General features: G+C 41.1%; 2 protein-coding genes across 5 annotated transcripts; one reads left to right on the top strand and one right to left on the bottom strand.

The window, feature by feature from the left end:
• The first annotated feature begins 25,410 nt into the window (after positions 1-25,410).
• On the top strand, positions 25,411-47,854 carry SRPX (sushi repeat containing protein X-linked). Of its 2 annotated transcripts, XM_066545476.1 has the most exons (10): positions 25,411-25,516; positions 28,770-28,829; positions 34,359-34,550; positions 35,182-35,358; positions 39,990-40,116; positions 41,870-41,991; positions 42,632-42,811; positions 43,238-43,371; positions 44,673-44,794; positions 46,818-47,854. In XM_066545476.1, exons 1-10 carry the CDS (start codon positions 25,447-25,449, stop codon positions 46,996-46,998), a joined length of 1,365 nt encoding a protein of 454 aa, XP_066401573.1. In that variant the 5' UTR covers positions 25,411-25,446; the 3' UTR covers positions 46,999-47,854. The 2 variants fall into 2 exon arrangements, with proteins under 2 accessions (XP_066401573.1, XP_066401575.1); XM_066545478.1 differs by lacking the exon at positions 28,770-28,829 and having other exon boundaries at positions 25,428-25,516.
• Positions 47,855-52,882: 5,028 nt separating this feature from the next.
• SYTL5 (synaptotagmin like 5) lies at positions 52,883-134,975 on the bottom strand. 3 transcript variants are annotated; one of them, XM_066545474.1, is made up of 18 exons: positions 134,872-134,975; positions 107,702-108,199; positions 98,360-98,575; positions 87,774-87,886; positions 86,367-86,496; positions 84,409-84,534; positions 81,419-81,548; positions 79,570-79,699; positions 77,666-77,772; positions 73,644-73,736; positions 69,745-69,810; positions 68,533-68,711; positions 67,100-67,202; positions 64,697-64,858; positions 61,489-61,597; positions 60,140-60,275; positions 59,057-59,265; positions 52,883-58,448 (listed from the first exon to the last, which is right to left on the bottom strand). In XM_066545474.1, the coding sequence occupies exons 2-18, from the start codon at positions 107,818-107,820 to the stop codon at positions 58,306-58,308; spliced, it is 2,271 nt and encodes a 756-aa protein (XP_066401571.1). In that variant the 5' UTR covers positions 107,821-108,199; positions 134,872-134,975; the 3' UTR covers positions 52,883-58,305. The 3 variants fall into 3 exon arrangements, with proteins under 3 accessions (XP_066401571.1, XP_066401570.1, XP_066401572.1); XM_066545473.1 differs by lacking the exon at positions 134,872-134,975 and adding an exon at positions 134,260-134,408; XM_066545475.1 differs by lacking the exons at positions 69,745-69,810; positions 73,644-73,736; positions 134,872-134,975 and adding an exon at positions 134,260-134,408.
• Between the last annotated feature and the right edge of the window lie 9,204 nt (positions 134,976-144,179).

Here is a 144,179-nt window from a genome sequence, read left to right as displayed (position 1 = left end):
TGAAATGTTTTCATAAACAGATGAGAGCAAAAAATTCTATAAAAATTTCTAGTACATCTTTCTCTGGTTTTTTCTTACCTTCCCAAAGATTGTGTCAACTTAAGTCTTTATTTCTCATTTTTATAGTCCTGCCAAATAACTGAGATTGAGCTTTAGAATTGTTGGGTTTCTAAAATTTCACCACTAAACCTATCACTAGGTGGAGTTTGTGTTCTTCAAAGGTGTAACCAGCCTCTGGAGCCAGAAATTCTCCTTCTCATGGCCCCTGAAAGAAGTTAAAGATACTCATTTTGTATCAAATTTTCTGTTTCCAAATTCTCAGAAAACTTTATGTTTTCTGGCATATTGCTTTTGGCATTAAAGTACTCTGCTACCTCGGTGTATTTATACAGTGCACTTTGGAAGTTTTAAACTGTGTGTCTTAGTAAAAATATAAAGATAAAAAAATACAATTACTCATTTATTTCTAAGTATACATAGATAGACAGTGGTCAACTTCTGATAAATCTAAGTCTAGGTATACATGTTTTATTTAAATTGAAGTGGAATTAGAGCACCTTGCATACACAGATATACATGTATGTGCACTGAGACATATGTGTATATTTATAGACAGAGACAGGTACACAGATATATGTGTGCATGTGTGTGTGTGCACATGGATGATCAAACGTGTGCCTGACCTCCTGAAACTTCCATTCAATCCATATATTTGCATATGCAAGTTTACTGATTTCCAGAAGCATAAGATTCATTTATGCAGCTGCTGTTCCTATGCAAGTTTGTGGTAATTGAAATTAAAAAAGGAGAGAATATGAAAGAAAGCTTATTTAGACACTATTTTATATGCCCAAAGTTAATAATCATAATTAATTTTGTGCAACTTCTTCCTTTTTATTCCACATCTTACTTGTACAATATGCAAAATACATCCAGTCTTTGTCCTTGAGGAATATTTTATGTCATGTTTTGACATTAGGGTAGTTGAAGTAAACTGAATTCTTACCATGATGATAAACCACTGTATGTCCTGATAATCAAGAATACAGAAGTTAATCTTGATGATTATGGAGAGACTAGGTATGGGTTCACTTAAAACATACTCAAGTACTCAAGCTACTTTAGCTCTTTAAAATAGAAATATAAACATAACCATAAATATAAATATACTATCTCTAAATTCCCTCACAGTGCTTTTAGGAGCTATATTATTTATACCACTCACTACTTAGGGGAGTTTACAATATTTGCACACTCTGTTATGTCTAAATTCCTTTAAGGACCTAAATAATGTTTTGATTAAGTGTAACGAGACCACCATCAGTGGCAAAAATTGGAGATATTAATGCTTTGGTAGTAAGTCTGCTTTGCTCAGTATCTCATAGTGATGAGCTCTAAAGTTCACACCTATCTGCCCTTCAAGACTGTTCTGGAATTACATTTTATTCATGCTATGTAATTACCACTTTCTTTTTCCAGGCCAGATTGTAATGACTTAGCAAAAGCCTTGCAAAATCTAAATCTGGCTAAACTGTAGTTCTTTGATTTGTACACAAAGAAGTTTTTATTCTTGAAACCATTCTCATTTAATGTTGAAACAGTTTAGACACAGCTGTTTCCAATCACACTCATCAAAAACTGAAGAGATATTAAGTTAGAATTTTAAGACATGTTAACAGCATCCAGAAAAAAAAAATATAGAGATTTTGTTCTTCAGTATATCTAGTATACATGAGACCATGATTTAGCATTTACCATGCTGATTTACCACATACTGATGCATCAGTCAGTGTCTAACTGGGAATAAAATATTGTATTGCCCCCAAAATTTTCTGATTTTCTGGCTGCCTGAGACACACCAACCCTGCCAGATGGAATGGAAAAAAGGGAACTGGTGTTCTCCAAGACTTGCTACATGTGTACTCCATCTATGTGCTTTCTGTGTGCCTGACCCAGACCTTCATATTAAAATTTTCCACAACAAGGGTTTTGGCAGTGGAAAAAATGAGGGACAGATACTCTTACCATCTCCTTTGTGCCATTTTTAGGAGGCCACCTTTAACTGGGAAGAGCCAAGGAGACTTCTTCAGATCACTGGTATAGGGAGCAGGAAAGTGCTCAGGGATGAGACACACTGCCAGAGACTGCTGCCCTGAAGCACATTTCACTTCCCTAAAATATGCTATTTTTACAGTCAGGGAATCTTCTTTTATATTTTTGACAAAAAGCATGCCATTGAGGTCTAGCTGTGACCTAGGAAAGAAAGTTATTAGGATATATATTAAGTTTATGATTTCACACAATAACTATGTGATCATCATCTCTGTTATTTAAGCTCCCAGAACAAGAATTTCCATTGGTGTACATTTTCCTGACATTTAGCAATGCTGTCTTCTCCTAGGCTGGCCTCTAGTGTTTCTTTCCTGTTTGTCACTTCAGGAAAAGCAGCTTCCTATTAACAAACATGAATATGTCACTTAAAATGCAAAGTGAGCCAAGTGCCTTTGGCGGGGATGCCCATGGGCAGGGGAGATGCCTTTTGAAAACTGCACTGAGTGAAGGACAAACTCTGCATGAAGGGAGGATCCTGGGCTAGCTGTGGTCTTTCTTGGCTAGCACTGGGGTTCCTGTCATGAGCTGACAGCAGCAGCACAGTGTGTGAGCAATTTTGTCAATCATTCCTCAGAGAGCACCCTACGTGACACTCACCCACCTGCCTCTTTCTGCCCATGTCTTCCTCTGAATATTTTTGCCTTTTTCCTCTTCATGCCTTCACCACAGCAGCACCTATGGAAGGTCTGTTCTTCCTGCCTGCTGTCTCCACAGGTCAACCCCAATCTTTGCTTCCATTTCAGCCTCCCTCTCCCAGATTCTGTCAGAGTTTCTGTATCACTATCACTGCTAGTAATGAAGGGGTGGGACAATTTTCAGGCTAAGAACCATTTATTGCTCAGATAAACATCAATCTCAGTGAGATTTTAAAGGAGCAAGTATCCAGCCATAGCTCAAGAGTAGTTACAAGTTCTTTGTTACAAGACAATATAGAACTTTCTAACCCAATGGACAGTCACTACAAGGTTGATTTTGCTTTTCTAACCTATCACCTTTACTCACTTCTACTGCACTGTGGATATTTTTACCCAATAGGTTATTATCACATGTATATACATATGCTTCTATTATAACTTTTAAATTGTTATTTTATACAGTGACATTACTATACTATAGATCTATAGAACTATAGATATATATATATAGACATATATACTATAGATACTATACCATCTTACCCAATACAATTTCTTACTTACTTAAGGTATATTCTTACAACTATAGAAACATAAGTTTAAGATTTTTCTACTTAATGTTTGTGTATTCAGTTTTTACATCAATCCAAGCTTCTTCTAAGGCTACACATCAAACTCTTCACTGTCTGTGGAAGTTTCTGTTTTTCCAATTCCCACATTTCCAACATTGGAGTGCACCCCACAGAATGTCTCTGAGTGGGATCCCAAAGGGATGAGTGTCTGAGCACAGCCCATGTGCAGCAGGCTGACATCCAGAGGGCAAAATTTGGCCAGAGGAGCTGGCACTGACCAGCAGCTGGAAGGAGGCTCTAGTAACAGCAAATGCTGAGTTACAAATGAGTATTTTTAAGTGTCACTGCCACTAAACATGATGACAAAGTAATCATAAGCTCCAAGAATTCCAGGAATTGTATAGAAGAAATGCATTACTATTATTACTATTCTTATTTTATTTTAAGACTGTCTATTTCTGAAGATATTTACAAGAGTAATTCTAAGTATCAGAGCATTTGCATTCGGTCAGGCAATTCACTGGACTAAAACTGTGTGGTTTGGATTGGGGCCCGATTTGTCATCCTCTTATGATTAATTAAACCTTACTCAACAAAAGCTTCATTACCCACATGTGGGTTGTTTGGGTATTTTTTTTATTTCCTTATAATTCTTTTACTATTTGGAGAAAAAACATTAGCTTGTTAAACATTATTAAAATTTGATTTTAATTAATTTCTCCTCTCCATCAAAAGTTGTATTTTTATTATCACTGTAACTGCAGTTGTTACAGCTATTCTGGCACAGAGTAATAAAATTATGCTTCTGAACTGCTGTTAAAAAAAGCAGAAAAGAAAAATTATGTTGTTATATCAACTCTTTGACATAACAAGAATAATTTTTTAAGTCTCCAAGAGCATTTAACTTTGCTTTGGGATTTATTTTTCTATTCAACCAAGACATTTTTACACATTTCAGTCCTCTAGTGTTGCTTGATTTCAGTCTTGAAAATTTTCTTTCACCTCTGAACAGTCAAAACCTGAATTTTCCATGAAAAGCAGACTGGTTAATTCTTGTGTAATACCAGGAGTGCCAGGAACTCCAACTCACCACAAGCTTAAATAGTTAGAAGTTTTTTCTATAAAAATTAAAAGCTGAACTGGGAGAAAAAAAACGGACTGTGCCTTCAAATTCAATATATGCGACATTTGTTTAATTCATTCATAATTCCACACTCTTCCTCCTATTTAAAGGTCCCTTAAGAGAACTACAAAAATCTCATTTATTAGGAATTCAACATTTTTTTAAAGTTGCCTTGAATTTGCCTTTCAAGCCCCAGTCTCTTGGGTGATTTCACACTGGTGTCATTCTATCAAACATGAAGAATGTGTGTTACATTGCTCAGAGAAACTCCAGAATCCAGATGAAGGCACACCTTGGCACTGGCATTTTTCCAAGGCTCATTTCGAACAGGCCATGAAGGATGCATTCCCACTGCTACTTATGCTCACACTTGTGTCTAAATTTGAGCTGTAAGTTGCAGACTGCAGCTCTGAAATCTCTTGCCTTTCTCAGGGCAGCTGGGACACTCCAGGAGCTGGATGTCAGAGGAAAAGCAGCATTGCAGGCACGCCCGCTCACAGCGCCCACTGCAAGAACCCTGTTCACAGGACAGGCAAGACAAAGAAAAAATTCTGCAAACACCAGTGGTCATGTTGTTTGAGCTGATGGAATTGCACATGCACAATCAGGAGCAACAGGAGAGCAGTCTGAGGTCCCACTGATTCCAGGGAATTAAACAGGATTCTTGCCTGTCCTAATTCAGACACCACAGCTGCAGTCACTGATGGCATCTACTACTGAGACCTTTGTCTCTCACACTGAGGAGATAACCCAGCAAGGAGGGTTTGTCACCACAATCACCACATTTCTGCACCCTGAAAAGGCTCAAAAAGGCTGCCCAGGAGAGAGGCTGTGACCTCTGGGCAGGGTGGAGTTGGGACAGCTGATGGAGAAGCTGCAGCTGCATTCACACTTCTGCTGGCAGTGGCTTCTTGAACAATGCTCTCATACCAGTACAGACCTTGTGCTCACAGAAACACCTAAATGAAGGCCAGTGTTTTGGAAATGGGCAGCTACAAGGACAATATACAAAGGGAAAGCAAGAGATACCTGACCCATTAAGATTTGCTTCAGGTACCTTTGTTATTCCATTATATCAGAACGCTGAACTCTTAGCAAAGCCTTGCAGCACAGATAAACTGATTAAAGCACTCCTTTTCCTGATGTTCTTTTTCAAACAGAGCAGCGTCAGTATTTTAATCTCTTCACATGTGGAAATCTAAGAATTCCTTAGGCTGCTAAATTGCAGTTGCTCTGATGAAACTGGCATTGCTTTTGATACATCTTTCTTTTTCTTTTTTTGGCAAACAAGTTCAAAACAGATTATTGAGCCCAAGCATACTCAGACTCCACCTGTACTGGGTAGAGAACAGTTTGTGCTGAGGCCCCAGTGCCCACCCAACCCCACCAGGAATTTCACCCCAGAGGAGCTCTAGCTTGGCCCTGGGGTGCAGGAGGTGCACTCACTCCTGTGCACACCTCAGTCTCACACAGCAAAGTAGGGGACCCAAGTGGGGAGGTGTCCAGGGGCACTCCTGATCCAAAGGAAAAGTCAGATGAAAAGAAAATGCTTTGGCGAAAGCTCCCAAACACAGCACCCACAAAGATTTTTATTTTAATTACCAGCAAGATGACATTTTTCTTAGGCCACTTTGGTATAGCCAGCCTCACAGTGTGGCAGAATTGTCACCTTCTTCTGTTTCCAGACTAACATTTCCCCTTGAGATGACTCTCCTTCCTCTGCAGTTCTGTCCCTTATTTTTAAAGAGGTATTCCCTTCCTGACTAGATGGTATTTCCCTATTTGTTCAGGAAACAACACAAAATGTGGAAGGGACCCTCAGAACTCCCTGGGCTCACTCACCTGTACCACCCCAGCCCATAAACTCTGGCTGAAGCTGCTTTCCCACACCTTGTGGACTTTTCCCACACCTTTTCCAGTTTAGATTATACATTAAATGCTCATGGTAGGAAGTGCAGAAAGAAAGAATCTGCTGTAGTCAAGCCGCAGGGTTGATGTCAAATCAAAAGTGTTGGAACATATGATGCTCTGCCTGAAGCCTCTACCTTTGTGGGCTTGGAGTGTCTGGGAAATTTGCTTTCATGTGAAAGGCAGTAAGAAAAGCCTCTAGTCTTTGTGGTTATGGAACAAAGCCTGAAAATGTAACTCCACATCACCCTGGCAGCTCAAAAACCTAATGAGAAATGCGATGACTCCAAACTTTCTTTTCTTACTCTCATGACTTAGGGATTATTTTTTTTTAAACATTTAAAGCTGGCCATCTGCAAACTGCTGAGCAACCAGAGCAGTTCATCTTGAAGTTTGTTTCCTTGCACTGCTGCCTGCAAAACCCCAGGCCTGCGTGGGAAGGGCACTGCCACGTGGGATGGGATGGGATGGGATGGGATGGGATGGGATGGGATGGGATGGGATGGGATGGGGGCCGGCAGCATGACACCTCCCCAGAGAGGTCCTACCATGTCAGAAATGTTACCGGAGGGAGCAGGAGGGGCTCATCCTCCTCATCCTGCCCTTGTTCACTGGGAGCCTCCCTGCCTCGCTCCCTGACTTGGAAGGACAGATGGGAGGACATCGCTGACAGGCACACTGTCCCGGCCAGCTGTGGGTGTCCTGGTTGAGCTCGGGGCTCATGGCACCGAGCAGGGACCCCACTCCAGGGCTGTCCGAACAGCAACGTGGGCAGCAGGTGCAGGGAGGGGATTCTGCCCCTCTGCTCCGCTCAGCCCCCAGCCTGGATGGTGCACCCAGCCGAGAACCCCGCACGGGCAGGCCGTGAACCTGCCGCAGTGAGCCCCGAGGAGGCGGCGGGGCTGGAACGAGGTGGTCTTTACGGTCCCTTCCAGCACAAACCATTCTGATCCTGTGATTCTGTGACCCCTCTCCGCGCCAGGGCACCACCGGGAGAGTCCCGGGGGCCACGTCGGAGGGCATCGGGCAGCAGGAGCCCCTCGGGGGCACAGGGACACCGGAGCCCCGGCGGACCCAAACCCTCCCGGGAGGCGAGACGGGGCCGGGCAGGGGGAGGAGGAGACTCCGGCGGCGCCCGGGAGCCGCTCGGAGAATGTCCCCGTCACACGCCCCCTTCTCCTCCTCCTCCTCCTCCTCCTCCTCGTCCTGCCGCAGCCGCGGGCCGGGCAGAGGCGCCGTGAGGAGCATGGGGAGCTGCTGGCTGCGCCTCGCCGCGCTGCTCGCCCTGGGCGCCCGGGCCAGCCTGGAGTACGAGGGTGAGGAAGGGGAGGAAGGGGCGGCGGGGCCGGGAGCGGGGCCGGGCCGGGGGGGCGGGAGCGCCGCGGTGTCCGCGGCAGCCTGAGGGGCCGGGGCCCCGTCCTGCTCGCTCGCTGCCGGCCCGCAGCGCTTTGTATCTCACTCTGTGTCCGGTCCAGTCCCGTCAGCGCGGATGGAGCCTCGTCCTGGGTGTGGAGAGCCGGGTTTTAACTGGAATGGGTGCCAGGAAAGCTTCCAGCCGTGCCGGGTTTGAGCACTGCCGGGGCGGGCTGGCGGCAGCCCCCGGCTCCTTCTCACATCTGGCGCTCGGAGAGAGGAGGTGACACCCGCTCAAAGCTGCTGAACAAGAGAGGCTCTGTGCTGTCCCTAAGTGTAAAGTCAAAGTGCCATGGGCCAGCCCTGCCTCAGCAGTTTTTGGTGCCCGAGTGAGACTGCATGCAGCAAGGTAGTATCAGTTTTTAATATGAAAAATGAATGGGTGAGTCTGCCTGGTTTCTTAGGCAGCTAGTAAATTAAAAAATGCATGCTGATGCTATTTCACTTCTAATTGTTTGCATTTCCTGTAGAAAAATTTGAAATGAGCTCAAATCTAGGTTCCATTTCCATGCAAAAGGAAAGGGGTATGTGGTTTCTGCCTGTTCTAAAGCAGGTGTGTCTTGTCTGGTTAAACACTTCTGATTTGGCAGAAACAGCAAGCAAAGGCAGTGTACACTGGCATGCCCTGGTTGTGGTTTAACAGGTGTAGTCCGTGAGAATTTGTGGTCAGAACAGAGCCTTTCATGTAAGTGGGTATGGATTCAAACTGAGGTGTGTTACTGGCGTGGAAGGGAGGATGGCAGTGAACACGCGAGAAAGGTGTTGGTGATACCCATTTATTCTTTCCTGGAGCTATCCCTGCCTAATATGTAGTTCTGTCCATGGAGGGGTGTAAAGTGGCATAGTGGTGGTATTTGTGAGTTGAGGTTTAGCGTTCCTTATTTTTGTTGGCAGGTTGCAAGTGGCTTCTTTCCAAGATGAAAGATGTTGGAACACACGTTTATGCTCTTTCTTTACCAAACACTAAAGTATTGGACACATCAGTTGCTAAATCAACAAAGACCACAGAAGTTCCTGTCCTGGCATTTCTCTGAGGATTATTGTACTGCCAAATTCTCTTTATTTTCTTAGGAAGATGAGTGAATGCTTTAGTTTGCGGTTCATGTGAATGTCAGTCTTCAAGTAGTTTACAGAGGATGCTAATATCCTATCCTCTGTTTTCCTAAAGGACAAATGTAACCTCTCTATTCTCAAATGTCTTAAGTTTTGCATGTAATCTTCAAGTTGGCTGCACAAAAGCCTGCTTGTTTCGTCTTTCACTCATTTGAAAGTCCAATTTCCTCCTTATGCTTAGTGTCAAAGGCTCCAAAGAGCTTAAATCCTCAGCAACTGTAATTGTAAACCCTAATATTAAGTGAATGTTTCATGTTACTTTTCTTCTGTTTATTTTTAGTAGAGAAATGTGGTATTCTTTCAGATCTTTATTCCCAGTATGAAATCTAGTGAAACTGTTAATAGGTTTTTCTCTAATGGTACTGTGTTGGTATATAACCATGCACACTAGGTACAGAATGCCATTATGTAAACTAAAATGGACTTAAAAAAATCTCCTCAGCACGTGTGTGTGTGGGGCCCTCTTGATTTTACAGACACAAGCTTATTGAACCCTTACCAAGATGTTGACACTTTGTAGGCAAAGCCAAGCAGCCTGTTTGGATTCATGCAAAATGCTTGTAATTCAATAGCAGATTGTTCTTTAAATATCAGAAATAGTGTAATCAGCTCTTGAACTCATAATTTGGTAACACTGAAGTTTCTGGTGTAGGAAAGTTGTGTTCCACAATTCCAAAGACTATGTTAAACACCACACTAAATAGGTGTGATTTTCATGCCCTAAGAATTCTGCTATCAATTTTTTGATGGCAGGCAAGTAGAAATCAAGCCAGTATTCCACCTGGAAAATTGTAATTGAACTAATTATCTGCTCAGCATAAGAAAGAAAACTGAAAAATATCCAAATAATTAAAATTCTTAAAATACTTAAAAGCCTTTGAAGCAGCAGCTGTTTTAACTGTATTTTCAAGTTTTGAAAGGATGCTGTGGATTCTTATGTTGGTACATTCAAAGCTAATAAGGCACTGACAAAATCTCTCTAGTGGCACTACTCAGAGGAAAGTCTGTTTTCTCTTCAAAAACAGTTTAGAGATGCAGCTTTTGGAAGTTAAAACAAGTGTAAAACCTTTTCCCTAAGGCCTGAAGAGGGAAATGTGCCCTTGGAGCTCTTCAGTGACTTTCTGTGGTGTTGGGGAGGGTACAGCTGTCCATATGTACATATATATGGGGATCACTTGTTCAGTATTTGGGGGGTGTGAAGGTGAAATCAAGTGGCACTGTGTGATGTAAGGCTGTGGTAGTTGTGTCTTACACTACTGGTAGATGAAAAGAAAAGCTTATCTATGATAGAATGAATGGGATCTGTGCATTGGAACAGGGTACTGGTGTGAAGGGGCCATGAGCTTTGAGAGAGGTGTCACTAAAATCACTTGACAACCATGTAATATTATGGAACTATTTTCAAAAGCTGTATGAGATTGAATTAAAAAAACCCAATATATACATAAGCACCATATGCTTATAACCGATGTATATTCTGGATTAAATATGAGTAGATGGAAGTCAGGTTGTGGAAATGGTAGTTCTCAAAGCTGTGTGCTAGGTCAAGAGTTCATCTGTGAGTGAGACTGCTGAGTGCCTCAGCCCTTCAGAGAGAGGCAGTTCTCACCCAGTGGTGTTTATACAATAAATAGACAAAGGATAGGAGGACAAAACTGAAGGAAGAGAGTATTTAAGATTGCTTAAAGTCAAATGGCAGGCTTAAAAAAAACCTGGAATCACAATGATTTGATTCCTACTCCATCAGACCAAGCTGCAGAATGGTCCAGAAGCAATCTCCAGGGCCCTGAGCAGCTGGTGCTCTGCCAAGGGTGGGGCTTGTTGTGTCAGTTGCGAGTTCTTTTGTTGTGGTTTTCTTCTAAACACAGTTTGCTGGCTGCCTTGCCAGTTCTGGGTGACAATTTGTATGTACCAGACCCAGTGTGGAGCTGCGGGTGCTGCTCATGACCTGTGTTGTGTGCTGGCCAAACACAGCACAAAACCCAGCATGGGAATGAAGAGTCTAAGGAAAGGTGTCCTGGTCCACAGCAGGCAGCTTGATCAGCTTTAAGATCCCTTCCAATCCAAGCCATTCTATGATCCTGTGATGTCTGGATAGATGCATATGAATAAGAAATGTCGTGTTAATATCAATCAATAATGTTAACTCATCTCCTGACGCTGCTTTCATATATTCCTGTGTGAAGTGGAGCGTTTTCATGAACTGTAGTAATTCCCTACTGAAAACTCCTTGCACTTTAATAAGCATTACCAAAGCAGTACATTTCTTCCTGAGTGGTTTTTAAATAATCAGGTCATTGCCTCCTCTCTGCTCAGCCTGCTCACTCTTCAGGAGCACCTGGGGGCTTCAGTGCAACTGAAATCTCCAGGGTGAGATCACATAAACAGAGAGTGAAATGAAGGATGTTTCAATGAGTTGGTGAACTGGCCTTTCTCTCAAAGTGAAATACACCTTGCCAGAAAGCACAGACAAATTAACTGCATTTAATCTCCTGGGTAGCCAAGTCTGGGCAAGCACTGGAGGTGGTACAGGAGGTGCCATAGAAGCATCAATGACAATTTTTTTCATGTCTGTAAATTGCTGTACCCCTTATTTTGGTCCACTGCAGCAGTAAGTCTGTCATGACAAAGGTTTGCCAAACATCTACAGTGTAAAAGCTTGCACTTGAGATAGCCATCAGTATGTGTCCTGCCTTCCCCTGGCTGAGCATCCCTGGCTGTGAGGTAACAGGGTGGTTTCCAAGGGATCACAGGCCTCTGGGGGAAGGGGAGCCTGCTAGTGAGCAAAATCAGGACATGATTCACATGAATTTTTCTTGGATGTTTTCCTGTGCCCTCTTGTGCTCTCTGAATGTGAAATAAGCACTGAGGGTGGGTCCCATCTTGCTGCTCTGGATGGTGCTGTCTCTTCCAGCCTTCTGCATATCCTCACTGCCTCCTTTTGGCTGTTGAGCATTGGCTCAGTATTTGGGAAGAGCTGCCATCCCCTCCTGGCAGCGTGCAGGGCAAATTACAGGCTGGGAGAGGGAAACACCTCCAGCCATGGCAGAGTGCTGAACTTCTGGCAGCCTGTGCAGCTCAAGCTGGGGGTGGCTGGACATTTTTGGCAAAGGTTTTTGCCATTTGAGCAAATAGTTTGTATAACTTCATGCTTTTTTGCTTGCTCAGTGAAAATATGTCTTCAGCTAAGGACAGATGATATCTGTGGGGTTCTGGTGGGCTGCTCTAAAAGACCCAAGTTTTGCTGCCTGATGCATAGACCTGAAAAACAAAGAATGCTTGAGATTTTGTGTATCTGGGGTTGTTCTTGTGGGACACTAGCAGGTCATTATGAGCTGTTTTTGAGGAAAGAAAAGAGGACCCACAACTGAAACATGCAGGATGTGTGTCATAAAGATTCTTGATTGCATTCATTTGTTTGAAACTGGTGAGTAAATATCTCTATATGGGTGTATACATCTTTGATTTGTATAGTCTTTGATTTGTGATGTGCTGCTGTGTCCTTCAGGGAGACACAGAAGAAACTTCAGCAGCTTTGCAGTAAGATATAAAACATTAAATTTTATGTTAGTGCTATCACTTGCTTCAGATCTTGCAGTAGATAAAAAAATGCATGTGTGAGAGTACTGCACATGTGAAGATTGGATGATTTAGAAGTTTTATAAGTTAATCTTGTTTTGAAGTTTCTGAAATCACCGTGGTGTTGATACGGAAGGAAACTCTTTCCTGTTGTCCAAAATTTAAAATTTGTCACAACTCTGAATAGATACATGTCCTTATAATTTGAGCAGCGTGATTGAAGACATCTGATTTTTTTCTTCCCTACTTCTCGCCCTCTTCCTGTTCTTTTGAGGAAACGCCATTGTTATTTAGGGTGCTGGATTTAGATGTGTTGCACACACATGCACTAAGAATAGCACTGCAGTTTGGAAGCAGTGCTGCATTCAGGCTTTGGCAGTCATGCCATCTTGTGCTGCCTGCTTTACCCAAAGCCTGCACTTAACCAGCTTGGGCTGGCAACATGATTCAGTCAGCAAAGTCTGTCTCCTTTTAGGCTGTGTCAAGAGAGTTTTAACCTGCCAGGGTCTGTGGTCCATCCTGGTGTTCTTCAGAGGTTTTTTGTCAGACTTCCTGATGCTGACTGGCCAGATGGGGGAAGATGCTGCTTCCAGCTCCTGCCTCAGTTAAATTGTGAGCCTGTGCCTGTTGAAGTTTTCTTTAGAGTTGTCAACTCAAATATAATTACTCAGTACGAGTCTGCCTGTCTTGAGTCCATCCATTGTGGCTTTCTAGTTACACTGTGTGATTTGTTAGTGAAAGAGCCCAAAATTAACATGCCTCTGTACAGCTATTCCTGAAGATTAAAATCATTGGCTTGCATTCCCTGTTCTAAACTGCCCAGGGACAGATACCAGAAACATTGCACCTGAGTTGTATGTTGTACTGAAATGTGTTAATAAGAAAACCATCCCAACAAAAAATATAAAGGTCTTTCCCATACTTGTCTGGGAAAGGAGTGGATGTGAGTGCCCTGTGCTGAAAGCAGGTACCTTTCCTATTACTGTAGTAAGAAAAAAACCAGATGACTTGCTGAAGTCACCTGAACAGGTGACTTGTTTCCTGTGAAGGCATCTGACTGGTAGTTTGCTTCAGCTTTGCAGCACTCATTTCTTTTTAGTCACATTAAAACAGTTGGTTGGCCTGTGTCTGCATCCTCTTTGTAATACGGTTTGAGCAGAAAGCTTTGACTGAAAACATTCATTCAGCTGCAGTTATTGCCATTGCACCATGTCAAGTAACACTATGTGTGTGTATTTAGTTATGGAAATGCTACAGGTGGCTTTTTTGTCTCTTTGGAGCTGAAATGGGGTGACCTGGACCTGGCTGTGGCTCTGGGCATTCCTGTGTGCTCTTCTGGCTGTCTTTCCATTGCTCTCCTTACTGCTTCAGTTAAAGCTTCTGGGTGTGCATCCATTTTGGTGGGTGTCTGGAACAATATTTTGAGTTTCTTGTTGGTACTTGACATTTATTATAATGAGGTAGGAAATACATGTCTGGGAGGAACAGGAGATAACCATAACTGGAAACTTACTTTGACTTAGAGTTTAGGGAAATTTCCAGTCAAATACATCAAATCCTGAGTGTTTCTTTAATAAGGGAAGGCAGCATTTGTAGGAATGCCAGCAGTGTTATTGATGCCTCTGCTTCACCAGCACTCTGGAAGCTTGCAGTGTTTGACTGTCTGACAGCCTGTCATCTTTTTGGAAATTGGAACACCTGAATTGTGTTTTGGCTCTGTTTTTAGTATAAGTGTTTCTGATTGGGGATTCTGTACCTCTCTCCAACTGCATGTCAAAACCAAGAATATTAAACTGTACCTTTAGATGTCTCCAAGGCATTTCAGACCTCTTAGATACCAGGAACAGCATGAGACATGCACTGCAGCCCTTTAAGTACTTTTGGTTTATTCTTATCCAAACCCATTCTTTTGCAATATTTTTGTCTGCCATATTGTAGTCAAATCATTAATATGTGCCATACTTATAAAATCACTCAGACATTGTAGCAATAATATGCATTAAAAGCCATAAATATTTTGTGTGTAATAAAAAGCAGCTTTTAACTCTGCAGAAAGATAATATTGATTTATAGCTCATTTCCCTATTGGAAGAGTAAATTGGTTTGCCAAAACGGGTCAGGCCAAAGGAATTGAAAGTAAGTCCTCCATCTGAGTTAGAAAACATTTCCCTATTTGTAAGCCCATCACAAGGAGTATGGGCTTACATTTATTTGCAATGGGTGAATGCTGTCTCTAAAGTACAATCCTGGTCTCTGTTTACTCTTCTGCCATTAACAAAGCTTCTCTTACTGCACAAAGACCAGGAGAAGGCAGGACAGGGCATGGAAAAAGATCAAACTTGTAGTATGTGACATATGAGAATAAAATGAAGTATTATTAATGGATTTTGTGGTGTAGATGGTGTTCAGGGTTCCAGGTCCCAGGAAGCCATGCTCTCCAAAATGTTCTCAGCCTTTCTTGTATGAAGGCACCATGGTAAGTGGGGCTGACAAATGGCAACAGAACTGCACAAAGGGAAGACAAAAGTATGACCTGATGGCTGCAAAGATGAGTGATTTAAATAAAGTTCAACCTGCAAGCCCTGGGCACCTGTTCCATTCAACAAACTCCTCACCCTCCTCCCAAGCCCTTTTCAGAGCTGATGCAGAACTCATCTTTTGGGTTATAAACATTACTTTTAAAACCATGCTATTCAATTCCTAGTCACCTCTCATTTCCAGTGTGCAGAGAGCTGTGAGGAATCCCTGCCATTGCAGTGAGGCACTTTTTGTGTGTTAGAGCAGGGGAGGGGAGGGCTTGGCAGGCACCACAGTGCACAGCAACTCACAAGTTCAGACGGCGCTGCAACTTCTGGGCTTTTACTTGTCAGCCACCTGCAATGAGAGCATTCCAGCCCTGTAACAGGCTCCTGAAAAACTCTGACATCTGGAGCAAGCTCCCATCAGCAGCTGGCTGATGGACTGCTCCTGCTGACAGCTCCTTGCCAAGGCACAGGGCTGTTGAGGCATGGTTGAAACAAGCTGTACTATATCTGCTTTTTCCCAGAAAATGTTTCCTGTTCCCACAGTGAGCTGGGTTACTGTCAGGTGTTGCTAGAGGTTGCCCTTTGTCTGTTTTCTTAGTGTCAAATGTTGAATTTGTCTCAGGTTGCTGTTAAATCCTTACAAATGAGAGCCTGTGACTGCACAGGGGCAGAGTGGCCAGAGGCAAGTGCTTGGGGAGCTGCTGTGTGCAGCTTGTCTGACCCTTTGCCTTCTGCCAGGACCCCCTGCCAAACACAACATCCCATTTTCCTCAATGTAATGAGGCCAGTACAGGTCTGTGATAATAGCAGCCAGGGAGTGATGCTGATTGTCTTTTGTACCCAAGACACCACACTGTGAAACTGACTGTGCAGGACTGACTGTGCACATTTTTTTGTGTGTTACAGTAAAATTTTGTAAGAGGTGAAACTTTAAATCATGGAAAGGAATCAATTCAGAAGCACATTTTTACATAGGTAACTCTGTGTATCCTTTGGTTATTCGGTCTGTCAGCAGTGGAAATCCATGTCAAATCTTTGAGCATTTTTAATGACATAGGTTCAGTTTTGCAAAGGGAAGGTGAAAGCATCCTATCCAGGAACGTGAGCACTTGATTTCATGTTTGTGTCTGGGTGGTCCAAATCATTATGGCTTTTTACAAAACCTATGTTCCTCAGCTGAAGAGGTTATTTTTCTATGAAATGTTGTACCTTGTTGAGATACATAGGAAACTGCAAAACTGATATTTTTCAATTACTTTTTTTAAAAAAGGGGAGGATTCAAATTTCTCTTTTCTACATGGAAGACTTCAGGGTAAGGTCTGTCCTGGTTCTGGAAGGGCTGGTAGTGGGACAGGGATCTCCCCCAGCAGCTCAGAGGCATGAGCAGAGCTGGGACAGGGATCAGCTCTGGGTACAGGGACAGGGGCATCCCAAGGCCAAGCCCCTGTCAGGGCTGGAGCTGCTGTGAGCATTATGGGCAGTGATACATCTCACATGTTTGGGTAAAATTCCACATTATTTACAGTGTATTAACTCTCAGTAACAATTTAGGCAGTGGTTTCATTTTTCCATGAGAACTATTTCTCGCTTTGTACCTTTTTTGTGGATTATTTTTCCCCCAGTGTGTTTCACATGCTCCCTTTTTACATCCATCTCTGGTCCACATGGCAGATTTGCAGATTGTCAGTCTGCTTTTGATGGCAAGCCCTGAAACATCACAAGTCAGTTTCTCTGACTTTGATGCTTCTGTGAGAGGGAACAGTGAGAAATACAGCATCTCAATCCTGCCATTCTGAGGCAAACACCTGATCTTTGGTGTATGTTTTCAGTGTCTTTGACTAATGTAATATTTTGACACTCAGAAGAAACTGGTGTAACAAGAATACCAGCAAGTCTGTACATCTGTTGTTTAAAAATATCTGTTCTGCTCCAAGTTTCTCTTGTTTTGTTCTTGGGGTTTTTTTTCTGACAATCTTTAGTTGTCATCTTAAAGATGTTTATGAAACTTGAGAATTTTTTTCACTACTAAACTGATTTTGTGGAAACTAAAATTCATAGAACTGACTATTAAAGGATAATACACTAATTATGTTAAGTGAACCCTGACCTTGGTAATTTGAAGCTGTCTGCCAGCTTTGCTTGCTGCAGCTGGTCATTCCTGCCAGATGTTGTTCATCAATCCCTACATATCAGCCTGCCCTTAATGAAAGGGACCCAGAGCGTGGCCATCCTTGGGTATCAGAGCTGCACCAAACACAGCACAACTTCACATTTCCCTGCTGAGCCCTGCAGCTTCCAAGCACTCTTTGTCCTGATGTCAGGAGGCCGGGGCTGCACCTGCCACTGCAGTTTGAGGAGCTGAAGGAAACAGGGCATCATCATCCTTCTTGCTGAGGACCACGGTGCTGGCCATATCTTTTGTATTTTTTGTATTTAAAACCTTTTGTACATAAAACCAAGTTGGCCATGTCCACGTTCCTTTTCTTTCCAAACAAGTTTCTTTTAGGGTTCCTTTTTAGGTGCTTCAGTCCCCTCTCCTGTTTCTGGTAGTGGCAGTGGATTTTCCATGGCCCTTTTCCCTCTCCTGAAGAAGCAGGGTGTAATTCTGGAAACATAGCCTCAGTGTTTTGAGTCATTAAGTTTGTTTAAGTTATTATATTGGTGTAGCCTGGTCTCCTTTTGCCTTAAATGGCAGAAGAAATTGAATATTATTTTGACTTCCTTTTATTTATTTACTTTCTAGTTTGGGGCATTTGCAGTTCCTGAGCATTGTCTTTGGCACTATGGGTACATCTGTGTGTGTATACACAGATATATATAGATATATATATAGATAGATAAAGAATCATAGAATATCCTGAATTGGAAAGGACCACTAGGATCATCAGAGTTCAACTTCTGGCTCTGCATAGGGCAGCCCAAAGAATCACACCTGACAGCATTGTCCAAACACTTCTTGAGCTCTGCCAGGCTGGTGCTGTGACCACTGCCATGGGGAGCCTGTTCCATGCCCAGCCACCCTCTGGGGAAGAACCTTTTCCTAACATCCAACCTAAACCTCCCCTGACACAACTTCACTGTCCCCACAGAGCAGAGATCAGTGCCTGTCCCTCCTGCTCCCCTCACAAGGAAGCTGTGACTGCAGTGAGGTCTCCCCTCAGTCTCCTCCAGGCTGACCAGACCAAGGGACCTCAGCTGCTCCTCACACAGCTTCCCCTCAAGGCCCTTCTCCATCTTTGTAGCCTCCTTTGGATGCTCTTGTTGTTCTTCTATTATTTCTAGAGTCCCATATTGTTGTTATTAGATTTCTAAAGTCCATACCTCTTTGGCATATTCTCATGGCTGCAGCTCTTCACTGACTCCTTCTGCTGCATGCCATTCTCTCTCAGTTCAGGGCTCCTCCAAGGCTCTCCCTGACTGGCTAACCCGCCCCCTTTTATCCCAGTCATGTTCATTGGTTACAGCTGCAGCCCATCAAGGGCAACCGGGACCTCTGGGGCAAAGCCTCTATACAGATATTCAAATACATTTCCTCTACTGTATTTCCCCCTTTTCTTTTACATAAGTTAACAGTTGTACAGATGTTCAATTACAATACAATACATTTTCTCATGACTCACAGGCCATGTACAACACACATATTTTCTCATGACTCACAGACCATGTACAACCCACATAGCTCCTTGCTCAAAGGCCATACTCTTTCACAGCTCCCTGACCCAAAGGCTATGTTCTGTCGCAGCTCTTGGCCGCCACAGCTCTCAGCTGTCTTATCTTCTGTTAACTATCACGTTGGCACCACCACTTGTTGTTCTTCTATTATTTCTAGAGTCCCATATTGTTGTTATTAGATTTCTAAAGTCCACACCTTTTTGGCATATTCTCATGGCTGCAGCTCTTCACTGACTCCTTCTTCTGCATGCCATTCTCCCTCAGGTCAGGGCTCCTCCAAGGCTCTCCCTGACTGGCTAACCCACCCCCTTTTATCCCAGTTATCTTCATTGGTTACAGCTGCAGCCCAATTAAGGACATCACAGCTGCAGCCCATCAAGGGCAACTGGGACCTCCGGGGCAAAGCCTCTATACAGATATTCAAATACAATACGTTTCCTCTACTATATGCTCTCTAATAGCTTTATATCTTTTTCATATTGTGGTGCCCCAAACAGTGTGGATCATCTGTGAAGCTGGATCTTCTAAGCCAATATCCTCTCAAATAACCTTGGCAACCACTCTTTCAGAAGGAAATTTGTTTGCCCTCTTGATTTTGATGGAAGTAAGAACATCCTCCTAATGGGGATTTGCCACTGACATGAATATTAATGAAGAAAGAGCAAGGGGTTGGGGGGACTGTCTCAAATGTTCCTTTAAAATCTAATCAGCATTATTTTTTGCTGGCTCTGTGAAAAGAACTTTTGACTCTACCTTAGGATGTGATTAACATTGATTATTTTAAACAAAAGGAGCAAGCTGCTTCTCATAAATTGGGTTATACAACTTCTGTGCTTTTGGCTATATTAAATACTGTTTGTTGTGAGGCTGTTTTTAATGCTATTCTTTCTAAAAAAATTAAATTCCTATCTCCTGAGTCCTGACAGCAGCTGCTTACTTTTTCCTTCAATTATTGGTTTGCTATTAAATTTGAAGCTTCTTTACATCTTCTTTTGGATTTTGAGTTCCACGTGTTTTTCTGTTGTCTTTGCTCAGTTTTTGTCCTGTTGACTGCCCTACTTCCCCTGGAGTTGTTCCTTCAGCTGTTCCTCACTGGTGCAATGCCTGCTTTTTTCTCTACACTTGCAAAGCACTAGTAAAGCATGAGCAGAAGTAGTCCTGGAGTCCTTAAAGTCCCTATTTTCTTCAAAGAAGGCTGCTTGCTGCCAGCTTAGGGTTTATAGTATTTCTGTGTTGCTTCTGACACTCTGTGTCTCCACTTACTAAAGAGCAGGAGGAGATCACTGTCAGCAACATCATATTTTTCCACTCCCCTTCTGTTTTCTAGGAACTTGTTGGAGAGTTTCCTATGGATTACTGGCAGCTCCTGATGCTAGTTTTCAAGTGTTGGTGTGGTGTCTGACACTTGAGGCTGAGATTTTTTTCATAGGGAGCCTTTCTTTTAGTCTGCTCATAAAATCTGAAAAACCTTTTTAAAATGGCAGAGCTTCAGAAATAAGGAAGGATAAAAAACCCCAGTGTATCTGGTACTGTAGTATTCAAAGTTAGAAGCTGAGATGTGCCAGTTTCCAGTGTCAGCATTAAAAAGAAAAAAATATTTCTTCCATCTGCCACCAATTCAGAATAGATCAGGATTAGTTTTCAGCCTCCTCCTTTGGAAAGTTATCCAAAGTCCACTGGAACTCATCATTAGAGAGACTTTCAGCTTAAATGGTCTTTATTTAATTAAACTAGTAGTTCTACCTCTTTTCAGTCTCTTTTTGGCCTTCTATAGATGACTTCCTGTTTTTGTGTTTTCAATGTGCTCCTAAAATGTTAGCCTATGTTAAAGACTCGTAATATCTTAATGTAAGGGAAAAAAACCCATATTGAAGTATGTTCACAGGAATTATTTCTCTGTTTTCCATTCAAAGTCACTCCCCTCTTCCCAGAAGTGAGAGTCCCTTACTCCTGACTGCAGTGATGATGTGTACATGGATTAACCACCATCTCATGGTGTGGAATAACCACTGAGACGCTGCTCCAGGCTCTGACCCCTCACAAAAAACAGCCTTTGCAGAGCCTCTTGTAGTTTGTCAGACACAGAGTGCAAATTCTTCTGTGTGGAACATTCTTCTATATCCATTGACAACCCCATAGCTGCTGTGCCTATTGAAGGCTAAGCCAGAGTTTAGGTATAGCAGAAAAGCACAGACACATTTGTGTTCAGGATAACAAATATATTTTGCAGTATGCAGCTAAATGTCTGTGTTTTGTGTAGATGTAATGCAATACCTTCCTTAAACCTATTGATTAAAGGGTGTACATTTTGTTCAGCTGAATTGGTTTGCGTTTTAGTGTTCATGACACTTTTCATCCTCTCTCTGGTAACAGCCTGTGACAGTTTCTGATCATAAAGAGAGATGCTGCCACTAATTTTTTACCATTATTTATTGAGGAGTACCTTAAGAAGAAATCAAACTTTGAATTCCTCACAGCCTGAACAAGGGAAACATTTTTCTCTCGTCTCCTCCCTGTTAGTCTCCTGCTGGCATAACTAGGTGCCTTTCCAAATGATCAGTGACTTCTTTTGTTTGCCTGCCTTTTCAGAGTTTTTATTTTGTTTTGCTGTATTTCACTTTATTGAAAGTCCCTTATTCAGGTGGAGGGAGACCTTTAAAAGGGAGGAAAGAGGCTTTTGGACCTTCTTTTGACAGCTTAAAAATTCATGGAAGCTAACTTCTTTTTCCTCTGCTCCTCATTATTTAAGACTTGGGGCAATGAGCCAAAACAAACAAAATCTAACTCACTGGTCAGGCTGACAATCACTATCACTTAAGGGCGCTATTCATGTATGTAATACTCAGATTTTTCCCTTTGAGCCAAGCTCTCAGCTTGATCTCATCCTCTTGATGAATCCTTGTGGCACCTTGTGGCTCATACTGCTCAGCCACCAAGGGAACATGGCTTATGTGGGAAACATGGATCAACAAAAGAGATGACTGATACTTTTCTTGAAGTTGTACTGATATGTTAACTCCCAAATGTATCTTTATTAGCCTTTTGAGCTTCCTTTTCCCCCCCCCCACAGTAATCAACACCTTATTCCATTAGCAGAGGCCTTTTATCCATATATTTCACTGTTTTTTGATCTACATTTTCCTTAATTTTCTATTGAAAACCCAATATGTAGATGTATACATGTTTGATAACTTGAAATTAAATTAAGTTGTCGCTTTTCATTGAATCACCCAAAATGTCACATCACAAGAGCAATTCAGGGCACACCAGAATTTCCAGAATTAGGATTCTGGAGTTTTCTTTAGAATTTCCAGAACTGGTATTCTGGAAATACCTTGTTTGTTTTCATTGAATATAAGGACACCATTTTCATGAAGGACATTTTTTTTTAACAGCTTCAACTGAATAGTATTTAAAAAACAACCTTTGGCTATTTAATTGTGTAAACTGCAAGCAGCATTTGAACACAACTGCTCATTCTAACACTAAAGCAAATTCATTTGCAATGAATTACAGTGAAAGCAAATTCATTTGCAATGGAGCAAGGTATCCAGGAGCAGCCTGGGACTGCACTAAGGTTCCTGGATCTTATGGATGTGTTGGCAGAGGGGTTTGTAGCTTCTTGTTATGTCTGCCAGCTTTCCCTTGACTGCAGCTGTGTTACAGCACTTCTGCCTGCATTGAGTCAGAGCCACTTGAGCCACTTCCACTTCTTATTGCCAGTCTGGAGTGGGAAAAATAAACCAAAATCTGTGGTGGAAAATGTTTTGCTTTGGTTTTGCTGTATCTAAGATATCTACATGTGTCCATAAAAGGAAGCAGAATACAGAATTGTATTTTACAGAGCTTTTCTGGACTAGTACTAACTTCTACATTCATACAGTTTCCATCTCACCACTGATTTTTCTGAGAGTAAACTGCATGGGCATGGCCACCTGCTTCTGGAGATGGCACTGAGGTGAAGGAAACTCCTTGAGCCAGGAGTAGTGCTTTTTTTGTTGCACAATATTTGCCAACACATGCAACAAGTTTTATTTTGTTATCTGCCTTCTATGCAGAGTGATAGCTCTCTCAACATGTAATTAATCTATTTGAAAACACCTTCAGGGCTTGGTGTCAGCTATAGTGTTTCTTCATAGTCACATTGGGTCACAGATGGCAAGGGAGGAGGAAAGAGATCATCTTTTGGGAGAAGAACCCATGCCTGCATTTTCCTAATCCAGTTAATGATTTCTGTGTAATTGGGTGGTTTTACTTCACAAAGCATAAACTACTGCTGGCATGCAAACTTCAGGCATCTCTGACCTCTTTTGAGCTTGATAATTCTGAAGTTTTCTGTTCTGCGTTTCATTTGTGCTTTGATGGTGACTTTGAAATTGCTGTTCTTTGATGAGATCTTGTATGAGGCATCTCTCTTGAAGCAAGTTAAAACCTGTGCACTAAAACATGTTGTTTGCATCTTAATCAATACTGAGACACAGTGAAATAATCTGTGTACAGCCCTGAGGGGATCTTCTTGGTGCAGGATTGCCTTCTGTGCCTGAAAGACTGTACACCTGCAAGGAACAGAAGGACACAGTGGACTGGAGCTTGTGGCTGTGCATGGAAACTCAAATCTGTGCTATACACCTGTGTGTTTCCATATATATGAGCAGAGAAATGCTTAAACATCTCTGGAAGTTACTCATTTGGGCTAACAAACTGCACATGAGATTATTAACTTGGCTGGCATTCAGGAACATGCCATGATTTTCTTGATATCCTCTGCTTCTCAGTTAAGCACAATTATTGCTGAATACAAAATGGTTGTGTTTCAATGCTTTAAGGTCCATTCCAACTCAAACCCTTTTATGACTGTAGGATTTCTATAATAAAACAACACCAAGAACAACAAAATATATATGTAAGGCTTCACAGACCAGATGCAACAAAACACCTAACTGTGCAGGCAGTTTTTAAACAAATACTGAGGTCCCACCAAAGCAAATGGTTTTTCATCATGAACTTTGCAGACCTCTGGGGTGTAATGTTCAGCCAGTAAAGCATGAGATGAAAAACCCAGCTTTCCATTTTTAGTACCATCATAAAGATGAGTGCAATTACTTTTACACTCAAAATGTGAACATCATGACCATTTTCTGCCTTTTCTGCCCCGTCATGTGCTTCTTCCAGACTTCTGTGGTCATATAGTGACCTTAGCCCTGCCATACTCCAAGAAGCTCTTCAGTTTGCTTCAGTGGAGCTAAGGTTTTAAATTCACGTATTTGATACGCCTTCAGGTACTGTGGAATGTAAAACTCTGAGGCAGAACGCTGGATGAACTAAATCCAGATGTTGCAGACTTACTGGTGGAAACTGGTCATTCTTTTCTTACACATGGATGAACTTCTTGAAAATGGGAGGAATTCCCAAGCACTTTTTCTCTGATTTGAAGGATAGGTTCAATGTGAAAGGAGCTTTCTCTTTCCTCCCAGTATCAAGAGTAGCCAGTGCCTGCACACTACAGAAAATGCCGCCTAGGTTCATTTAATTCATGTTGTTTCTGTGTGCACAAGACACAGTGTCATTATAGTTTTGAGGCGGCTTTTGGTTTTTTTGTTGTTTTTCTTTTTGCTCTCTTGTTTTTGTTATTCTGTGAAATCTACCATGCAATAATTGGCTATTATTGCTGTATTTTTTAAGTTTTTTGCTGTTCTCCATTTCCCAGCAGCATTACAAACGTTGGAAATGTGGTGATCTTTGCACTATAGGCTGGGGGCAGAGTGGCTGGAAAGGTTCCTGGAGGAAAAGGACCTGGAGGTGCTGGTCAGCAGTGGCTGAACATGAGCCAGGTGTGCCCAGGGGAGGCCAGTGTCACCTGGCCTGCGTCACCAATAGTGTGGCCAGCAGGACCAGGGCAGGGATTGTCCCTCCTGTACTGGTGAGGCACCCACGAGTGCTGTGTCCAGTTCTGGACCCTTTAATTCAGCAAGGGCATTGAGGGGCTGGAGCATGTCCAGAGAAGGGGAACTGAGCTGGAAGGCTCTGGAGCACAAGTGCTGTGAGGAGAGGCTGAGGGAGCCGGGCTTAGCCTGGAGTAAAGGAGCTCAGTGGGCACCGTGTTGCTCTCAAGGGCTGCCTGAAAGGAGGGTGTAGCAAAACGAGGTCTCTTCCATCAGGCAACAAGCGATGGGATGAGAGGACGTGGTATTAAGCTGAACCAGGGCGCGGCATTAGGAAGAATTTTTTTTTTTTCACGGAAAGGGTAATGACACATTGGAATGGGCAGTCCAGGGAGGTGGGGGAGTGAGTCACTCTCCCTGTAGGTATTTAAGGAACGATTGGAGGTGGCACTGAGTGCCACGTTATAGCTGACATGGTGGTCACAGGTTAGACTCGATGATGTCTTTTCCAGCCCTACAGATTATGTGATGCTATCGGAAGACACCTGGCCAGGCACCTGGCAGTCCCGGCCTCTCGGTGCCCTGGCTGAGGCAGGGCCGGCTCCGGGCCAGGCGGGGATCCCGCACATCTCTGCGGGCCAGGGCACCACAGGGAGAGTCCCGGGGGACAGCGGGCAGCAGGATCCCCCCTCGGTGGGGACAGCACCCGGCACAGGGACACCGGAGTCCCGGCGGGCCCAACCCTTCCCGGGACGCGAGGCGGGGCAGCGGAAGGAGGAGACTCGGCGGCGCCCGGGAGCCGCTCGGAGAATGTCCCCGTCCCATTCCCCTTCCTCCTCCTCCTCCTCCTCCTCCTGCTCCTCCTCCTCGTCCTGCCGCAGCCGCGGGCCGGGCGGAGGCGCCGTGAGGAGCATGGGGAGCTGCTGGCTGCGCCTCGCCGCGCTGCTCGCCCTGGGCGCCCGGGCCAGCCTGGAGTACGAGGGTGAGGAAAGGGAGGAAGGGGCGGCGGGGCCGGGCCGGGAGCGGGAGCGGGGCCGCTGCACTGAATTCTAATAGAGAAATAAATGACAGCGCCGAGCTGCGCTTTTCCGTCGCTTTCACCGCAGTTTTCCGTGCCAGAACTTTGCAGTGGCATAAAGCCATAAAGCCGTGCTTTCTCAGAATCTCCCTTCAAGGCTCTTACAAGGAATATTAGAAGCCGAATTATCCGTTCGTTTAGCAGCATAAAAAGTACACTTAAGGTAGACAAAGTGATGAGTTACTGGCGCTGTTTCCTGACACACTTTCTGGGATAAGGTCGGTTTACAGAAGCTGAAGGTATGCGCTTGTACCCCAAAAAATTACTGCTGTAAAATGATTTTCCAGAATGTCTCTTTCTAATAGTCCACTAAACCATGTCTCTAAGTGCCACCCCACTTGGTATCTTGGTAGATACCTGCAGGGATACTGACTCAATCACTTCCCTGGGCAGCCTGTTCCAATGATTTGACAACCCTTTCAGCAAAGATATTTTCCCTAATAGCTATTTTAAACTTCTCCTGTCCCAGCCTGAGGCTATTTCCTCTCTCTCATCCTGTTGGTTATTACCTGGGAGAAGAGACACACCCCACATGGCTGCAGCATCTTTTCAGGCAGTTAGAGAGAGTGATGAGCCTCCTTTTCTCCAGGTTTATCAACCTTAGCTCCCTCAACAATTCCTTGGAGGACTTATGTTCCAGAACTTGTGCTGTTTCAGGGCAGTAAACTGAAGTTTCAGGTTGGTTTAATGTGCTACACTGTAGTTGTCTCTGGCTTACTTTAATTTAAACTCAAAATTCTTAGGTCAGTCCTGGGAAAGCAAATGTGCATAGCTCTTCTGCCTCTTCTGGGTCGCATTCCTTCTTTTTTCTCTGTTACAAAGGAATTATATATAGCATGTGAAGTGTTGTTCATGTGTATGCAGTGCCTGGCTTGGCACTGTGTTCTTGTGCCCTGATCTTGCCATCAGACCTGTACAAGTGAGCCTCTGCAATGGGAACAGAATTTTATTTTGTGCATGAAGAAATCCTTTCTTTCCTGACATAAACAGAATTGTGTAAATCCATAGCTTAATCTTTAAATTAAAGTTTTATTTCATGTGTTTTGCTTGGCATCTGCCAGAACAAATCTGCCACACCTATTTTTGGCAGGAACCAGCTATACCCTGAACTGTGATAATTTTAGCATGTCCAACATAGAACAATGTCCTTACATGGCTTGGTAGCCAGTTTTGAGTATATGTGAGGCAGAAATGCTTTAATTTGTGGCTGAGAAAATGGAGATGAACTGGCAACACCTCTTAGTCTGTTATGTTTTTTAAGGAAATATTGATAGGAAAGAGATATGACTCCTCATTTCAAGGTAGAAAATGAGCTGGAAATGGGAGATGTCAAGTTCCATCAAGAGAGCCTTGCTTTAGGGCAAAAGCAGTGAATAACTCTTTAAGGCCAGTTTTTCTTAGAAAACTGTCAGAAGCACTTAATTGTTTCTTGTCTAAGGAAAGGCAAATGCATAAGAGCTCACATAATTCTAAGATGTACTAATTTTAAATGCTAAAGTCTAAAATGCACACTAAAATTTGGACAATTATTGGTGATAACACTGAGGTAACAGTTTATAGCCCTCAAAGTAAGTAATTAGCTAAGAGTATTCCAATTCCTGGCAGAAAAATTGATGCTTAAAAAAGTTTTAATTTACATATCAAGGTCTTCCTGAAGCCCTCAGGGATCACAGCCTGCTCTTTTTGCTATGCAGTCGGTTTTATGCTCAGAAGTCTCTCAGATGTCAGTGTTTATGTATCAAAATTGAACCTCAACAATATTAAAAATCCAGAGAAATTATTCTAAGTGATAGAAAGACTTCATTGTGTACAAGTCCCTCAATTTCAGAGGAAATTCACTTTTTCATGTCCCAGCTCAAACTGGTGGAGGGATTCCCAGTGACCCAGTGCTGGGGGAGTGCTCCCATGGACCAGCTGCAGATACATGGGCTGGGTTTTCTTGAGTCTGGTAGAATAAGAAACCAAGTTTCACCATTTTCTGGGCAGATATTTTGATTTGGTTTTTGGGTTTTTGTTTTTTTTGTTTTTTTTCTTTTTTTAATAAGAACTGGAATCTGTTGACAAATGTTGACAGAAATCAAACTCTTGGGTTTGATTTCTGCTGAACAGTTGCATGCTTTGCACATGGAATCAGTAGCTTATTGAGGTGCCTGAATTAAATAATTTTGTCTGATTTTAAGCAGCAGTTTGTACAGGCCATAGTCTCAGACGTCAGCAAATGGTGATGAAATAACCCCAATTCTGTAGCTGGAGATTCCATGTGAGAAGTTCCTGTGGCCCCTGAGTACCTGCCCATTGCATACAAGGTTTTTAAAAGGATATCTCAAAGGGGGAATTTGTATGAGCCCTTCTTTGTAGAAAAGATTGATCTAGAATTTAGATTAGCTTCATGCTCTGAAGTTGCTGATTTTAAATAAGTGTTGTTTAGGAATTTTGAAGGATTTCTTGCCAACTGCTTTGTTTTATTGATGGTTTATTTGAGTAGTAGTGCTCCAGCTGGTTTCTGGTTTTTAGAAAGCAGCTTCTACCTTTATTTTAAGTTTTCAGCCATTGCACAGGGTTTTAAAAGTATGGAGCTTTATTGTCTCTTTATTTGAACAATGCCAGAAGAATACTTGAAACCAATCTGTGTTTTTGATTTGAGTGTAACTTGTGTTTACAGGTCATGTACCTCAATGTCTTGTTCTTGGTGTCAGGATCTTACAGGTCATTAAGGATGGTTGGACTTGAGTAATTTACATTTTACTTTTGCTGTTTGGCCTGGGGGCTGTTAACTGCCATTGACACTATGGAACCACTTTATAGTGAAGCCTCTAATGAGCCCCTTCACCTGTACCTGCTCTGCTCTCTCTGCTCAGTAGATCACCTACATGGTAGCTGTAACAGAGCAGCTGTGACTTGGCACGTGCCACTTAACATTCCAATAGGAGCACCAAGAGAAATTTACTATTTCACTTCATTATCAAATCCATTTGCCCCTTCCAAATTCACTATAAAGTGGGTCTGCTATGACTCTGAGCTTCAGAGAAGCCCATGCTGATGACATTGCATAGATTATTGCATCCTAATCTTGCATGTCTTTTCTCAAAGCTTTCTTTTATTTTTAAATTATAATTCCTTTCTTGCTGCAGTTTTTTTCTCTTCTCTTTTATTGTAGGATCAGGATATTCACTCCTTGAAGATGATGAGGATGTTTATGCACGCAGTAGATACAAAGGTGAATGCTTTGCTTATGTGCTAAAGAGGATCAACTGCTTGCTGACAGAAAGCTTCATTCTTTTTTCTTTCCATGGATTATGCAATCTTGGTGATCCAGCTCCATGTTTTTTCTCATGGATATTTAGATCAAGATTTAATTTCTGCTGTTTTTAACAATGGAAATTAGACCAAATATTGATCTCAACTCTTTCGTGTACCCGAGTAAGTAACTTTTACATTGCCTTTGCTCCTGGGAGATCAGGTTGTTGAATGATGAAAATCAGGAAGAGCTTCTCTTTCTTATCCATACATGCTAACAAAACCATCAGTGCTAAGCTGGCTCAAAACCTGGGCTTACTGATGGTAATGTATAGAAGTACATGCAAGAGAACTTGATTTTCATGACTTTTTTCTTTCCATAGAATTGCTTGTATTTCAGGCTAACCTGCTTCCTGAAGTGCCAAGTGAAATGTGTTTTACAAATGCATGTGTGCATTCCAAACCCAAATTATGTGGCTGGATGAGTGAAGGGATGGGCATATTTATAAAGCAAATCCAGGTTTTCTTCCCTATTCTGGAAGACTTTGCCATTCAGCAAGAGTGAGAAGTTTTTTGCCACTACCAGTAAATCTTCCATTTGCTGTGGCAATTTTCTAAAAAGTCTGCTTTTGTTTTAATATCACTCTCCTCTGCCAAAATTCCTCAGAAGCCTAGACATTAAAGAAATGTAGCATTTCATTTGTCACTTAAATGGTAACTGTGTTCCTTTTTACTAAATTAATCTGTGGATGTACTAGAGTTGTCATCATTTTGATTACTTAAAAATACTGGTCATTGGTGTCTTGTACATTATTGATTCTCTGCAAAGAATCAATGGACCATATAAGAGGTAAGTCATAAAATAATTCAGACATTTATGAAAAGCCAAGGGAAGACACAGCTTTTATGGCTATGTTGCTGTTTTCATAAATGTCTCATCTTCCTCCCAGTAAAATACTCAAGTATAAAATTTTGCTTTCAAACAAGTGCACAAATAATTCTCTAAAGCTTTATTTAGGTTAAGTCATTTTTCTTTGCCTTCTAACATGTGATCCTCTGCAGACACATAGAAAAAGAACTCAGAGATCATGAAGATAAATCAATGCCAATTCATGCCAGGGCAGGCAAGTAGTTAAAATGTGGATTCTGTGTAAATTCCTTTTGTATGGTGATCCAAAATGGATTATACTCGTGTCAGCCAAAATGTCACCAGGGTAAGTGAAACATAATGACTTGTTCACACAGTTATTAAAAACTGCCCCAAGTTGGGAAGAACTACTGCCAAATGTTGAGGAACAGGCAATGTAAATCTAAGAATATAAAGCATTGGAACAGAAAAGGCTGATTCCTCATTAGCATACATCTTTATGTTGTTTTTTAGGGAGGAAGGGGATGGAGAAAGACAAAGCAAGGAAAAACAGGCTGTGTAGCAATCTTCAGAGCTTCTCCTCAGATGTGCAGTCCAGCATTTTGGGTGTGGCCCATTTCTTAGCAAATAAAACTCACCAATAAGTAAGGAACTGAATGGATTTTTGTAATTGGCATTCACATATGCAAGCAGCATTGGATTTTTCTTTCTGCACATGTGCAAGCAAGCCCACAGATTCATCCTCTTTGACATCTGCAAACAAAACATTGCAGTTTACTGGGAGGGGTGAAAATCGACCCCCTACTAAACCCTTTTGTCTTCATCTGGATGTTTTCCCACTTGCTCAGCTTTCCAGAGAAACGTGGCCAAGATTTTCTGTGCCTACAGCATTTTTAAGGAGTTTTTCCCTCCCTCCCTGGTGAACCATCAGCTCTGTTGGCTGGTGTAGCAGCGAGCAGCAGTACAGCTGGTCACTTTGTGTGCTGTTTGTGAAGGAAGGGCTCAAGGTGTTCAGACAGGATCAAGGGGCTCTAGAAAGTGGTTTCCTTCCTGCCACTTGGCATCTCTGATCACATTTCATGAGGAAAGGTTTCCTGAGTACAGCAGTTGCTGTGTTCATCACAGCTCCAGTGCCACTGCTCTGGTGATCCTCATTCCTGTATGTTTTCTCAGATACTGTAATGATCAGGCAGTGTCCATAGCTCTAAAGGCAACACTGGGGCTTCAACCATTTCTGTTTGCTGCCTGTTTTCCAGTGGTTTCAAACACAGGATACAATACTAAGTGAAAATTCAGGATATTGTATTGCTGAGGGACTTTTTAGTTCTTTTTTATGCTGAGGTGCAAACTTTCTATTAAACAAGAAACCAGTATATAGGTCCTGGTACTTAAAAATTCAAATTTCAGTTGGGTGAACAGTGCCTGGTATAGATGGTGAAGTTCCAGAAAAGGTGTCTGGGAAATCTCTACCTTTTATAATCCCCAAAGCCTTCAGGAACACAGCTGATCTTGCCTTGAGGCAGGGAACAGCTTATGTAACCCCTTGGGGCCTCACACAAACCTAATATTCTACAAGTGCTCTATGTAGCTGCTTGGCCTTTGAAAACCAATATGTGCCTTCACTTAAAAATAAACAAACTTTGATCTAAAACTTTGTTGTATTGTTTGATGTGCTTTTCAAGTTAGCTGGGTTTTTTTCCAGCAGAATTGCTTGGTCTTACCCCCAATATTTGTAAATGGCCTGTAAACCCTGCCTCACCCACTTTCTTCTAATCACAATCAGTTCTAGAGTAAGCATTGTAATGTTTTAAATCAAACAGATGTGCCTCCTAAGCTCTTCAAGTTATCTGCATCCAAAAAGCATGTTTGCTTTTGTTTTTCTTTCTGGCAGAATCATTTGGTCCAATGTAAGATGCATTTTGCCTCTGTGTAGGAGCTTGTTTTGTTTCTGCAAACCACTGTAGCTGCAGTGATAGTACAGGAAAGGCTTTTACCTTTTCAATGTTGTGTTTGTGCATTAAACAGCATCTTTTACCTGTTAGTTATCTTTTAAAAATATGAATATGTGGGTAGCTGTTAAGTCAAGTGTGTTTGTAAAACCACAAAAATTTACAGAAAAACTCAGGCCATATGCAATACCTGAAACAGATTCTTTGCCCTCTTTATTTTTTTATTAGCCTCCTAGCCTGCAAAGCATATTTGTTTTAACACCCTTTAGGAAGTCAGCAATGTGCATTTGGAGTTTATACATGTGGAAAACCCAAGGCATAAATGTCTTGAACTGATTTGCTGAAGGATCACATAACTGGCTGGGGTGAAAATTCAGCCCAAATGAGTTTTCATCCACTCAGTCCTGCCCTTGCAGACAGTGTTGTCTTAGTAACTTCAGGTTTAAGCCCTTCTGCAGGAAAACTGAGGCCTAGTTCTTATTTAAGGAGGTATTCCAAGCTTGAATATGTAAATAAGTGGAATTTTAAGGTCTCAGGGCATGGGAAGAACAAGTGGGACAAAAAGGCTGGAGAGTCTGGGCATGAGACGACTGAAGCAGAGATTGTGGGAAAGCTCAGGAGCAGGAGGATTTCTCCAGGAGGTGAATGAGACAGAGGGTGTGAATCCAAGTCCCCCAGAGAGTGGTCAGAGGTGGTGCCTGAGACTGCACCAGCAGCCCTGGGGTAGCAGTTAAGGAGGCAGAGCTGGGTGTTGGCATCACTCATTTTTTCAGCAGTTGATTTCTGTTCCCATTAGCTCACATTCCTCATCTCTTGTCTCAGTTTTCATTTGGTGCACAACAAGCATGAAAAATGGGAGCCACTGTGATACAGCCCCTCAACAAAATGGCCCAAGGCAGTGGATGTGGAGATTTTTTAAATGTGTTGTGGGAGCTGTGGGATAGAGATGAGGGTGAAGGACAGGAAATAGTTCTAAAAAAAAATCAAACCCCCAAACCAAAACCCACTCTCCACTAAAGTACTTTGTATAATTGTAAGGTAAATAGCAGAGGATGCATTTGACATTCAGAAAACAGGCTTATAGGTGGGAAGAAACAGAGCTGGGGTGATTGTGTGGCTGAGCCAAAAAGCTGAACTGTACTTTACCCTTAACCTGAGGGCTGCTGTTAGACTGGCCTGCTTGTGTCCTGTGCCTCAGTTACTGTGTATTTGGTGACACTGGGAACAATTTCACCTACACATCTTTGTAAAGGGTTTTTTACTTGTGTTGCTGAAAGACAAAATAAGCATATCACAGTACAACTGCTTCAGAAATGGATTAGTCTAGAGGAAATGTGCCCTTGGTCTAGGCAAAAGATTGATAATTAGTCTCTGATTTTAGTCTGCAGATGCTATTTGTGTTTATTCAGGACCACCAGCACTGAAAAATGCAGATGTAAAGTGTAGTTCTGTTGGGAAAGTGTAAATATGTCCTAGAGAGGTAGCACACTGAATATAAATATTCCATGTATGAGAAATGCTGTATTGATTGTTGTTTGTTTGTAACTATTGAGTTATTAAGGGGGAATTGAGCTAGGAGTGAACATCTGCCAAACATGATCTAGAATTTTTTTAAATGTTGTTTGTGACTGTAAGTATGAAGGCTAAAAATCCTGTGTTTTGTTTGTTCAGGGGTTTTTTTCCATCTTTCTTGCAAAATTCCAGTGTTTTTTCATGCCCCTCCCTCATGTCACACATTGTCACACAGGATTTCAGGATTTGTCATCTTTCCTTTTTGCTTTGCAATCCCTTCCCTCCCTCTCTCCTCTCCCAGTACATGCTTCTCAAATCTTGGATCTGAGAAATGGGCAGGCTTAGTCACTCTTGTGTTGGAAACTCATACTGAGGAGCTGCCCATTTTCTTGGTGCACCCTGTTGTCAAAGCTAAACAAAGAATGTGAAACTTTGGCTGGGAAGGGAAGTCTCTACTTGCTATTCTTCTCATCAGCACTACAGTGTGGTGATAAATCCTCACAAGGTGGGGGTACCCATATCCTGAATGTTTTACAGCATAGCCCTGGCCAGTTAATAAAGGTTCAGTTGGAACAGGTTCAAGGTGACATATTGGCAATATGATTTATGTAAGTGGTATCTTCTAACTGTGAGAGAGCTTGAACCAACACTGAGTTTTGCAAGGCACAGATTATTATGGAAGCAGAACTTTATTTTTTTTTTTAATGAGCACTAAGCTCAATGTGGAAAGCTGACAACTGCAGCTAGATCAGGGTGTTCCTAGTGCAAACTTCTATCCAAGAGCAAAAGTTAGGCCTAACAAAGTTGAATGTGTCTGCTTAAAAACAAGAGGGAAAAACGACCCAGTTGTCATCAAACTTCCCACATGGTGGCACACTTATTCCATGGACAAAAAGCATAGTAAAACCCCACCTGCCCTCACAAGCCCTCCAATATAATGGCTTTAATCTTTAATGTTTGTCATAAAAAAGAGCTTCCCTTCTTTAAAGGGCTGACCTCCTCATGTATAAGCACACCTCTGCAGTGTTCTCCAATTTAAAGATTGATGGCTTTTTAAATAAGAGGGTTTTTTCCTTTTCTTCTCTGTGACCTTGATTAAGCAAAGTGGTTTTATATTTTTGTCTGAACTTTTACATTTTTCTAATTGCTGTGTGTGGGGTTTTTTTCTTCTCTGTGTCAGAAACACCATGGTGCTCCCCCATTAAGGTGAAACATGGTTATGCAAACTGCAGGACACCTCAAGGGGAATATTACAAGAATGTGTTGGGCACAAGATGTGATATTCGCTGTCAGAAGGGCTACGAGCTGCATGGCCCTCACCAGCTGATTTGCCAGTCCAGCAAACGCTGGTCTGGGAAGGTGCTCTGCAAACGTAAGTGGTTGCAAAATTTTGTGTGTGTGACTTGTACTCCAGCTTCAATCAATAAATTCTTATTTGCCATTGAATCTGATCTTTGGATTGATTTATTTTTATTATTTTACAGGTTGGCAGTATGCTTAGATACGTAGATTTGTTTGTTGTTGAAGCTCTCACACGGGTGCATGACATGATAAGCATCTCAGTGGTAGATAGGGAATATTTTATCAAACATAGGGAATATTTTAACAAACACTTGGCAGATAGGGAATATTTTATCGATGAGAGGTTTTGATTTGTGGGAATAGTTTTATGACAGAGCCATAAAGCTCTTTTAAAATATTGCCCATCTTAGACTTTCTAAGTTGACACAATTTATACCAGGTGTCTAAATGGGCTCTTACAGTAAAACATTTTCTGAGAAGAGAGGAATAGGTACCTGTCATCCCTTTTCTCATTCAGTATTTTATCAGAGTTAAATTTGAAATGCAGCTAATGAGAACTGCGTGGAAAAACCTCACGTGGAACAAGACTTCCTCCCACTTGTTGTTTGCCAGCTGTGCCTTTATTTCTGTGTAATACCCACATGTGCATTACTGCAAAGGGAGGGTAACAAGTTTCCACAAGCCTTTATTTCCTTTTCCAGAAAAGCGTTGCCCTACCCTGTCCATGCCAACCAACGGGGGCTTCAAGTGTTTGGACGGTGCCTACTTTGGCTCAAGGTGTGAGTACTACTGCTCCCCAGGGTACCAGCTCAAGGGGGACCGCATCGTCACCTGCATGGACAGCAAGGCCTGGAGCGGCCGCCCGGCAGCCTGCGTTGGTGAGTGAGGTGTGGGGTGTGTGGTCTCATCCCAAGGTACCTGCCACTGCCAAGTCCTACACACATCAACTCCAGAAGGCCTTTTTTATCCAGTTCATGGGGAGAAAAAGCTACTGTCCTGTGGGATTCACGTTCTCTGAACCTGAGAGGAGCAGAGAAGAAAATGATCAAAACAATTCTTGTCTCATTTGCTGCGCCTGTGTTTGTGCACAAGTGGAATGCATTATGGAAGATTGTTTACCTGAAGGGATTTGGTAATTGGATTCTGGTGTGTTTTGTTTTCTTGACCAATCTGTGCAAGCTGTGTCCTGATGTTTGGTCAGGAGACAGTCACGAGATTTTGTTCAGTTGAGTTCTTGTTCAGTTTCAGTTTAGATGTAATATAATATAGAATAATATAGTATGATAAAGTAATTAATTAGCCTTCTGATATCATGGAGTCAGATGCATCATTCTTCCCACCTGTCAGGCAAAATTGCACCAATCCTGTCCCTCTTAAGAAAGCAGAGAGCAGTTTTCCAAGGGTGCAAGGTTCTGTCACTCAGTACTTTCAGTCCAAAGCAAGTAGCCAAACATTGCCACTTTAATAGTGATGAGTCTGATGTAAATGGGCAGCACTTTACAATGATTGTAATAGCCTTTGGTGATTCCTAAGTGACTTCTTGATAGAGTGTGGTGATTGTGCTGCTCTTCCAGCATGTTCTCTGTACTGGAATCTATCACACTCTCTTCTGCTTAATGATTAAAAACAGGTTTGAAAGTAAACCTGTGGAAACCCAGGGCACCAGGAATATTTCTCTGTCTGCTCTGGGGTGCCCTGACCCCCAGGGGAGCACTGACTTTGACTCTCATTCATGGAGAAAGTTTCCCAGACTTCAAGATAGACTGGAATCCACAAAAGTGTGAAATAGATTATAGAGAGCAGTGTAGGTGTATCACTTGGTGAGAAATTCAGGTTTTGGGATTTTTAGTCTGTTGTGGATGGAAGCAAGATGGAGGGCACAGGGTGTCATCCTGGGTTTCTTCTTCATGCTTTTTCTTCCTTCTTCTCCATGGGTTTGGGTGGCATTCTGTAATTGGGCAGAAAAGTCCCCATTGCAGCTCTTTGGGATCAGTTACTGGGTTAAAAGGGAAAATAATCCAGGTGTCAGTTCTTCATTGGATAGTTTAATCTTAAAAGACCTTGCAACAAGAGATTGTTGCCATTTTGTGCCTTCTAATGAAAAGCTGTTGAACTCACGTTTGTGAGCCTGTTTTACTGATAAGAAATAATAAACATCTGAGTCTGAACATGAACTGTTGTCTCAAGTGCCTTCAGTCCAGACCCAGAGAAATCAACAACTGGGACCCTGGCAACTGGGACCCCCACAACAACCCATTGTCTGAACTGTTTTTCTTCCCTGGGATCATGGTCTTCAAATATATCCAGAGAATGTGAATGGATTGTAGTTACCAGCATGGTTGCAGTGAGCTAATTTAAATTTCAGCTTAGTTCACTCTAGTTATGCCAGCAATTTTCATTACATAGCCAGTGGTCTCCTGGGAACCTCAGCTGGAAGAAGTACTTCTATATACATGAATCAAAAGAGAGATAAACAAATACTGAGATTTAACTTTTCTGACTACTAATGAAATTTCAGCACATAAAGTCTCAGCCTGCTGCCCCTGTTTCTGGGAAGCCTCTGATAAAAGCTTTAGCAGCCACCCACAAAGGAAAGTATTTTTTGGGCCATCTGAAATGGCTACCAGTAATTTAAAGCATGTGGGTGGTAGAGTGTTTGTGCTTAGTGTCTTGTGTGTATGATAACTTGGTTTTCCTCAGAATGCCTGTGGCTCAGTCTAGGTTGGCAAATGGCTTTGGAGCCTCTCCACTGTGGCCTGATGTTCATAAAGTATTTTTCAGATTTCCTGTGATTTGGTGTTGTACAAATGTAGAAATGAGCTGCTTGGGTCTAGACTGTTTGTGGTGTCTCTTGTTTTTGTTTGTAAAAACAAGCTTTATCTTTCTCAGTGGTGTGGGCAGAGGAAGAAAAACAAACCTTTTACATTTGGAAATGATAAAATATTGTCCTCTGTATTTTCTGGCACTTTCAGAAGCTCATCTGTGTGCAGAGATGGTGAGCTTATTACAAAGGATGCTGTCTTGCAGAGTAAAGCAAGTACCTTAAGCAGTAAAGAAAAGAGGCTAAGTTAGCACTAACACTTCTTTTTGATTCCAAAACTGCAGAGTAGTTGTTGCAGAGGGTTTCCAGTCCCAGTTGTTGCATAGGATTACAAGTCCCAAGTAACCCAGTAAAAGTAACACCAAGATTTAAGTTGTGATGATACTGTGTAGTTTGGAGAATGTCCCTTCAAATCTTGTGTACACAGAGTTCCTATATGCAAATAGTGAGATCTGCTGTTAGCAGACTGTTTAATAGGGTTATATTTTGACCTCTTGGTAGGCAGGATAGAGATTTTTTTTGTGACCAGACATCACAGGCATAATTGTGGCCAGGCATAGCTCTAACAGTACAATGACATTTGCAGTTGAACACTTGTTTCTTAGTGAAATGCAGGAGTTACAGAGCTGCAGCCTACACAGTGGCCAGGAGAGGACTGGCTGAACAGCTGAGGAGTGAAATTGAGGAGAGCAATGAAATACAAAGGCAAAAGGCTGCTTAATTTCTTAACTTTGATATACAGTGAGTTGCACTGTTCACAGTAGGGATGCTGTGATCAGAGGCATAGGCTGGTAAACTTCATGTCATGGAAGTGTCCTGGGGATTCCACAGCTTTTGGCATTGAGTATGGCTAAGATTACTTCAGACCTGAACTTGAAGTGCTCTTGGAAACAGGGGGCTTTCCTCTACCCTTTTATACTGCAGTTGCACTGTGTAGCATTTTTGCACTAAATTATGTGGGCTTTGCAGTGAAAATCCATGTAGGAGAGGCATAAGGCCTTTCAGTAGTCAAACATGTATTCACTAAAAGGGGGGAAAAAGATTTTTTTTTTAATTAGATATGTTGTAGCAGTGACTTAGAGAAGTCCTTATAGTTAGTGAGTTCTGTCCTAACAAAGCAGACTAACTCCTGCCCCCACCCTGTAAGAGGAAGGATATCCCTCATGTTGCTGAAATAATTTTGATTAAAAGAAAAATCAATGTACAGCTGGTTTTGGTTATTAGTTATCTAAAAATGCCAATACTCACTTGAATAATATTTCCATTATATCTTTAATGCACTGTAACATGTATTGAAATAGATACTTTCCTCTAGAAGATTGAAAAATGTCCCTGTCTTTTCTTCTGCAAAGATTGCCTTTTCCTGCAGTTTGTATAACAGAGGTTGTGGTAAATGGCTGTCACCAAGCTAAGTCATCCTTTTGTCACATCCTGAGCCTGTATTGATGGGAGGCTTCTCCTACTAGTGCTAGCTACTGATATAAGACATTGTTATAAGAGTTACTTGGAAAAAAATCAAATGCAATATTGATTCTCCACAAAATGGTAATTGTGCCAGTCTTCTGTTGTTTCTCATTTTGCCATTACTGCAGGAAAAATAACCAGCATGTTAAGAGTAACATGCAGAGTTACTGTGCAGAGACATATTGATGTTCAGTGTGCTCTGAAAATGCTCTTAATCACATCAACTACTGCATGTCGGGGTCTCTAGCTGGTCAGAGTGACCCTGAGAAATGTTTAAAAGTCTCTTTTCCCAGCCTGGTGCTTGAAGAAGGAGTCAGAGCTCTTGATTTCATGGTCTCAAGGTTGTTTATTGTATCTTATCTATAAAATTCTTTCTTCTGTCCAGCTGAGGTGTGCTCAGCACTACAGGCAGAGGCACTCTGCCCCTGGGGCAGAGTGTTACATCTTTATACTAAAAACTACATATACAATGTTTACAATCACTTTCCAATACCTATCACCTATATTAGACAGAGACCTTCTACTCTAAACCAGTCTAAAAGTGCCAACATCACAACAGAAGATGAAGGCCAAGAAGAAGAAGAAGAAGGAGAAAGGCTGGACACACCCAGATCCCTCCATCTTGCCCCCTGAACCTCCATTCTAAAAAACCCCAAAATCTACATTTTCACCTTGTGATAAATTCACTATCATTCTGCTTAATTTGTCGTGGCTTGCAGATCTTCATCTAAGGTTGGTAACTTGTTCCACGGGTCATAATCAAAACCACAGGCATTTTGGGCTCTGTGCCAGGGTCTCTGAGACCCCTGGCAGGGGTCTTGGATGCTCAGGACAGCCAGAGGGATATCCTGGATCCTGACAACTGCACAGATGGACAAAGAAAAGGATGCAGATAAACAGAATATCCAGACTCCCTGGGTGTGATCTTGGACATCCCTCCTTGGAGTTCAAAGCCATCCAAAATGACTTTTTAACTGAACTACATACAGAAATTTACAGTAATTACTTTTAGTTGGATTCTCTGCATTGCAAAGGGCTGATCACTGTCAGCTCTTCTTACAAAAAGGTGAGAAGTAAGGCTCCACCTGCCTTGGCTGGGATGAATCCAGGGCTGAGGAGGCCAGCTGGAGTTGGTCCTGGGCTGACAGCAGGGAAGGAGCTGTGAGAAAATGCACAGCTCTGGCAGATGCTGCAGTGCCCTTTTTTGTCACATTCATTTTACAGACACCGAGCCCCCGAGGATCCAGTGCCCGAGCGTGAAGGAGAAATCGGCGGAGCCCAACAAGGTGACGGCGCGCGTGTTCTGGGACACGCCTGAGGGACGGGACACCGCCGACGGCATCCTCACCGAGTAGGTGGAAGGCTCTGCACTCTGCTTTTCCTCCTTCTTCCTCTTCTCTTATCAATTCAGCAGGCCAGGTACCCTTTTCCCTTCATTCATCCAAGGTGCTTTTTTATGGCTGTCACATATCACTGCTCTATAAGGAATTACATGTTTGGAGGTGTTTTGCAGAGTTTCTTTGTGGGTATCATAAATAACAAGTTTTCTTACACCAAGTAACCTTTTGTACATCACAATGAAAACAGTAGTGCATTGGAGGTAACAGAAGAGGTAAGTTTGACTGTCTTAAAAAAAACAAGGTGTGTCACAAAATAAAATCTGCAGTCATCTTTAGGTTTCTTCCTAAGGTAGTGCTGGCTGCTGATGTCCCAGATTCTCCCAGTTACCTTTAAAGTTACATTTCTTGTTTGTAACCTTGATGGATTTAAGCATTGAATTTAGACATTACAGTTCAAAAGTTTCTTTGTCACTTTCTATGGTTTCACAGTCCCATTTTCCAGAAGAACAGGGTATGTTTCTCACCTTTCTCACCTTCTACTACTGTCTCTGATTTTCCCATTTTTATCATGCAGGATTTAGGTCAGTCTATCTGGATTACTGTAATGGTAGGAGTATGGAAAATCTGTTTCTTTCAGTAGGCAAGTTACATCATTACCTTAGTGGATTGGTTAAGCTTAAAAGCTCAAAGCTGTTTAGCTTGAAGGTGTTTACAGTTTCATGTGAACACAAAAAAACTAAAGAAAGACAATGATACTGCCCTTTTATTGCTATAATTTAATTATTTCATAAAGAAGAATTCATTATGTAATTAAAAAATTAATTGGCATTGAGGTCTGATGTAACAATTTGGTGACAATTAACAACATCAAAAACTACACCTGGTAAAATAAAAACTTGGAAAATGTCAGAATGAAGAAATTCCTAAGTCTTTTTGACAAAGGAATGTCTGATAGGCAAAAAAATGGGGAGTATCTCATGTAGACTCTGTCATACAAGTAACTGTTCCCAGCTCAGAAGAGCCAAGCTCTTGGTTCAATGGAAGCTTTTCCATGAATCACATCTCTGTGTTTTAAAATATTGCTGAACTCTGCTGTTTTATAGAGTATGCAGTGCACTTCTTAAATGCACAGTTTCAGGAGTACAAAAGCTTTTCCATTACATGGAAACCTCTTTGGTTACATGCTCTCTGCTTCAATACTGAGATTATATTTTACACTCCTGAATTCTCCCACCTTGTTTGCAGGACAGGGGCAAATTCCAGGTGAAAATGCTGCTGTGGATCACCACGCCCTTCTGCTGTGACACTGAATCTCACTTTCTGTTCCATTTCTGTACATATTAACAGTCACAAATGACAATCACAGGAGCAGTTCAGAGCAGCCAGTTAGGAATACATCCCCCACTGTAAGAGGCTGGAAGTTTTCTTTCTTAATGCTGACTTTTTCTTATGTAAGGAGAAGGAAGCCTGAGCTCCTCTGGGCATGATGGGCTTGGCTACACTGGAGTGTTTTATAGGAAGGGAGCAGACCCTGCCCACTCCAACCCCCTTGTCTCAGCAGGGTAGGCTGTAGGTGGCAAATTTAAATACTCTGGTTGCTGCTGCCCAGCTTCTTCCTTTGCTTACTCTCAAGTCTTCTGTCCTGCAGGCAGCCAGACAATCCTAGCATGCCACAAACATCCCTCTTCAGGCTTTTACAGCATTGTGAGCAAATAAATGCTGGTGAATTTATGAATGTCTGTCCTATTTTATCTCTTGGTTTAGTGTTATTTTGAAAGGCCTGCCACCAGGGTCACATTTTCCAGAAGGCGACCACAAAATCCAGTATACTGTGTATGACAGAGCTGAAAACAAAGGCACCTGCAAATTTCTTGTTAAAGTCAGAGGTAAGGATGATGTTGTACCTGTAAATACAGACACTAATTTGCACCTGGCTTAGTAGGCAATTAGAAAATGTCCTCATTTCTGTATTTATCTGCATATGTCTGTGTATATAAACTCTGTGATGATGCTGAAAGGGAGAACAGAGTCTTGCTGAAGACCCTGGGGGCCAGGTCTGCAGCATTGCTGCACATCCAGGGAGAGCTGCTTTGATCAGCCCTGTCTCCAGCTCCACCCCTTCCCTTCTGCCAGCTTCTCCTGCTACACAGCCTGTGAGTTGCTGAAATGAGGAGGTGAAGGCATTTTTTTCACATCTCTCAAGCAGGGCTGCCCTTTCACAGGTCCAGATCTTAACCTCTGGAGTTGAATATACAGAGGTGACCTGTGGTTTTTAGCTTCAGCCCTTTGCTCCGTGACCTTTTGTCCCATGCATACACCTACACATCTGTTTCATTTCACATAAGAGTTGAGGGATGGGGGAGTTCAGGTTGGTTGTTTGGGGTTTTTAAGTGCATGACTAATAACACAGAAAGCAAACAGAAAATGTCTTTGGTACTGGTATTCCGCTGACCTGTGCTGCCTCAGTAACAAATGGTGATTCATGCTGTGTCTTTCATTTTGTTTTGTTTCTTTTCTTGCTCAAAGTCAGGCGCTGTGTGAAGTTAAATGCCCCAGATAATGGCTACATCAAGTGCTCAGGTGATGGCAATAACTATGGTGCTACCTGTGAGTTCTCCTGCATTGGTGGCTATGAGCTGCAAGGAAGCCCAGCTCGAGTCTGCCAGTACAATTTGGGGTGGTCAGGAGTGGAGCCAACCTGTGCACGTAAGTGAGTATTTCACCACTCTACCAGGAGGAATCCAGCACAGGGATGCTTAGGGCAGTGAGAATTTGGGAAGGAGGTGTGGGGTGGAATACAGCTGCAGTGTCCCAGAGGTAGAAAACTCAGCATCATTTTTGTCTCCTCTGTCAGTTTGCACTTAACAGCTGAAGCCTTTGCCACCTTTGACTGCTCTTTCCTAGAGTTTGTTTTAGCTCAAAGCTTTCTACAAAATGTCACATTCTGGACTCAATCCATTGTGCAAGCTAGAACAGTCAACAGTAAAATTGTTGGCTTCAATGAGGCCAGCATTTCACTCATGTCTTCTTTATTATTGATTCTTGTTCTTGTGTTTCTGCTGTTGAACTCTGCCTCTAGAAATTGACCTGTTTTCAGTGTGCTTCATAACTTTTGTTTTAATTTTATTCCAGCCATGAATATTAATGTGAATGTGAGGACTGCAGCTGCACTTCTGGATCAGTTTTATGAGAAGCGGAGACTGCTGATTATTTCAACTCCTACTGCTGCTAACTTCTTCTACAGGATGCAGCTGGGGATGCTGCAGGTAAAACACATTTGAGAGGGATGTGCAGCTATTTTTTTTCTTTAAAGAAAGACACAAGAGGACAAGTTCCAATGTTTTACATAAATCCAAAAACTTCAGCTTTTATGTTGTAGCCACTGGAAGATCTGGCTCAAACAGTCATGGTTCCAGATTAATCCTTTTCACAGGGGTTTGAGTTGAAATATCCCCCCAGTCTCTAACTCAGCTCCAATCTGGATTTTGCTGCCTATGACCAGTCACTGAATCCCAGGCAGTTCTGGCCCTTCCATTCTCCCCAGATTAATTTAACTCATGCTCAATAATAATTCCCTATCTCAGCTGCTGAAGAAGTTTAAAAAAACCCACAAACCCAAGCCTCCAGCTCTTAAGCAGCTCATGCAGACCAGGCTTACAGAATTTGCAACTACAATGCAAGCAAGTGTGAATAGCTTCAGAAATAAAAAGTGCACCAGCAAACAAAGGACCAGAGCCACAGCACAGAAATCATCCAGAGTGCTGGAGATAACATTGGGGTGTTTTGTTCCAAAAGGCACAAAACACCTGATCATTTTCCTTCTTATGTGTTCTAAGTGTGATGCCCTTGTTAGCTTTTTGCTAGTCTTAGTGATAGATCTCCAAAATCTATCGGTGTCCTCAGGGAAAGGAAGGAAAGGAACCAGTCCTGTATTCTTTCACAGATACAGGTGCTCCCATCTTGTTTTTTCTTCTCACAAATTGTAACAAAATGCAGTATAAATAATCATTGAGATATGAATGTGATGATGTTTTTTACTGCTGGCTTAAATTACACTTGTATTTAAGAAAAAAAAAAACCAGCTCCTTTTCCCTATTAGATAAACTTGGCAAGAAAATTCAATATATTGATCAAACTGAATTTAATGGCTATAGTACATTTTCCACTTCTTGGCAGCAGGCAAATGAGTTGGCATGGAAGAAAACTTTCTACAGTCAACTTCTGTTTCACATAATTTGCTTTGATTTCCAAATTAGGTTATTGGTACAATGCTTAGTGTCCTGGCATCTTCTCATATAACTATAGAGACAAGTTGATATTTCTCCTAGGTGGTCCCTATTTTCTTAGAGTATCTGAGAATCTGTTACTTAACCTCCCCTGGAGTCACAAAGCTCCAGTTCTTTGCTGTGAGAATTTGAGTGTTTACAAAACACACTCTCAAATCAGTTTAAAGCATTTAACTAACTTAAGCAGAGGAGACTCTGTGAACTCTTGCTGCACACTCAAAACATCCCCCTGTTCTCTCAGGGATAACCAACCCCCCTCTCTCTCCTCTGAACCCTTGCAGCCAGCGCAGTGTGGGTTAGACCTGCGGCACGTCACCGTGGTGGAGCTGGTGGGAATCTTCCCAACACTGATAGGAAGAATAGGAGTGAAGCTGCTGCCTCCATCACTTGCCCTGCAGCTCAGGTAAAGGAAGCTCTCACTGCTGTTGTGTTTGCACCTTATCCTACAAGTTGCATTGCTTTTGATCCCTGCATCTTACTCTCCAAATACCATGTATTCTACTCCAATGTACACAGCTAGACACTGGAAAGTAGCAGTGAGCACACTTGGGGATTAATTTACTAGCAGCAAATTAAAACACAATAACAAACTTATTTAATTATATATTTAGTATGACTATGTTCATAGGCATATAAGTTTGTATTTTTGGGTGCTGCCACTGAAAACACTTGAGAGTCTGTCTGTATTTGTATTGGAGTTGCTCCTTTGCAAGGACAGCCCCAAATGGCAGAGACAGCTCATCCTCTGCACCAGGGCTGGTGGTGGTTGTGGCCAGGCTAAAGGGGAGACTCTTTGAAGTCCCATATGTAGGAATGAGATGGGGCAGTATTTCAAAGAGGAAATTATCTCAGCCTCCCCAGCCTGCCTGCAGCATCAGCAGTTTTACTGAGGTGCCTAAACTGTTTTGACTTGGGTTTAGACTGGCAGAGGATTGGTTTTCACTTGAAAGGAAGACTTCAAATGCCAGCATTTCCTAAGGACTGGAAGAGGAAAAAAAGCCAAAAGTGAAGGCCTCATTGGCGGGAAAAGAAGGAGTTGTTTAGAAAAAAGTCAAGGAGCATTTTAAGCAACATTATCTATGATATGCCTGAGGAAAGGGAGTAAGTTTTAATTGAATACAATGAAAATTGCTGACACAGCAGAGAGGGGATTTTTAAAAAATACTAAACTGTTCTCCATAAAAGAAAAAGGAGAGCACAAAAGCATTCTTTTTTAAAAATAAAGATACTTTTACTAAAGTTGAAATGGTTTTCTTGTGGCTCTGTAGAAAATAATGAGCTCTCTTAACATCTCATTCCCTGATCTCTTGCAACCTTTAATTAAGCTATGTTTCAGAAATTAGTATAGTATGACCTGCCCTTTGTTGTTGCTTAGTGTGTGAATTACAGACTTCTAGTTCTGCATGGTGATCAAATCTATATGAAATGCCCTCTTAAGAATAAAGGTGTTGTCCAGAATTGACATTTCAGTAAGCTAATGAGCACAAGTGCCCCAGTTAAAACTTTGGAAAGCACAGAAGTTTAGCATTTGGATTTTTAGAAGCATTTTTTCTTAGGTAATATATGGCACAAGATGAAGGTACTTTTCTTTCACTATTGCTTAGCTTTAATATTTATTTTAGTTTGAATTTAATGGCCAAGCTCCCTAATTGCAACAAGACTATGCCTAGAGCCCTCAAACTTGTTAGGAGGCTGAGGAAGGCCAATTTTGGTGCTTCACACCTTTTCAAAATCCCCCCAGATTCTTCTTCATGGCAGCTTTCTCTCATTCTCTCGTGGCTGCCTGAATTTATTCACCCCACACTAATGATGTTGACTGACTGCATATCCAAGCACCTTCTAGTACATCATTCCTTCAAGCAAAAGATGAAAAGAGCACCACAGATAAACTTTTGTTACTTATGTAGCTTTTGCTACTAGAGGAGCTTAAATGACCACTTCCACCACTTTGGAAGAAGGACTCCTCCATGATTAGCAGTGGCTTTTGTTCTCTAAAATTAGAGCCAGAGATGATTGTTATTATTAGGTAGCAGTGAAAGCAGACACCAATAATTTTGTCCTGCTTTTTCTTACTGTGATTTTTTTATATCAAGGAAAGCCAAGAAGTGGAAGGCAAGAAAGGAAATAGTCTTTCTTGTAACTCAAGCTTCATCACAAGGATTTCTTTAGGCAGTGTTCATACTTTTTTTTTTTTTTTTTTTTGGCTGACCTTGTTTCACTCCTGTGACAGCAGTGGGTACTGGCAGAGAACAGAGCTGGGTGCAGTCACTTTGACACGTGCAGGCACCTGCTCTTTATCTGGCTCCTCGTTAATGCTGAAACCAAGCCTACTCTCTGTGTAGCCCCTGTGCCCATGCCCACCTTCCCCTGCTCAGACTGAAGAGGCTGGTGCTGCCCTTTAACAAAGCCAGTTCCTTGCTTTGCAGGCTGCTGCTGAGGATCCCCCATTACAGTTTCAACATCGTGGTGATGGACAAGCACGGCATGGACAAGGAGCGCTACCCCTTCCCAGCAACACCAGCTGAGCTCTTTGCCCTTATTGACAAATTCCCCTTGAGAAAAGATGAGATGAAACTGCAAGCAGAAATTGGTCACTCATGTCCCTAATTCAGCAGTTCAGGGCCTGCAGTTGTTGGTGAATTTTTTTTGGTCCACAGAATTCTCCCCTTGGTGCTACACAAAGCATGGCTTCTTTAGTCACTGAAGTGATTTTCTGTGTGTATTGGTACATCTGTCCAGCCATGCAGCTGCTCTGCATAGAAGGGTGCTCTTTTGTACTTTCAGTCATCTTTAGATCATAGAATGGCCTGGGTTGGAAGTGACTTCAAATATCATTGAGTTCCAGCCCTGCTGCCATGCACAGGGACATGTTGCACTAGATCAGGTTGCTCAGAGCCCCATCCAACCTGGCCTTGAACACTGCCAGGGATGGGGCAGCCACAGCTTCTCTGGGCATCCTGTGCCAGTGCCTCACCACCTGCACAGTGAAGAATTTTCCCCTCATATCTAATCTGAACCTGTTTTCTTACGAGTTCAAGCCATTGCCCCTTGTCTGTCACTTCAGATTCTTGTAAAAAATCCCTCTCCATCTTTCCTGTTGGCTCTCTTCAGGGACTGGAAGGCCACAATTAGATCACCCCTAAGCCTTCTCTTTTCCAGGCTGAGCAATCCCCATTTTCTCAGCCTTTCCTCACAGGAGAGGTGCTCTGTCCCTGTGACCACCTTGGTGGCCTTCTCTGGACTTGCTCTGACAGGTTTATGTCCTTCCTCCTGCTGGGGACCCCACAACTGGATGAATGTGGATGTAGAATTTACTACCTAATGGAATTTCTTGTACAGAGAGTAAAGAACTAAGGCACGTTACTGGGAGTTTATTTTGGATTTTTCATTCAGTGTAAAATTGGGGTTTCTTTCTTACTGTTTATAATTCTTTTTATTAATAAAATATTGTTTTGCAAACAAATAGTTGTCTAAAATTCCTCTTGGGGGTTAAAGTTGGTCGATTGATACAGAATTTGGTTCAAAATACCTTTCTGCAAACCATTATAAAAGACATTAGCCTCACATTGAAAGTGTATGAGGAACCCACTGGTGCCTTTTAGTTCCACTAAAAAAAGTGTCAATCACAGACCAAAAGCATGAGCCAGAGGGAACACAAGCATTGATTTTCAGCAGCAGCAAGGAGAAAACTGGTGATAGCAGGAGCGTGGAGGTCATTGCCACAGGGAATATGATGAAGGAGCAGTGATCAGTGTAGAGGATGGGCAGTAATTACTAAGGCCTATGTACTGCAGTTCTTAATGGGAACATATGTTCTTACCTGCTGCACTTCTGCTTCTGGCTTTTAATGTCCAACAGTCTTGGAGTAGCAGACTTTTTTCTCCCCCCTTCACCTTGGAGACAGACCAGGCTGTTGATTTGATGGCAGGGAAACATTACTCCAGGGAAACATCATCAAGGATTTGTCACTTCCAGAGCTGTGAAAATACTTGTTTGCAAGTCATCACTTTGAAATTAACAAAAAAAGTCCCCTGTTTAATAAAAAAATATCAGGAGGCCATCAGAACAGGAAAAAAACTGATTTGTTTTATTACAGCCCAGAGTCTCAACAGTCCACTCAAAGAATACACATCATGCATGAGGAGTACAATGTCAGAGGAGTGAAAACTGAGAGTTTCAGTTTGGATGCCTGTTCACAGGGTATGATACACAATTTGACTGTCTGAACTAGCACCCAGCATCTGTGCTGTTCATTCTTGCCCCTCAAGAGCACAGTCTTTTTTCAGCCAAATGCTTGTTTGACTTTGACCATAAGGTAGAGTTTTAAATTTTACAGTGGTGTCAGCAGAAGAACAGTTTTAGCAGCATCTTTAAAGCAATCCTTACCAGAATTGGGTCTCTTGCATTCTCTGAAATAACAAAAAAAAAAAAAAAAAAAAAAAAAAAAGAAAAGTCTTTTAAAAAACACTGGTCCTGCAAGTGAACCAATGAGGAAGTGGATACGAAGAGAGGTAAGTCAGCCTTGACACCAGCAAGCAAAAGCTAATTTGTGGGCTGAAGCATCAAGGAGGAGCTGTGTGGGGGTATGCCATGGACAGGATGATCTGCTTCCCAGTGTCAGCAGAGTGTTGCTGAACACCCAAAGCAGCTGTGAAAGCATGGCTTGGCCCTGCAGTGCTGGTGCCAAAGGCCAAGGAGAGCAGGATACACCCTGAACTCTGCAGGTGGTGGTGCCAGGATGAGCAACTGAGAGGCAAGGGTTTGCCAGGATGAGCAGCTGAGGGCCAAGGAAGCCCTGGGCTTTCCAAGCGTTGCTGTTAGGAGCAAGGGACAAGGTCAGGACTGGTGACAGAAATCACAGAAATGCCATTTCTTTTCCAGACCTGACCAAACAAATAAAATAAATGTTGAACCCACTGTAAAGGAGCAAGGAGGGTGAGAGGTGGACACAGCTGTACCCCAGGCTGCCTTCCCTCTGTCAGTGGTTAAGGGAATCAGGGCTGGGCACACCAAGGACATGGACTGTGGGAGGAGACCAGAGAGGAGCCTCTGAGGTGGCCCAAGGGCTGGAGCACCTCTGCCATGGAGACAGGCTGAGAGCACTGGGGCTGGTCAGCCTGGGGAAAAGGAGGCTCCAGGGAGACCTTAGAGCAGCCTGAAGGGGCTGCAAGAGGGCTGGAGAGGGATTTTCAGAGGGGCATGCAGTGATAGAAAAGGCCCTAAGCTAAAGGAGGACAGGTTTAGATTAGATGGTAGGAAGAAATTCTGAGGGTGATGAGGGCCAGGAATCTGGAGGTTTTCAGGGCCAGGTTGGATGGGGCTCTCTGGAGCATGGAAGATTCCCTGCCCACAGCAGGGAGATTGGAACAAGATGATCTCAACCCAAACCATTCTGTGACTCTGCCTGTGGAACAGAGGCAGCCCAAGGGCACATCCATACACAGACTGCTGCGGCCCCAGTTCTCACTCAGGTTCTTTTGCATGCACATGCTTAAAGCATGAATCACAAGTGGACAGGTTTAGGGGTTTTTTTCCCCTCACTTTTCTCAAAGGAGGAGAAAGGAGAACAAAAAGGAGAAAAGGAGAAAAAGGAGAACAACTGATTTCCAATGATTTAAAATCTATTACAAAAACAAAAATCTCGGGTCTGATTTTTCTCCTGTATTGCTGCAATTCCAATCTGCTGCTGCTCCATGTTGATTTAGGCACAGAGTCAGTGCATCCAGTCATCTTCCCTGACTGCATGAACAGGAGCAGGGCTTTACAATTGCTACAATCAGGAAAGTGATTGCAATCACTAGGCTGTTACAGGAAATTTAATTAAGTGGAGGAGAGTGTGAGTGATTGGATTACTAGTTATATTCTGCACAGAACATCTCTTAAAATCCTGTGATTAAGAAAAGCTGTTCTTGATTAGTAATACAAGGATTCTTGCATTTTCTGTTGGACATTTTTGTGGGGAACAGTGAAAAATACCATGTACCGTCTCTGTTTTGGAGTCAAATCAGCCTGCATGTATGGTGTGCAGGGATTTGGTAGAATGGCCTTTTGGGAGTGTTTGAACAAGGGATTTAGTAGTTCTGGCTTTAGCCCAGCATTTATATATGCAAATATATTCCAGTAACTCATCCTGTACACTTCTGGTCCCAGAAAAATAACACTGCATAAGCAAGGTTCAGTATCTACACCAGTGCAATTTCTTTTTTTTAAGGTTTCACAAAAAATTCTCCTCCCTCAAAGTTACAATGGCTGGAGTCTATTTCATACTCCCAGCTCTTCTTGCTATAGCTCTAATCCTACCATTGCTGTCAAAATGCAAATCTAATTGAAAACATGAATATTAGACCTGCCATGAGCCTTACCCTTTCCATCCCACCTCCAGGCTGTTCATTGCTGGAGAAGTGACACATCACAGTGTGTGGATACAGTCATGGGCTGGAGGTTCCTACATCAATCTGGAGGTTCTGAGTATGAACCAGATGACTTCAATTATTTCAGATGAGAAAAGAATTACTGTTCCTGACATGCAGCATCTTTTACAAACAAAACTATTGAGATAAATTGTGGGAGACAGCAGTTTCTCAGCAAAAAACCAATTTTGTAAATGGCCTGATTTTCCCCAGATTCTACCTAATAATCCACCTAATTAGATGAGAACAACCCCTGCTGTCACACACCTCCTCTACAGCTGCAGAAGAGAGACAAATTTGAAGTTGCACATCCCTATTCTTGAAGTTCAAAGCCCTCTGGGACAGAAAGTGTTGTGTTTTAATGAAAACACCAGTGATCCTTCACAGTTCTGCACTAAACAACCACAACATGGGACTTCATTACAGCTCAGTGCTTACATAAGAGCATGAGTCAGACTGCATCACATAATTAATGAAAATGCAGAGCCTAAAGAGTAACCTGGAGTGTATTTAAATACTCTAATGATCACAACCCACTTTTTAAGTTGAGGTGGGGGAATAATAGAGCTCAGGCTGTGCAATCTCAGTGCTTGATCGCTTCCAGCCACTCACCACAGTCTCTGCTCCTGCTGTACATCCACAGGAAGCAAAAAGTGCTTCACACTGTCAGGAGGTGGCACAGCTCCTCTTGGCCATGCAGCTGCTGCCCATTTCTCTCTCCCCTTTTGTGGCTGGAGGACATTTTTATGGCAGCTTGGTGAAGGGAAGAGTGGGAAATCAGCTGCAGGTGCTGGAAGGCAGAGAGCAGCAAGGCTGCCTGGTCTAGAGGAGCCAGTGAGGACATGGGCAGATGAGGAGAGCACATGTGGTTTTTCTCTGGCCTCTTCCAAGCAGTGACCCAGCTGCTGCATGCTCTGTGAAACGCAGAGGGAGCAAGAATGCCAGTGTCCATGCAGAATGTGCTAGTGCACATCTAGTCACCAACATGCCTCCCATTGCCACCCACGCAGCCAGAAAGTAACCAAAACCTGAATTTCAATAATTAGCATGGCCCATACTTCAAATTTACAAGGATAATTAGTCATCTATCACCTCCAAGAGAAGGGGAGGAGGAACTAATGTTCAGTTGTACAGGAGTGACAGAGATGTCTTCCAGACCCCCAGGCAAGTCCTTGAGTACAGTTCTGAGCAAAGGTACAGAGAGCAGAGAAATGGCAGGGGGGCTCTTCCCCTTCCTGCAGCTGCCTTCCAGTTTTTGGGTGTCTGACCTGCCCATAAAGGCCAGAACCAGCACAGGGATGAGCCAGACAAGAGTGGTGTGAGGGCAGAAGACCCTGAGCTCAAACCACTCCCAGAGACCACTGAGAGCTCATCTGCAGAGCTCATCTCCCCTTAACCTGGGCACAGGAACTGAGCCAGGCTTTCAGAATGCTCCAGAGGCAGCACAAGCCCTGAGCCCAGGGTTTGCCCCCTTTCTCACTGGGAAGGCACAGCAAGACATAAAAGCCCAGGAGAACCACAAGAAGATGTGAGAGAGCCCTCAGCTCTGAGGAAAGTTGAAGTGAGCACAACTCTGCTGAAAGTGTAAATTAAGGGGTCAAATGCTTGTTGATTTTTCTTATAATAATAATTTAAAAAGAAATCAGGACCAGAAATTACAGAAAATATGCATTTTGAACATACCTGGATGTTCAGGTGGGCAAGACCTTGGACTAGGGAAGAGGCAGGAGATTCAGAGATGGAGGGGAGGACCTGGTGAACAGGCGGAGTTAATATACATGTAAAATAATTTTATAGCAAGGAGGAAGAGAATGCTATATTTTCCTTTTCCTTAGAATTGCATATTTAAAAGAAATCAGATGTAATGCTTATGAAATCAAAAATAGCTTAATTTCTATACTTTAAGTGCTTTTAAGACAAGAAAAGGAGAGACAGAGACATCATCAATGGAGTCTCACCTCCGAAAACATGCAAGGCCCCCTGCATTAGTCATCACATATAAGAGATGTCTTTACCTCAGTGAGATAATATGGGGATACATAGTCTCCTGTAATTCATTTTAGGAGAGACAAAGACACAGCAGCATTTCAGTATTTTAATTTAGAAGACATTACAGAAATCTTGACAACAGCTGCAAATGTCTTACCAGCCATCTTTGTCCACAAAACAATGAACAATGCACAGTACAAAAATGTTCTCAGCAGAAAACATTGCTTTGTCTCAATTTGGGCAAAGCTTAACATACTGCAATGCCATTTACTGCTACTACTGTTGATGTCCACCAGAATGATTAAACAAATTGCTAGCAACAGATTTTTAGTAGAACAAAGGCAGCACAAGGGATATGTGACATTCTCTAATTGCTGCAGTAAATGACTATGCTTGGCTTTAGGCAAACCTCAACAATTAGAACTATTCTCAAAAATATACAGAGAGCTGTCAGGAGCAGTAGCACACAGCCATGTAAATGTTATTGCCACAAAGTAGGGTTGTTGAAATAAATAATCTAAATAAAAGGTCAAGATGCAGCCAGGGTGAGTTTCAAAAACAACCTAAAAAGTCACCTAAAATGCAAGCTGAGATTCAGTTTCCAGTGTTAATATTCACAGTATAATTAACACTGTATTATCACTTATTAAACAGCATTTGAAAACATGGAATCATCAGGGAGGAGATTCATGGGCACAGTGGTAAGGGTCTGTTAGCATGCTTCTGAGCATCTCCTGCTGAGCAGTGGTAAAGGGCATCACTGCAAATAATAGTCTGCATCCTGTTCTGGAATTCACCATCATTTCACTAGGGCTCTCAAACGTTAACATTTCTGGGGGTAGAAAAAAATAATAACTAATTATTTGGAAAAAAAATGGTTTATAAAGTGCATGGGTCAGCTCTCAGAAGATACTTGTTTATGTCATGGTTGCAAAGTGCTGAAAAACTGTGTGTTAGCAAAGGAAAATTTCAGTCTTAACCTCATATAGAAGAAAATAAGTGGGGCTCTCCCATCACTTGTCCATGCTGCCTCCTCCCAGATATTGGGGATCAGAGTCCAAGGAGAACCTTCTGGTCAGGCTGCTGAACTGAAGGGAGGGGTGAAGGGAAGAGAAACCCTTGCAAAGATTCAGGTACAACTCTTGTTATCTTGTGTGAGCCCACAAACCAGACAGCTGTGGAAACAGGGCTCTGGTCTCTTCTCCAAAGGTGTAAGAAACCCAAGCAGGTTTTCTCTTCGTGGATGCTACAAAACAAACTGCAAACTTTACATTCCTGAAGCTTGGCAATATGCAGAGCCATCAAGAAGTCAAAATTACACCAGACTAAAATGCAACCCTGCTGTTACTTCTCCTTATCTATTAGGACCAGTGGATGCTCAAAGGCTGCTGTGCTGTTGTAGTTGAGTTGATATTTTGCAGAATACAGTTTAGAATAATTGTATTTAGCAGAGCTAAACCAGTCAGGAAAAGAAAAATCAAAAATTAATATATAAAAATGCTTAATTCATGCTGCCTCAGCATAATCTGCACTGGAGAGGCACAGAAGAGGAAGCTTCCAGTCTAATGTACCACGATCAAAACATACTCACCATCCTAATGCTTTCTCTCTTAAACCATTACAGCTGGAAAAGAAGGATGGAAATGTGGCACCTGAAAGGCATCCAAGGAGGGCAGTGGCACTTGGATTAGCACAGGAAGGTGGCAACAGCAGCCCCTGGTCTTTGCAGCTTTCCTTTCACCTCACTCAAGTGTAACATGGTGGAGGTAGAGGAGATAGGAAGGACATTTCAAACCTATTTCATCTGGTTTTGGAATCTCAACATGCAAGGAGGTTTAGAAGCGTGAAGTCCCCATTCAGCTGATAGAGAAAATCACCAGAGAGCAGGGCTGGATGCCAAAATCTGCTGTCAGGGCCTGGAAAGCCTATCAAAAAGCATCAGCTCTTTTTGATAGTTATTGGCACTGTCTGTAGATGTGTTTACTGGCCCAAATTGACCTTTTACAGCTAAAGTTGCACTTTTATTCTTCTTAATGGGTTGAACCCTCAAAATTTAATCACAAACCTTGCTAGAAAAATATGTAGCAGAGTAAAATGTGTTTTGTAACACATTTTCTGCACCCACCATAGAGCAGATTTCTTCTCCACTGATGCAGCTTCAGTTGTTCAGGTCTGTGTAGAAAAAGACTTCAGAAACATCAGCTCTGCTGTATCTGTTTACTCAGGGCACGAGTTTATGAATCAGTGTTAAAATTGTGGCCATTTCCTCCCGAAAATTAGCTTTGAATAAACCATTCATGCACCTTCAATATTATAAATACAGATAGAAAAGGAAGGCCTTGGTCTAATTCCTGGCTTTCTGTCTTTTTTGTTCAGCCTGGTAACACACAGTGCATGATGACGCACAATTATGGGCAATTAATTCAAATATCCGGGAAACAAGAAATCACATCTGCAGTTAATCATCTTGTGCTTTTTCCAAACCATAAACCATCTTTACAGAAGAAGAGAACAAAGAGATGAGAGACATAATTAAATGTGACATTTTCCATAAATCAGATGATTCCTACAAATGGGCTGATAACATCAGAGAGCAGCAAAACTTTCCAAATTGCTATGGTGTTTATCTGATGCTCATCATCTCTCTGAGGCTCTGGTGAGTGTGACAGCTTTTATCGTGACACCATGCTGCAGAACTGTCCCTGTTAACCCAGGAGGTGGTTTCACTCTTCTACCCCAAACCCCCCCAGTGGCAATCACCACCTCCTTGGCTGGAATTCCTTCCCAGGTGAAGCTGTTCCCTCCACAGGCTGAGCTGCAGCCTGCTCAGAGCCCAGCCTGTGACTTCAGCTGTGGGCTCAGAGGGACATTTTGGCCCTTTGGAAGGAAAAGGCAGAGCTTAAAGCCCTTGTATGAGTGGGGTGACACTTCCCAGATGTAACCATTCATCACAAACTCTGCCTTATGACCAAAATGGGCAGAAGTTGAAGCAGTAAAATACAATTTTTTTTGTTTCAAAGCAAGATGTGAATTAGCCAAAATATTCATGCTTAGGAGATTAGGAAGTACCATTCAAAAATTAGGCAAAAGCTTGTGTTCCATGCAAAAGTAAATTAAATTTTAAATTATTTTAAGTTTTTTTCAGCTTGGCAAATGAAAAAAAGCCTGTTCCAGGGTCCAACTTGGAGGAATTTTTTTGTTATTACTTTTTCCATTTTCACCATCAAAATTAATCAAAGCAAACCATTCAACAGACCAATGTTCCTCTACAACTTAAGCTGGAATGTTACCTCAAAGAACCATTTTCTTTACATTCAACAAGTTTATCTGTTTGAAACAACTTCTAGCAAAAGAAAAAAAAAACAAGTTAATGACTACACGTCAATGTAATATTATTATTCCCGAAATAAATTCAGGTTTGTAGTACAAACAACCAAGACAACTCAAAACAATTCTGTTAAAGAGAGAGGTAGTTAAGGTGTCAAAAGTTAGGTTTGGTCACTTTGGAAGATACTGGTAAAAATAATCTAATATTAAAGACAGACTATGGTGATAAGGACAAAGTCATAAAATGTTGTGTGCTTGATATTTGTGCTCTAATTTATCATCTCACAGCACCTGTGGCACAGATTTGTAGAATGACAGAATCATTTAGGTTGGAAAAATTAAAAGTCAGCTAAAACCAAACTAGACTGCCCTCACTGCCCAATTTCAGCTGAACTTCAGACAAAAATGAAGAAAAGATAAAGAAGGAAAATGAAGTCAGTTTTCTTGAGTAACCACTGATGTTTGGTTCCCAATCTAAGATTCTGTGGGAGAATTTTCAGTTTCAAAGATGACTTGGTAATTTCTGAAAATGGTGAGTCTCCAACTGGGCAAGCAATACCTCCAGTGACTTTTAAAAGTCATATCAGGATTTTGAAATAACTTATGCATAATGAAACAAATAATTTTATTAAAACTACTGTTTTCAACATGAATAAATACTTTTTTTTAATCCAATAATATTATGATTTTAAAAGACTGGCTGTAAACTTTCCTGCAGTTTCCAGCCACTCCAACAAAAAACAGCATAAAATATCTTAAAAAGAGAAAAATTAATATTACATGTTAAGGTTTTGAGTTCAGCTCTAAATACATATACTTAATTGTACACTAGGACAAGTACAGATGTAAACATCTCCAGCTGTAGTTGCTTAGCTACCAGATTATATTCTGTTGTTCAATCTAGATTCCTTGCAATAAACTTTTTGGGGAAAAAATGTAGGAATAGCTATCGGTGAATTTACCAGTGCAAATATAAAGCTGTGTTCTAATTGTGGAAAGGTCAGAAGAAATGCTTTTCACTCAGTTTCCTGATCTTCCTTTGTCTTACACCTTGAGGATCACAATTGTCATGGTTGAACAATTGTCATGGTTAGTAAGATTAATGATTGCATTGGCCAAGACCCACTCATCATTAAATCCACTGGGGGATGTTCAGGAGCAAAAATGTCCTACTTGGATTATAAATAATGTGCATGGGCCTGAATGGGACCCCAGCCCATTCAGAGGAGATTTTACAGTGATGCAAATCATTTTGGCATGTGCTTTAATCCCAGTCTGTTCTATACAATCTGTTGAATCAAGTTTTAGCTAATTCTGTCCAAACCTGGCATGTGTCTCATCTCAGCAACACATCAGATGGGGACTGGCATGTGGACATATTCCCTCTGTTCAATGACATCAGAAGGTCTTGGCTAGAGCTGTCAACTGAATGAAAAACAGCAGCATCATGCAGTTCTGGATACTGTTTGAGGATTTGTTATGATTTATTTTCATTAGAGGCTCTTTGACTACGTTGAACCAAGTCTGCCTTTTATACATGTGCATTAAAATACCCAGAGGATGCCAGGACACCAGCACTGCCCAGCAGCTCACTGCTGCCTGGTTCTAGGGCAGTGCAACACTGCACTGGCCCTGCTTGGCTGGGTTTTGGTCCCAAGCCTGTCATGCTGCACCACTGCGCAGCCCAACAAGCAAACACGATGAACAAACACTGTTTGTTGTCCTTCAGAACATTATGGCTTCTTGATTTACAAACACCAAAGCACAGACTCACTCTGAATCTGCTTGTTCTGTGCCACTGCTGCCTTTGGGGCCATCCCTGAGCCAGAAGGAGATTCGTAAACCTGGCATCACTCACTAAATGGCCAGCAAGAGAGTTTGCTCACTCTGAGCAGCCCTCAGGCAGAATGCTCATCAGCTGCACACCAGCCGCCAGAGGGGACAGAGGAAGCCAGTCTGATCTCTGTGCAAGGTCCAGCTCTCACTGGCTTCAGGAGACACAATTCACACAAGAAGCCTGGGTAAGGAATGTGTGCATGAAAGTGCAGAATGCATTAAAGTCTCACTCAGAGCCTTAATATCCAAGGCAAAGGGTACAACCCTTCTCAGGTTCAAATGGGCCAAGTGACAAGAGCCTGGACACCCCTGAAGCCAGGAGCAGCTGTGGCACCCCCACAGTTAAAGTCCTTCAGAGCCTGCGTTTCCCCATGCTGGATCTCAGCATCAACACCCCTTCCACTGCAGCTCCTGGGCTGTCGATCATCTTCTGCCAGAGGCGCTGCTCTTCCCCTTGGGAGTCCATCCAGTCAACCTCCTTGCCATTGCTCACACCTGGCAATTGTAAAAACATGGGAATTTGCCATTTTAGGAGCAGTTGGATAACATCACTCCTCATTTACTACAACAGTGTGCAAGAGAAATGACGAGCACTTTACACTTTCACCTGCACACAGGGAGTTGTACTGAGAGCAGGCAGCTCCTGGAGAGCACCAGTTTGTCATTGAACACCTTCAGGCACATGGGCAGAGGCTCATAAACCTCCCCACACTGCACCACTAACAACTTTTTCCCAGCACCGGGGGAATGGATTCACACCTCTTCCAGCTCACACCATGGCCAGCAGAAAGGCTGCACAGAAGCAGCTGACTCCCTCTCACTGGGATGCTGAGGAATGCTTCCCAAGGTATTCACAGTTCTTTTAGACTGTGCAGAAATACAAATGGGCACATAATTTTTGTGTCTCATTCCATGGAGGAAAGAACTCAATCATCTACAGATTATCCACATGTTGCCTTTTCTCCATTTTCAAATTCCACAACTTCCTGTGTATTTTCAAAAACACTCAGTGACATTTCTGTTCTTCATACACATGAATCAGGTGGGGTAAGGAAAGAGGAGAGCAGAATAAGAAAAGCAACACGGGTCAGATGGGACCTTACCATTTCCAGTGCTCAAACGGACACCTCCCAAAAAAATATTACTGGAGAGTGACTCCTTGTCCCACACAGTCAGCTCCAGGCAGACATTCCTTATGTCCCCTGAATTCAAACCACTGAAGGCAAAGGTGTGATTCCACTGTGGGTTCAAACTCCTTTTTACTATGGGAGTTTTGTGTTTCGTAGCTTTGCTGTCATCTGGGAGCAGGTACCTGGGAGATAAAGGAAAGTGAATATGGAAATGGATTTTCAATTGTATTCATAATGTATAACAATCATGTAGAGGCTCAAATGGTATCAGCACCCCATCTCCCCACTGGTATTATGTAAAACATCTACCTCAAGTGCTTATTTAGCATTTGTGCTCCATTTGTTTTCATACCTACAGTGTCAGTTACCACAAGCAGAATTGGAATTAGGTCTTCTTGCCCCAGGAGTCAAACAAAAACTTTTTGTTTCAGTGAGGCTAAATACAGACAGTCACAAAAACATTGGCTAGAAGGGACCTCTCTGGAGTCATCTTGTCCAGTGTCCATCTCAAAGTGCAAGAAGAGATTGTCCAGAAAGGAATTAAAATTATTTTTTCAACTTAAAATGTATGACTGAGTGATAATTTTAAGCACAGCAGAAGATCAAGATAAATTCTAAGCTCCTCCAGGGAATTAAAGACAGGATGTTTCCTGTGGACCCTGTTCAGTAACAACACTCCACCCATTAGTATGAATTGGAACATATCTAGAAATCAGCAAGCCTGAAAACTAGCATTCAGAGCAAAAACTGGCAAAGAAAAATGTTTTAAAATATCTATTACTTTCTAAATGTAACATTTACAATGCATATCCTACATTTATGAGAAATCCATTATAATGAGAGATGCAGGATTTGGTTAATTTTTTTCAAACACAAGCATTCTGTGTAGTTTGGATTTTGAGTGTCCAACACAAAATGCTGCATGTCTAAAAAAACACACATATGTTGCCATTCTATGTAAAATTTTGGTGTACCACATGCTTACAGGCATGTGACACAAATCTTACATTAGATCCAGTGAAGTCATTAAAAAAAGGAGAAGAAAACCCCACAAACCCTTTTACAAAAGTGTCAGATGTGCCTCCTGATTTCACTGCTGTTAAATTCTTTGCTTCTTTGATGAGGACTTCTAATATGCCTCCAGATGGCAGATGAGAATCTCCTTTCTTTCCTTTTTTGAAGCCTCTCTTTCCTAAGCATAGAACAAAGTTGCAAAATTACAATCAGAAATTATATTGTGATATATATCATATACTCACAGACTCCAGGCTGAGGCACTGACCACATTCTAATAGGTGTAATATAATATCTAATAGATATATCAGTATATACTGTAAGACTGATTTAAAAATGTAAATGGTCTTGGCTAGAGTTTTAAAACTAATCATCAGGAGTGATGTTAAAATGTACTCATTTTAAAAAATGCAGGCTGTATCTGGACTGAGCTGATGACAATGAACTTTTAAGGGAGCAAACCTTCAGTAAACCTTACCACTAGTAGAGGGAATATCATCTATCAAAAAAAAAAAGAAAAAAGGAAAAGAAAGAAATCTAATCCATCCAATGGAAATGCTGACAAGCAATATTGTCACTAAGACAGTGATATACCTGCATCTGGGATATCCATGGGCACTCAGGTGCTGCCCAGTGATTGCTCTCACTTCAAAGGATTGCTGTTCCTCATGCTAACACAATGCAAAGAGAGAGTAACTCTCCTCCCTTGTTCATTGCTGATGAAAATAATGGCTCACCCTGAAGAACTCAAATAAGATTTTACAGGACTAAATTACAGCAGTAATACAGTAAGACTGAACAGAGGAAAAGCAGTGAGAAAAATAGGTGAAAATGAGGAGACAGATTCAGGTGAATTAAACATGAAGAACTAAGTGAGGTCTCTTACTTGATCAGCTAAGCACTGTATATAACTAGCTGAGAAAAGAACTCTCAGACTACAATGCAGACAATTTATTTCTCTGTGGCTGCCCTTGATCATGTTACCTAATGTCTGGATTTTTTTTTAAATTAAGTCAGAGCCAGGCATCAACCACTGACTGCATATTCCTCTTCCATTCTCTCTTCTTAAGTTCAGTGTAAGTGGAAAGGATGAAGCAAAAGAAACATACACATGGTTCAGAATTTCCTTTTCACACATAACTATTGAAGCCAGGTTGCATAAGGCCTTGAACAACCTGGTCTAGTGGAAGGTACCTGCTCATGGCAGGGGGCTTGGGACTAGATGGTCTTTCAGGTCCATTCTACCCCTTAACATTCTGTGATTCTGCAAATGAGCATATTAAAGTACAATTTCAATCTTCACCAGTACCATTACTTCACCCTAAGTGAGGATTTTTAATACATCATCATCACATGATTTTTAAAATCCTCATTATTAATGTTTGTTTTACCTTGAAACTGTCCCAGAGGAAGCATTAGGTTTCTGTCTGGGGGAATATAACGTAAAACCACTGTCAGTTCTCCTTTGTATTGAAGGCCAAAATCGGTCACAGCCTCCACCTGAAGAGGAAAAAAACCAAACCAACCAGAAATCCAGTCAAGATTAATCATTCAACTTTTTCTTTTAATTCTGTTGAAATATAGCAATAAATCTATAGAGTGCTTTAAACATTTCTTAAACACATCAAGATGTATCAGCCCACTTTCAGATAATAAGACATTCAAATTGGAGGCAATCACATTTTAGAAAACTCTCTGAGCTAGGGAATGCAACCTCTCAGAAAAATAAACCCATGAGGCATTAGACACTGTTCAGTCAACACACAGAAGAGAGAGTTATCTAGCATGAGTAAGTGAAAAAAACAACAGCAAAAAAAACCCCTCAAACTTATTTCTGAGTATATAAACTATAACTGATTTAAGCTGATAGTCAGCCCTTATTTGCACCAGTCAGGATTTAAAATATAATTAGTTTCATGGATTTTGGAGAAGTCCCTCCTGAGTCACTCTTTGACTGGATGTGTAGGGAATGAAGGTGAGGGAGAGCAGAGTGCAGCTTTGAAACAGAAAAACTTCTTAAAAACTGTTATTCCCACTGTCCTTTCTCTTTTCTACACAGCTATTATTTCTGCATTTCTACATCTTTTTTTATAAATGTTTAAATCTTACCCAGAAGAATGCAACCAATGCTCTTCAGTCCATCTATTTTAAAATAATATCACTGGCAGGGTACTGAACTTCCATTCACTTTGCAAGAAGTTGGAAACTGCATTTTAAAAGCATTGGATGCAACACAGGGAGCTCTGACTTCACTGGTGGAGCTGGGACCACACTCAGCAGCCTGGTGCAGTGAGAGCTGTCCTTGCCCATGGGAGGGGATTGGAACAGGGTGATCTTTGAGACCCCTCCAAACCCAAACCATTCTGTGATTCTGTGATGTGATTTCTGTGCATGCCTCAGTGCTTAGGTTTGGGTACAAATGAACAAATCTTCCCGATTTCTTCACAGGGATGAAGGACATGGATAAAGGGAGAGGATCCTCCAATACTGCTGGAGGCGCACGGGGCACCACAGAAGCCTTTAAAGAACAGTTTGTGGAGGAATGTCTGACCTGTGAATGTCTGACCTTCTATGACATGTATTCAGCTTGTTTCCTGACATCCCACGAAGGTCAAAATTCTATTGCCCAGAGAAAAAAAGCAAAAAAACCCCACCAGGAATTCGTAAGGTGTGCGCAGAGGGTCAGCATTGCCTACACCTCACAGACTCCAGGCTGAGGCACTGACCACTCACTGGGCTCAGTCTGCACTCAAGGATGGGACAGAGAACAAAGCAATTTTAGCCACAGCAACAGGGCCCTTTTGTGATTTTGAAGCATTTTTACAGCAACACAGGCACTGCTGTGTTGCTCTACACACTGAGAAAAACACTCCTGTCTGACTCCAGTGTCCAATGCCAGCTGCTACAACAAAGGACTAAAGAAAACCTGTAGTAAATGGCTGTCAAATAATTTACACATCTACATTTTGCCGTCAGGCAGCTCACTTTTGGCCCAAGTTTAGGATCAAGTTTCCCATAAAGGCATCAAAGGTTATTTTTTATTTAGTTCTACTAGTGGACGAGCAATTGTGTAAGTCCTAATGCCAGAAAAAAATTTGTCAGCCTCTCCTCCAAACCCCCATGACTCTATCTATACTCTGTCCTCTCTTTAGCCACAGAACTATTTTTCTGCTTTTTCTGACTTAATCACACTCCTCTGGAAAAGAGATCTCTCAATGCTCATAGAAGAAACACATCTTCAAGTCTCCAGCCTTTTCACTGAAGCAGCCAAATGATTCATGATAAAACAAACAAAGCACTGTAATAAATCCCAGAAAATGTTTGATTACCATCCCTTCATTCCTGTCCCTATCAGGGCTCCCTATAGGAGAATTGTGTGTATTTTTTGCGTGGATATTAACTACTGCTTCTTTTAGTAGTAGTAATTGATTTTTTTTTAATATCACTCTTGCTGATCAAAAACTTCAGCAGTGTTCTAAGTTTAGAAACATTATTGGTAACAGCTTAGGAGGCAGAGAAGACCAATTCTGTGTTTGCTTTCTTTGACAGTAAAATAATTTAAAAATCCTTTTAATGGTATTGGAAATAATCAGACACCACCTTCCAGCTGGACTGGCTGAAATGCTTAGTGACTCATTACTTATTTTCCTGAGCAGGAGAGCTTCATGACTATTTTGGTTATTTTCCCATTGGGATTAAAAGAAATTACCTAAAGATTAATTACAGAGCAAACAGGTCCATCTCCCACCTGATAGAAAGGCAGAAATTAAACACTCTCTCCTGAAACCCAAAAGATAATACGATTTCCTTAAATGTAATGAACATAAAAAAACCAAATCATCTAGTCAACCTTGACAATATTAGCTGCACAACTTATATTTTTTTGAAATGAGAAAGATACACTTTAATGTCACTCTAAACCCCTGGAATTCCTGGGGATTGTGGCTGCTGCAGGGGCAAGCAAGAGAGAAGCCTTTAATCCTCTAGTTTACAACAGCTCTTTGAATCTCTTCCAAAACTGAACACGTTCGCCAAAGCAGGGGAGCCCTGGGCACAGAAGTCACTCTGCCCTCCCCTGAGTACAGGGCATGCTCTGTTTCACAGACTTCTCCATCTCCTGGCTCAGAAGCTTTTTCTGGTGCCTTTGCAGTTACGGTGAATTAGAGACATTAAGAAGTTGTTTTGTCACATCTGAAAGGTATAAAGCACTTTGAACTGAAAAAAATAAAACTTGTTTCTTTAATAACCTCTTAAGGGTTGGGTAAGGGGAATGGTAGGGAAGTTATTTGTTTTATGTGCTATGTCAAAAGATTAATGTATTTACTAAGTAATTTTTTACTGGAGTTTATTACAGGACAAATTTACTGTTTATTTAAAAGTTTTTTTTGTTATTGTTTTTAAGTAAACAATCATATGTGAAAATTTCATGAAGACTTTAAAACCAGTAAGCTTTTGCTGAATTAAGAATAAGAAATTTCTTAATTGTCGTATTAGACACTTATAAAGTCCTGCTTTATAAAAAAGTTCCAAAGGAAAAGAAATAACTAACTCTTGCTAAATTTGCTTCACAGCACTTTCACCAGTCCTGGAAACCCTTACCTTGGGCTGGAGCACAAACCACTCATCACCCTGATTTTCAAAGTTCCAGGAATCGAATGGAATTTCCACTTCCCCAAGGAAGCTGTTCCGTCCAAATCTGTCATAGTGCCAGACAGAAACCTGCAGGGTCCTGGTTTCCAGCTGTGAGTGACTGATGACATACTACCAATAGAAAAAGAGAAAAAGAAACTCTCAGAATAAGCAGAAATAATATTTTCCACTAAGTCTTTTATGGCTCTAGCTCAGTTGCACCAAGCCCAGAGCAGTTAACAAATGGAGCATGAAAGAGAGATTTGTTTTCCTTGCAAGCAAGATTGATCTAGCCAGAAAGTTCATAATATTAATGTGAAATCTTTATTTGCTGTATACATCCAGTGATAATTTATGTATACATAAATTCTATCACTATTGTGGCTTTTTTTTGGCGTTACTAAGTATTTATGACTATAGTAAATGAATATGTATTTAATGAGTATTTATGACTATAAAGTAAATTATGATGCTTAAAAATATTATCCTACAATTTAATTCCCTACAAGTTTACATAAAAGAAGCAGATCAACACCTAGGTTGATAAAAAGAAGAAACCCCACTGGTTCTTTCATCCCTAAAGAGAGTCTGCTTAACACTGCTTTCCAGAAAGCAGCCTCTCATTTCCAATTTTTTCTTTATAGGTTACAAAAAATGGTCCTGAAAATAAATATATCAGCATGGGCAAGGCATGCACTGAGCCTACCAGTAACCATTGTTGGGTTTGAAAGCTATTAAAAAACTCATGTCTAGCTATTGATATGTCAAAGCTATTAAAAAACTCACATCTAGATATTAATATATCAAAGCTATTAAAAGACTAGCATTGTAGTCTAGCAAATACACAGAAAATTATAAACATCTGGAATTCTGGCTCTGCACACTCTACTTTTAGCAAAAAGCCCATTATTTCCTTGACATTCACCCTTCTCCTAGTGTTAGCTGAAGAAACCCAGATGTCTTATTTTTGCATCAGGAACAATATCTGGACATGGAGAAATACTGTCCAAAAGCTGAGCCAGTCAGGTCAGTTGGCAAATTATGTAGAGAAATATCTACTGTGCCTAACCCTGGATGCCAACTATTCCACTGTGAGAAACCTCATATTCTGCAACAATGGAGTAAAAGTCAAAGAGGGAAGATACAAGACAGATTTAATTATTTTTATTTTCTTTTTTTTTAACAGGATTTTCAGTTGGGATGAACAACCCTTCCTTATCTACACACATTTTGTTATAATCTGTATTTCTGAGAAAATTTTATGTCCTATCTTCACCCTGCAATTATGTTTAGTGCTATATTACTTGATAAATAAAATCTAATTCTTTACTTTTTTCCCAGTTCAGGCAAACCTTAATTTTACTCTATACCATTTAAAAATGAGGCTATAAAAAGTCTCTCCCTTGGCAAGCAGCACGGCCTGACCGAGCGTGTGCGCCTGCAAAATGGTTTTGTAGCCAGGCCAAGCCAAGTACACCAGCCAGGGAACATCTATTTGCTTCTATAACAGGAAACTTATTTAAAATGTAACTGAAATAAAAAAAAAAAAAATCAGGAGAAACTAAAAGGAGTTTCTGGTTTCATGGTAGCCTGCTGGGTAACTCCTTCCAGTTGGTGGGAAAGGGAACAATCAGGAATTTTGAGATCAAGATGCCAGAGAGGCAGTGAAGGGGCAGCATCCCCCCATTCCCCCCTGCACCACAGAGTCAGGGAGGTGAGTGAGCAGCTGGTGAGGAGCTCAGAAGATTTCAGCCTCTCTGGTGGGGGTGGCTAAAGGGCAAGGAAGGAGAGAGCTGTGGGCACTGTGTCCTCAAGCACATCAAGCCCATTGCAACACAAAATTAACTTCACCAAGGGTTTTTAAGAAGACAAATAATGAAGCAGATGCTAACATTTTGTTATCAAAGTTAGTTCTGCTTTAGAAATAAGTTAAACCTCCCAGAAGAATTCAGGTCTTACTGCAAAATGTTATTTTCTCTTCTAAATCAGTTAGACAGAAAGTTCTAATCTAGCTTTGTTTCAGCATCAGGCATATAAAATCTCTAAGGTACTTTTAACAACTCTAAGCTCAGGCTAGATGGGAACATCAACAGTTTTGAAAGAGATCTATGGAAACGAATGGAACTTTTAACCATAAAGGAGAGAACCAAACAAAACTTCCTTTATGCTGAAAGCCAGAAATTGCTACTCATAGGTTTGCTAGATGCTTTTGCTTAAACACCTTCCCTTTAGAAGCATTTCTTCCAAGTTCTAATCCCTGTACTGGAAGATATATAGAAAATACCTGTGAGCACAAGTGAAACATTCATCAGAGCCTGAGAGAGAGAGAGAGAGAGAGAGAGAGAGAGAGAGAGAGAGAGAGACTCTTCTCACCTTCAGTGTCTCATTAAATTCTGGGTTGGTGCTGTTACTTTTAATTTTGGTCTTGCGCTTACTCTGGCGGGACTTGTCAGGCAGAAGGTAGGCTTTGACATAGCTGCAGAGCAAGGAGCAGAGGGTTAGCCAGGAGTATAAAATGACCAGCTTGAGCAAAGGCCTGACAGAAGGTAGGCTTTGACATAGCTGCAGAGCAAGGAGCAGAGGGTTAGCCAGGAGTATAAAATGACCAGTTTGAGCAAAGGGCTGGCATTGCTGCATCAGCAACACATATGAGGAAATTATTTTTTGCAGTATGAAGAGTGTAAACAGATCACAGAGAATATGCAAAACGTGGAGAGGTATGGCCCTTACCTCCAAACATTAAGTTAGATAAGACCAGAATAACAAAAGGCAGAGCTAAATTAAGTTATTTATTCTCAGAAATGCAACAACCTTTCCTAATAATTTGCCTTTTGTCATATATGATTACCAACTCGTCATATATGATTACCAACATATAACAAAATATATACTAGAAATACAAGCTAATTTAAAAATTTGTAATTTATATACCACAGATCAATCATGATTAGAGATATTAATTGTTACTTTCTGATGAGAGAGTTTACATATTATACTGCAAACTATGATGAGAAACTTAGAAAACAGCTGGGGGTGCTCAGCCTGGAGAAAAGGAGACTCAGGGGTGACCTTATCACTCTCTAAACTCGCCTGAAAGGTGCCTGTGCTCAGGTGGGGTTGGGCTCTTTCTCCAGGCAGCACTGACAGAACCAGAGGGCACAGTCTTAAGCTGTGCCAAGGGAAATATAGGCTAGATATTAGGAAAAAGTTTTTTACAGAAAGAGTGATAAAGATCTGGAATGGTTTGCCCAGAGAGACAATGGAGTCACCATCCATGGATGTGTTTAAAAACAGACTGGATGTGGCACTGGGTGCCAGGGTTTAGTTGAGCTGTTGGGGCTGGGTTGGACTCGATAATCTTGAAGGTCTCTTCCAACCCAGTGATTCTGTGAATTCTGTGAAAACATGGTACTTCCAATGTGAGTATATGGGCAAAAATACAAAGTTATTTCCATTCATCCTCGCCTCCAGAACATCACTCCTCTCATATACTTAAATTTTGTTTATGGAAGTAAAAGAAACTTGATGCTGCCTGCCTATTCCTTCATACTTTTTTCCCTTTTAGTATCAAACAGGTTGATAATTTAAGTAATCTTACTGTTTCCCAGAACAGGTGCATGTTTCCTTAAGAAGCACACATAAAATGCCCTTCCCACAGGGAGCCCAAACCCAACCATCACCAAAATGCTGCTTGAACCAACTGGATCCTGTGAATTCCCAGGCTTGAGTCCCAAAGCCTGGGTCCAGCCAGGGCGGGATGTGCAGGGGACACCCCAGCAGAGCTGAAGGAAACTCTCAGTGCTTACGGGTCTGTCCTTTGCTTCCTCTCATCTGCAATGGCCAGGTTCCTGCAGCTCCTCACCAGGATGTTGAGGGCCCCTGTTTTGTAGATGTAGCTGATATTGAGGAGGATTTCCCCGCTGACCTTCACGTTGCCATAGTCGCCAGTCTCACTGTAAACACTCACCATGCTGTTGATGCTGGTCTGGAGGGGAACAGAAAAAGGGCTCAGAGGCTGCAACACTCTACTCTTCCCCAACATCTGGGGTTTTTTTATTATTTTTATTTTTAATTTTATTTTAATCTTAATTTTTTTTTCTTTCTTTTTTTTTTCCCATAAAGCTACAGCCTTGCAATATCGTCACGCTCTTTAGGACTTGCTATGGAAACAGATATATCAGAGAACAGAATTGCCATGATTTGATGTGAAGGGAATAAGAACTGTAGTTAATAGTAGTTTAAATGTCTAGGCAGATGTTTCTCCATGCAAGACTTAAACCTATTTATAAACATGACTGAATCTAAATTACCACCTCTTAATTAATATATGGACTGAAGAGCAGACAAGCTACATAAATTGTAAGCTCATGTAAGTTCCAAGCAGAAAAAAGAAAATAAATTTAAAAGTCACTTCTCTGGCTCAGCTGGTCACCTCATTTTTACTGAGTCTTATGAGACAACTGCTGACACAGCCCTTAGAAAAACTTACAAGGATACTTCCCATAATGGAGATAGAATAAAACCACATTTATTTAAAATGGCACCTGTCTTCTCATTAACAATTCTAAAAGAAGAAGCAAAATTCAACCCCTACCTCATTTCTGCATATTTTGTAAAGCCAAAAATTTTTATCAATAACACCACATTTTTTTCTGCTACAGCATAATGTATCATCCCTCAATCCCTCTTCCTTCACACCCATAAAATGCAGAGTACTGCTATGAGTATTCCCTCTTCCAAAAGTTTACATTTAGGAAAGAAATTAATATTTTTTAAAGAAAACTGGAGAAATATGCACACTGCCAGAACCAAAAGCATTTGAGAAATCTGGAGTGCATTTCTTTTTGAGTCATTGAATAAAATTGCTCCAAAACATGTATAACCACCTAAATTTTGACACACAGGAACCTTGCAAGACACCCAGGTACAGTCTTCAACAAAAAGGGAGAAAGGAGAGAGAAACCTTAAGAGAAGAAACCTTAAAAGTAAGTTAGAGCAGAGGATTCAGGAGAACTCACAGTGTCACCATCTGCTTCAGGAACATTTAAATATGTCCATTTTCTGTCAGAACCTTCTGGGGAGTTCTTTAAGGAAGGCAGTGCAAAAGATCAAGAGAAAAGAGCATTAGATTGATGTAGTAAGAAAGAGTAAGTGCAGTGAGACATCTTTATCTACATAGAAAGGTAAAGGAAGTTTGTATTGCCAAGCCATAGTGAGAAAGCAAGAAAAAGGTATCACCAAATGAGATAATTCAATATTGAAGGATGCATGGTTGAAAGTAATTACATAGAAATGTAATTACTGTATCATCTCTGTATCAAAATAAAAAAAGTTATGTTTTAGAACAGTAGCTCAGCAGGTTTGGATTCATAATGGAGTACATTGGATTTGTTCTCATTTACATGTACGTGTCACTCCTCCCTGAAGCCAGCTAAAATCTAAGAATTCCTCTGTTTGCAGCATCAGTGCCTTTGCAAGAAAGGGCACTTTCTCTGTGAAGTTCATTGGAACAAATGACAATTGCACTAAAATGTTGAAACATGTCACTCTCTGGGAAAAAAATTATGGTAATTCAATATTGGGGACACATTTCCCTCCTCTGCTTGGCAGAGCAGGATCTCACCAACTGTGTCCTGATCCATCTCCTTCCCTGCCAGCTGCAGGGGAGGGCACAGTCCAGGGAAAGGAAAGTCCAGCCACACAGAAAGAATTGGTTTGTGAGAAAATCCAGCTCTCCAAGCACCCTGCCCAAGGCCCCTGCAGCACAGGAGGCTCAAGGAATAAACAGTTCTGTGTCAGTGTGGTAAACAACAACAGACAGGAAAAAATGTTATTTACATAAGCAATTATTACCCATAAATTTAATTTTATTCCCCATTAAAAAAAAGATGGGTTTGATATATTTATGCTGGCTGGCTGGCTTTATCCTTAATTAAGAATAAAAAAATAAAGAAAAATGCTCGTCCTTTTAATACTTTTTATAATTGTCTGAAATTCCATTAACTGGACTGGTTAAAATTACTGGAGAATAATCAACACATACCAACCAACGTGATGTATTTCCTCCAATTTCTAACATGCCTTGAGCTAAATTCCAGCCTTTACCATTTATACATTTCCACCTCTAAAATACATGAAAATATCCTTTCATACTGTTAGGGAACTTAACCACTCCAGTATGTGCTAAAAATGCCTAAATTATCCCTGCAACAATTTGTATGCCCACTTCAGAAAAACAAAAAACAAAAAACTGAGGTTATACCAATACAAGGAGGTGGAGGAGTTGTTTTCTACTCCAAACACTTCTCTCTATAATCTAAATACTTTTTTCCTCAATCTTTATGTAAGCAGGCAGTAAGGGATAAATGGCTGGGGTGAAAAATAAGCCATGATAGAAGGTCTGAAACAAATAGATGGCACCTGACCCTTGAATTCATGCAAACACAATTTCTGAATTGCTTGCCAAATATGAAGAAAATTATACAAATTTAATAAGACTTGATAAACTTCACTTTTTGATCCCCACTCCCAGACTGTTCTGTAGAATTTACACTGGAGATTGCATACACTAAATGTAAAATCCCTAAGAAAAATACTCATATTTCTGTTTAGTAAGTAGCAAACAACATATGAAGGACACAAAGTCTCATTTTGATACCTCACTAAGAATTATATTTGTTTTGCATCATATCTTATTGCTGCAGTAAAGCACTGGAACACTTTACTGTCACTGATGTGGTGGGTCTTGACAGCACCACATAAATATGTGGAGGATGAAGGATGAAGAGAAAACTAAATTTTTAAATTTTTAAAACAGTTCATGCAATGAACTGCATTGGGAAAACACAAAATAAAAGACTGACACTGAGATACAGTTTCTCTTCAATATCACTTTCCATTTCCACTCATTGTTGTTGCAAGTAGATTTCAAGTGTCTTTTATCCCTTGTGATATTTCTTTCACTTCCTCAAATATTCATTGTAAGACTAGCCATACTTACTTCAAATTCAAGAAAGAAAAACAAAAAGAGGGAAAGGGAAGGGAAGGGAAGGGAAGGGAAGGGAAGGGAAGGGAAGGGAAGGGAAGGGAAGGGAAGGGAAGGGAAGGGAAGGGAAGGGAAGGGAAGGGAAGGGAAGGGAAGGGAAGGGAAGGGAAGGGAAGGGAAGGGAAGGACATACAATTATGCATCTACTGGTCATTAATAAGTTTATTTCAATATGACTTAATAGTTAACAGTCATTTGACCGATAGCATAGGATGAGAAATATACTATGCAAGAAGGCTCAAAGGCTTAAAACAATCAAAGTAAAGGTAAAAATATGATGGGGAAATGTTAGCAACACAGTTAAGGGGAATAAAGAAATGAACCTGCAAATAGCCCTTCTCTTGCAGGGAGAAGCAGCTGGCCATTCACAACTTTGCCATTAACATTGCATGCAGTGACATTAAAAAACATGTCATGGTGAGTAAAGAGAAACAGGAGCATTGAGATGTGAGATTATCTCAAACCTAAAGCCCTGGAAAAGCTGCACTTTGCTTAAGAGAAAGGTCAGAGGGAAATCTACAGCAAAGGACAGAACTCAGCACAGGGACAGAGTGCTGCCTGGAGCACAGAGGGAAGGATCTCTAAATGCAGTTCCTTAATTAGAGAAAACACTTAAGCCCCTGCAGCCCTCCTATCAATATTCAGAGGAAATGAAAATAATCCTGTCTGTAAAATCCCTGGGACCAGCAGGCACTGGAGGCTGTGAGTCACTGCCAGCCTGGCTAAGTGGGTGTCATTAGCCCAGAGTGCACAGGCTACAGGTGCTCAGATGTGGTGTGTCTGCTTCTGTGAACAGCAAAAATCAGAGGGAAAAATGGTCTGACACAGCCAGATCTAAGACATCAAAATGCTCTGTGATGTTAATATTCTCGGCCCTTTCTCCTCCCTGTATAAACCAAGCTTAATTTAAGCCAACTCCATTTCTTTGGAATCAAGAGCTTCACTGGGATTCCCTTGGCCTTGCTTGCACAGAGACTGATGGGGGTGCAATCTAGAAAGGACAGTTCTTTGGTTATTGTCAAAGACAATAATTTTCTCCTCTCTTTTATTATTCAGACTCATCTTTCTTCATCCTCTTCAGCACTCATACACTCTACATAGAGTTTATTGCAGCTTTGTGCAGTCCAGAGCTATTCTTAGACACATAAAGCCATAAAGAAGAGTGGCCAGAGAGGACTCTCTGAAGATATTATCAGCTGCCTACAGATCCCAAAAATTAGGTACACAGCAGATAGTAATAAACTAGACATTCCAAAGGCTGCTTTTGTTATCTATTTTCTTTCCCAGTGATTAACAGACTGTATAATCAACAGCAGAACCTTCTTGTACCAATTTTGTTGCTACCATCAGGTGCAGCTACCCCTTTACTGTCACCAACCTGACCCCCAAGCACCCCTCCCCTGCAGTAAAGGGAAATACTTTCCAGATGTGGGTGGCATAGGAATCATGCCATGAAGAATGAGAGAAACTGAGCTGGGGGATGGACTATGATTCCATGGAAGTGGGATGTGTGCAAACACAGACAAACGTAATTTAGTTAAGATCAAGTGCTCCTCTGCAAAGCTGAGCAGTCACACACTGCAAACACCTTTGGGTTGCCTTCTCCATATGTAAACTTGATGATAACCCCAGCATATGAGCAAGTCTGCTAATGAGTATGCAAAATAGTTTTCTCTTTCCATGCCCTGCAGAGAACAGCATTTTAGCTTTAAGCATTAACAATATAATAGAAAGTCTATCTGAATGTTAAAAGATGTTTCTCAAGTGTAGAATGAAAGATGAATGTGATAAGTAATATGAAATAAATTCCTCTCTGGAGGAAATATGGTCTCTTGTGGAAAGACAATGCATGTTTTCTACCCAAGATCTTACTGTTGATAATCCACTCGTCATATGTTCATGCTTTCTTGGATAACAAGAGGCCACTATGTCATCAATATCTTCTTCAGTTTCATCCAGATAGCCCTAAATAACAAACAGGCATTTTAGATGTTGTGTTCTGCACTGTATTTGGTCAACCTCTGTCGCTTAATTTTGGTTCACAGGTTTTCCACTTTAGGAAGATGGAGCTGGATGCACTCAAATTCCTGTAAAGGAATTTTGGTTCACATTTTCCACATCTTTGCACAGAAACAGAGCATAAGGGGAAGAGACAGCTGTGGTTTCAGGATTCAGTTGTTAAAGAACTGAAGATCCTCACACATACACTTCATGTCTTATATAAAGCCAGTTGATAAGCATTTTAAAAAGTAAATACATTTCTGTATTGTATTAATAAGTAAAAGGTGGGAAATCAGTAATTGAACAGCTTCATATAGGTGCTGGAGTTTTAATAAGCAAGACCAAAGTTTAGCATCTTTAACCTATATGCAGAAAAAAAATCATCATTTAAACACAGCAATGAAGTAAAATCTAAACCAAATCTTTAGATGTGATTGATGGTCCTAATGGGACTCTTAACTTTTACTTAAAATAACAAGAAAAAATGCCAGCAGACAATTATAATCCTATTAGGCATAGCTTGGAAATCCCAGTGTTTCCCTAAGCCTTATGGCAGGCATATTTTGAAAGACTTTGTTAATTTTAATGGAAGTCAGATTTTCAAGTTCCTTGTATCTGCTCTGCAGCTATAAAAACCTCACCTTTTGACCCACCTCATTCTCTATTGCTTAGTTGCTCTCACTCTTTGAAGCTAACCAGAGAAATACTGGGTTCAAATTCAGGAGTCTCAAAGACTTCTGTGCTAATCAGCAAAAACAGAGCAGGCAGAAATGCTGCTGGAGAATCGAATTCACAGTTTACATAAAAAAACTTGCAGCACATTTGCCATATTTTACATGAACCTCGCTGTTACATCTCTCCTCCTTTGCTCCAGTGACTGAACTGATATGAAAGCACCTAAAAGTGATTTTCTATTGCTGCTTTCCAATTGTTACTGGATATCTAATATCGAGCAGAGGGAAATCAGAACAATCTATCACCAAAATTTGCATACTGAAGAAAACACTTAGTTTCATGTTCCTACCATGAGCTTGCTCTGCTGGTCTCTTTTCTTTCTAATCTGTTGAAGTCACTGTTAGTATCCCACAGAGGGGAAAAAAAAAAAGGAAATAAGGAAATGATAGATACCTTAAACTAAATGAAAGGAAAAACCCTAGGAGACCTGGGCACAACAGAGCAAACTATTTCAGGGAGACAGACAGCTGAATCATTCAAAAGCAAAATCTCCCAGAAACCTGAAATAAAACAAACAAAAAACCAAAAAAACCCCAACAAACTACTCCACCCATAATTTCTACTCCCCTCATTGAAATTAGATGTCGAGTGATGTAATCTAGTTTTAAATTTGGAACAAGAATATAATTTTCTTACTTGCCTATGGAGCAAGAAGAAGAAATTCTATACATGAAAAACTCTTTCCTTTACACTATTGTATGCATACCAGTGAACTTGAAAATAAACAATGCTATATTTTTACTGCAAAATAATTAAACAGAGCAGGGGGGGAAAGTAAGGCAACATTTTCAGAGTGGGGTGTTTCAGGTCTAGACACTCATATTCTAACATTGCTTCATGGAGTCCTAACAAGTGCTGAATACCAATTTCTGCCTGCAAGCAGAAATCTGAAACTTAAAAAGAACAATTTACTTTAATATTTTAACTTTAATATTTTACTAACTCCCTAATTTATTTTGCACCAAAACGATTTCATTTCTCAGGAGTTGTTACAGAATTGCAACTATGTAATTGGTTGCTGTTATTAGCTTATTAAAGTTGGAGCCAGTAGGACATTAATCTCACGGTCTCCAGTGGGGGCTATAAATGCACATCATCCAATTACTCCTAAAAAAGCAGCTGAGCATGCAATGAAAACTCCTTGGTCAGGAATTCAATGCACCCCTCTCTAGAAATGTGCTCACATTTGAACACAGCACTGGATTTAGCTGATTCCCTGTGCTCCTTGATAAATCTGTACCACACCATGTGGGTTTTGGGGCTTGTCCCTTTTCATTATCAAAAGCAACACTACGATCGAGAAGCAAAATATTCATTCAATTTTCCATCTGATTTCTCTGTATGGGTAATGGGTTTCCCTGAGAAAGGTGGGAGCAAAGTAGCTAAAATCTTTTCCCATCCTTTCAGCTGATAAATTCCAGCAATCTGCGTATCCTATTGACTTGTGTCACCTCCCATAGCGCCGCTGTCAGCTCCCATCACCCAGGAGCAAGAGACTGAAGGACCTCAGCTGGAAGAAAAGGAGGTGTAACTCCAGGTTTTTCCGGCTGCAGGAGCTGTTGTTACCATCATCAGATACCTTTCTTCTTATCTCTTACATCAAATAAACTAAATTCCAGCAGGAATACAGCTTTTATCTCAAACCACTGCTTCCATAATGAATATGAAAACTCTGAAGGGCTCTTGTGAGACAAACTACCTTAAGTGAATATGGTAACACAAAAGAAAGCTGATGAATGCAATCAATTCATTTCATAAGGCAGAGAAAGTGAGGATATGGGTAAAATCAGAGATCTGTGACTCCTGTTAGGAGTGAATTTTAAAGGGGAATTAGCACCAGACTCCAGAGCAGCTAAATCAAGGTTATGCCACAAGAGAGGTCTCCTATGCTAGCAAAGCTACAGAGTTGCAGAGATGCAATCTGAAATTTCATTCAGAGTCAGCAAGAAAGAAATACAAAAAAACCCCTCTGATTAAGAAGAGAAAATTTAAACAGGGAACAGAAATCTCTCTGGATTTGTCATCTCTGGCAGCTGCCTCAGAGAAATATCTAAGTTGTAACAGTCAATTAGAGCACAGAACAGATATAAAGAAATATAAAATCTGCATTTTTTTATTTTATACCTTTCGTCTGCATTATTTTCCAGCTTCCTAATAAAGAGCACATCCTTTTTCTTTATTACAATTTTAAAATAAACCACTTGTTTTTGAAGTTTTTCTTCCACCAACACCTGACACACAGGAAGGTCTTTTGTTAATTCCTCAAAGATTAATCCAAAGCAATGCTGCAGGTACATCCTCTGGCTGTTACTAATCCAAGAAAATATGGAAATCCCAACACATGGTTTTCCACCAAGACTCAAATTTCAACACCACAGGAAGGGGAGACATCTGCCATGGCCAGTGCTCTTCTGGAAAGAGCAGATGGAATTGTGGGACTATGACAACAGGCAAAATGCATCAGCTACCAACAGATGTTTGGGAACTTTAGAATAAACTGTGATTAGATGAAGAATTATTTGAATAATCCCCCCCCCCCCATGCATAATTAATAATGGATGTTCTTTTATAGCATTGATGCACATTTGCAGATTGCCTGTCTTGGATATGTGCATAAGGGGAGATGGAAGTTGTGAATCACTTCAGGAAAAGTAGTCCATAGAATACACAAAAAAAGGCATGGAATGGAGATGTATTGAAGAATCAACAGGAAGATGAGGCAAGCAACATTGCCAGAAGAGAAAGTTGGGTCTTCCTGCTAAAAATACAGATAAGTGGGAAACCAAACCAGACAGAGATTAAAGCCTTTAAATGACGAACTTTCTCAGCATCAAAATTAAAACTTATGCAAATATGAATTAACAGAATTTTGGAGCACGTGCAATTTAGTGCCTGGAATTTATTTTCAAGCTAGGTTTTTTTCATCTGTGAACTCAAACACCCAGCAAATTAACAACAAATTGGAACCATGACTATTCATTGAAATCACTCTACAGCAAACATACTCAGAAGATGACACTATTAAAAAACTCATTAAATATCCCTGGAAGAATGTCCTGCCTTACCCATATTTTACATAGATACACACACAGTCCTGATTTCATTGGTCCAACAAACAGAATTTCCACTAGATGAACATTTCCATATTTATAACTCACCAGTTCCTGATCTAAGGCACTAGGTACAGATTTGCTTCTTATGCTCAGGGTATCCTCATTTCCTTCACAGAAAGATTCACTCAAATCTATCTCAGATCTGCTACGGTCTGGGAAACAAAAACAATTTAAATGTTGGCTATAGTTTGTACAGAAATATTCCATTTCATCTTTCATACAAGTATTGTCCCAATCCCAATGGTTTTTTAAATGAAAAAAATTAAAACAATATTTTAATTAACTGTCAAATCTATGGCAACTGAACATCACTATGAAAAATGAAGAAAGAAATATGCCTTCTGATGCTGCTCAGCATTCTGGGCAATAATTTTACCCTGTACTATTTATTTATCTACTCTGATTGTCTTCTGTGGATGATACCATGGATCATCAAGATTTTGACTTTCTCTGGTAGGCCTGCTAGCCTGGAATGTTGCAAAACTCACTATCCAAGTGTTCACAGTGATTGCCACATCTACCACCACCACCGCTAAAATCTCCCCAGCATCTGCATCAGAATCAAGCACCTGGGGATACAAAGGGATGTAGAAAGTATTTCTGTCATTAGCAGTGTTCCTGATGCAGAAATTAGGAGGAAATGAATAGTTTCAAGAGCTCCAGCAGTTTCTCTCAGTCCTACAGGTCTCTCATCCTCACTATAGCATAAGACAGAAAATCTCTCTCCAAGGCCTCTTAGTCCTCCCCACAGAAGTCTTTTGTGGACTGTTTCAATGTATTTAGAAAGAGAAGAGGGGGAAGAAAGTACTTTTATATCCTGCAGGTTGGAATCTGAAAGGTTTTGAACTGTTCATCTCCTTCCAGCTCTACAGCTGATGTGGCAGGAAAAATCACTGTCCTGAGCTTAATGTCCTTTGAGTTTTGCCAAATGCAGAGTCTGAGGCCTGTTCCCAAGTTTTCTGTACTTTTGCTCAGCATCCATCTGCTTGGTAACAGGAGGTCAGTTCTTATCTACCAGGAAAGCTTCTATTTTGTAAGGTAGCAGGAACAGGGGAATTTTTGCTTCCTAAATAAGGAGCCATCTGTAACATCTCTGCCTGGAGTTGCACTGAACAATATTCTCAGGAAAACTCTGACACTTTTAAGCTGAAATGTCTGAGGTAAAGAGCATTGCCTCCTTGGATTAGCTCTGTGGGATGCACCTCTGGGTTTCTGCTTTGGGCTAAATCCAGCTATGACAGAGTGAGTCCTGCTGTGTTTCAGAGAGCAGCCTACAAACCCAAACCCACCCCATCAGCCCAGCAGGAAGCTGACTGAGTGCCTGGGGGAAGCAGAAGAGTGCAGGATGCTCCTGCCTCCCATTTCAGAGAGGAAAAAGAGGATTTCCATCCACTACTGCAAAGTGGCTGTGACAGCACCTTCCTGTGTGAGCCCTTCCTACCTACCGGCCTCCAATGAAATGGGGGAAATTACAGATGGATTGACTCGTTCAGAGCATCACATATCAAAATGAACAGACAAGAAGTCTGTGAGGGGCTGGTTCTTTGACCACACATTGTTTCCCAAATTTGCTTCTGGGCAAAGTGGGTGTGAAATGTAATGGCAGCAGCAGAGTAATATTATATACAGGTAGTATTTCATACAGAGAATGACTGAACAACATGCAGTTGTGAATGAAATCTTGTAAGAACTCTAAAAGAATGTGATTTACCTAACAATGATGTTGTACCAATGTTTCTGGGGTAAGGATTCCTATTTTTAATGTAAAACTTGTGAAGGGGTATGAACTTGATTAGTAAAAGGGAAGTGTTTTCAGAATGAACAAGTTTATGAAACTAACATTTGGTCTTTCAACATGTTTTAAGAAGGAAAGGAGCAGAGTCACAAGAATGGGCATAATCCTGTGATAATAAAGGCTGCCAGAAAGAAGAAAAATACTTGATACTTGCCTGATGACAAAGATATCCTAGAAACTGCAATGGAAGGTGTTCCAGATGGTTTTCTGCAGTGCTTCTTTACTAAATCTTCAGGTACACTTTCACTTGCTGGAATAATCATGTCATTTTCCAAGCCTGTGTCCTGCCCAAGAGGAAAAATGCACAAGCCATAAATACAAAATCTAAGTTTATTCACTATTAGTTTATAAAAAGCATAATTTCTATTAGATTCCAGAACCCCAAAGCTCCTTTAACATCCAGTCTATTACTGAATATATTTAGATTTCAGTCTAATCTGCTTTGCTTAGCACTGATGATGCATAAAATTAGCACAAAGATGCAATTCTTGCTTACATTCTGAGTTTGCAGCTGAAAAATCAGAGTAAAATATCAGGGACAAGAAACACTCAAATCTATTAGAAGCTCACTCAGCTCATGAATCAGAAAAGAAAGAAAAGAAAGAAAAGAAAAGACAAAACCTATGGCTTTTGTACTAGCACAATGATTTTAGCCAGGGCAAAACCAAATACACTTGAACTAATTAAATTATGCCAGTATAACCCCTTAAATAAAGCCAATATCCTTGATATCATCATGACCTCTTGCCTACCTGTAAAAGAAAAGCTAATAACATAACTCCATCTAAATTAAATGGATTTTTCAAACAAACCTAATGTACTTGAAAACAAGTCAGTCTATATGCCAATAAGAATATAAATAAAACAACTATTCATTTGTTTACTGCTCTCAAAACTGTTCTTCATATACATTAACTTATTTTTTTATCAGACAACATATTAGACCATGTATCTGGAAGTTAGAAAGAAAATTGATGTGTTCAACAGTGCTCTAAGCACTCTTCTACCTTTTTCCCAAACTTTAATGGTAAATACCCCACAAGAGGCCTAAGAGCATATGAGAGGAATTGCTCTGATAACGTGTTTATCACACATTTTGTGTTATGGAATAATTTTTGCAGAGCCCAGTGTCCAAATCCAGGAAAAAACTAAAATCAGTTTGGCCTGATTTTCTGCAAGTGCTGGACTTGCAAAATTCCCCTTAGCAGTCAGTGGGGGAATGCCAGATTGTGCATGCTTGAAAGTCACATCCTTATTTTACAGCACTTACTCAAGGGTCCAAAGTGCCAAAAATGCTTATTCCCATCCCTTGTGACTCCCAGTTCAGAATCTGTAACTCATTATCTAATGTTGGACATCCACAGCAATTTTTAGGCCAAAAGAGAAACACCTGCCAAACCAAAAACTGCATCACTGATAAGAGCACGAGGAGCTCTGCGCTGGCAGGGATGTCCACAGCAGAACTGAGGCAGAAATCAGACTTTCCCTATCAGGGTCATTCTTATGGATGCAGGGTCGATCCTGAGCCAGAGGAATAAGGTGCAATGACTCCATGATTTCAGAAGGGTGAACAATTGCTTTATCAAGCCACACATTATTATTATATATGCTATACTATACTAAAACTATACTAATGTATTAAAGAAAAACCCGTGATCCTTTCAGACAGTCATGACACAGCTTTGACCTAATTGGTCAATCAGTCCAAACAACCACCAGCAGAGTCCAATTAACCAATCCCTTTTGATAAACAATCTCCATAACACATTCCACATGTGCGAAACAACAGGCACAGCAAATAAGTGATAAGAATTGTTTTCTCTTCTCTCTCTGAGCTTTCTCACTGCTTTCCCCAGGGAACATCCTGGCAGGGGGAATGATGTATCTCTCTGTTCAAAGAGCATGTGAATAGCACACACCCTTGCTGTGCTGCAAATCAGGCTCCCAGGGCAGACCCAGCCCAGTGCCCCCGTTTGGTGCCCCGAGCCCAGCGCCGCCCTTACCCCGCTGCAATCCGCGGTCATGCTGCACTTGGGAGAGCGTGCCAGGGAAGCCTTGGCAGTGCTGCCTCTGCCCCTTGCATGTCCTGCAGCAGCCCCTGCACTGCTGCTGCCCAGGGAGAGCGTGCTGCCTCTGCAGGGGAGACAGAGGGAAGGGTTATTGCTCTGAGCAAAGCCGGGCAGATCATTTAGCAAACCATGGCAAGGAAAGTGCTGTGCTAACTTTGTGAGAGTAACAGAGCCCTGATGGGCTGGGGCATCACCTGGAAAGAAAGAGCACAGGCAAAGATGAATTATAATTGCTTTACACCAAAAATCATACAAGTATTGTCAGTGCTTCTAGCAGAACTGCAGATGCTTCAAATGGGCAGCTCTTGTCCAGGCTGCAGGAGCTGGCTTTGTCCCTGTTCAATCCATACTGCATCACATCCAGCAGGAGGAGAGATGACTCCTGCAGCCATTTCTACCAGGCTGTTCCACTGGTGTAAAGGGAAACTGCAGTAACATGACACCTCTGGGCACTTCTACAGCCAATTTAATGCCAGCACTATCTCCAGAAACTCTAAAATCCTTGTGTATCTCCATCTATCTATCTATCTATCTATCTATCTATCTATCTATCTATCTATCTATCTATCTATCTATCTATCTATCTATCTATCTATCCATCCATCCATCCATCCATCCATCCATCCATCCATCCATCCATCTATCTCCAGAAAAACACCCACTTATTCACAGTCCTGTTTCTACGTAGTTTTTTTGGTGATGTGGTTTTTTTTGTGTTCAGTTATGACTCTAGACCCAAACCAGCTGACTCCTTCAACCAATGTAGAAATTTGGAAGGTTGGACAGGTATTCTTGGAGATTTCACATTAGTAAAAGTGGCAAAAAATCATCTGTGACCAGCACACCAGACTCCAGTTTCTGTCTAACATCACAACAGGTGAAATTTTTTCCTTGGAACATTTTCTGTTAGAAAACACTGGTAAACCCATGTGAACACTGAGGGTAAGAAAGGGTAATCTGTTGCACTTTTTAAACCTTTTTAAACAGCAAAAATTATTTTAAAATGTGTCCTTAGTTCTTATATCAGTCTGCTATTAGAGAGGGATTTGACACATTTTATACATGTTAAGTAGACAATAGAAAAACAGTGTTGTGACTGTGCCAGGCTTCTTCTCATGGTAGACAAGACCTGAGTGCAGTGGGGTGGAGTGCCTGTGTGAATGAGCCTTAAATTCCCATACTATTTCTCCTATGAGTTTCCTGACCTGATGCAGCCTCCCAGTTCATTCAGCAGCAAAAACATTTACAGCATTCAGCAGTAAACATTTTTGCTGGAGAAAAAATAAACCAGGAGAAGAGGTGAATTCATGGCCTGGGTTTTCCTGTTCCCAGCTCAATACATCTTCTCTTAAACAGAAACATTAAAAAAGAAGAATTCTCTCTTGGTTTCCCTGCTGCTAGGTGAAATACTACCAATTTTGATGAAGTTGCTCTGGGCTTTGGCAAAGGACACCAATTTCACTAGGTGAGAATGAGATGGCAAGTAGAGAAGAAGTTGTGATAATGACTCAGTACCCCTTAATTTAACAAGTCTTGCACTCTGGCTCTGAGAAACAGCTAGAAAATGATTATTTATGTGAAAGTGAAGCAAGGCAATCAAATATAAAAGCTGTCTTTGTAGACTACTTCACTCCTAAATCTGTACAGAGAGTTTATCAGGTGCTGAATTCCACCACCCCAACAAAATTATTTTGCTTCATTTATAGTTAACTGCATGATAACTTTCTTGTAGTCTGGCACACAAAAAGAGCTGCACATACCTCTCACAAGCATCCCTTTGTCCTTATCCTGGTAAACTCTCAGAGGAAGCTACTAATATTGCAAACCTCAGTATTAATCAGCACAGACACTAGATTCCTGAGGTTTTGTTTCCTAGATCATTCACTCATCTCTATTCTATTCAATGAAAATGCAGAAAATGGGCAAAAATTCTACTTCTGGTCTCATAGAAGTCAGGTATGAGTCTGCTGGGATATAGAAGGCCTAATAAGCTTAGTGAAAAAAATAGTGACCTGGAATGATTAATGAAAACTAGCTAAAAGCTGGATTGGCTGGTAGGTGCTGCAGCATCCAGTGGAAAAAACAAATCAAATTATCAACTGTCAAGAAGATTGTCACCATCAGCTTTAGACATATTGCAGAACATCTAGAAATTGGGATTTGAATTGTAGGTAACAGAGAAGCAAGTTCTTCCTTGTACAAGAAAGTTTATCTACGTGCATACTAAACTCCATGATGTTCCTTTTACCTGTTATCCTTTGTTCCTGCATATCTCTTTGGAAACATGAGTTTAGAGACAGGAAACTGCTATTAGAACTTACAGAAATTGTTATTGTTTTGTTAATCCAAATTGTACAATTGCTAGGTCAGTGCACCTGAACAAAAAATGTGGGTCTACATCCAGTATGGCTGTCTAACTGAACAGGGAAATAGTGACCTGGTTTTTGGCTCCATTTTGAAGGTAGGACATGCCAGAAATGTTGCTCTTGGAATTTTATAATGCCATCAGAGGTACTAGCAGAGATCTCTTAAGCCCAGAAGAATGATAAAATATCTGGGACAACAGTCATGGACAGAGAAGAGCAAACAGCCTTTGAAGAAAAAAACATAAATTACAATCAATTAACATTTCATTAGTAAAGAAAACCAAGGAGCCTCAGTTCTGTAACATGAACACAACTCATCCACTAAAATCCAGAAAACAAAACCAACGTGCGGACATCGGTCACCAGCTGAACACGAGGAGAGTAAGATAAGATGAGTGGAGATAATGTTTTGGTTTGTTGGGTGTTTTTTGGTGCTTTTTGTTTGCTTTATGAACAAAAACCGTGTTTCTCAGACAGCACCCAAGAAGACAGAGCAGCCCAGGGCACTGCCCCCGCCCCAGGCCAGTCCCAGCAGGGGCTGTCCCGGGCTCTGCTCACCTCTCAGGGCCCGCAGCTGATTTGCCTCCACGCAGACCTGGGCTTTCAGCCTCTGAGCCTGTGCTCCTTTCACCTTCATCCTTTCCATAGGTGATTTCTCCTTTGGTCACTGCCCTGATAACCCTCCTGTTGAAAACAGGGAATAAAAGATTTTCAAAGCTGGGATGCGCACAGTCCAGTAATTTAATCTAACCTATGGACAGCTCTGGATATAAAGGTCAACAGAGCACCAAGTCTGGCTATGAAACTGGTTGCTGGGGGAAAAATATTGTATTTACTACAAACTGCATTTTAAGACATCAAAACACTAAAACATTCCTACTATTCAAGCTTAGAACCAGAACTGCCTCTTGTGAAAATTAGTCTTTTTTTTGGGGGGAGGGGGTCATTTATAGTTAGCAAAGTATTTTTGACTAAGTGTGTCTAGAAAATTATGCTATATGTATTTTCTCATTAGATATTTCTAGAATTATATGCATCAAATGCCCTAAACATACCATTCCTAAAAACCACAAATCACCCCCTTATCCTGCAAAACATGGCCTAATAGGACAGAAATGAATGAAATTAAATTTTGCAAAGTAATAGTATTCCTCATGACCTTACAAACCACAATAGACTGATAAGTTATCCCATCACACTGTCAGTAGCAGCTGGCCCCAAAAGAGCCTTGCTGAAACAAATCCACTCATGAGATACACAAATGTGGAACCTGAGGGAGGAAGAAGCAAGCAAGGAAGAGGAACAATAGTGAAATATTTCTAAAAGAGGCCACCAAATACACTAGGAAAAGCAAGCCAAATTTTTGTAGGATTAAGTTTCTGTTGTGGGGAATGTCACAACCAAAAACATTTCTCTCCACAAAAAGAAACAGCAGCACTAAAATAAATAACAATTATAAAAACAATTGTTTCTTGTAAGGGAATATGACTAATTAGTTTGCATAAAGGATTTAAATGAAAGGAGAATTAGAAAAGTAAACTTTAATGCCATCTTACTATAGCTAGCACTTAACATGACTCAGAGCAAAATCTAGGTCTATTATAGAGGATTCCTTAGGCTGGTTCTTTTTTTCACTGTAGTTTAAGAGGCCAGAGGCATTCTGATGCTCTTTTCCCCTATATTAAAGAGAGATAAATCACTGGTGTTAATTTCTGGAGTCTCTGGAGCAGGCTATTCCATACTCATCTCTCCTTAGAAGAACCCGTGGAAAGCATCCACCTGCCCTATCTTTAGGATCCCTGATAAAAATGTGTTCTTCCTTTCAACAGAAACAAAGTTTTCCAAATACCATTGAGGCTCCAGCCATAATATGAATTTCCATTCAGGTTTTCTTCCCACTCACCCAATAGCCTCCAGCTGGGTCCAGACACCACCTGTGCAACCACACAGTCAATGCAGCTGCCTGTGTCCCCTGAGAGTGAATGCCCCTCAAAGGGCACAGCCAAGCTGGGGTGAAACCCTGCAGGATGAGCAGCAGCAGCTCTGTTTATTCACTGTAACACACACACTCTTAGGCTGTACTTGCTCAGCTGGAAGCTCCAAGGAAAGCCTGGGAGCCAAACTGGCCAGTATACATAAAAAACAGGTCCTGCAAATAATAGTTTTTGCATTTGCTTCTCTGGCAAGCCTGCTTTAAGGACTCTCTGTTACTTCTGAGTAGAAACAAGAAAAATCCAAAAGTAAAATTGACTTCTTTTCTGCTACATTTATAGCTGAAGGATAATTGTTGATGCATTTCCCAGGAAACAGCAATTTAATTACAGTAAGTATGCCTTTAAATGAAGGAAGTTTCTAATCCTGGGGAGTTTGAGGCTGATGTGAAAGATTAGAAAAACTCAAAAGAAAATCTATCCAACCATTTACAGCTGGTTTTAGATTTATCAGTTTTCAATAAAAACCCAAAACCCAGAAACCAAAACAAAAACCAAGAACAACAACAAAACAAAAGGATTTACCCAATCTTTCTAGGTTTGCTAAAGACAGATTTGTGCCCATTTGTGGAGCAGACTGGTACATCTGGCTTTTCTTCATTCTCTTGGGGTTGATTTTTGAATGTTCTTTCATCATCTGTATTGGAAACTGTGTCTGCAGTGGAGGGAGAAGGAAAATAAAAGGTGAACTTCTGCACAAATTACACAGCACGTCAAACAACCTACAAAAACAGATAATGAAAAAGCCTTGGGGGATCTTTGTTATAAAATAAAACTTTGGCTTGAGATGTTCCTCATTATCTGCACTTGAACTACATTTCCAGATTTATCAGTGACAATATTTAATAACCAAAGGACCTGAAATTTAATTTTGAAATGTACAGTATCTTCTGTGTTGAATGAAAGAATGTTTTCATAATTAAAATGTTTGTTCATCTAGGAGCAAGGTATGGGAAAAATGGCTTAAATAGATTTTTCAATATATCTATCAAGTATTAAATCATGAAATACCCAATCTCACCACTGACATAATATCAAGAAGTTACACACTTGCCAGCTTTACAGTTTCTGAAGCACAGTGATAATGGCAAGGTCTGTATTTTCCAAGGAGCAAGTTTGCACCATGAATTTTTTCCAGTGGCAGTAAACCAGTCCCTCCCCTTATAACCTAGGGGATAAAACTGGGCATAAATTCTGCATCTGAAACAGATTACCCAACAGCTTCTGTGTTCAGAGTGAAGGAGTTAAGTGAGTACCAACCATCAGCATTCAGGAAAAACTCCAATTTCTTACACCAGTGGTCCTGTGGTACCCTGCAAGGTACCAGAGCAGCTCACACTGCTCACACTGTCTGGGCTTGGCCAAGACAGACAGACAGACAGACAATTTACTGTACCTAAAAGTACAGGTGCAGCTTGTTTGAGATACCTGGGCAAAAGGAAAATCTGAATACCAGGTAGCCTGGATATAGCCCATGATCCAACAGACAACACAGGAGCTCAAATTCACCTTTCTTCTTCAGAGTTGAAAAAGCAAATTTGAGTGATTTTTACACACCACTGTCACAAATAAGAGAGCCAAAGGCAAAAAAATGACCAGGTTGAGATCTCTCCATACAGCCAAACTTCCTAGCAGGAACTGAGAACAAACTTTCTCAGTTTGGACAGTGACTTTTTGGACAGTGAGTTTCCACCTGTTTGGACAGTGATTTTTTCAGCAGCTCCCTATCTCCACAGAGATACTTCTTTCTTTATATAGGCCTTACCTTTCCTGAATATTAGTAATTCATAAATCACTGTATAGGCACAAATAAAAAGTCAAGATTAAGATACTGATTATACTTCAGTCAGGAATAAAATACAAGTCAAACACTCAAGAAACAAGGTTTTGACCGTGTAAAGCACAAGTAAATCTCCCTCTCAAGGTGCCTACCTGGGAATTTGTGAAGGATTGACTGCCTGACAACATCAGTTCCAAGATTTGATTGTTTGAAGCGTTTTGCTCTCTCTTCAAAAAACCATTCCCCTGTCACTATCCGTAGCTCTCTATAAGAGGAAAATGAGAAAAGCCAGAGACACAAACACATTAACAAACTTGGCCAACCAAAGCTACTGCAGTTCATCAATCAGCTGCCACATTCACAAATTCTGGACAACATTTGCACAGTTTAAAATAAAGTGTAAAGAGATTGATTGTAGAGTTTGGAATAATAGGACTCTTAGCAGAAAAATATCACCTTACTTTGTGAATGGAAAGGAATTTTTAGTAGATGGAAATTTACTTGGCAAAAAAGTGTTCCAACCACGTTTACAAGATCTCTGTAAATACACAGAACATTCTGTCATCCTAGTCTTTTGTGAACAACTCAATGCCACAGTTTCCAACATCTCCAAAATGACAAGAGACATGGAAACAGCAACACTGGATTGAGGGAGAAACTCCCCCAGCAAAGCTCCAGCCAGATGAGTCAGCAGTTCATGGACCCTACGTGGTTACAGAGTGGTTGCTGCAAGTTCATATATATTTTTCATTTCTAGTTTTATATGCTGACACTATCTGCAGTTTCTTCACATGGCAATGCTGCTATGAATTAGTTGTGTGTCAGCAGCTCAGAGCAATGAAAGTTTGTCTTTGCTGTTGTTCTGTGTAATGCTGCTTTTTCTGGTTTCAAATTCTTTTACCTATGCTAGCAATTAAGAAAACCTGTACTGGTATTGCTGGGTTTTTTGCTGGGTATGTTTTCATGCTGGTTGTTTGCCTTTTCCTGAATTAGTTTCATTATGGCACAGCATCACCATTTCTACTGCCTCATTACACACAATTGATGGTTAAAAGCTACTAATCATGAATACTCTAATAAAAAACAAATAAACAAACTAATAACCCCCAAACATTAAAAACTGATTTAGCTCCAGACTAAATCAGTTCCTGCTTACTGTTCAAGAAGAAAACTTTCAAACCTCTACTGGAAAAGAAATCATCCAGTCCCTTGGGCATGAAAATTACTACAGATGGATTTAGAACACTGATCAATATCTTCACTATTAAGTTATTTCTGAGTCATGCCTGAATGCAGTCTTACTTGAGAAAATACTAAAAATTACAGAATAACATCCTGACTCTGGTGAAAAGACAAATATTATCAGTTTGTCCTAACCTGTTAATGAATCATGAATCTTTCATGACTCACTAAAAAAAAAAAAATTAGAAAAATCAAAATCCCAAATACATGTCCAGAAGCATAGAAATAGATTATTGCCTTATCTTGTCGTTGCAGACTCCTGGTGAAAAACCCTCCATAATTCATTATCACGATCACTCAGTCATTGTGAAAGGTATTAAATAAAATCTTTATGCTTCAGCTGGGAATTTTTAAATTACTTCTGTTGGTTCCAAACACTGAAAAGGATTCACTTCATTAGAAACTATGCCTGGCCTGCTGGTGTAAAAAATGTTTTTTCTCAGAATGTGTATTTTCACAATTCTCTAACAACACTTACTTCTCTGTGCAGTTATTTTATTGCAAGACTTAGGGCATGTTTAATGTTTTGTATCAAACCATAAACCTTCCAGACCTTTCACTACACCATCAAATTCCATTGCAATGTGAATGACATATCACATTGCAGTATCATCTATCCAGTAAATTCGGTTTTTTCCTCAGTTACTACCAAGTTTGACCATAAAACTCCACAAGTGCTGCTTTCCCCTTGGATGGAGATTTCACCCATCCCTGATATCTTACCAGCAATACTCAACTTGGTCAAGGTCAGACAGAACACTGCCCACATCCTTATCCAGAGAAGCATCTTCACCCTTCTCCAAGCCCTGACACCCCGAAGGAGCTGTGACCTTCCCCCAGGGCTCCAGCAGAATTGGAGGCTGCTGCATCCAAAGCTCCAGGTTTTACAGCCAAACCCTGCAATGCCTCACACAGCCCTGACAGTGACACCCACCTGGGTTGCTGTGGTTCATGGAGGGGCAGCTCTTTGCCACAGAGCCCCTGGAGAGCCGTCCCCCACATTTTCTGGCCAGATGTGAACACTGATGAGGGAGAGGAAACCTCTGGTGCCTCCTGCATCACAGGTGCCCAGGGGCTTTCAGCCTGGCTGGAAGGGTGGCTGGGACCAGAGGGTGCTCGTTTTACTGTGCAGCAGTTTTGTGATCTGATGTGGAAATTTGAGCCTGCAATAGCAGGACCAAGAGCTCAGGGAGAGTCCTGGGGGCTGGAGAGACTGAAGGAGCTGCAGACAAGGAAAGGATGGTTGGGGCAGCTGTGGAAGGAGACCAGGATGGAAGCGGATGGAGGACTTTGGGCTGTGCAAGGAAGGAGGCAGGTTCTCCCTCAGCATCCATCCCTGGGAGAGGGCCCTCCTCTCCTCCATTCCACTGTGGCCTGGGATGTCAGAGCTCACCATCAGAGTCCTCCTCTGTGTCCCCACTCCATCCCACACCATCCAAACAACCTCTGCTGCCTCTCTCTCTGGCAGGAAAGCAGCCTCCAAGATGGGAAAGGCTGCACCAGGCTGGCAGTGAGGAAGGAGAACTGCACAGAAGGACTTCCCCTTCCTCTTTCCATGCCTGTGTAACTACTGACCCAACACTCATCTTCCTCAAAACATGAGCTTTGCAGGGAAGGGACAGATGACAGATCAGTTTATTTGGGCAACAACAGCTGATCCCTTTTTCTTGTGGCAAAGGATAGCTAAGCAAGCTACTTCTCTTAATAATCTCTGCTATCTGCAACCTGCCACTGTCAAACAGCCCCAAATTGCCCAGCTTGTGCCCTCTTGTTTAGCCAAGGAAGTTCCAGGACATTGCTGGCAAACACAAATTGGGCCCCAAGGAAAGAGGAGGGTGCAAATAACTTTTTCAGGGCTGAGCAGGCAAGGAGTGTGACAGTCACTACAGTGGCAGAGCTGAACCTTGTGCCCATTCAAACTGAATAGCCCACCTGCTTCATTAGACTGATGTAATTAAAATCCACCTTTCCAATGAGGTGCCAGCTCCTTGCCAGGGATGCTCTGAAGAGGCTCACACCCATTCTGCTCTGGTTTCACCAGAAGAATGAGGTCTGAGGCAAAACACAGACAACTGCCTCAGCTGAGTCTCAAAACATGGCAAAGAGAGAGAGATTTGCCTTCCTTTAGTCAGGGGCTTCACCCCTCTGGCCAGCCCTGTTTGTCCTCAGTGAAAGGGGAAAAGCAGCAAGCACTGACATCCAGCCATTGTGAGTGCTGCATGAAACAAGAAGCCTCAGCCCTCCCTTCAGACCTTCATCCTTATTTCCATCAGTGTTGCTGTCTGTCTTCAGATCCTAAATTCAGCTGGCAGACCCTTTTTTGCAAAAATGTCCTTACTCAACAGATAATTTCTACAAAAACATCACTTTCTAATCAAATAAAGGGAAAGTCCCCAAGCTTTGCAGATCTGAATTTCTAGTGCACTAGTATTGGATGTATTTTCCATGTATGCTGAACAATTCACACAAAGACTAGTGTTCATGTTATCTTTATCACTCATACATGTCAGGAGTACCTATTAAAAGAATTTTTGCTCTACACATAAATAGAAATTGTTTCAGATCAAATGATTTCCCAAGTCTCTGACTTGAAGTTTGAATTTAATAATTGCATTTGACATTCTGAATCAAAAAATTGAAGAGCAAGAGCTAAACAGTCTTATAATAATGTTATTTTCATGCAATTATGACAAGGGGAGTCTCTCTCCTACTGAGATAGAGGAAAGATGCACTATTTCAGATACAGGATTAAAATGAACCCTTTCTGTCTAAAGAACTGTTTCAGGTGAAAAGAAACGAGGGCTTTACTGAATAGCACATTGAATCAGTGCTTGCAGGTTTGGCTTTGTTGTTTGCAAAATGGGCCCAAGGTCCATGCAGACTGCAGATCATGGTATGTGAATGTATTTCTTTACTTTCTCAGTTAGATGTAGCTCATGATGTAAACAGCATGTGTAATTTCTACCAAAACAGGATTTAGACTGGCCTTCCAAGGTGTTCAACAGATGCTGAAGTCAGTAGCTTTAGAAAAAAGGAAAACACTGTTATAAATTGTAATAACAGCAATTTTTGCATCATTGCTCTTTCCTAGGCTCAGAACAGCTAGGAAGATTAACATTCAGGCTGTTCAGCTGAGTACCAAATAAATACTTCAGGTATCTGCTGAAGTCCTTCTATGTTAATTACTGATCCACCTACTCCCATCATGGGAGAGGGAGCAGGTTACAGCTCCCTGCTTCTTCCCCCTCTGTGATCTCCCACTAATCAAATTAATGACATTCTGCTCAGTTTAGAAACAAAACATAACCTATGGCCTGCCCCTCAAAAACTCAGATTTTCCACTCTCATTTCTGTGAGGCACTTCATGGTTAAATGTCCCAGATAATAATAAAAAAATCCATTTCAGATGGAAAGTCCCAATTGTTACTTTCAATTATTTCTTTAGGGCAAAGCCCCACATTGGTAAAACAGTTTCTTCTCCATTTAATCATCTTGTCTAACTCACATCCACAGCAGATGCAAAAGATTCAGCCTACCTTCCTTCCATCCCTGTTTCTCAAGTTATTTTACTTCCTCCTCAGGAAGAAAATGTGGGAAAAAAGGCAAAACCAAAGGCTGGATAAAATTCAGCCTGTGTTTGAACATACCAAAGCCTTTATCACATACCCTCACATACCCTCATCTTTGTATTCAATTCCACACAGTATTTTCTGCAACATAAATTAATTCCACTGTAAGTTTTATTATGCTGTGAGGCCATTAGACAGAATTTTTTGACCCTGTGAAAAGAAGTCAAACTTGCCTAGAAGTTACTAAAATAAAATTATAAGAAATTTGAAAAGCATTTGCACAGTAAAACATTGGAAATGCCTCTATTTTTAGGCTCCTAATGGGAATAAATATTACTAAGAGATTCTGATGAATTTTCATGACATGTTAAGACAGCATAATTATTTCAGAGATTAAGATAAATTTTCCATTACTGCTTTGTTCTGCTGTAATAACTTGGGCTAACTAGACATTTGACATAAAAATTCAGTGCTCTCCGATACCTTGACACCTTACAATGGGAAGTACAGACAGCATCAAGGTGTGAAATAAGCCTTTCAGAAGACAGCTGGAAGAACTTTACTTCCCTCAATTTGTTGATCATTTTGTCTGCCAAATTTAAAACGCAAAGTGATCATAATTTAAGAAAATGTAGGGGGAAAAAGATACTTTAATGGAAAGTTTCTCTTTTAACACCCATGTTTGAAAGCTCCTGATGACCTCAGCTCCTTTTATGGAGGGAATGGAGCAGAAACCTTCCTCTTTCAGGTGCATCACTACATACAGGCTTGATTTACCTCATTAAATAGTGCAACAGCACAACTATCAAACAAAATCACATGGATAAGGACTGTCTTGTTCTCTGACCTTAGCTGGAGAACTGAGTTTGGCTGAAGACTTAGCTCTAATCCTTCTTGACCTGTAAATGCTTTGTCTTGAGACTTTCTATTTTCCCTGGTAATAGCACCCATGGGGGGCAAAATCCAACTAAATAATTTTCTCTTTATGGACATTGAAGGGAGATATCATTTGACAGTAACTCTAAACTGTAAGACAACTTACATATAAATCTGTTTGTTATACTTAAAAATCCTGATGAACCTCTGTCACTATTCACATTCAAATGTCATTCCTCAAATTCATTAAATCTCTTTTTTTAGAATGTAATTAATGTATTGTAACAAGCTTCCCCATCACCAGAAGCTGTTTTTCAGGCAAGTCTGTCTCTGGAGAAATGCAGATGAAATGCTCTAAGTGTTATTTTAGAGAAGTCAGATTCTCTTGTTGCCAGATGATGTTCTGATTGACAGATGAACAAAGAGACTGTATTATTATATGAACTGGTATCTTACCCCTACAGCCACCATCATATTATTATGTTGTGCTTGGGTTTTTTTAATTTTTCAGATAATAATGTTATGTTTTACCACATACTCCTAAAATTGGCATCTTGAAATTACTGTTCTTCAAATCAAAGTGAGCAAGCTTGTAGTTTGACACTTTTTTTTCCTTTTTTTTTGGTAGTTGGACATAAATCCACCATAACTCTTAAAACAATAACAACTTTTGATCCCAGGCCATGTGACAAAATGCCCTTTCACTGTTCTGAAACCATCCCAAACTCCAGTGTTAGGACTGGACAGGCAGGACTCAAAAAGCTCATAAGGAAAGAAATATCAAAATGTATTCAACAAAGCAACAGGCAGAAGGTGGCTGACATTACCTACATTCTTTTTATTGACACAAGTTGTTTCTGCAACCACTCTGGATTATCTGTGTAATTCATGGTATTTCTGCAGTAATTTGTGCAGTAGCTGTCTCTTTGAATGAACACACTTCCCACCCTGTACCAGACCTTCTGCTCTGACACCAAATGTACTCATTAGGTTTTCCAACAGTTCTGAAAATCTTCTGGACATATTCCTGCAGATGTAATTCATGACTATGAAGAGGGCTTGTACAAGCTACTGCTATAACCATCACCTTAAATAGAACTTTAAGGACACTCCTGAGTACAATTTGGGGAGCAGAGGCATGAACTAGTACAGCACCAAAATTGTAAAGAGCTCACAAACACTTCTCCCTGCCTTTTAAGGGTCTCACAGTCTGTGTGACAGCAGACATCATCACATCACAACAACAGTTTAACCTGGCTCTGCTAATGGAGCAGCTCAGCAGGGGCTGGAGTCTATACAGACATCAACATAACCAAGGATGCTAAAAAAGGGACAAAGGAGAGGGACAAATATAAAAGTGTTCCAACACTCTTTGGAAAGCATGGTAAAGCAGTCCAATTTGACAGACACAAACACTGCATGCAGGTCAATGCTGCAGAGCTAAAAGATTTTTCTCCTCTTCCTACCTTTTGTTTGCTACTCATAAAGCATAAATCACTCTTAACACTGTATTATTTTCTCTTCCTTGCCTTCTGCCTCTTCATCTTGTCAAAGGCCCTATTAACTTAATCAGCTCTTCCATCAAATGTAATTAAAAAAGCCTAAAAATCCTGATTTCCCCCTGCACTTCTCACTTGGTAGAAAAGCAGAACTGAAATAATTTAAATGAGAACTATGCACAATGATGTAACTGAAATGCCTTTCCCAAACTTCCATCTCCACACTGCCCACACAGAAGATTATCTCTCTGTGTACTCCCAGCAATGTAAAAGACATTTTACATATCATTAACTGTCATGAAGTCTTGCAGAAACACTGCATATGAACAAAAATGAAGGGGAGAGAGAGCTTTCAATTTAATAAAGATACTCAACATGGACAGAACGTTAGCACTTGAAAAGTTCAGCACTTTGGAAGCAAATGACACCGTGGTGTGTAATAACAGAAAGGAAGGCTTCAACCAGAATTAATTGTCCAGGTGGTTGCTGGGACCCTGCCTGGCACCCAGAACTGCAGCACAATCAGGAGAAGCAGAGGTCACACAGGCTTTGAGAAATTGCCTCACTCATGTCTCAGTCCCAGAGCAGGACATCTTTACTGATGCCATCATCCCTAGAGAGGCTTATCCAACCTGTTGTAAAACAACATTCTGCAACCCTTCCAAGTTATGTCAACATTCACACCATCTAAATTACATCCTTTCACTGCAATTTAATATCACATTACTCTTCCTACCCAAAAAGGGATCTTAGAACAGCCTGTAAGCCACATTCTGTAGATTTAAAACTCAGGTATTTTCTCTTGTCTAGGCTGAACACTTGTGACATTTTCTATTGGTCTGGACAGCCTGTGTGCTAAGTTTCATTATTTTCTGCTGAACTTTCTCCAGGTGGCCTGTATGAATTCTTATACACAGGAATGGGCAGGTACTCTACATAAAAGAGGATTTTATCATTTATTTTATAGGCCATAATTTGGCTTGTACATCAATGTGTGATGCTCAATTTTTCTGCAGTGGAAAATTCTGTTGATTCATGTTCAGCTTTTATGCAGTACAATACCCAGAGCCTTTCCTAGGGAACAGCTGCAGAAGCTGTTTTTATTCTCATTTTATGTTCCTGCAGCTGCATTTGTTCCCAAATGTAGCACTTCCACATGCCCATAGGGAGCCATCATTTGCTTTACCTTCAAACCACTTCTCTAAATTCTAAGCATCACTTTGAAACCCAATCTTGTCCTTGAGCATGCCTGGAGCACCTCTCAGGTTTATGTCTCCTGCAGGTGTAACTGGCAAATCCATCTGCTGCATCAAGGTCCTGAACTAAAATATTTAACAGTAATAAGCCAGGAAATATTCTGCTCTATATCACTGGGGGTTTTAAAAAGGTTTTTTTTGGTTTGTATGAATGGTATGAATGGTGCTTTTTGGGGTTTTTTTTGTTTGTTTGTTTGTTTGGGGGTTTTTGGGCTTTGTTTTCTTGAGGTTTTTTGACAGTGAAATGTCCATAACCACACTGAGAACAGAGCTTTACAATTTTCCAGGCAGGTCTGCAATCACCCTAGCAGAATTTATTCCAGGGCACAGCTACCCTAATTTGTCAGCCTATTAGAAAGAAACAAGAGAGAATATCAAAAGGTTAACTTCAGCCAAGTTATAAGACAGCAACCAATCCTCCTCTGTCACCTGTCAACAGTGGAAATTAAATTGGTTTTGACATTACTTGTTCTTGAGCCAGCTCTTACTCCTCATCCTGTCACCTTGTCTCGGCTTTCAAATAACACAGCTACCGTTTGTTTCAGTGTTCTGAGAGAAATTAGAGGTAGTGTGGCAGGGTCAACAAATCCCTTTTCCTTTTCTCCATTTTTAAAGAGCAGCATTGTGTTTGCTGTTCTCCATGCTGTCACCTCACTCGCACCCCATCATTTCTGAAAGGCACAGCACTGACATTATCCCAGGAACTGCCTGAGGCAAAGCACACGGAGCTCAGCCAGGCCCCTACTGATTTAAAATCATTTCACAAATCAAATAAGTAAACATTTTTTGTCTTACCAGGCGAGACACTGTCCTTTGGATGTGCCCCACTGGATGCAGAGGAGGTTAAGGCATCTACTTAAAAATGGATGCAACCTTCTAAAGCTCGAGTTTGAAGACACAAACACTAAACTCCATGCTCTGCAGTGTTAATTTTTCACTCACTGTCTATGTAACCAAAGTCTTGACAGAACTAGGGACTTGGGTTCACTTCCTGAAACAATTTACCCTTTCTGATCCTGTTAGTTTGAAGGTCTGTTAAAAAAACTTCCCTCCAATTCTTTTTTTATCACATCTCTTTCTTACATCATCCTGTCCTTACAGCAGGATACATAACTGAGTTTTGTTGCCCGACACATTTCTCCTTTCCTTCATGGTTATCTTACCAAATCAAGCTAAAAAATCCCATATTACCAAACTAATCTTTCCTTCATGGTTATCTTACCAAATCAAGCTAAAAAAATCCCATATTACCGAACTAATCTTTCCTTCATGGTTATCTTACCAAATCCCAAACTAATCTTTTCTTCATGGTTATCTTACCAAATCAAGCTAAAAAATCCCATATTACCAAACTAATCTTTCCTTCATGGTTATCTTACCAAATCAAGCTAAAAAATCCCATATTACCAAACTAATCAGGTGAATTATTTTTCCAAGTCTTTGGAAAACAAGCTCATTGAAACTGGCTTGGAATTGGGAAAAGAGTGCAGCAAATAAAAGCCCCAGCTAAGCCTCTCCCCTTGTGAATTCTCTGTAAGGGGATGTACAATGGTAGCAAAAAATCACTGCCAGGGCTGTAAGCTCCACACGTGGTGTCTTGATTTAGGGCAAATTTGGGAGAAAACCTTCCAAGGAGGCCCCTCCAGAAAGCAAACCCACACAGGCCCTCCCCCCAACCAGTTCAGGAAGAATTCCTTGGAGAGAAGTGGAAAGAACCTGTGCAGCAGCCCCCAGCACACAAAATGAACAATACCAGATGACACCACTCTTGCAGCACTCTGAAAAAGATGACAAATTCAGAAAGTCTCTCCTGGGGATGGTCGCTCTGTTATCAGTCCCTCTGGTGCTGGGGCAGCTGCTGCCCAGAGTAGGCCCCGCTAGGCCACAAGGGGCAAACTCTCGGTGTTTGCCAGGTCTCAGTCTGGAACAGGCTCGAGTGGTTCCAAAAAAGGGAAAGGAAAAACAGTCCAGGGAAAAATTCAGACTGCTTAGCTAAACTAGCTAATGAGCAGAAGCAAAAAGCAAGAGCAAAGCAGGAGCAAAGCAGAAGCAAGAGCAAAGCAAAAAGTAAAAGCAGCACCATGTACTGCCCTGTCTGTGTGTCCCACCAGCTCCTCCCACCAGTGGAGGAGCGACTGATAGCGGCTGATAGCAAAACCAAAACAAAATTTTCACTCTTCAGAGCCAGTCTTGAAGGCACAGAACATGATATCCAGCATAAACAGAACACACCAATGGGGATACAAGCATCATAATGTCACCCTAGGACACATGGTTATAGAACTGCCCAACTTACGCAATCTTGGCACAGACCGAGCACTTCCAGTGCCCCTCAGCCCCCAGCACACGGCAGGAGCTGCAGACCCTCAGCTGGCAGGTCTGGCACAGCTCTCCCCTGTCAAAAATGAAGCCCAGGCTCTTCTGGCAGCGAACACAGACCCTGCTGCTGTCCTGCTGGGAGTGGCGGTTTCCACCTTTCCTTCTCACTTCCAGAAGCTCATTTTTCAGTTTCCTAGAAGTAAAAAAATAAAATGTCTTAATTTGGAGGTTCAACTCAATGATCTGTAAGAGCTTATTAACAGATTAAGATCTCATGCTAAAAATACAAGACATGAGTAAGTGCAATTTTTTTTTTTGTATTTCTTGACACACACATGACACAGAATAAATCTATTCCCCAGCTGTCAGACATGCAGTCAAGAGGAAAATCTAGTAGATCACTATGAGTAAATGCAGATAGCTGAGCAGTTCTGGACAACTGATAAACCATCTTTGCTTGTCCTTCATCAATAATTCAAGTCATGCTGACCCCAGCTTGAGAGCAAATCAGAACTGAGACTCTCCAGTGCATCCACAGAAGGAAAAGAAGGAAATATTTTCTGCAATTAGTGTGCATTTAATAATATGCCAGTGCAGATTTAGGTGGGAGTATATATGCAATTATGTACCAGTTATTTAAAGCCTTGAAAGAGACCAAACCAAAAGATCTTAGTAAGTAGTGGTGTTATGCTGTGATGCCACAATCAAAGTAAAAAGAAGAATTCCACTTTAAATAGTGTGACTTGAAGATCTTACCTGTTCTACCACTGACTCTACAGAATAAAAATATTTGTGTTTAAGACTAAATTTTGAAGTCTGCAGTTTCAATGGCCAATGAGTTGGGTCTTTAACAAGAAAACAACTGTGAGATGTAACTAAGCTCAGTGGCTGCTGAGTTCTTTCAGTTTTACATGCCTGGGTGTTGCTGTGTCCCCATTACCCCACCCTTCCCTATGCTGTCTTTCATGCCCATCAGCAGCCAGGAGCTCCCAAAGTCCCTCAGTCATGAAGCACCCCAGCTCACTGAAATCACTGTCTCTGTACACACATAGATGACTAAGAGGGGGATTTAAAAACCTGCTGCCACCTTCACCTAGAGATCAGAAAAAATGTCAAAAGAAAATCACATGGACGATATAACCAATGAAAGATTGCAGGTTACAGCCCTGTAAAGGAGGCCAGGAACATTGCTTGGGCCACCAGGGAGTCAGCTCTGACAGAATTAAGTTATTTGTGGATACACTGCCTTGCTAAAAGATTGGCCAGCATTTTGCTTCCCACTGGGATCCCATCAGCAGCAGCTGCTCTGCAGCCACCTGACCTGTGGATGCTCAGCCTCTGACAGCTCTAGTAAAAGGCATGTCCAATCCCTCCAGGCAGAAGCTGCAAATCCCAGTCAAGGATTTTCCTCTGCTGGCCTCTCTCCAGAAGTGAGGGCTTCATCCAGCTTCAGACCCTTCTCCCATATCCAATCCAAACAGCCTTTCACTCATGCCTGAGTCTTCAAAACTCTGTCTGTGCTTCATGTGCTTTTTGGTGCTTTGCTAACTGTTCTTGCAGTTTATTGATTGCATCTTACATCTCCCCACTTCCTGCAGAGATGCTTTTGCTGCCAGGCATGTGTTCATTTCCTTCTGTGAGTCAGCTCCAAATGCAGAGAGTGTTGTGCTGTGCTGTGAAAACTGCCAGTGGTGCTGGATGCTGCCACTGTGCACAGAGAAGGGCAATGATCCCTATTTTTGCCAGCCCCATCCTTTGATCTACCTTCCAAACATCAGAACTCATCTGCTTCTTCTGGACTGAGAACTAAAGGCAACCCACCCCCAGAATACTCTTGACCACACTATTTTCAAAGGAGACACCACATCCATCTGCTTGAATAACAAATACACCTTCAGGTGCTTGGGAAGACCTCTAATTACCCCTGAGTTTATGGTCACTCACATCTCACTAACCATCAAACAGCATGTTTGATGTTTAGTGAGATGTGAGTGACCATGTGATGTTTGAACATTCACAAATGTTTAATGATTTACTGTCACCCTCCAGCAATGTGGAGTTGTCAGAGATAAAGTGCTGTGGCCACTGTGAGTACCAGCTGACCTTAGGAAACTTGTTAAGATTGATTGTGCTTTCACACAGTGAGAGGTATCGCAGCACTTTCCAGGTTCAAATTCACCTTGCCCTGGACTTTTGCAATGACCTCAGGAGGTGGAATTCCAGCAGATCTGTCTGACCTCTAAGGACTGAGGCCAAGAAGACGTTGTGCATATTGACCTTTTCCAGATGCTGTGTCACTGGGTCCTCTATTGCACCCAGCACCAGGCCCACACCTTTCCTTGCTTTCTTTAGCCTCCATTTTCTCAATTACAATTGAGAAAATTTGAGAAAATACAATTGATACAATTCTCCTCTTCACCTCACCGAATTTGATTGCCAAACTCAACCACCATTTCTTTACCTGATCATTGGTCATTCCCTCTCTACCTCGTCATTTCCGTGGTCTCCTGTCAAAACTGTGACTTTTTATACAGCAGAGCCACTGAGGAATGTTCAACAGAGTCTTTGAGAGACAACTGCAGTTTTACTTTTTATCCAGGTGTGCAATGATTTGGTCAATCACATACCAAAGAACTAAGGAGGCACAAATAATTCAGTTCCAGTTTCTTTTACCACTTCAGAATCTGCATGCAAACCAAGCACCTGATCCTTACCCAAGTGCCAGAGTAACTCAGAAGATGAAAAATTGTTAATCCTCAAATCTCAAAAGGGTCAGAATACTATGCACAAGCAAAGGGCCATTTTTTAAATAACAGATTTCTTTCCAGTGGCTTATTTTTACTGAAAAAAATTTAATTAGTCATGACCCATTGCATTTCAGGAACTTGACACACAGTTATTGGCAGCTTCCATCTTTTTGGCAATAATCTCTGTGTCCTGTGCACTGCATCCAGGTGTCTAATACAGAAACAGAGCCTGCACTGAACTCCTTCCACTCCAGCCTTCTCCCTCCCCACTGCAACTTCCAGGCCCTTTTGTGCTTAGTTGGAAGTATGTTTAGGCACAAAAACTGTTTAAAATAGTTCCAATTTAAAATTGGGAAATGTCATAGGCCCAAAACAATAAAGAGAACATTTTTTTCTTAATAGTTTGCTTACAGATCAACATGTTGGAAAACATATCAGTGTTCTTGTGACATTACATTTTTCCTACTATTCAGTAGTGGTGATTGCAACAGTATTTCCCAATGCTTATGTGAAACACAATCTAAAATTCTTATCAGGTGATAGCTGATCTGCTAACAGTGCAAATTCTGAGAAGTGTTTGTTTTCTTATTTTTGAATATAAATTTTCTTTGATGACTTCCAGGGAACTGAAAGAAAACAAATCAACCCAGTTACTCCACTCAATTAAACAAATAAGAAAGAAAAATTTAAAAAAGAAGCAAAGAGTGCATGGACAGATACACTGTATGTGAACATTCATTTGAGATTCCCTATATTATTTGTTGAGCTGAACTTCTGATTGACTGCAACAAACACATTCATATCTTAAGAAAAATGAACTGTCTCAAGGGCCAGGAAGAGCAGGAGGAGGTGGGTGAGTAATTTGACAAAATCTGTCATCATAACAGTCCCTAACCAAGCCCAGCTGAGCTACACTGTTTCACTGCACTGAAAAGGGATAACAAGTGCAGCCTGTAGCTGCACTGACTTACCACTACATTTATTTCTCAGGGCAGGAAGCAGCTGGATTATAAACACCCAATTTCCTTGTGCCAGTCTAACATTTGCACTCTCCATAACTTTAAAGGAATACATTTAAAGATGGAGTTAGATATTTTTAATCCCAAATATTAAACAAGAATTAATCTTTATCCATCTTCTCCTGGTAATATGAAAGGGAAAATAAAACTCAGCAGAAGCCAATTTAATAAGGCTTCTGAGAAAAAGAATCCTATCATTCATTGAAGTTTCTAAACCTTTTATTACAATGGCTGTTTGATGAAAGATAGCTATTAAAAATAAATTTGATTCTGCCAAGTTTAACAGGATATGTAGCCATTTTTCTAAACTATGAATTTATATTAAGATCCCTCTACTGTCTGAGAAAATATGTTAAGCACGTTGGAGAAGAGCTCTGTTGTAACCAGGATTCCAGGTAACACTGAATGCCTCAACCTGAGCCTTTCCAATGTAAAATACAGCAGGAAACAAAACAAAACCAAACCAAAACAACCAAAGAATCTGACTCCAGAATTCACAGCCCTTGGCACAGTTGCCAGAGGCACAGGAATCCCTGAAGAAGTTGGGTCCTTCCCTACAGATGCTGAAATCAATGAGGCAAAGGTTCTTATTCCTACGCAAATGCAGCCTCAAGGGATGAAATATTCTCAAACCCCTATAACACTGCAAAGAGGAAGCAGAGAAAAGCCTTAGCAGATCCATTTCTTATTAAATTAAGCTTTACCCTAGAGAATATTTATTCCTCAAAAGTAAAATAGCTATACTGCTGCAAGAGGCAAGACATTGTTTGCCCAAGCCATTCACTTAAATGAACACCATAATTTCCTTTAACTCTGTAGACATTATCCACTTGCTTTAAGTTAGGTAACTTTTCCCTTAATACCAAACTGACTGGTTTTTTTTTTCTATTTCAGTAGGATTTTAGAAAACTTTATTTTGAATTTTTTTTCTACCTCATCTCCTCTCCCTTAAAAAAAACCCAAAACCAAACAAACTATTAAATGTAATAGCATACATAATTCCTGAATTTGATTTTCAGATTTCTCCTAGATCTTCTTTCTCCCCATTTCAAAACCCTTTTTCCTCTGAAGATGTAGAGCAGCATAATCCAAGTCTACCTAATTTTATTTTGCCATACTAAATTTACAGAGTTCAATGGTTCATAAAAAATTGAATTAAAAATAAAAAAGGGCAACCATCTCCCTCCCTCAGTCAATTATTATTAAAGAGTTTGGCAGGAAAAGAACTTGAATTACTTTTGTACAGACAAATAGAAACATCCTTGTTCTGAACCTGTGCAGCTGCTAACTTAGATACTAAAGAATTTTTCTGTGCAAGAACTGGCATAAAGACACTTGAATATGAGCAAGAAAGGCAATTTTCTTTCCAGACTGGTTTTCAGTACTTTCTTCAAATTCAGCCAGATGCCCTTCACTGTCTGGCACAGTATGCAGGAAATAACAGTAAATATTATTGAGAGTTCACAAAAAGAACTGGGTTATTACCAGCTTCCATTGAGGTCTCCTTGGATTGTAAAATAGGAGTACCTGAATAATAAGCACAGGTTTTCACATTTTGTTTATGTAGCAGCTCAATGTGATAAAAACTGTGTTAAGGCACATTGATGACAGCACAGGGAAACAAAGAAAGAATGGATTTGCAAAGAAAAAGAAATCTGGAATGACAGAACAGAGCCCAGGAGGAAAAGAAGGAAAAGAAGGAAAGGAGATATTGGAACTGAAATAATTCTGGCTATCATAATGATGGCAAACTTCCATAGATGAAACTTCTTCTGAGTAACTCAGTCACTTATTCTCTCAAATAAAAATAGTCACTAAGATTGAAAAAAAAAAGACAAAATAGATCCCCTGTTGTTTTCTTGCTATCCTTAATGAAACAGTTTCTCCCAGCATATGAAAATTAATCACCATGAGAAATTCTTTCACCACTGCAGGCTCCTGGTTCTCAAAGAACACAGGACAGCAAAACAGGCACCTCTATCCTTAGAGTACTGGCAATAGTAACTACCCTTGATAGAAAAGCCTCTGATTCAAAGAATAACAAAGTGTTAAACTGTGTTAAATACACCTCACAAATGACTGAGCTGCCAGACAGGAATTTTGCAGCTTCCAGGTACAGATGGCCAATGTGCATTAACACAAGGACTCTCTCCTTGAAATATTTATAAGCAGTTTTACAGAAACACAGACCGTGCACCATATGAAATATGTTACCCTGCAACCATTTTGTGCTTATAAACAAATCCAAATGTATACTCAGCAGATCAATCACTTCCCATTCCAGTCCTCCAACTTCTGCTTTTCTAAAGTACTGCCTGGAGCTACCACATGGTGGTATCCATGCTAACAATTTCTCCTATATTGTAATGAAGTGAACACCATAAATTGTTTCCATGGATCTCTTTGGACTGATAAGAAGATGTCATTTTAGTCAGATGAAAAGACAGGAATGCTAACTTTACTTGTCAGTACAGATCTGGGGCTGGTGCAATTCTTACACAACTTCTGGTAACCTAAATGCTGACAGAGGTTCAAGCCACAACCCATTAAAGCTCTTTTCTTGGACAAAACTGCAATTTTCTCAGCACAGCAGTTATTACTTTATCTCCTCTAAAAGCATGGCATTCGTAGCTGTGCTCCATAAAGAATGGAAAGGAACTTTGTATTTTAAACCCTAAGAAAATAGTTAAGGTAAGAATTAATGATTTTACTCAAATAATCTTAGCAATTGAAAAAAAACATGATGGTAATTCATCTGGCATCAAAAGCATCATAAAGCACTGTTTAGAACACTGCAGGTTATTTGTACAAGTAATCTATTAACAGCTGCAAATCAATATTCAAAGAAAACATCCAGGCATGCAAGATGCAACTTGGAATTAAGAAGAGAAATCATAATCTTTATTAAGGAGGGTGATTATTTGTACTATCAAAACTAGACCTTAGAAAAAGAACTTGATGACTTCTGTGTTTTTCTCTCGTGTGGGTGAAATAATTGTGCATAAAAAAGCCACAAGAAGAGCCAACTGCATTCCAGAAAACAAGTATGAGCAGCCATAGTAAAAACAACCCTTAACAATTTCATTATTAGAATATCCTCCCACATTTATCATTGCTTTCACAATGAATAGAAAGGTCTTTTTAAGTTACAAGGGCTTTTGAAAACTAATAGGAAGAGAAAAAAACAAAAATTGTCAAGATAGATTCAGAAAGAGTGGAACAGGATAACAAGAATTCCTCAGTACAATGTACAAGTAAGCTTCTTCCCAGAGTGGAAAATGCCTTGAAAATAAATAAAAAGGGACTTGCTCTTCTGCAAAGTACTTCAATAAAGTGTATAACAGATTGTACCAAATGGAATTTTAAAGACAACAAATGTTCCCCTGTAGTATGCTTATAAGCCATGATTATAGATCCTTGCCAAGTTGTACTGAGAAAGAAAAATTAAAAAGCCTCATAGGAAGCAGTTAGCTACCAAATTCTTTATAGTTTTATACTCTGGAACTCTTTTATAGGCCACATTCCACTGTTATCAGGCAAAGTATGGTCTAGTGACAATAAATAGGAAGCCCATTGTTTCACACACAGGTGCTAGAAGTGTGCATAAGCACCACATTGCATCATTAGTTATTCTAATTAGCATTTTATTTCAGATTAGCTTGATTTTGAGTATTTTTCTTGGGGTGCTTTTTTACCAAAATACTGATAAGCCAATGCCACCTGTGACTTCACTGATCTGTGCTGTCCCCTCCCAGGCTGCTGCAAGTTCAGCAGATTTGGCAGAGTAAATTCCAGCAATGCCATAAAAAGCAGAAAACTGGGGGGTTAAGACATCATATTAAAAAAAAAAAAAAAAAATAAAAAGACAGCAGCAATAATAGAAAACCCAAACTAACCAAATGAAACAAAGGAAAAAACCCACAAAACCACATGAGTTTCAAATTCCCATTTGAGATTGGGAAATTACAATAGTAGAATAAAGCTTTCAGGGGCTTTAGGAATCCAGTGATCTGATACTCTCCATACTGATGCCTTTGACAGATGATTATTGGCACATCACACATTTCCAAGGCCACCACCTCAGGAAACCAAAATAATTTATTTGTAATTTTTATTTTATTACTAAACAGAGCAGAATGCTCTGGAACAAACAGTGCTCCATCTGTTTTCTTTTTCGTCTCACAAACCATTAAGGAGACAAAATGATTAATTTGCCCACACCAACTTAAAGAAACACCAGTTTTCAGCCCCTCCTATCAGATCAGCCACTGTGCTCCCCCAGGTAAATGGGCTGCACACCAACAGGGGCATTGCACTCAGAGTGGGTTCAGTTGAAGGAGAAAAGCTTTCAAAACCTGTGGCTAACTCTGCATAGATTTCCAAATAATGTAAATTAATTAAATTTCCATTAATTTTCAAATTATTAAATTTCCAATTATTTTGAAATAATGATTTTAAATAGTAGAAGCTTCAGCAGCTTCTGAACACGCACCTTTGCAATGTCTAAAATGTCTTTGCACAATGCCTAAAATGTTTTTAGAAAATCAAAGGGAAGAACAATGCAGCCTGGCCTTGGGATTCATGGACAGAAACCAGCAAAGGCTGGAAATTTTCCTTCTGTCACTTGTTATATTCAGCAGCCTCACCAACACCAAGTGCTGCATCCATCCACACTAAGCCTCTTTCTCAGATCCAAACTGTGTGAAACTCCAAAAGGGCAGTGGGGGGAAGTGAAATGAAGCAGCCAAACCATCCTTGAAAAGCACAGGGACATTTCCAGAACTGACAGCTGAACCAACTCAAACTGAGCTTTCTAAAACTGCTGACTCAACCTGCCTCTTCACATTGTTCTCTGGACTTTGGTTTTTACTTTTAGGAATAGAAAAAGAACACATGGTCTTTATTAATACCCTGAGACTCTACTTCTCCCAACAGTGACTTTTGAGATAAATACCTGAGATTTTAAATTTTATTTATTAGTAAATCTAAGTAATTTGAAAAATGAAGTGTCCCTCCTCCCTATTCTGTAAGCACCACAACAGAAAGAAGGACACCATCATGCATTCATTCCATGCTGTAGGAAGTCCTGAACAGAGGCAGATGCCAAATTCCCGTCCCTCTGACACCTTCCAAACTTCTGTCCCTCAGCCAGCTCTGAAGACAGGCTCTGTGAGCAGCTCCTCTCAAAGGAGGAGAGTTCAAGAGCCTTACTAAAACTTCCCCTAAATTCCCCCTGAACTTACCCCCTAAAACAGGGGTAAATTCAGCCAAACCAGATTAATTTACACAATCTGAAATTTAAAAAACACTTCTGCGTGTTTTTGCACTTGTTATCTTTCTTGTACTTTTGTCTTGAAGCAATGCACATGATTTTTGTTTCCTGAGAACCATACTAGAGAGCAATTTTCTTTTTAACACACTTTACTTGAACTTAAAATTACCTGTGTCCCCTTGCAGCACTCATCCTTGTATGAGGCATGTAGAAAACCTTCATTGGGTACCACAAAAACACCTACCAACCATATATGCAAAAGCAACAACAAAAAGGATTACCTGATTCTTTTATCTTCAACTTTTTTCAAGTACTCATCTCTCTTCAATACTCCCAAGATTGTTTCCCTCTCGTGTTCCAACAGAAATGACAAATTGATGATCTCTGAGTGCTTTGTCATGGTCCTTCCACAGCCACTCCAGCAATGACCACTTTTGCCAATCAATACTGCAAGGATTTATTTGCACAGCTCCAAAGGCACCTTTGTGGCACAGTTACAAGATCCACACAGTCAAGAGGTATTTTGAAAAATGCTTCTTTAAATTAGCTGGGTGTCAAGATTGTATTGCTTTGCCTTCCAGCTACACAAGAAATCAAAGTTTCTCCTTTGTTTCTTCCTTGGGAAAGGCAGTCATGTTCCTGGTTGTTGAAGGTCCTTGGGTCCTGGCTGATGCTCACTCCAAGCCTTCAGATTTCATCCACTTCAGCTGCAGAATCAGCTTCCTGAAGAATTGTAGTTTGGAGCCACAAAATCACTGGGAATATTTATATCAAACTACCTGAAAGTCAAAACAAATTGTGTGGGTGATTTTGAAATTACCATCAGAGTCTGATTTGACAAGAGCTAAATCTAGCAATGGTTTGGAAGCCACTGAAGAATGGCCTACAGAATTATGAGGGGCTACTCATACACAACCAGCATAAAAGTTTGGTGTTTTTTCCTAAGAAAAGAGTAAAAAAAATCACTGTTTCTGCAATACAGATCCAACTATCAGGTCACTTTCATCAGTAAGAACACAGGACAGGAAGGTGATGCACAAACTGAAGCACACAAGTCATTGCAAGGCAGAAATACAAGTCAGAAGTGCCAGTTTTGAGCTTCTTATCACTGAAAATTGGGAAACAAACACACCATAGACAAATACTTTTGGTTAGATTGTTGTCTTAGACATACAACAGCTAAGTAATAAAAACACACATGGAAAAAAAATACTTTTATTCTCTGCATTTATTTTAATAGAAAAAAACAACACACACACACCCCAAAAAACCCCAATGCTGAATCATTAAGTTTGTTCTTCAATTCTTAAAAAAGATGCTTCTATTCATACCATAAGACCAAGTTACTTGTAAGCAAAAGGAAAAATCCAACATGTGAACTCTTTGTTATTATCAAGAAGGTCAGGTTCTTCCTTGAACTGCTTAGAAAAATGCCTGGGGAAAGCACTTTTAACCCAAGCAGATCATAACATCAGCAGCCTGGGGAGCATGGGGCATCCACACAAATCTCCCAGAGTCATTGTTTGTCTGGTCAAGGAGCTCTGAAATTCTGTTTGCTGATTTTCCTTGCAGGAGCAGCATGGGTGACATGAAGCATTATTTTCACAGGCTTTTCTTATTTTTAACTGGGGAAAAAAGGACAAGGTTTTATTGGAAATGGAAAGCCAAGAGGGAAAGGGGAAAGACTGAGTGAAGCAATTAGAAATTAGGGACAACAAAAATGTTAAAAACTATCTCTGACCCATTATTAACCCATTATTGGGTTGATGATGTGCTACAGGTAAGCAGGGCTCTTGCAGAACCCCAGTGCAATGGGATGGCAAGCAGGCTGCCAAGAACACTCTACCTTGTGAGATATTCTGGCACTGGGAATTCAGGGAAGATAAAAACTGCTTGATAAGTTTAACTTGACATCTAGTAATTTCTTCTCAGCTTTTCTTTTAACTCTAAAGAGATTAGTACTCCTACCAGACCATACAAAAGCCTCAAATATTCCCTTTTGTGGAGAGCTTTTTGGATAATTGGCTAGCTGAGAAAGGCCGCTTCGATGTGATACCGATGGATAAGGATAGGGGAAACAAGCTGGGAATTATGTAACCGGTGTCCAATCACTGACAAAGGTCACAGTGACCTTCGCTGAAATGGGAAGATGGGGGAGAAAATCGCTTGCCAGAAAATGAAGATATCCTAGGTAGAGAAGCTATAAGAATGTAAACATAGAAACAAAATAATCATTAGAGCATAGAAGTAGGTGTGGTTGATCTAAGTGTGCTTTAACCAATAATGAGCTCAGCTTTTGCAATATGTATAAGCTTCATTAACACCAATATAAATATGTGTGAGCTTTCAGTAAACTTTGGGATTTGCAATTCACGCATATTGTGTGAGGCATTTCTTCTGCAGTTCACGACACCCTTTGACTAAGTGCGTTGCTAATCCTTGAACGTCCTGGGAGATTTTTCTCTCAGTGCAGGGAGGCACATATGACATCCAAAATTTCTAAAGCCATGATTGGGAATCCAGTTATTTCATTTGCCACCAGGAGGGTCAAATACACAGAGCCCAGAGCAGAACTAAGCACTGGTAGGAATGATGAGACCACAAACTGTCAGATAAGTCAGACAAAATTTCAGAGAGTGCTAAACACTCCTGGCCAGATGTAAGTCAGCTGAAAGATCATTCCATTTCATTTCTTACAGGGAAGAAATCCCAAAACACAGTGGTCTATTCAACAAAATTCTGGTATCTCATGCTGACAACTGTATTGTGGTGAACTCTGTGATCTTGACTAGAAATCATTATAGTCTTGTTTGTAAAGACAACAGAAACTACATCAGAGTTTGCAACATAGTGAACAATGCAGAGCAATATGAAATTTATCAGATGGACAGACAGACATAAATTACATTAATGTTACCCACATTAACAGAAATATGTTTGTAGTAGATTCTATTCTCATGGAATGAGTATAATCAGTTGCAGTTGAAATCTATTCACAATGGTTTGTGTGGTTTCTTTCTGTTTTTTACTGAACATTCCATGCAGTTTTTCCTTCAGCCACATCTATGACAAAAACCTTGTGGATTTTAACTGTCCTTATCACCTAACAGAGGGATTTGGCAGCTATCAGGAAATATAAGTGTGTATTCAACCAGTTTTATGTAGATTAAAATACATTGTCAGTTAGCAACAGAATCCTCCTACAGAACCAGGATGGCTGCCTGTATAATGGTCTCATCCTCAGTAGAAGATATAAACCTCACCAATGAGAGCCTCAAAAAGCAGCATTCTCCAATTACTTCATTGCTTTGGTGGGGGAACAGCTCCAGCACGCTGAGCACACCAGCAATGCAGGTTTTGTGTTCAGGCTGCAGTAACAGAGCTGATGCTGGAGCAGCCCAGTTTTCCTGCCTGCCACCTGTCCAACACATGTGCACCTACCAGAGAGCTGGCAGGAAGATTCAGACTCACCTCACCTTCCAGATTTTCTTCTGCACCATGAAATTGCCACTCAAAAGCATGATTTCCTTACCAGATACTTCATCCCTGATGAAACTTCAGCAAATACCTCAAGAGAGACTCCTCTTTGCTCTGACAGGCTTCCTTCTAAACATGTTACACTCATAATCTCTGCCTAGATAAAATTCTGTTCCCCAGGCTAGCTGAAGTAGTGGCAGCAGTTAACTTTGCATAAAACAGGTTTTCCCAATTCTTTTATAATTCTTAGACAATATTACCTGTGGTAGGCTAGGGACAGGCGTTCGGAAGATTTCGGGCTGTGACGGAAAATTACAGGAATCCTTCTGCCCCTCTCCCCATAGATAGGGATCACCCTTGGAATGTAGCCAAACGTGTAGCCCCCCTAACCTATGCATGCCAGTAACTTTCCACTCCATACTAACCCTAGAAAGTATAGCCAAACCCCTGTCTGACGTAGAGAAACCCCTTAGTCCATAAATACCCTTGAGACCCCTCAATAAACGCCTTTAACCGTCCACCACATTGGTGTTAGCGTCCGTTATTGGCCCCGAGGGATCCCAAGGAGGGGATCGCCGTGCTGGACTCCGAAACCAGGTCACCGCGGCCTTCCCAAGAAGGCAACAATTACCCTTGCCAGGCTATTTTTTAGGACTGAAGATGCTGCAGATATCTTTACCCCTAAGGAAGCAGATCTAGTAAAAAATCCTTGGTCCTGCATTCTCCATCACTCCTGCCTAATTAGGCAGATTCTGTGTTGAAGCTCTAAAGGCTGCTGCATGTTCTGCCTTGTGCTGGTACAAGATGTGCCAAAACCACCCCCACCTCAGAGGAGACCCCCTGGTCTGGCCCCCTGCCCTCTGTGGCACACGTAGCTGTTAAACAGGAGAACAGTGACAGCACAGCTGCAGGAACATTTGCTCTATTGGAAAGGAGACTAATGGGTAAAGAGACATTGTTTTTAATAATCTACCACTTAAGACTTCCCTGCTTTAGACAACACATTATTAGAGACCAGGCCTGTATTTCAATTTAAGAATAGGAAAATTAATAGGAAAATTTGCTCTTCTCCTTTCCTGGCTACTTTTGCTCTCTCTCTAAATGGCCCAGAATAAATTAGCTGACAAAAGCTGAATCATTAATCAACCTAGGGCTCAAAAACAAAACCAGTCAGCCAGCCTTTAAAAGGTGACAATGCTCCTTTTAACAGACTTGTGATGTTTTATTAAGCAGTCTTGGGGCTGATTAGGAAATGTAGTTGTTTTCATCCTAAAGTGAGTCAAGATTTCACACAACAGAGCCGTTTGAGGAGCACTAAAATGGGAATTAGGACACTGGGAAAAATGCAAACCTCCCCTAAAAGGATGGGCTTTGTTCTAATCTCCATACAATATGTAGAGAGAACATTAATTTCTTAAATCAAAGTAAAGCAAAGGTCTGATATCAGGTGTGCAGAGGAAGGAGACACCTCTTTCATTCCTGCTCCACTGTGACATAATCCCAAGGCTGTATGGAAGTGAGCTTCTCAAGCAGGTGGTTGTTATCCCTTGCCTCATGGGAAGGGTAGAAAAGATGCTCAGTGAGAATTTCCCCAATGCTTTTGCTAGTTCTCTTACTCCCAGAGAAAAGTATCTCTAGAATGGAGTTTTACTCTCTGAAGCTATTGTTGAGGGAAGATACATTAGAAATAACATGCACTTATTAGCATAAGACAGCAAAATTAGACAAAAATTAATAAAAAGGTACAGTTTATCCTGCAAATAACTGCATCCACTGCACACAGGTACCATGTCTATCCAGAGAGCATTTGCTCACCCTCCCAAGACAAAAGAATTAAGGATTGCCTAAAAAATAAACAACAACAACACAAAAAAGGAGGAAAAAAAGCGCTTTACTGTGTGGAAGAACACACCATTTATTTTTGCTAACTGTAGCCACAAAATTGCTTATGACAATTACAGCACCCCCAAAACTGAACCTCCCTGAGGGGCACCAGTCCAGAGGCACAGGAATTATGGTGAATCCACTTCAATCAGTGAGGTTTGCAGTTACTACAGGCACAGCAACCATCAATGTTCCTGCCATGGGCATCCCCCCCAGCCCAGCAAGACAGCTGTCACCTGCACCCCAAAACACCTCTGCTTCATCTCTCCCCCATCTTCCTGGGAAGGAGGAGAAGCATCCTGCCCTCTAGAGACAGAGCTGAAAGGAAGGGAGGGGAACTATCCTCTTTTCTTCAATGGCTCTGTCATCAAATTGCCTGATGCAGGAAATTGTTCCCACCGCTGAACCATTATGTTTACTTAGCTGGAAGCCAGGACCTGGAACAATTTAGTGACTCAGCAACAGAGGCAACATTTTCCACATGCAGTGACTGCAGTGGCACAGGAACCACAGCATTGCCTCACACTGAGTGACAGAGCCTCCACCTGGAAATTCTTTGCCAGCAGAGAAATATTGTTTGCACTACATATATTTACTAGCATGGGTGTATTTAGGATAGGCACAAACTGTATCTTCATACTGGTGAGGAAATGCCTACCAAGAGGAGCTGAATGCAGCATGGTGTGGTGGCTGTAATTGGCTTTTGCCACTTAGGAAGCTGAGTTGGATTATGTCCTGACAAGGCACCAATCACTGCTTGAACCAAAGCTGCATGAGGTACAACAGCCTAGCTGGAAACTCCACAGGAACAGGATTAATGCCATTACTGACTCTTCCCTATGCTTCAGGAAGCCACAGGTTCCACCTTCCAGCTCAGTGCTGGCACTGTGGATCACAGCATGGTGAATCTAAATCCAGTGCACACAGCTCCAACACTCAAATGAAAAGAGGCACATATCATACAGGTGCTGCTTAAAACACTCAAATCCTCTGTATGCTGAGTTCATTCACACAGGGGTCTGAAGTAAAACTCAAAATAAAGGTGGCATCAGTAGGTAGCCATCAAAGCATGGTCCACATCCACATCCACAGCTGTTTTCCTCCTTTCTGAGGCCCACAGCCATATGTAAGCCAATGATGGAAGAGGGAGGGGAGAGGCTGCCCACATTAATTCTAATCAAATGGCAGGAAGACATAAAAATGTACAAATGTAAAGCTTACCATGCTGAAACTGTAGTGTCCAGCTTGGTTTCTCCTGCTCTCACTTAAGCATGCTGCTTGCAGAATGCCATGAACAGAAGCAAGAAAAACCAGCTTCACTTCCCAGCAATGTATTTGCAGAGGGCACACGCCCAGGTGAGCAAACCAAGTGTCAGCAGGTACTGAAGGACCAGGAAATGCTTGTTGCACAAAATTGACAAATTTGTGAGGTGAGATAGAGCCAGTCAAGACACCAAAGTCAAGTGGCAAGAAAGGAAAACCAAGCCACACTTGCTGAATGTGATCTTGGTTAATTGCACATGGATTAGACTGAATGAGAGCTCTGGTCAGTATTACAATGTAAATAGTGAGCAGGTTCTTTGGCTAAGAGCAGTCCTCAAAGACCTTTAGAGCAAGAGCTGGAAGTCATGTATTGCAATAAAGAAAGGATCATGTCTGAGTGACAGCAACACTGTTTGAAGAGTCATTTAAAGCACTGGAATGAACACAGGCTGAGAGAGAAGCTGAAAATATGATTCCTTGTGTCTGCTGCTTTCTAACCAGAGCAGCATGAGTGTGTTTGACTTCAGAGTAATTAGAAAAACTCAGATTTGTTAATCAAACAAACCCAATGGATTCAGAAGCAGTTCATTTTTCAGGTTGGGCACAATTCCAGCTGTCTGGAAATGTCTTGGCAGGGCTGTCATGTCCCTCCCTGCAGGAGTGCAGATCTCTGCAACCACAGGCAATGCCTGCAAGCTATATCTAATTTCTACAATTACTGTAATAATATTTCCAAACCAAAATCATGAGTGTTTAAAGACTAAAGCAATAAAGTTAAAGCTCATTAAGTCTATGGAGCAGACCTTGCTGTGTAAGAAAGCAGTAAATTAGCTTGCCTGACTGTGCAAATAAGAGAGCTAGGACTAAGCTCAGCACTGGCAACCTGACCATCCATTAAACATTACTCCTTCTAAAGGTCTCACCCTGATTGTTTTCAGCCCTGATAGAAAGCATTGAGTAACACCAAAAAAATAAAAAAATAAAATAAAAAAAAAAGAAATTACACTTTCTGTTTCCCTGCTGTAGAAATTTAGGCTCATGTAACTGCACAGTCAGGCTACAACCCCCAGGAACAGAGAACATTAGTGCCCAGAGAAAGCTCTCTAGAGACACTGCTGGCTGCCACCCCAACAAGCTTGGCTGATTTTTCAAACTGGGAAAAACGCAGCAGCCATTCAGGCAGGGATCAAGTGCAGAACAAACCACAGGTAGGGAGAACACCAGGCAGTTTGTTGGGGAACATAAGCTCATGCTCCCTAGAGATCCTACAAAACAAGGAACGAATTTAACTCCTTCAGAGATGCTCTGGAATAAACAAATATCTAAGAATCTTTTCTATATTAAGAGAAGACTCAGGGGAATCTGTCATGTTTAAAATAATTTATTTACAAACAGGATGCAAGGAGTGGGAAGAATGACACAATAGGGTGGCAACCTTTTTCTTTTGTTTTGCTCATGATTGGGTAAATATGGTTTACCTTCCTGGCTGAGTATTCAGCCAGAAAAGAAGACACTTCCCAGGGCAAGAACAGAAAGAAAATTCAGTGCGTCAGTTTGCCAAATCAAAGAAACCAAACAGATCTGAATCAAAGAATGAATGAAGGAAAAATACTTCTGCTATTGTTAAGCAAATAGCATCTGTGCAATGTTAAATCAGCCATGAAATATGAGTTAGGGCTTGAGTCATCTCAGTGTTATTACTTAGTCACAGTGTGTGAAGGCAGCAATTCATTCAGCACTGAACTTTACCTTAATACGTGTAAGTTAATCCCTGCATCCTTATACTTTCTGTGATGAAATGGAAAGAGAAGCAGTAAACTGAGGTCTAGGATAGAATGGATTTATACACAGTTGTAGAAAAAGTTCTAATACTGACCTTACACATTTTGCTTAATGCATAAATTATGAATTTAACCAAGACTCTCCATTATGAAATTTAACTAAGACAAGAATATGTATCAATTGTTTATGTTTAAAAATCTGTAGCACCCTTTCCCCATGTTAAAACAGACATGGTGTTTTGGGAGCAGGAAAAAACTTGTTGGCATTGAATTCTTGCAGAAATTGAAAGCAAGTACAATGCCAGCAAGATTCCTAAGTCTTCTTTCTAACTACCAGTGTTTCTTTACAATATCAGCACAGTTCAGGGGAAGTTAAATTGATACATATTGTGCTATGACATGATTGCATTTGACACCAGGATCACAGGAATGGAGCAGCTCACACAGGACACCCAAAAGCCCCTCTCATGTCCATTACAGATCTGGTCACAACCTTTATTCATCATCCTTAAGTTCCCTGACTCTTCAGTGGGTTTTGAGGCTGCAGCCACAACCAGGTGTGGTGAGGTCCCTGGGGCAGTGGTCTGTACTGCAGCACTGCTACAGGAGGCTTCATCTGACATGAAGTAGAAAAGGCATGGTAGAACAAGTACACTGTGTTCATTACTTAACAAGACTCCCTCATAAAAATATCTGTTTCTTTTAACTGCAGCAAGTGATTGACTGAAATATCAGCAGGTTTATTTGATTTTTTCCCCCCAGCAGAATTTGCTCACCAAAATTCTGCTGGGGGAAAAAATAAAGAAAATAAAGGTTGTGACCAGATCTGTAATGGACATATATGTTGCACAGAAATGGATGATGGTTCTTCAAACACACAATAGAAATCTATTTCTATCTTCAAATTCAAATATTTTCATTAATTTGCTGAACTAAGAGTACTCCAAAGGAAGCGCCTTCACTTCAGCAAACATTGCATTTTGCAGAAAAACTCATGACTCATCTGAGCTTTAGTCCACTTGAAAAAAAATCTGTTATTGATTTTGCTTTCTTCATGAACTAACCGAAACGAAATTCTCTCTGAGCTCTGCAAGAGGGCTGCAGGAAGATTGCTGAGGAACTGCTGCAGAGTCAGAGAAGAGGGAAGTAGAATCTACAAGAGGAGCCATTTGGGAAGGCATCCACCAAGCCAGTGAGACCACTCTGGGCTTGGGGAGAAGGTAACACAGACCTCGTGTGTGAATGAGGAAAGGTGCATGTGGAGTGTGTCTGTAGGAGACGAAAACCCCTATTCTCCATTACTTCAGCCTGCTGGATGCCAAGTGCTCATTTGCCTTTCTGCCACAACAGGGTGGTGTAGTAACACCCATTTTACACTATCCTTGACAGTGACTTTCTATTTGATTTACCAGAGCAACTGGATTTGCATTTTAATGAAAAGATCTAAGTTTGATCTCCACACATTCCAAAGGTATCCCATCATACATTATATCACTTCTCTCTGTAGAGGTGTGAAAAGTCTTTAGGAGCTTCACCTGTGCAGGGTAGAGGTGGAGATCAGGATGGTTTGGGGATTTTGGACCAGGTAATCATTAAAGGTCCCTTCTGATTCAAACCATGACTCTATTCTGTGATTTCTCTAATTTCTTCTGACCTAATCTCCAGTCCCTCTCTATAAGCAGCAGAGAGAACCAGGCATTTCCAGGGCATGACTCACCTCATCTTTCTTCATACAAACATTTCACAAAGGTCAGAGGAGCCCTTGTCTGGGAGCATCCATTTCCCTCCACTGACTGTGACAGGGATGAAGCACGACTGCCTCAAACACAGGAATGCAAAACATGTGAGCAAATGTGTCCTACTTCTCAATTCCAGCATAAAATGGGCTGCTCACAAGGACATTTGTCCAGACACCTACCAGAGGATATAAACAGCTTAATCAGAGAATGGGATGAACTTGGAGTGTTGCCTTGATTTGTTTTACATTAAATACAATGCTACAATGTTTTTCTCCACAAGCAGCAAATAAAGGTAAGATGTCTGTTAAATCTACCATGAAATGCATTAGTGTGTTCCTCCAAAGTATCTGCCTCAAAATGAATGTGGCCAGAAAGTCTGCATATATAAGAATATAATTTTCCAAAATTCTTGTGGCAGGCAAGAAAAAGCCTCACAAAAGCCTAGCTAGAAAATGTATTCTCACAGGTGACACTGCTGTCTGTCTGACGTCTGGGTTGTGCATCAGCTATCAGAGCCCTGAGGATCCCTTCCAGCTGGGCACAAGAGGTAGTGGACTATGTGTACTTTCCTTCAGCTTCCCAAGGTGAGATTTGCAACAAAATGCACCTCCAGAGCAGCCCAAAGTAGCAGGAGATGCTCTGTGGGGAGCAGCCGTGTGTGGTTCATGACTGAGGAGCAGAGTTGGATCAGTGAGAGAGGAGCTGGGCTCTGCTGCTGGATCTCCTCAGCACCCCAAGGAACCCACAGAGCAGAAGCCTGAATGGGCTGTCTGCCAGCAGCAGGCACAGACCAGCATCCTTTTCCACTCACTGTATGACAAAGTGGCAGATGCCTCTGAGAACACTGTTATTCAAACCAGAAGAACACCTGGGATGGCTGTGATTGCCATTTTAAAGCTCTGCCCATGCAGTGCAGCCCATCCAGTGCCTCAGATGGATGTCCCCTGAGGCAAAGCCATGCAGCTGAAGCTGCCACTGCTGAACAGGCTGTGTGGCTTCTGTCTACTTTGCACAAAAAGCAACCACAACTCTTTGGCGGCACAGTCTCCAAGAGTGGTCGCTGAGCAGCAGCCAGGGACAGGGCTGGAGGAGTGAAGTTCAGAGCTGCACACGGGATCACTGTGTGGGAAGTGCTCCAAGCCAGGAGGAACTGGGGGCAACTCCTCAAGATCACTTTAGAGAACATGACAGGAAAGGCCAGATGTCCATTGCAGAAATTCCTTATGAGACCTGAGGCCTCGACCATTCTTTGCCAGCAATCTGAATTTTTCAAACAAACGGCATCTAATACACACAATACTATGATAGTTTTTGAAAACTGTAAGGAAAGGATCAGAAGCTTTCTCATCTATCCTTCTGGCTGTGATCTGCCAAGGCAATTCCATAATATAATAGTAGTGGGTGCTGTGCAAACAGCAGGAAGATCCAGAAGCTCTCAAGAAGCAGCTCCTACTCCAGCACAGACCTTTGATCATGTCTCTTCACTACAGGTTCCCTTTGTGGCCATACCATACACACCATACACATCTCCCTCTTTCCAGCTATATGTGTAATTCCAGTGGCACCAGAAGCAAAAGAGTTTGAGAACATGGAACTGAACTTCCAGACTGTCTGTCTAGCCTAGGGCTACTTGTCCAAGTTTCCAGAAGAACAGGTGCTGGGCACATTTAGGTGAAATGGGAAAACAGAAATTATTCAAGAGAAAGACTGCACAGAGCTGCATTCACAGGGTATTAATCACCTCTTGACCTTTCTGCAGCATTTTTTCTGCCTCCTTTTGGCCAAGATATACTGCAGCCATCTGCATAATAAGTGTTTCAGCCTTTTAATTGCATTTGCAATACAGACGGCTTATGCCACTTGAAATTATATCAAAATTTGTCATTATGTGAGGGTCAAACTACTCAGTCATCAAGGTTTGAGACAGAAAGCACAGTGGATGGACACTTACAGTAGAAAATCTATGAAAAATCTTGCAGGACAGAACAAGTTCTCTGAGATGGTCAGTGTGCACAGAGAAGGCAACCAAAGTCTACCAGCCCAGAAGGGATGGTGGCCCCATGTCCTCACCTAGAAAGAACACCTGCAGGATGGCTGGAACACAATCAGGAGCTGCTGATAGTGGTGTCTCCTGCCACTGGTGCTGCCTCTTGCTACCCCACAGCAGCCATCCCATCACAACTTGACTGTAAAGCCAATTTCCTCATTTACTAGTACAGGTTTTAAGTGTTAAGGATATATTTATGGAAGCCTGGTTAATAATTTTCAGTGTGAATAGGGCTACATTTTTTCCAGTGATCCAGTGCTAGATACCCATGTTCCACAGCTGAGTATTTCTCCTCACATATCATGTGCAGCAGCCGTAGCTTAAGAGATGCCTTCAGGGAGTGCATAGGAGTGATAAGGACACAAATTTTAGCTTGGGACTATTGAAAGGTTAATAAGATTTATCTATTCAATCACTGACTCATTCAGAGCAGAGATTTGGGGTAGGTTTTGTTATTTTCCCACTCAGTGTACCAGCTTTCTGCTGCACACAGCTCATGCTCTCAGCCTAGCAGGGATTCCTCTCAAAAGGATTCCTAAATGCACCTTGTCAGGGGCAGATTACCTTGTATTCCAAGATACTCTGACAAAAAAAGCCTCCTTACATGATAAATAGACATGACTATGGGAGAGAAAAAGACTGATTTTTTGGTGATTTATTCCATAATAGATCAAGTGATCTTTCCAGTCTGTTGATTTTGGAACAGCACTCCCCTGTGGATACTGCCCTGTGTTCCTACAAGCAGCCTTTTGGGAACAGACAACCATTTGGGTCCCCTCAGAGACTGAAGGGGAAGAACCTGTCAGGACTAGAAATCTGTTATTTTATGACTGAAGAATAAACCCCCCAAGTTTTAAAAAAGTCCATGGTTTTGACTCTATCTACTTCTTTAGTCTTTCCTCTATGATTACTGCAAACCAGCAAGTTCAAACACACTTTTCCTCTTTAATTTAGAGTCCCTAAAGGAATGTTTCCAGAAAGCAGAGTAAATAACCACAAACAAAAAAGACATCTTAACAAAAACACTTTCTGATCATCCTAAGTGAATAGTCTATAGCAACCCTTACCTTTACCACTTGTGAAAATCAATGACATTCCAACTCTCAGCAATTAAGCTTTTGTGTGTGTGTGTCTGTGTGTGTGTGTGCACAATGCCCTTAAGCAATTATTCCTCTCTTGTGAATGATATTCCTGGAATTCTTCAGGGAACAAAACCAAACCTGTAAGTCACAAAGTCTTAGGTACAGCTTTTGGTCCTACCTCAGGCTTTCAGCTGTTCAGCATCTTAAAAATGTGTCAATTTTCATTCAGCTCATTTGGCAGTATGAAAAGATTTTTAAAATACACAACCAAAAATCTTGTTTTCCACAGGATTTTCTGTTCCATTCAACACTCAGAAAAGATAATGCCAGGGCAGCTGCCCAAAATTTCTTCCAAGTTCCACCATTCAGCACAAAGCCCATGTCTCATTAGTGAAGGTTTTATATCTTACTTGTACACACGTATCCATGTGTACAAACATGGATATTTATATAACAATTTTGATATATTAAATTTTATTTAGAAAACTAAAAGCCTGTAAGTTAAAAGCAGAACAGGAAGAGAAACACTTTGGTATTCAAAATATGTCTGACACTCCACTAACAGACAGCCTGATTTTTCAAGTGTATAGTGTATCTATTATCCCATATTGTTTTCAAGAAACTCATGGATACACAGCAGTTTGAGTGTTGTGTCCTGAAGTACAAAATTCTTCACCTGGTTATAGGGAACAGAAATCCTTCACTCATCCTCTTCCTCCCTTTCAAATACTCCTCCCTCCAAAAAGCCACAAAACCTATTTTTTTTAAGGGGGAACCCTCCATATTTATCTTTTACATATTTTTAAATACATGCACACCAGTGCAGAGCTGTAGAGCAATGACTGTGTTTAACAAAAAGTGATTGTGAACAGGAAAACTGATAAACTGGAAAACCAGTTACAAGTAATAAGATTATATTTCCATATTCCTATTCATCAGAGCATCTAAAATCAACTGGAAATCTGAAAGTCTTCTCTACAACATTCATTTACAAGCATCAGCACTATTCCAAACAAAATAATTCCCACACAGAAGATTAGTAAGAGACACTGAGAAAGTCTGTCATGGAAGCTGAATGTCCTTTCCAGCTGTGAGACATCATCTTCTTAGGAGACACTAGAGGATTGATATTTCTATAAGCTTTTTCTCATGTAAGATTTAAAAAATATGCAAAACTTAAACAAAAATGTTGAAGTCAGAGAGAATGTTATTAGGGATGTATAATGTACCAGGAGAAGCAGTAAAATCCAGGAAAAGCCTACATTACAAACTGAAAATACAACAAGCTAAACACAACTAAAGTAGCTTTGTCGTTGCTACACATTATTTACTGAATGAGAAGCACAGCCTTTTAAAGAACACACCTCAGGCTATTAAAAGAACGTTGAAAGAATAAAATATCCTCCCCCAGTGTGAGGGGATTGCACTTGGAAAGAAATCATTGAAGTTTCTCAACTGCTTCAAATTTACCTCAAAACCTATAGACCAAACCCAAAACAAGAGAAGCTAACCTGATCCCTTTATCAACCTGTAATCTCTCTGTAGGGGTAATTCAGTGTTAAATACTTGCTGAAAATAGTATCTGAAGACAAGATTAATCTGTAATATTTAATCTGTTACTGAGAAAACTGCAAGACATTTCTGAAATAAGAGATCACCCTTAGAAAGGGCAGTTACTTCTCTTAAATAATGAGTCCTAGAAACTCCAAGCCACGTTCTAACAAACATATTCAGATTCTCAGCCTCTCCCTCCACTCCTTCATCTCTTGTATTTATAGATAAACTACCTGCAGCATTACTGCACAGCCTCTTAAAAAGAGGAGCACAGTACACTATGAAACATTTCAGGATGGGAGATGGAAGAACCTTCTGGTTGAACTCAGCATTGTTTAGCTGCCTGTTTGATGGCACAACTCTGCAGTGCAGCTGTGCCAGCCCATAGGTCAAACACAGCATGAACTGCAGCACTCACAGAGAGACCACAGGAAGCTGAGCTGCTTGCACAAAACATCCTCAGGAAGGTCTCCTGCCACAAGGAAACGTGTGGTGTTCAAGCAGGGAGCACCGCTCCATTAACAACAACTACAAAATTTTAAACTTTCCTTGAATTAAAGTACGGCTTGAGCACTTTGTTTTGGTGCATAGGGAGGGAAGGGGGTTGCATGTTGAACTGTGCTTTTCTACAGAAAGGATCAACCTTGAGATCATTGGATCTTCTGACCAAGACATTGCCAGCTTTGGTATGTTCTGGTAATGTTACTCAATAGATTTGGCAAACAAATAAACAGACACACTATAGAAATGAATCCATTTCTCAACATTTCATTCTTCCTTTCTCAAGAGGAATTTTACCACCAGAGATGCAGAGCTGTCAAATCTCATCTGTAAGATTCACCCCACCTTAAGCTCTTTTATTGTCCAGTTTCCCTCACACCAACCCAAGTGCTTTTCCCCACTTGTGAACAAACACATCTGGTCAGGTCACCACACATCTTTCAGATGAGGTAAGAGGAGGATAAAATCTGCTTTGCAGCACCACACCTGAACACCTCTCCTGGTCTGTAGCCCACCAGGGAGCCCAACTCAGTTTCCCTGTGCAGATCCAACCCTTCCAAATAACTCAAAGTGCATGGGAAGCACCCATCCCACAGCTCAGGGCAGAGGTGTTCCCATGACACAGCAAGGGATACAAGTCTTCACATCAGAGGAAGAGAAATAAGAGGTTTGGAGATTGTGTAGTCCAAGGATATCTTGACCATATGTGAACAAAATCTGATTTTCCAGACTAGAATCTCCCTGGGATTCTTGGCAGATAAAGGAGCAGTTGTCTCTGTGTAATCACTGAGATGATATCACATGTGGGATGTTCTCCTCAATTGTTTGTGAAGTGAGTAAGCCAGGATACTCAAAAATATTCTGTTTAAATAAAAAAAAAAAAAACTAAATAAAAAGCTTAATTACTTACACACAGTCCTAATGTTTGGGAACAGGGATGTCCTACCCACAAAGGCAAAAGGAGAGGCACAATTGGATTTCCAGGTCTCTAGGTGTGGACTAAAATTGGTTTAATAAATGAATTCATTGCCCCTAGATGTCCTAAGTGCAGGCCTTATTGCTTTTACAAACTGAAGATTACTCATGACCTGCTGAGGAGACAAAGGGAAGATATGATTGAATATGAAGTGTATGAATGCTTTCAGATACTGGAACATTCCCTCCAGCCTGCAGAAGGAAGATAAGCTGACCACTTTGACACAGATTACTCAGACTTCTCATTTTCCTGCTGCCACAGAATTGGGTAAGGAGGATTTAGACTGTCAGATTCAGCACAATTCTGGGGAATACATGATATTTCATTTTATCCGTGCTCATATATATAATATATATGAAAAAAATAGACCCTTGAGACTAGTCTCAAAATCCTTACACCAATTTACCTGCTCTGACATCTTTCTTGTATTGAGCTCTGAAATTTTCATCAGCTTTTCATGAATTCACTTCTGCTGTAGTAGCAGGCAAAGCTCACTACAATTCATTTAAAGGCAAATTTAGAATTGCTTGGCTCTCTGCAACTCTTCAGTTGGATTGTGTCTCCTCAGTAATGTATTACAGATATTTCAAAAATAAAAGTTCCATCTATACAAGTAATTTTCATAAAATTACTTGTAAAACATCCAAATTCTGGGAAGTTTCTTGAATGCTTTTGTTCTGTGATATTTTGTCATGCAAATTATCAGTTCACCTCTGCTCATGGGAGCTCCTAAATCCATGCAAAAATAGGGAAAGGGAAAAACCTCCAAGAGGAGCAGCAGGCTGGTACAAAGATGAAATACATGTAAACCACAGCAAATCTCTCAACTTCTCTCTGCTTCTGCTTGGAGCCAGCACGGGGAGAACTCCATCTCCTGGTCCAAGAGGTTATGCCAAGGAAAAACAGGGGTTTAATGAATGAATAAATGAATTGCTTTACTTTGTCATAGGTGTACATAATTTCCATTTTCAAAAATTCATATGCAAGTCTTAGGACAGGGACTTCAGACCTAAAAGGATAGGAAACATTTTCTGTCAGGGAACATTTTTTTGCAGATGCTGTTAAAATTTGTCTGGTTAAAACCATATTTTAAGCTTGTGGAGGAAGGTGTAGCTCATATAAGTTCAATAAGTCTTGCAAAAGCTACCAAGTACATGAAAACAAACTTCCCAATGGTCAAATTTGGGAAATTTTGGAAGAATGTGAAGGAAAAACCCCAAAAAATAAACAGAAACCAACCACAAGCACAAAATAAATACAAACCAAAAAATCTACTATGTGCAAGAGGGATTGGACAACCTGATCTATAAGAATTGCTGGTTATGCCACTTGCAGTGCATCCAAAAGAGTCAATTCCATCTCTTCTCACTCTTAACAGAAGGGAGATTCTTGCTAGACTTCTATAACCATCTTTGTCATCCCTTAAACAAAGAGATTCAAACTTCTGGGACAGCTGATACTACTTGCTCAGTTAGAAGAAGGAACTCTACACACCAAAACAATTCCTTTGATGACTTTCTCATGTAAACCAATACTAGAAATGGTGCAAAAGTTAATTAAACTGTAGATTGAGAGAACAAGGCACTGAAAGCTAAGACTAATACCCTGGAGTATCAGAATAGAAACATCTCAGTTTGGGAGGTTTCACAGAATTTAGAAAGCTGGCTTTGACTTTTAGACTATCAGATCTATTAATTGCAATGGTCCAGACATAAATGCAACTAAGGAAGCACAGGAGCACCAGTTTCATTTAAGTTTTGATTAATGGACAATTGTGGGAAGGAAAAAGAAAGTACTCCTTGGTATTTGCTCCATTCTATTTGTACTTTCTGGCATAATGTAAATGCTCTTTTGTTTTGGTCTCAGAAAGCAAGAAAAACTGCACTAGCACAGGTCATGAAATGTATCACAGTTAATGGTTGTGAGCCTCAAACACTCTTTTGCTGTTTTCCACTTGGATAACTTCTGTCCCTTTTTATTTTTTTTCTCCATTTTGTTACAGCTTCTCTCACCCTCACCCTACTTGAGGTCTCTAGGCACATAAATAATTAAAGTTCTTTAATGTGGGGAAGGTGTAACAGTAGTCATTGGCAAAGTCATTCTGTCTTTAGTGCTCCACAGGAATAAAAGATTGAATAGCAATTGTACCAGGCGTTGGAAAAGGGACTCTGAGGGTGAAATAATTAGACCTATGAAAAACTATCTGGTTTTGCTAGAGCTCAAAGCTATTATTTCTTTCATGTTTCAGCCACTATGACTGCAACAATCATTCTGTTCACACTCAGTCTAGACTAAAACTACTCAAACCAATCCAGTTTAGATGTTTTTCCAATGCAGAACTGCCACAAACCTTGGAAAGCCTAATTTGATTATCAAGGTTGACATTAAAATCTGTCCCTGTGAACGTGCACATCTCAGTTTTGGGTTTTCATTAAAGATTGAGAACTACCAGCCTCCAGTTCTGCTTCCAGCCTCCAGCAGATTTTCAGATGTGCATGGGTTCCCACACATAACTGAGTGTCCATGTGTGAGGGAATAAACCATTTAAATTCATGTCTGTAAGGACACTAAAAGGAGTCTCCCCACCCATTGTGTCAGAGAGAATTGCCCGTGAGAACAAAGATCCCAGTTTGAATTGCTTTAAATACAGAATCCAGCCTGTAATATAAACTGATACAGCTCTGCTAAAGAAATTGAATTGTCTTTATATTGTTCAGTTGGCTTCAGCTCCATTTTTAGTTTCCCTCAAACCCAACAGTTTTAATGCAATGTTCTGTTACAGCTGTTGGAGAAAAACCAAAAGGTCTCAGGTAGCCAGGGCACTGCAGCAAAACCAGCACAGCCCCTGAGCACATTAAAGCACACCCTTCTTCTGGTAGGATCACTGGTCACGTTTTCATCCAAAAAGCACAAATTTGAATTTATTTCTAAATACTCCAAAACATCTCAAGTACCACACAGCATTTAATTGTGATACCATCATGACCATGTTGACCTTCTATTTACATTTTATTTTATGCCAGGGCTCAAAAACACAATGGGAGAAGTCAACCTCTGCTGCTGAGGATTATATACAGTGCACAAAACCCACAGATGGAAAGCCAAAATTGTGCTGTACCATACTGTGTATTTATCAAATCAACATCCTCAGATTCCATCAGGTATTAACTAGAGGTGCAGAAGTAATAAGTTACTTACAATAAGTAATAAGTCAATGCAATGGGATCCCCTAAATAACAACAGAAATGTGATAATGTATTAATAGTCAAATAATATGGTCAGTCTCTTAATTTAAGGATGAAGACATTTTATAGTACAAAAAGTAATTACATTTGGCTAATCCAAAAACATTTGCTTGACTTGTGACTGACCAGTTGAAAGAATCTCATTTTAAATTGCTGTGCAGTTGGCCTATTTTCTTTTTGCACTATCCATAGGCACTGGTAAACAAAATACAACAAACCATAGGGAATACATTTCCATGTTAGAGGTATTTTCCACTGCTATTTTTAGGTACTCTTTCAAAAGAGCAAGTTTCTGTCTATGCTTTTAAAATGAACCACAAACTGATCAGGCATTCAAGATCCTTCAAAACTCAACAGAAACCCACTGGGAGCAAAGAAACTCTTTCTAGACCACACACAGGTTGCTAATTGTCACTGGCCTCCTGCTTAGTCTTGTTACTGGATATTTTTTTATTAGAATTACTGATAAAACAACAACAACAACAAACAACCTGAAAGAAAAATCTGACATTCCTGGCTGTGTGAGGCTGCCACATGAAGATACATTATTCTATCCCTCTTGCCATTCCTCTGTTCCTTGAATGTCAGAGTGAAAACCTTCAACCTGGTCTCATCCCCTCCCCCCTAAAAAAAGCCAGAATTTCAAAAGGGGCTTTTTTAAGAATGTTAAAACTAAACTCAGTTTGAAAAAAGTGCAAGTTTATACATGAGGTGTGGTCTGCTGCCAAGGAGAATCAGCAGAATTGTATCAAATCAGAAGGCAAGGGTATCAAAAAAGATTTGGAGTACTTTTGGCTTTTTGAACCTTGGGCAATCAAAAACACGTGTGCTACACACAGCATGTACAATAAACTATTCCACCATAACCCCCTTGTGCAATTAAAGTGCCCTCGTTTTTGCTGAACTCATGGGGTTTTCATAGTGGAGATCAGCTGTTCATGTGCTGGTGATACACATTGACACACCCCAAACAAACCAGCAATCATCCATGACATGCTGTCTGATGGCTGCTTTTGGTGTCAAACCAAATATGATATTGCACAGATTTAAAGTTCAGAAACAGTTATTGCTGTTTGAACATTACTTTTTCATGGAGAAAGGTCAGAAGAAAAAAGCATTATTTGTGATGTTGCTATGAATGTTAAGTGGCCCACTATGGACATAGTGACCCTCTGAATCAATCTACAGTATGTTTAAAATTAATTTAATGAAATGATTCTGTCTTTAGTAACAGAACTGGCTCAGATCAATGCCATCAGAAACCAAGATGTGAATGAGTGCAGAGGCTCAATGACTGAAATCCAGAACCTTCATGATCTCAGCAGGCACAGGAATGGGACAGAAGACACACTGCATTGCTCAGAGGGAAAATTTTTACAGGTCAATGGTCCAAGTCTTCACCAAGCCTGACACTGAATTCTTTTCTGCTTTTACTCCCAAACACAGTCTTTTCATATTTGGAAACATGACATGGCAAACTAATATGAAAATGTTTTCACAAAATTAATCAGAAGTGAGTTCATAATTTCAATTCAAATACAAGGACTCTAACATTAATTATTTAGACACTTAATTGAGAATGTGCACTTTCAAAACTAGCCTACCACAAATCATGTTGATGTGCTTCTGCTCTCTTCCACAATAAAAGTGAAATGTCACTGGCAAGGTCATGGTTTAAAGTGAGTTCGTGGCAAACAGCAAATTCTTGCAAAGTTGGAGGTTGTCTCAAAAAAGGTTCATAAGAGAAAACTTGATCAAGGGAATTGTACTTTATCATGGATGTTACCATTTAAATAATTTTATTATAGATTCTCACAGTCTTGATCAAAACAAACCCCTGCTGAAATACGTTCAGGAAAAAGAGGAAATCCAAAGGAATATTATTTCTGACAGCCCAGATGAGGGGAGAATGCCTGGTTAAATCCCCATGAATAAACTCCATTCAGGTTCTGCATCTTCATCTAGGAAAGCCAAAGCCAAACAAGCACTCCCTAAAGGCAGCACAGGGTTTACAAGCACACAATTGCCAGCCCTCTTCCAGGGCACTCCTCGCTTTCCCCTCACCAGCCAGGTGACACTCGTGTTTGCACAGGTTTCTCAAACTTCTCCACCTTTCTTTGCTGCCACCATTCCCCAGCAGAGACAAAATACCACGGAGGTACAACCTTCTCCCTTATTCATTTTCAGTCTTACCTAAGAAATCGTTATTCTTGAGTGCATTAATCGCTGTTCTCCTCCTAACTGCTTCCTACTCATCCATATTGTTCTGACAGTGGGGGTTTCAAAGCTAGACAGAGTTAAGAACTACATTTCCATTAAAAACTCATTTTTCCCCCTCTAAAACTTCACATTGGTAGCAACAATAAAGAGAGCTCTAACCTGGATAAAGATGCCAACAGCTAATAGACATTTTCACTACTGTAGCATCTGAATTTTAAAATATTTAAGAGGTTTAAAATGCGTCTGTAGAAAAAAGGAATAGAAACACTCCTTGAGAGACAAATATACTTGCTATTCTACTCCAGAGCAGGACTAGAGTCAAGGAAACTGTTTTAGAGTTGGCAACTGTGAAAAACATTACAGAAAAAAGAGCTAGTTTAGAAAACACTGTTAGGAAAAGTGGCTTCTGCAATGCAACATTTCCATGCAGACAGCTGTGTTGCTTTTTTTTTTTTAACTATTATTTTTCAGTGCTAAACTCAAATATGTTTCAAACCTATAGACTTCAAGAACACTCACTTTCCTCCTATTTCTGTCTTCTGGATTAGTTTAGACAGGATTAAGACTCTCTATTCCCCACACAAATCTCATGTTCTTGGCTGTTGATGTTAACACACTCCATGATGCCTTTGTGCCATTGCTGCACAAATGCCTACAGTGAATGGATGCTAATTCCTAGACTATACCTTTATTTAATTGAATATTTACTCAACTGAGGCCTTCCAAATTTGCATGCATGTATAAACGCCTGTTAAACTTGGCATTATTAGCCTACTTATTTTCTTAATATTGTGAGAATGGGAATTTGGATCCTTCCATTTTTCTCTTCTCTGACTCACCAGGGACTTTGTGCAAAGATTCAGGAAAGTGAATGAGGTTTTAGAACCAGTATTAAGTAGAACTCTTGCTGAGACTGAGCTTCTCTCGAGCTCTGCAATGGCTGCAGAAGTAGGGAGGCAAGTTCACATTCAAAGCACATAAAACTGCTCAAAAAGCCACCAGCTGTGTAATGCAGTAACAGCAAATGCAAAATATCATCTCCAAGTGACAAATGGTCTGCTTTCAAACACCAGTTTTTTCCCAGATATTCAATAGCAGAACCCTTGGAAACAATGTTCCCATGGTCATGGACATTTGCTTCCACATTATTCAGGTAACACTTGCAACTTTTTTATCATACACATAAAAATACCCCAAACCCAAACATCTCCTCCAAGCTCCACTCCTGTTCAAGCCCTGGAAACACATTGGTGCTGTTCACAATTCCTACATTGTCTCCACCTTGGTATATATTTTATAAATTATATAAAATCTTGGAGACCCTCATCCTGTGAAATGTTTGTCTCCCACCTGTGGATGCACTGCTACTTACAGAGCTTGCCAGGCACAGCTTGTGCAGGTGAAAGGTGGAAGAGGGATCCAAAAATCCCTGGAGCCCCAGGTCAGACACAATTATGTCCAGCTGCATGCAGATCACAAGTCAGCCCCACACAGAATGCAACCACTCCTAAAAAGCACAGGCTGTGCTGGAAGATAATCTCTCACACACCAAAAAAAAAAAAAAAGTTATATGTCAACAATGAGGGATGCCCCAGGTAATTTTAGTATTCCAGAGGTGCAGTTAAGTGAAGGTGCAGAGCAACTCCCTTCAAAATAAATAAAATGCTTATTTAAGGAGCTTCCTGTTAATACTCGTTTGTGGAATATAGTTCAAACCACAATGGAATTTTGTTTCATTTCTGATTCCATTTCTGTTCCTAAGCAATACAAAAAGCATACCCAGGGAAAAGTAACAAAGCAAATAAAAAGGTCCATATTAGAGTAATTGAATACAGAAATTTCAGTGCAGGCAGAGAAAGATTAAAAAAAAAAAAAGCCAGACAAATTCAGTTCTCAAGCAATTGATTCTGTCCTGAAGCTGTGCTCCAGCATATGGAAAGCCCCACAAAACAGGGTCACTCAGTCACACCTAGGGCAGACTAAGACATGAGCTTGAAACAGATGTTGGGTTTTTTTTAACAGCAGACCCAGGGTGCTTGGAATAGAAAGAATGCAGGAAGCTTCATTGTTATATAGTGTGTGTATATATATATATGCTTATGTATTCCTTCAATATAAAGAGTTGAGAAAAGTTACTGTGAAATTCAAAGAAATACACACATAAGAGCTTCCTGTGCCTACCAAAAATTACCCCCTACCTACCACCCTTGGAACCAAATCCATGCTGGTCTTCAAGGTCTGTTCTTCCCACTGTGCTTGCCTATTCTGCTCTCCTGTGTTTCCAGGCTCTGGAGGAAGAGCCCCACAAGTGTGCTCATCCCTGCTATGAGCAGTTTGATTAGAAGGCAGAGTAAATGTAGGCAAGGCAGAGGGCAATAAAACACTGGAAGCAGTGCTCAGTCACAGCACAGTCCTGCACTGCAGATGTCTTCAGCCATCATTCTAGCAAATAGATTCCCTTCCTCCCTCCACCCCACAACACCAAATGTCTCACTAAAAGATGGTAGTTAAACACCAGATATGAAATTTATCTCTCCTGATAAGGAGCCTTGGAGCATTATGTAATACAGACATGTTTTACAGACAGGCAAACAACTGGGTGGCTGCACCATCACACTGAAAATTGTTCAGTAAGATCCTTCATGCCTACTGTCTTTCCACTGTAAAAAATACAGCTACAACCCAAAACTTACATAGAATTTTGGTTAAATAAGCATTTCTTTATCCCTAAAGAACTTAAGATTTCAACTACCATAAAATCTAAAAAAGTCAAACATGCTACTAAGTATTTCTTAAGGGTAAATGTAGTGCTGAAGGTTACTCAGTAATGTTAACATGTTAAACAACTTCCAGTGTTTAAACACTTTGATAGTGTCTGGGAATTGTACCCACACCTGAGCCTTACAAACCACGTTCCTCAAAGCTTACTCAGATCTATGAAAAGCAACTCTCACCTTCCATAATTGCTTGGATGTAAAACAGAAACAAGGAGACCCCTGGATCTAATTGCACTTGGGGAATAATTTATATCAAAGATACACAGAAAAACATCTAGTGAAAGTCTAAGCCTTGATGTCACAGAAACATAGAATGGGTTGGGTTGAAAGGGACCTAAAAGTTCACCCAGTTCCATCCCACCTGCCACGGGCAGAGACAGTTTCCACTGGATCAGGTCACTCAAAGCCCCACCCAACATGGCCTTCAGCACTGCCAGGAATGGGTCATTCACAGTTTCCCTGGCAATCTGCTCCAGTACCTCACCAAGCTCATGGTGAAGAATTTTTACTAATATTCAATCTAAATCAACCCTCTCTCAGCTTAAGGGCATTAGCCCTCGTCCTATCATTAATTGTCCTTGTCAAAAGCCCCCTCCAGCTTTCCTGTAGCCCCCTTTAGGTACTGAAAGGTGCTACAAGGTCCCCCCAGAGCCTTCTCCAGGCTGAACAACTCCAACCCTCTCAGTCTGCCCTCCTATCAGAGGTGATCCAGCCCCCTGATTATCTCTGTGGTCTCCTCTGCACTCACTCCAGCAGGTCCAAGTTGTTCCCATGGTGGGGGCCCCAGAGCTGGATGCAGCACTGCAGGTGGGGTCTCACCAGAGCAGAGGGGCAAAATCCCCTCCCTGGACCTGCTGCCCCCACTGTTGATGGAGCCCAGGACATGTTTGGCTTTGTGGGATACAAGGGCACGTGGCCAGGTCATGCTGAGCTTGTCATCCACCAAGACCCTCAAGTCCTCCTCAGGGCTGCTGTCAGTATTATTGAGCCCTTTTACATCAAGAAAGTTGGGAAGCAAGGGGAAGAGAATGCATGGAGAGAGTGCTCTCAGAGATGATGGAGTTTTCCTGATTATATGCCTAATCAAGGCAATAAGGGTTCATTATGATCACTTGTTCTGCCCTCCCCTACACAGAGCCCATAAGATTTCCCCATACTAAGTTTCCCTAGAAATAAACCTGCCTTTAGAAAAACCATCCCTGATTTAGTTTTTTAGTGATGAAAACCTCTAAGAACTTATTAGTCTAATGAATGTTTTTATTTTTAAATCTTCCCTCTCTAGTCCCAAGATGTTCAAATTTCCAGCCCTGGCTGTTCTTAAACCCCTGTTTTTCTTCAGTAAGGAGGCCATTCCTCACCCCAGCCTTTTTAGACAAGAATCCAAACACCACTTCTTCCTTTTGGACCCACCAAAAACAACATATGCTCCAAGCATCTCTACTGCAGGGGTCTTTAAAAGGCTTAATGGGCTGCACCTTGGACAAATCTCCCAGCTGAAGTGCACACAGCAGAACAGAAACACTTGTGCACTTCAGGAATAATTGTCCTACCTGCTCTATCATCTCAGATTCATTGAAAGGGCCATTTCCCTGGGCAGTCACATTAAATGTTTCCTGCCAAGACTTTCCAAAAATCACTGACTCTGGGGTGCAGAATCCCTTACTGTTCCCTTGCTATGACTCCACACTTGGAATACTGAAATGATTGGTGGAGAGCTGCATTCAGTAGCTATCAAGTGTCCAAAACTACTGTGTAACTGGTTCTCAGCCTCCGTAATTTATTATTTTATTTGTATAGCCATAAAATAAAATTGAAGTTATACATTATTGTATTTAAGAATAAGTAACTATACTTTTTAAAGGAAGAAAAACAGAGGCAGCACACGGCAAGAGCCGATCTTCACCTGGGCGCCCAGAGCCTCTCACCTGCTCAGGGGCGCAGAGAACACCTGCACGCCCGTTCTTCATCGTCCCTCCCACGGCACAACAACCCCAGACGGCAACATCTGCCTCCTGGGATTTTCACATTGTAGAAAGCATTGCTAAAAAATAAAACCCCAACCAAATATGCAGGCATCCCCTATCAGGTTATTAGCACCAGAGTACCCGGTCCCCGCAGGAGCAGCCGGACCAGAGCCGCCCCAGCTCCGGGCAGGGCGCCGGCGGGAGGGTCCCCACCGTCCCCCGCAGGCTCCCTCCTCGGGTTCTGCTCTCGGAGTGAAGAAAAGGGAATAAAAGAGAACTAAACAAAACACCTCCCTCAAACCAGTTGCTAATAAGAATGAAGGACTCACCAGGAACCTCGCAGGAGAGGAAAATCACGTACGAGCAGCACCATCGCTGCTGCCCCCGCCGAGAGCTGCTGCTGCCAGCCCGGCAGCCCGCTGGGGCTGGCAGGTGAATGAAGTCCCTCTGCCTCGGGCTCAGCTCCTGGCTGGGCACGGAGCGCACAGCCCGCACCGAGCGCCGACAGCCCCGCACTCCGGCGGGACACAGCAGGCTCGCAGCGACCCCGCGGGGGCAGCCCTGCCACGGCCAGCCTGGTACAGCCCTGCCACGGCCAGCCTGGTACAGCCCTGCCACGGCCAACCTGGTACAGCCCTGCCACGGCCAGCCTGGTACAGCCCTGCCACGGTCACCCTGGTACAGCCCTGCCACGGTCAGCCTGGTACAGCCCTGCCACGGCCAGCCTGGTACAGCCCTGCCACGGTCAGCCTGGTACAGCCCTGCCACGGTCACCCTGGTGCAGCCCTGCCACGGCCAACCTGGTACAGCCCTGCCACGGCCAGCCTGTCCGCCGTCCCCGCCCGCGGCACCGCTCCTCCCGCAGCCCGGGGCTCCGGGGCTGCCTCCAGCCCAGCCGTCCCCGCCGGGAGCGGAGCCGCCTCCGCCGCGTCCCCCCGCACCTCTCCCGCTGCCGATCCGGCCCCGCGGCCGCGCTCCCGCAGCGCCTCTCGCCGGCTGGTAGCAGGGTCGGGATGCGGGAGCCGGGCTGGGATGCGGGACCCGGGCCGGGATGCGGGACCCGGGCAGGGATGCAGGACCCGGGCCGGGATGCGGGACCCGGGGCCGCCGTCCCGACCTGCCGGGAGCGGGGCGGAGCAGCCGGAGCGGGGCCAGGCGGGAGCGCCTCCGCAGCGCACCTCTCCTCCCTTGTCCTCCTTCTCCCCTCTCCTCCTTCTCCTCTTCCCTTCCCGCTCCCCTTCGCCACCGCCATCCCATGCAGGGGGGACAGTGCCGACCCCGGTCGCGTCACCCCATCCTTCCGACGGCATTGGGAAGGGTGCGGATCCCGTCAGTATCATCTCCCAGTTTTCAGCGAGGGTTTAGGTAGTGCGGAACTGGCAGCTCAGCGGGAGATTCTGTCATTTATCAGAGAGGGTTTGGAAAGGGAAAAAAAACCCGGTATTGACTTCACTGTTTTACGGGTTTTCAACCTTTATTAAACAGCAGGTGTATCTGCACCGGGTGAGGGAAGCGTCCACAACATAAAATTGTATTTCAGAATATAATAAAAGGCACTTGTCACAGCTGTCCTCCTTACACCCATAGGCAGCACTTATAAAGCTTTATGACCATCACTTCCAACAGTTCAAAAGAGCTGGATTTATCAAACAGCTACAAGTATTACAAAATATTCCAAAATTCAAAAGCAACACAGTGAAAACTGCATCTCGATTCATCCAGATGAACTGAGTGATTCATTCGCCCTCAGGTACCTGAAGAGCTCATATAGCAGGCACCTAAGAAAGATAAGGAAACCAATTTAGCACTTACATGCACTTCCTTACATGTAAAAATACTATTCTGCAACTGGTGGAATAAACAGAGGCATGCCACATGAAAATAGTTGAGACTTTTTTTTTCATAGCTGTGAAATTATATCACTTTCAAAAAATTCTGATGCATACAACCAGAATCTCCTGCTCAGCTTTCACATTAAAAAATTAGCATGAAATCTGCTGTTTATGTACAACAGCAATGTAATGTTACTCATTACCCTCAAAGTATTTTTTTAAAAATTGCTGGGTTTGCGTTACTTCAAATAATGCATGTGTTGCAAAAAAAATATTATTGGGTGGTACAATATTTACTTGGCTAGTATATAAACACACCACCTTTGAAGGATAATTTGAGTTTGCTACATGTTATACTCACAACATTGTTTTTTGACTTGTTCAGGCAAAGCTATTGAAGGGATCTGCTCTAAATTAAATGCTCAGGTACATCCTCTGCCTGCAATTACTAGAATAACACATTGCTCTCTATAATAGTGTGAATCATTATCTAAAAAGCACCCAAGTGTATATATTCTGTAATGCATGATTTGATCATGTATTAAAACAACAACTCCAGATTTACATGGGGCTTTTTACAGTTTCATCTTATAAATGTTGTTCGAGGGGCTGGTGAAAGGAAGGGCTGACAGCTGTTTGCACATCCAGAGCTCAGGTACAGCATTACCAACCAGACATCCAAGTACAAGGAGAATTTCTGAGGAACATAACAGAACTTCTGTGTTTCTCTTGGGACAGACAGCAGGCATAGAAACTGGAGGCCCCATGTAACTCAGGTAGCACTGCCCATACCAGCTCACATTTATTAATCACCCTTTGTGATCCATAACAGACCACAGGAACCAAGGGATGTGTAAACCAGGATTACAGGAATCTGTGGCCTATTCAGGACAAAGATAAAGTGTTCTTGTTGCTATTTCTTTGGTGACTCCAATCTCCATAAATAACACTTGTACTGCTGTAAAGCATTAGCCAGCTATGGTCCCAGACTGCAGCTTTATTAAGGATGAATTGCAGTGCTCTTGGCCCTTTTCCAGAGTACTCTGACAACTCTCTTGTCCTCTGGGACAGAAGTTTTGTAGTCAGCTTTCTTCTCTGGATGCAGAACTGCTAATTCCATGCACCAGAAATCAAGGAACTTCATCATTTAATGATAGCCTGGTTCACACAGCCACAAATTCTTCCAAATGGGAAGAACTTCTGCAAATTACACAGAATTCAGTTCAATAACATTTATGAACAAAACCTAGTTTGCTTCCATTTTAGGTAGCATTGAATGCCCTGCAAGCTTTATTTCTCTTCACCTTAATCTAAATATCAGAAAATATTAGATAAGTAATCTAAATATCAGTAAATATGAGAAAAATAGGCTATGAATGCAATTTTCTAAACTTAAAGGTTTTGAGGAAGAGATCATGTGCATAAAATAGAGATTTTTGATAAACACCCATAGCTGTTAACAGCAAGAGCTACTCAGGAACAGCTATTTACATTTTTCTCCTGGATAATACATGTGTTAGGAGCAGAATTTGGAAACAAAATTAAAAAAAAAAAAAACCTTTGTGGAGGAAGATTAGATATGCAGTTCTCATTGTCCAGTTGAGCACTCCCTGGGCTATTTTCCAAAAGTGTAATTGCAGTCATCATGGAGAGAGGAGTGTGCATTTTGCCAACTCTGTGCTCAAGGAGTTATGCTATCACTTCCTGGAGGTATTCATAGAAAATAGAGACCTCAGAAGTACCTTCTAGCAGTCAAAAAATTAAGGAAGATATTTCAATGAAAGTGTCCTCTTTCTGTGGGTTTTTTTTTTTTTCAGTGTTTTGAGATCTTGTATGTTCTGCATTTTAAATTAAGGGCTTTTTGGCATTTCTGTGAAAAAGACTCTCTGTTAAAATTTTAACGTGGCCTGTGATACTGATGTGCTGCTTTGCACTTCCAGCTAAAAGGGGAAAAACTTCAAATTTATGTTTGGAAGAAATGCCTGGTTTGATGCACTAATTAATAAAAAGGCAAGATAATATTTCAAAAAGAAATACAGTGACTGTTTCAGGAGCAATAGCACCATGCTTCTTCAAATTATTCATCAGTTCACTCAGAGCTCCTTCTTAACAGAAGCCAATTTAATTTAATCAATGTTATTCTGCCTGCTGAGTTAATTTTACTTAAAAATACATTTCATTTCATTTGTTTCACTGTTTCCTTCACAATTCCTTCTTGGTGAGTGTGTGACATACAAGGTTTGTTGGAATTTGACATAGCCCCAAGAATCTTCATGTGATCAGCACAACCCAGTGGAATTATGGTCCAGACCCATCTGCTTTTCTTAGGGCTTGGATTTTGTCTTTGTAACAAAGGCACTGGGTTGCAAGTCAGAGCTTCTTGTCCCTGAGCTTACTTGGCCCAGTGTTTTTACTTATGCGACACGAAGAAGTTTTCTTATTGCAAAGCCAAGCTTCCCTCTGAGAGAAAAGTGGCATTTTCCAAGCTTCATTCCAGTTATTCACTGTCACCTCAGCCCTCTCTTCATCTCCATAGTAAATAAGCATTGTCAAAACCAAGATGCAGGAAATATTATACAAGAAGAATGAAGCCTCTTGTACAAGAGGGCAAATCTTTGCCAAGGTTTTCCTTAATGTTAGTTGCTACACCAACAGAAAAATTACATGTCAGAGACTTAGAAATGAAAAAGGGAGAACTGGTGACATTAGCTCTTCTGAGACAAGGCCATTCCTGTTTCAGCCACTGAAAGGATTTAGGAAAGCAGGTATTTACAAAAAGCTTTTCAGAGTAATTACAGCATCTCCTGTTCCTTTTAAAGGAGAAGTTAAAAGCAGACACAGAGAGATATCAAATGCAGCAACACATTTGTACTTTCCTTTCTCACATCATAAAATGAGGAATCTATTTACTTTCTCCTGCTTTTCTTTAGTACATTTAAAAGAAAAAGAATAAGAGAAGACACTAATTAGTGCCTCGCTGTGCTGTATGAAGCCAGTATTTGAATTACTGCCTAGAATGGACTCATGCAAGCTAAGGGAATGCTCTTACAAACCCCATTACTCTGTGCACGATTTATTTAGACAATTATTTTGGTGTTAGCTATGTCATCTTTTGCACAAGAAAGAGCTGTGCAAAGTGAGTCACAGCTGAGCTGTAGAATGAAGTGCTGCATGAAGAAGGTTCAGGTAATATCCAAGTACCTGGTGTTCTATGTTGAAAAATATTTCTCCAGGCAACACTGAAAAAAACACTGAAAGAACTTGAACATTTATCATGCACCTGCAAAGCATAGACTGGGACCCAAACATATCATTTCATCCTAAATGTACCAAAGTACTTTTTTAGAATTACCATTTTACTTCAAAATAGCTAGCTACAATTTTACTAATTAGCAAATTAATCAGTAAAATAATTGTGTTTTTCATAACTATTTTATTGCAAATAATTTTAATGGCCTCTACAAACTTCAGAAATGTTTAATGAAACCAGTTGATTTCCTACATACAAAATTTGTAAGGTTCATCAAGAATACAGTTCAAGACACTTAAATATTAGTTGTCTTCTAACTGTCAGTTCACAAGATCTAGGACTTTTTAGAAGATGCAGAGGCAAAAAACCCCAGAACACCCCTAAAATTCCACACAATAGATAATAAAGAGAAACAGTCTTCTCTTAGCTCCCTAATTATTTTTTTTAACACTTAACCTCAACATTTTTGCTAGATCTGTGAAGAGTTATGGCATTTCTTCTAAGAAAACCTTCCTAAAACTCTGCAAGATGACTACAGTAACTGCTGAAAATGCAGACACAGACCCTTGGAGCCTGTCTATAATATACGGATTGCAAACATTTCTGGGGATTCAGGCAAAACTCATCATCTTCCTCTGTTTTCTGCCACTGTCCTACTCTAAAGCCAAGATCTTTCACCAATGTCTTTGCATCATCCTGACTTACTGCAATACTTTGGTATAAGCCAACCAGAAAAAGAGTCTTTAAAACTGCAGGGTTTTATTGACTTAACATGGTGTACCAACTCTTTGATCCCCAAATTTGTCTTTCTATGGAATTACCCTGCTGCAAGCAAAGGTACTTGTTAACAGCAGCAACAAACATTTAAGGCAGGCTTTATTCATCAATGCTTCTCATTCTGGTCAGAAACTGAAAGGACATTTTAGCTCAAACAAATTAGTTCAACTTGTCCTTGACAAGAAACCCTGCTTAGGAACAGAGAAGCTGCATTCTGCATTTAAAACAGGGTTTGGAAAAATAACTAGGGTGACAAACTCACATCTGCACAGCAAAAAGTACTTCCATTTATTTTATAAAGTAATTCTTCACCATTTAGAAAGCTCAATGAAACGGAGAAAGGCTCTAATTTGTTTTTATTTCATTTGCATGATGTTTTGCTAAATGCACTTTTCACAGTAGTACTCTTATGAGGTGATTATTGCTAAGAGCTGTAAACTAAAAGGGGCTCTGAGTAACCAGATCTAGTTGCAGGTGTCTCTGTCCCCAGTAAGGGGTTGGTCTTCAAGGTCCCTTCCCAGCCAAAAGCATTCCATAATTCTGTGATTCTATCATCTTCAATCAAGTGCTTCTTCAACATGGTTTAAGTAACTTATAAACACAGCCCAAATGTTGCCTTGAACACTTGTAGGGGATGCTAGTTACCCATGAAAGTCTCTGTCACTCCCCTCCTCAACTGGACAGGGAGAGAAAATACAACAAAAAACTCATGGGTCAAGATGAGGACAGGTATGGATCAGTCACCAGTTACTGTCACAGGCAAAACAGCCTCCAGTTGGGGAAATTAATTTATTTCCAAACAAATCAGAGTAGGGTAATGATAAATAAAACCAGATCTTAAAAATGTCTTCCTCCCATTGATCCCTTTTACCAAGGCTTAAATTCACTCCCTAATTTGTCTACCTCCTCCCATCCTGAGCAGCACAAGGCAGGGAATAGGGGCTGAAGTACCTTGTCTGCTGGCACTAAGCCTTTACATCAGCTCAGCTTCTTGTACTGTTTACTCCACTTTAAAAATAGGATGTGCTTGGGGTTTTTCCAAACCACAAGAGAAAAATAAGATCACCAAAATGTAAGTGCATCCATGTTACATTTTTGCCAGTTCTTAATTCAACCTCTAATGGTAAGGAATTTTGTATCATGTATAACAAGAAAATGTCAGGAGTGCACCCTAGTCCTGTAATGGTTATTTTCACCTCAGTAAAGTAAATAATAGTGTAAAAGATAAGTGCCTGGTCATGGTAGAGAGACATGTTTTATTTAACTTGCATGCAATTAAGGTCTTGCATTCCAGAAAGGGATAGCAGTGTGCCTGCTTTTAATGCTGACACTGAAGCATTTCTAAATTTTAAAAGATTGAGATTAAGAGTGAGATTAAGATGCTTATATGCACAGCACACTATAACAAAATTCACAGGCTGGATGCTTTTAAACACAACCTTTTCCAAACACTTCTTATTTTCACTTAAATGTTTATACATCATGAAATCTGTCGTCTTCAAACACACATGTTGTGGGAGTATTTGGGCAAAAGCTCCCAAAATTTATAATCTTACAACAGCATTAGGATGACTGCTTGAATAACATTTAAAACACCACCATATTCCATGTATTTTAACATATTATCTAATATTATTTACCAGAAGCAAATTAAGTTACAAACACGTGAATAGGCAGCCTTGATACATTTTGATGTTTGCACAATAAGGTCACTGAAGGTAATTTTCTTTATCATACATGACTATTTACAGAAATCTTGACAAACAAAACAGTTGTCTCAGAAATCATCAAATTTCTGAGCCTTCATAGTCATATGAATATCCTCAATAAGACTTGTCTTATTTCTGGTTCTCTGATTTTGGAGGTTACCCTTGTATTTAAGAAAATCAGATAAATTGAGATTTCAAGATAGGGATCACACATTTTCCTGAACCATCTGTGGTGAATTTTGATTTGTAGGAGGAAGTAATTCAATACATTTTAACAAAGAGATCTGGAGGTATTCTCAGTTGAAATCAACCAATTTCTGTTTTTTTAAAAAAAAAAAAAAAAGAGAAAAAGTGTAAACTCATGGAATTTATTTGCTTTATTTTTCAATTTTGATCACTAGAAATTTCTTCTAAATGCTTTGCACATTGCTTTGCTAATGGCTTTGGAAAAGTAAAATATATTCTATAACACTCATTTGATCTACCTGGGGGAAAAAGTCTTTTTCAGCCCCACATACAATCATATATTGAATTTCTGAATCCCAAGTTACAGCTATAATTGGTCCAAAAATGTTAATACATTATAATACTTTATCATAGATGTAAAAGCTAGTAATATGTCCTAAATGTAGTGTGCCTTGCTTTGGTTAGATATATTCCCATTTCTTTATCTTACTGGAAAAAAGATGTGACTTTGAGAAAAAAACCCCAGCAATAGGATGGAGAATGCCTAGTCCTGTGATATGTGCTAGGTTTTTCCTCCAGCACTCTGTTCCTGAGCTGCTCCTGCTGTTCCTGCTCTGTCTTTATCCCAGAATGAGGAAAATGACTGAAGTGGAGCAAATGATAAACAATGCATCTTCCTCTCCTGCTCTAAGAAAGTTGATAATCAAAGGCCTTCAAGTAATACCTGCCACCCTGCTGCATTTTTGTGTCTCTAATTGCTGAGCATCACTGAATAAAGTGATGCTGACAGCCAGCAGCTTGGAGAAAAGTGCTGCTTTCAGCTGAGATGTGCAGAGGGAGCTGTGATCTGCTGAGGCAGCAGCTTGGCTGATGGGGCCAGCCTTGGGTAGAGCTGGATCCATTTTCAAGGAAGCTGGGACCAGCTGTGCCTGATGTGGAGGCAGCTCCTGGTGTCTTCTCACAGAGCCCACCACTGCAGCCCACCAGCCACCACCTGCACATTTCCATGTAAACTCAGCACAGGAAATTTGTGCCATTGTTTGGGACCTCTGTGCCAGCACAGAAGGGAACAAAGTGGGAAATCTCATCCCTGTGTTAAACCATGAACCTGTTGTTCCCTCTGTAGGCAAGAGTTGGCCTAGTTCCTAAAAGCAATGGAGAAAACTGTTCTCAAGGACCACCACTGGTATTAGCAACAAGCCTAGGACCCTTTACTTCTTTCTTTAAGATTAATATTTATATTTAAAAACTGCAAAGATATAACTAGATACATCACTAACTTTTCTTCTGTTTGGTGCCGAGGTAAATAATGAAGACCTGGTTCCCAGGACAGCTCTTCTTCATATCCTTTCCCCCTTTTTTTCTTCTCCTCAGCTTTAGTTTTGAAGATGCTAGAAGCTTATATGAACAGAAAAATCCTGAGAACATCCTTAAGGACAAGTAAAAGCTTCTCCTGAGATGGTTGATTGCACTGATTAGTCCCTGCCATGCACAGTGGCAATCAGTTCTTTTGACAATTTCTTTCTACATCTTGTTAGTGCCCTGTCCTACCTTCATCATCACCTTTTCTTCTTCATTGTCATATTTGCTTGTTGCTGCTGGGTGGCTCTAGCTCCAGTGTGTGCATGCAGTGTGAGAGAGTGCAAGTTGTTCTTATCATGGCTTGTTTAGTCCTGTCATGAAATCCTCAATAAACACCTTGCCTTCAGTGAGCAGGTGAACAGTTCCCACAAACAGCATTTCATTCAAATTTCTGCTGAAACTTTAAGATCTGAAATGTCACCATTTTCCATGAAATTGAAATTTAAAATGTTGATCAGCTTTTGTCCCAAGTGTTTGTATATATTGTACATCCCAGTATGTGTGTACATTTTCCTGAACAGAAGGATAAGACACTGCTCCATCCACTTCCTACTAAAGCAAGTTTCAAAGCTTAGGAAGTGAAGGAGGCTGTGCTCTTCTCCCCTTCCAGCTCAGTGATTTCTCTTTGAGTTGTCATGTTGTGTAGCAATAATGCTTCTGACCTGCTGTGTTAGAATCAACAATTTTTTTAAACAATTGTTTAGTGGCCTCTCAGCTCTTCAAAGAACTTCAAGCAAGTCACTGCACTAAGATTAAAACAACTCTCTGAAAAACAAACAAACCCAAAACTCAGAAAAGCAAATAATTAAGACTTCTGCTGGGCTCAAGCATCCCTGACCTGGCCAGCAGGAGAGGTGCCATGTAGATTATCCCAAGAGTCCATCTGATCCCCTCTCCCAATCCCTGTGGTACTGAGCAGTGAGTGTGTGGGAAGAGAGCAAGAACAAGAGCAGCACACTGTGATTCTTCCTCCAGCATCCAGCCATGAGTAGCTCAGGAACAAAGTCAGAAAAATCAAACAGAATTCTGCTTTTGCATTCCACAGTTTAACGTGGAGGTTTAAATGTTTGCTGCAATGGAAAGGATAAATGGAGACAGGAGGCAGACGATTTTAGCTGCTTTAGTATTCACAT

Source organism: Molothrus aeneus, chromosome 2, assembly GCF_037042795.1.
Source record: "Molothrus aeneus isolate 106 chromosome 2, BPBGC_Maene_1.0, whole genome shotgun sequence".
Lineage (NCBI taxonomy): Eukaryota > Metazoa > Chordata > Aves > Passeriformes > Icteridae > Molothrus > Molothrus aeneus.
The sequence above is the reverse complement of the archived record's forward strand: the minus strand, read 5'-3'. Positions and strand labels throughout refer to the sequence as shown.

Excerpts from the sequence above, each read along its gene's own strand:
- SRPX (XM_066545476.1), top strand. The coding sequence starts at position 25,447 with ATGGGGAGCTGCTGGCTGCGCCTCGCCGCGCTGCTCGCCCTGGGCGCC. Across the intron at positions 25,517-28,769 it reads GGCCAGCCTGGAGTACGAGG|GATCAGGATATTCACTCCTT; the intron begins GTGAGGAAAGGG and ends CTTTTATTGTAG. Across the intron at positions 44,795-46,817 it reads TCACTTGCCCTGCAGCTCAG|GCTGCTGCTGAGGATCCCCC; the intron begins GTAAAGGAAGCT and ends CTTGCTTTGCAG.
- SYTL5 (XM_066545474.1), bottom strand. The coding sequence starts at position 107,820 with ATGACAAAGCACTCAGAGATCATCAATTTGTCATTTCTGTTGGAACAC. Across the intron at positions 87,887-98,359 it reads TCGGTCTGTGCCAAGATTGC|AGAGCTACGGATAGTGACAG; the intron begins GTAAGTTGGGCA and ends TTCCTCTTATAG. Across the intron at positions 69,811-73,643 it reads TGACGAGTGGATTATCAACA|AACTCCCCAGAAGGTTCTGA; the intron begins GTAAGATCTTGG and ends CCTTCCTTAAAG.